General features: G+C 40.6%; 1 protein-coding gene across 1 annotated transcript; it reads left to right on the forward strand.

The window, feature by feature from the left end:
• The first annotated feature begins 12,101 nt into the window (after positions 1-12,101).
• LGR5 (leucine rich repeat containing G protein-coupled receptor 5) lies at positions 12,102-110,266 on the forward strand. The gene is made up of 18 exons (XM_075711956.1): positions 12,102-12,316; positions 57,590-57,661; positions 72,543-72,614; positions 74,219-74,290; positions 85,272-85,487; positions 88,313-88,384; positions 90,999-91,067; positions 94,076-94,147; positions 94,977-95,048; positions 95,156-95,224; positions 95,374-95,445; positions 98,386-98,451; positions 98,655-98,726; positions 99,613-99,684; positions 101,603-101,728; positions 105,556-105,701; positions 106,705-106,788; positions 109,176-110,266. The coding sequence occupies exons 1-18, from the start codon at positions 12,102-12,104 to the stop codon at positions 110,264-110,266; spliced, it is 2,730 nt and encodes a 909-aa protein (XP_075568071.1).
• Positions 110,267-143,894: the final 33,628 nt, after the last annotated feature.

Raw genomic sequence — 143,894 nt, forward strand, 5'->3', positions numbered from 1 at the left:
GCTGTATGTGGTTTTCCACAGCTTTATTAATAGCTATAAGTTGGTACACGGGACACGCAGCCATTTTCCTTAATGCCTGAGGAGCTCCCTAATCTGCAGACTTGTACTCTTGCACCTGTACTACACCTCTCCTCTTGCAAAAGCCTGCTGGTATGCAAATTGCAGAAAGTGGATCCAGGTCCCTCTCCTTACACGGGTAGAATGCGATTTTCTACCCTGGAATATAAAAGGCCTTTCAAGATGAACATGGAGTTAAAGGCTATATTATACAAACTCTTTTTCATAAGTTTAACCTTTCTCTCCCATTTAGGACAGAAACATAGAACAATCATAGAATCATAGAATCATTTAGGTTAGAAAAGACCTTTAAGATCATCCAGTCCAACCATTAACCTACACTACCAAGTCCACTCTAAACCAATCAAGGGTAGACTACACTAAACCATGTCCCCAAGTGCCACATCTACCCATTTTTTGAACAGGTATATGATGGAAGGACTTACAGAGGTTATCTGGTTCAACCTCCAGCTCAAGGACCAACTTCAGATCAGGTTGCTCGAGGCCTTATCCAGTTGAGATCTGAAAAGAAATCAAAGGATCTTGAAATAAATTATGTCGCAGAGTCTGGGGGCGTCTAAAAAGAAGTGAGAGATGGAATATTAGTTTTCTGTTGAGTTTTACACAGGAGCTGGGATTGGTTAGACTGCATCCTCACTTCTACACTCCCCCCATCTCTTTTAGTACCTGAAATCACAGAAAGTAAGAACTTGTTTCTGCCTAGTATTGTGTTTTCTGCTCTGATGCTTCTTCACCATAAAACTATGATTATTTCAGAGTGCCTGGGCATTTCAAATGCAAGTTTTATATCGCTGATGTATTTTAAAGGCTAGATTAAATCTATTTTAATAGCCTCAAAGAATATTTTGCCTCTAATATTTTTGCCTCAAAGTGTAATTGTTCAAAGTAAGCTGCAACTCGCCTCTTCTCAATTCCATCGTCCGCCGCGCCTGCCGACTGTCCCGCAGCCGGGCCCTGAGCCGCGCCAGCAGCCAGCAGAGGGAGCGCACGCTTTTAGCTTGGTCTTGGCTTACTGAAATCGGCGAGCGATGCGAAAAGGCAACATCAAGCGTACAGCTTCCGTACAGATAAACTCAAGTGTTGATAAGAGATGGTAGCCAAGCTACTTTATAATTCAAGCAGAAGTATCTATCTCTTGGGTGTGCATGCTTTTGGCAAAACAATAAATAAAATCCACACCTTCCAGTAATAAGCAGTAAAAAAAAATTATTCGGTGTGAATACACAAATGCATGGGAATCCATTCAACTTCTTCACAGATCAGCTTGTAGATACGGTTGGAATCTTTTAATTAACCCTTGGACTCATATGCCTTTTTGTCTGTCACTACCTTTTTAACAGTAAAAAATAATGTCTTCATCTACCACCATCTTCAGTTCAACCACAGCTTTAGACTCCAGCCTTGCAAACAAATATATGCACTTACTTTGTCCATATGAAGAGTCCCAAAGAAGTTGTGCAACGTACAAGAAATACATTTATAATATATACCTGTGACTTTTCCAAACAGTAGTTTGTCCTTTTAACATCTCACTGAAATCTAATTGTTTGGGTGGTTTGGTTATTTTTTTCAAATAGCTCTGTTGTAACTCATGTTAATTACGCTTTGTGTGAAAGCATTAATGAAAGGTATCATATTTTTCATGTGTTATGGGTTTGTTTTTATAGAAATGTCTCTGAGCAGTTGCAATTCACCTGAACACAATTCTAAACTTGTTAGGTTTTACTCTGGTGAGGTAGTGAGATAGAAATAGGTAGAATAGCCTTGCTTGCTAAATGCAATGGATCTACTACAACAGCCTCTGTTATTTGGTCCACAGTAAATAATGAGCTGTATTTGAGGAACATTTATGTACCTGATAATACATTTTCTTTGTATCTATCAACCCACAGCAATAATAAGAGATGAAATAACTTAGTCTCATCAGATTACTCTAAACTTCTACACCTTGAAATAATTTAATGATAGAATTAACTTAATGTTGAATTTAATGCTGTCTCTCAGATACATATTCTCAAGAAATACAAAGTAAGAGCACTTACTGCATGGAAAAAGGTTCTCTTAAAAAATGCAGTGGGGAAAACTTTACTGATATACTGCTGAACAACTGTAAAACTGGAAGAAATTCTAAACATTAAAGCTCCAAAGTAGAACATACCATAAATAATCTTCTTCGATTACCACAGTAAATCTGAACTTAGGATTTCAAAATAGCTTACTTAGTCTAACTTTTCAAACTGTTTTTAAGTCGTTGTCAACTTGTAATTAAGCTTTGCAAAGTTAGGACAGCAAAAAATACTAGTGTCTCAAAATTAGCCATTACATTTTGAAAACATAAATAAATAGAAATACCACATCCTGAAGATTTCTGGGCATTATGATGAGCATTACTAAAGAGTAGTATCTGATTTGACTCAAATTCACCTGTGATAATATGCTCCTGCCCTAAAAAAAAGTTGGATACAATGCCAATGTATACACACATACATATACATAACATAATGCATAATCTAACAACTTATCCTAAAACTGACACTGTATGGAAGGGATAGATTTTGCTCTCTGTTACAAATGGGTCAAGCTGCAAGTTGTTGAGAGGACAGAAGTCTGAAGCAAAATAACAGGACAGCTGAATTCTGCATGGCCACCCACAAGCAACACAGCATCCCTTATGAAGTCTTCTTCTCTCCCCAAATCATTTCAGTTATGTTAAGTTCACTCGTTCAAAGAAATACTCCCTAAAATCATCAGCCAACAGACCTGACACTTCTGACTTCTTTCCATAATAACATTTTCTAAAATTCTGCATTAATGATTATTATTCCTGATATTAAGTGCGTTAAGTGTGCATTTGTTCTGCAGATGAAAATGTGTTCCCTGAAAATGAAAACCAGTAATGGAAATGAAAGTGAAAAAGTACAAATACATTGCTTTTGACTTGGTGGTTTTGATAGCCATTGCAAGTGATCAAACTTAAAAGTAATTATTTTTCAATATAATGTGTTGTTTTCTCCTTTTGTAATTTTCTTTCTCTTTGTATATTTTAAATTCCATTTGTTTTTACCATAGTTCACAGAAATATTTCAGAGAAGAATTAAACTTGACCAAATGCTGCTTCCTATACCACTGCTCCTTCTGACAGATTCCAAGTGGCATTAGACCAAAATGATTAGTACTCATTTACTTTCAACCTTCTGTTTCACCTATCTCAGGGGCTCATATATTGAGCCAAATGCAGACCAAAAAATGTACATAAACAGAATACACTAAGCCTGCGCTTTTCATATTAGTCCTTGTTTGCTATAGTTTCCTCTTTCCTGCATATAACTTCTCAGGGCTCTGCCCTACTGTAGCAGCAACTCTAACCATAATCAACGCAAGGATACTTTTGCATTGCAACGTTGACTTAACTATCCACAAACACATAAAATAATTAATATACGTGCTTTGAACCACCTTCTGGAGGAGTCTGTTACTCTTAATCAGCTTCAGAGAGATGCCTGGGAGATTAAATTTGGGTGGTATGAACACTCTCTCCTCATCTCCTACCGTCTCCATTAATTACTAAAGAAAAGTAGCCAAACCCTCAGAGGCCTGAGTTATTAACAGAAATAAATATATTGGCTTCCGTGAAACTGTACTAATTTTGTATTGCTGAGAATCTTGCCTTTTCAGCTACTACAACAAAATGAACCTTACTTTGTATTTACAAGTTTAACAGATCTATAAACCATACATTTGAACTTCCTTCAGACACTCTTTTAAAAAGAAAGTCCTGCAGCAACCACGCATTTGGAAATTTTAATGCTAATGACAGCAATTGGGGGGATATTCAAACCATCCAGCCTGGGCAACTCTATTCGCTTTGTAAGAGGCTCTAAGGTTCCCTGTGTGACAGAGATGAGAATTCTCTCAGCCTGAAGCCAGGAGCCAGCAAGTGCCTTCTGCAGGTACCTCTTTGCCTTCAATGATGACAGATGAAGCCAAACGATGTAACACCCTGCTCGCCGCTTTTGTAAAGATGTTACATGTCATGGGCCTATGCTGACACTCTGTTAAGGTGGGATTTATAAATATAAAACTCCTTCAAGTAAGTTGCTTGCCTCAAAGGCAAACACATCCCAAAATAAACGTGCCTGCCCTAAAGTCAGCTAACTAGGCTTGCCAAGGAATGGAAGAGCAACCCAATGCATGTTATAAACATGTTAATGTTATATAAGGCCCTGATTCTGAAATTCAGTCCAGAAATGTATCTCTATATCTTTCAAAAACATTTAACGCAAATACATAGCAATTCACAGAGTATTAACACTATCAGGGGCAGTGTTTGTAGAAGAAAGGGCATAGAACTTCAGACTTGTGTATTTCAGATGACTGAGTTTATTGCAGGTACCAAGACTTCTTGCCTCTTTCTCTTGCAAGTTTTTTGTGGGCCACCTTCCCTCCTCTTCTCTGTAAAGACCTCCCTCTCATTCCCCTGCTCTAAGCATCCTATTAGTCCTGAGTGTCCCCATTCTCTTTTTTCAGATACAAGGGCTCCTCCAGCTCACCCACTCTCATACTCCTATAAACATCTGCGCTGCAATCACTCTTCCTCCCTTTGCTCCATGCTCCCCTGCATAAGGCTCCTTCTATCTTCAGCTCCTTGGCAGCTGTAGGCACACAATCCCACTTTTTCTTCCTGCTGGTTGCTCTGTCCAAATTCTTGACCAGTTCCCTTCCTCCACCTACAGCAGAATCCCTGCATGACTGCCAGCCATGCAGAAGAAATAGCATTTCTTGTACATCCATGTAAGCATTCTACATGACCTGTGTCACTGGCAGGCTCTGGTGAGGCTTTGTCCATGTGGTGAATGTCACAGACCTGTATTTTGCTTCTTCCCTCCCTTTGTGTCACTTTGCATCACTGTGGATGGGACTGCATCAACTTAAAAGAGCCAACAGAGGTGGGTAACATATCCTGGCAGTTTATCACCATGGTACAAAGTGAGGATGAAGCATGTGAGCCACAGAAATGTGGACACTTCCACATCTGTTCTGGTTAAGTATGTACTAAAAAGCCTTGTTGATTAATTTTGCACTGGGCAGTATGCAAATAGTTTTCAAAAACTTCTTGAAAAATGAAGTCCTGGAAGGTATTTCCTACTTGATTTTTCCAAAGACCTAATCAAAAATAGGAAAAGCACTGCTATCAAGATGATAGAGATGTTTGAAATCTTTTGGTCTTACTCACTAATGAAAAATTCTTGACTTCCCTCTCTGCAAAGAAATCTGCTTTTTCTGTGCTTACACCTCAGAAGCCAAATACACAGAGACAGAAATAAAAATACAGACCCCTCCTCCCTTCTAGAGAGGAATTTACAGGAAAACAAGGTGTTATACCACATCTAAAGCCTTCCGACAATTTGTCACAATTAGGTGCTTCTTTCTTCGATACATTTCTTTCTTTTGCATGGCAGCTGATCCCAAAATGACTAAAACTATTACAACGACCACAAAAAAAGAAAAAGAAGAAAAAAAAAAACATTATTGTGACCTCCCTTAAACAACTACAAAACAATGTAATCGCTCATTATGCAGTATCATGCAAATACACTTCAAAAACCACAGGAACCCCAGGGTGTTTGCCACACAGACACAGTGAGAGACGGAAGGATGAAAGAATTGGAGAGAATTTCTATATGAGCTGCTAAATTAAGAAATGACTCTATGCATGCACATGGTATGTATCAACTCTTGTCTTTTACCCAGAGAAGAATGCAGATCCCCACAGCACGTAGAGGACACAGAAATACATCATGCATCTCCACACGCACACATATTCAAAGGCTTTATGTTTTACAAGTGTTAAGGAAAAAAAACACCCTGCAACCCTCTATGAACTGGAGTTAACTCCCTCACAGATGTGGAGGTATTGCCTTTCCATGGGAGTGCTGAACTTCTGTTGCATTAAGTGAACAATATTTTGGAGACCTTCCTCAAAGTCCCACTGACAAGCACCACAGAATGCAGCACTCTCTGGACTTACTACTGTGCTGTAATGCACAGTAATGCATTTTTAAATGTTTGGCTCTGACACCTGCTATTACATGGAACAGGTAGCGATTGATTACTTTTGTGGGGTGAGAAAGTAGAGTCCCAAGACTCTGCAATTCAGGAAACGGTCAAAGGAATTCACATATTCATATCCTTCCAAAATTCATATCGTTCTTTCAGTCCTTTCTGAGAAACATTTGAGCCCACTTGCCATTTGGGTTCAAACCTACTATGTGTTTTTCTGTGCATGTAAAAACAGGACAAATCAGTTCAGAGACTTACTGCAATGATTTACTGACTATCATAAGGCACAGTTAAGACCACGATATAAACACCTGACTAGAGGAAAGCTACAGCTGATTTGACCTGCCTTGCTGCCACATTCCCGTGTGGCACAGCTCTTAAGAAACTGTATCATAGAATCATAGAATCATTTAGGTTGGAAAAGACTTTCAAGATCATCCAGTCCAACCATTAACCTAACACTACCAAGTCCACCACTAAATCAGTTAAGGATAGAGTAGTAATTTTATGTTTCCTGGCTTGGTGGCTGGATTATTTTTTAATGACAATAAAAACTAGGAATCATGAAGGTCGGAAAGGATCTCCAAGATCATCAGTCCAACCACCAACCCAACACCACCGTGCCCACTAAACCATGTCCCAAAGTGCCACATCTACCCATTTTCTGAACACTTCCAGGGATGTTGACTCCACCACCTCTCTGGGCAGCCTGTTCCAATGCTTGACTACCCTTTCCATGAAGAAATTTTTCCCAATATCGAGTCTAAACCTCCCCTGGCGCAGCTTGAGCCCATTTCCTCTCGTCCTATCGCTAGCTACTTGGGAGAAGAGACCAACACCCACCTCACTACAACCTCCTTTCAGGTAGTTGTAGAGAGTGATAAGGTTTCCCCTCAGCCTCCTCTTCTCTAGGCTAAATGATCCCAGTTCCTTCAGCCGCTCCTCATAAGACTTGTTCTCCAGACCCTTCACCAGCCTTGTTGCCCTTCTCTGGACACGCTCCAGTGCCTCAAGGTCTTTCTTGTATTGAGGGGCCCAAAACTGGACACAGCATTCTAGGTGCAGCCTCACCAACGCCAAGTGCAGGGGCACAATCACCTCCCTGCTCCTGCTGGCCACACTATTCCTGATACAAGCCAGGATGCTGTTGGCCTTCTTGGCCACCTGGGCACACTGCTGGCTCATGTTCAGCCGGCTGTCAACCAGCACCCCCAGGTCCTTTTCCGCCAGGCAGCTTCCCAGCCACTCTTCCCCAAACCTGTTGATACAATTCTCTATGGCTACAAGTGAGACAAGCTTTGAATGGGCAGTTAGATTAGCTTGAGAAAAAAGACTGATGAGCCAAAAAGAGAGCCCTTGTCTGTTTTCAATATTAGTTGTTCTGATAAAAGGTATTACTCCTCATCAAATGCCTTACCATTCTTCATGTACCTTTAGACATAGCTTACATGTTCTCCTCTTTCTTCATTTGGCTTTACATGAGACACACAAGGATAAGGTTACAGACCAGTAAATGTTAGAGTTGAAAAGCATCATTTAAAGTCTTGTTTAAAGCACATAGTTCCTATGTTGGTGAAACATCCATTTAATGCTTTTGCAGCCTGGCTGTAATTCTCTAAATGATGTCACATCCACCCCAACTCAAAATAATAGAAGGTTCTCTTCATATAGCTTATTTCCACATCTTCACTCTAACACATGGATTTTATTTCCGAAACAGAGAATTACTGTAATGATCAGCTTTCATTCCCTCCAAACAAACATTCAGTAAATCTGCATCCTATGTATTTACATTTTTTCCTTGTTTCTTTTCCCAAATGCCTAGCTATTAAAATGTGCCTGGGTAATCCTGACTTTTCCACTAATGTTGCAAGCTTTACTATCAGATATTTCCAGACTAAAACTAATGTTCATGTCAGCGTTTGCTTCAAAATTATAAGGATAAGTCAACTGTCACAGTATGAATTGTAACAGTAGTAATAATAATACTGTTTTTCTATTTTTGTCCCTTCTTCCCATCAGCAACTTGACTATTGAAGAATATTTCAGGTGAACCCAAGTAAATCTTACCTGTCAAATGTTTCACCTTGGTCCTATCATCACACTAACTACAGAACTGTTGAGGGAAGAGTGCAGCTAGGTGGCAGTGTGCCAAACAAAAGAATCAATATAAAAAGACAATTTCTAAAGATGCACGACATAGCATGCCTTAAATAGCATCAACCTGAACAAAAACAAGTCGATGTCACATAATCCATCATATTTTTGTGACTGACAAGCTGTACCCATGTGGTAAATTGGGCCAGGGTAATTAAACCCCCTGTATTTCTTTCTGATTCTAGGACAGCCTCTGCCCTAACTATCCTACATTTCAGGTGCCAAAATGTACCACTATGTAAAACAGAAACGGTGCTATCTGCCTTGGTCTGAAGAACACTGCATGGCCTAACAAAGTGATGTAAATACATGTGTTAGCTTAAGATCCTGAGTGAAACATGACAGATACATGATGCAAATGAATATGAACGTATACCGATAGGTAAATATGGGATCAAATGAACACAGTATGTAAGTAGCCTTCTGCTGTATGTATAAAAACCCCATACAGTGATAAATCCTAAAAGACTTGCACCATTCTCCAGGGCTAGCCAGAATAAAAGGACAAATCAGGTGTCCTGCAAAGAGGAAAGGATCCTTCTGCGCAGACCACTGGGCGTTGCAGTACTGCTCTAGAGGAGCACAGCCTAACAGCTAGCGGAGCTTCACACTTGCCTAATGAACCCTTTCAATGTAATGACTTCGACCTTTGACGCATCCAGTGAAGAAGGTCTTCTCCCAATGGCCAGAAAAAGCAATCCCACCCTGCACAAGAGCTTTATTTTCTCAGCAGCCTAACCACATGGTTGTACTGCCTTCTAGGAATTTACCCTTCATCCATAGACAGGAAAGGGAAAAACAAGCTACATTCAACTGTAAACTACCTTGTCCTTTGCTGCTGTGCTTTTTGCTTTGGCACTGTATTGGACTTGCCTTAATACTTAAGCACTAGCTGCTACCTGTGCTAGTGCAGGTTCTGTTAACATTTCTGCTTTAAACTCTATTTTGGCTGGGACAACTGATCATTTCAGGATTAAGCATAAATTTCCATTGTTAAATGCTTTAGCCACACTATTTTTTAAAATCAATTCATCCCATTTAAGCTTACAAAACAGAAATAGCAGTGAATGTTTTGGATACCTGATTTTCATTTTACAGTCCTGTATTTTAAAATCAGATTTCACATAAAGTCTAAAATCTGTCATGCTGTAAGTAACGATCTAAGAGATGCATGTTAAATCTGTATCTGCTGTGCATTCCTGACATATGAATTGGCATGCTTTTTGTGTGCTAACAATATACAATACAACATATCATTTTGTTTCTTTGTACATCACATTCTGTAAAGATCTGTTTTATACTGATAAACCTTAGGCTGGAGGGTCGTCACATTATATATCACATTCAGAAGGTTTTTTTGCCTGAGTATCAAGAAGACAGGAAGAGATTCAAGAGAGCATTTTGCCGAGATCCCTAAGGGGTCTGTTTACTACCTTGATGAAAGCCGAAGACCACTGATGGCTGTACCATGGATGTCACTGCAAGTGACCAGGACATTATGCTGAGATGTCAGAACCCGCAGGAAATCTTACAGTCCCAAAGGCCTTTTGGAACAGTAACAGCACCTCCCAGAGACGTTACCAAACTGACAGATGTTTTTCCTTTTCTCTTTATGGAAAACCAGAGACCTATGAGGAACATGAAAAGGAAATAACTGTACAGCCTAATTTAAATGTACAAAGGTAGGAATTATCCATATCCATTCCTATCAAATCCTTCTTCTCATTTTCAAGCTACTCTTCTTTCAAAAAATCTTTAAGTAAAACTGAACAGAAGTACATTAAATATTTCAAAGAAAGTCACTAGCTGAACAACTATATTCACGCAAAATAAACAACATTCAAAGAAGGATTTTTACAGTTAAACCCTCACTACTAATTAATCTATGTCTGTCTAACTTCAGGTATCTTGCGCAAGCTGATAAATCCTCAACAGAAAATGAACAAACAGTATACACTTTGCTTTCTAGAACAAACAAAATATGTGTGCAATAGCCTCAGGTTATATAAATACTGTTTCACTACCGTTATGAAAAATATTTACTTATTTGTTAACTACAACTATTCTGAAGTCTTTTGGCAGCGCATGTTAAGGACTCTAATATCATGCAGTACAGGTGCCTGATAGAAACTCTTTCACCCTAGAAGAAAGTAAAGTATTCATAATTTATCAAACCATTAGCATGTACCTATTCAGCACAGTGCGAAAGTGTACAAAAATACGGAAGTATTGCTTTCCTATGGGTAAGAAACAGTCAAGAGGTTTTGGGGGAACAGGTTTCCTGGACAGATATCATGGTACATAATGAAAACTCTGCTCCCTGCAGAATTTTTCTCCTCAGCCATTTCCTTCGGACAATCTATGCTTTCAACCATTGTTTTTATTAGCTTAGGATAAGGTGATGCTTGGGGAAAAGCTTCCCAGAAGCCCCATAGGCCTAGATTTACAAAACATTCTGGCCCGTCTAACCACCACCCAGACAGCAGAATCCTTTTTTATTATTTTAAATAAAGCACTTGAGCTCCAGTACAAGATCCTTCTGCAGCTCAGATTACATCAAATGATGGTCTAGAGGTGGGAATAGGGATTATAAACTGGGTAAAATACAAAAGCATGTATTTTGCCAGCCTTTTCATTAGGCTCTCATTTCAGACTTAATTGTAGATTCAAAGACAGTGTAGCAGAAAACCTTTAACTAATGCTCTCCAACGCATACCGAGTAACCTGACCAACAATTTAGTCACCAGTCTAAACAGGAATTGGGCTGGGACTGGGTTATTAAACTCGTAGCTAGTCTGAAGTCTGGAGTTTGTGGTCAACTTCGTTCACACTGAAAACTGATTTGGAGGAAAAAAAAAAGAAGGGTTTAAAAGAATTGCCATCCTCACCTTTCCCTCACCAATGGCTTTGGCACAGTCACAGGAGAGTAGCGCGAAGGCCACTGTCCGCACAACCTGAGGAGCGGAAACCTCTGGCAAGAAGCTGAGTGAGGGACAGCTCAAGAGCTTTCAACAGCAGCCTCTCTGCAAAGGCAGTTCCCCTTGGCAGCCGGTCTCCTTTAGGAAACTGCTGCCTGTTGGCAAGCCTGCGATTTAACCGAGTAGGAGCGAGGGAAGCGAGTGGACCCCCCGCCTCGGAACAGGACCATCGCTCGGTCTGCAGCTGGGACCGCTCACCGACGAGACGAGCGGCTTTCCTGACCGCAATTAAGACCTGGCTTACACCTCCCTTCCAGCCCAAAGGAGCACCCAAGCCTTGGTCCCACCACCCCACAGACCGCCACACCCCCCCCCCCACCCCCACTGCCTCAGGACCGTACCCCCCTCCTCCCCAACCGCCCCCGCCCCCGCGCCAACCGACGCTCGCGCGCTGCCCAACCGCCCGTCCCGCCGCCTTCCAGAAACGTCCACCGCGCCCGCCCCTGCCCTGAGGGGAGATCACCGCCCTGAGGCGAGCCCTGAGGCGCGGCGGACGCGGGCCCGGCGGGCGGAGGGGGGAGGCGGGAGGCGGGGGGGGGGTTCCCCCCCCCCCGCCTCCCGCCTCCCCGCCCGCCCGCTCGTACGGCGGCGCGGGCAGGGCCCGCCGCGCTACGGCGGGCAAGGCTGGGGCGGCGTCAGCGGGCCCGCGGTGCCGGCTCCAGGGCTTTAAAGCAGCGTGTAAGCTGAGATGCTACCACAGACAGCGGCGCGGCGGCGGCGGCCGCAGCAGCAGCTCCCCGAGCCCAGACGGGCGCCCGCCTTTCGCCCCCGCCGCCCCGCGGGGCATGAGAGCGGCCGCCCCGCTGCTCTAGGTACCCCCCGGGCCCCATGGCGACGTGCCGCTCTGCCCGCGCCTTCCTCCTCCTCCTCCTCCCCTTCTGCCTGCCGGGGCTGCGGCGGGGGGCGCGGGGCGGCGGGCAGCGCCCGCGGGGCTGCCCGGCGCCGTGCCGCTGCGAGCAGGAGGGTATGCTCGTCCGCGCCGACTGCTCCGACCTGGGGCTCACGGCCGTGCCCGCCAACCTCAGCGTCTTCACCTCCTACCTGTAAGTGCGGGCGGGCCGGGGAGGGGGGCACCGGCGGCAGCGGCGGGGAGGGCCCGGGCCGGCCCCCGGCGGTGACAGGAGGCGCGGCGGGCTCGGTGCGTTGCCGCGCCGCTGCCTGTAGAAAACACCCGACTTCAAATAAGTTTCTAATCGCTTTTTAATCAGCCGGCGGGTTGTAAAGCGTTTATGGGTATCTCGCTATCTCGGTGCCCGGTCCGGCGCCTGGAGGATCGCTGTGTGATGTGCCGTTTAGAGGGTAATTAAAAGCGATTGCAACAGCAGAAACTCGATTAGATCTGCAGGGACGTTATCTTCACCTTTGCTTCCCGGGACAGGGCTTTGAACTGCGGTTGCTGCTGATTTAATCTTTAACAGATCTCCCCTCGGGTTGAGGAAAGGCAACAAATAAAGGCAGCTCCGGGGAGGCGGGCAGCGCTCGGAGAGCAGTGCGGTGCCCGGGCGGCCCCTCGCTGCCGCCGCGGCGGGCAGGTGGCTGTGCCCCGAGCCGGGCCCGGCCCCGCCGCAGCCCTGCCTCCCTCTGCCTCGGGGTCCCCGCCTTACGGGGCATCCCCGCCGGGCCGGGCTGCGGCGCTTGGGAGCTCCTCTGCGTCTCGGGCGCGCTGAATTACAGCGTGTAGGGACAGGGACGGCGAGAAGGGAGAAACTCTGTATTAACAAGAAAAAAAAAAAACCCAACAAAAAAAACCCACCCAGAACCGTGGGGAAACCTTTTCTTTGTTGCCGCCTTTTCGGCAGAAGGGTCATCGTTTAGCCTCTCTTGGTTTTGTCTGTTGAAAGTGTTGGTGCACTAGAAGTGTTATTTTGGTGCTCTCCTTACTGATTTCATACAGCTCTTTGTGGATGCGTGGCCAGTAGCTTGTTAATTTAATACTTAGTAACTCCGTATCCAGCATACAGAACGTCAGTTTCGGAATGTGTTTGTCCATCTGTGTATTTTGACATGCTGTTGACATGCTTGCTGCTATGGTTACTGTAAAGATGCTTTGACAGTACTGTGTGTCTTGGGCACTAAAGTGATAATTCTGAACTCACTTCTCTGCTAATACCATACTTCAAAGGACGTAAAGCTTATGTTGCATCGAGAAAGTAGATGAAACTAAACTAGAAATGGCTTTTCTAAGAGAGGTATAAACATGACAACATAGGCAAGGTAGAAATGAAGTGCAACCCCTAAAATCTAAGTACTAAGTATAGGCTAGGAGAGAGCTTAGTTTAGTGAAAATAGCATTGGTTTAGAAAGAGGATGTGTAGCTGAAAGACTTTTCTAAATATTACGCATGTAAATACTGTTCTGAAATTTATCTTAATAAGATCAGTTTTAGCTTATTTTATCATAAACGTTTCAAAGTCAAAGCTATTAGTAATATTAAGAGGCAGGAGTCAGCATTACTGAATGACCATTTACAGTAGAGCAGAACTTTGGCTATACCTAATAAAGATACAATCTTTAAGACACATACAAAGTCTGTCACTGGTTTCAAAAGTAGCAGGTCAGGACTGTGGATGTATGCAAGACACAGTGTTTTCTGGTGCTTCGGAAAGTCATAAGCAGAAAGATAGATAATAGATAATGAAGGTATAAAGGCATACTTAAGCTGTACATACCCTGCGTCAAGAAGTAGATTCCCTAAATTCATGGTTGCCTGGAGGAATGCTAAAACTGGAAAAACTTTACGGAATCCACTGTTTGACTGTTTTATGAAGAAAAAGAGAACATAAATATGCACAATGATGTCAAAATACCAGTGCTGCAGTCTTCTGCTGTTGAAAAGATACATACCTCCAATAACCTGCTTCTCAGTAGGACTGTGATCTGGTTCGCACTTTTGTTTTTAAATCCTCTTGTCCTTCAGCAGGGGAATATCTTTCTCCAGTCAAGAATTCTGTGCTGTTTGGTAGCGTACACCCTAACGTAGAAAAAAAACCACTGTGGGACAGGCAGACTTTTAAATGACCAAGGCTGTATGCAGGCGGTATAACAATATAAAAGACGTGCAGTACAACAGTATAAAAGACTGGTTCATACACACATAGGCAGCTACACTTATGCTTTCCAAATTTACCAGGCTGTTATCCTTGAATTGATTAATTACTGCCTAGTTATGCAGAGTTGTAGCTCCTGCCTGCCTTCCGTAAAGAACTGTCAAGTCTCATTTTCTGTAGATGGCTAAGCAATGGCAAATTTTAAAACATGCCTGCTTGTTATAGAGATGTTTGCCTCCCTGAGCTTGGTAGTGGCCAACCAGATGCTCCTTGATTTTATTTTTTTGGTTTTTTTCCCCAGAAAAACAAATGTCTTTTTTGTGCTGTGACAATTTTTATTTCAGATCAAAGCAGGAGATTAAAACTGTGTACTCACATTAACTCTCTTTCCAGCAAAACCCCACATCTTCTCTAGTTGATTCCATTCTTGCACAGTAGATATATCTGGCCAAAACCAGGCTGTGATACTACCCTGTGTTAAGTTTGGGATTTTAAAGTTTATTTCTAGATTTCTGTCATTTTTATCTTATCTGGACACTCACATAGGAAAAGAAAAGTAAGCGTTTTCTTGGTGTGCACTGGAAATTATGTGAAAAGTTGAAATGCCAAAGCCATTAAGGTTTGTTTTATGTTGGGACACATGTGTACAGAGCATGATATATTATGGTGACTGAATTCTGCATGTTTTTTATGATGGTGCTCTTGCAGCAGAGCTAAATGTAGTCTACAGATGGACCTGCTACACATTCTCCATTCTCATTTATATTCCCAGGCAGCAATTCTTGCCTCCCATCAAAAATCTTTTTATTTATGATTATGTGTCTGCTGCCATGAACTGTTAGACTTTTTAAGAGCAGACAAGGAATCCAGGAGTTTCTTTCCATTCCTTTTTCTTCATTTACTTTTAGGCTAAATCATGTACTCAATGTATTTAATGCAATTCCTGTTGACATAAATGTGAATTCCATGTGCTGATGAAGGGCAGTACTGAGTCTCTGTTTCAAATTAAGAACATGTCACTTTCCTATCAGTACACAGTGAAAAGAAGAAGCCAGGATCTACAGGTCTTTTGCACATGGGACCCTCATTAATTCTCAAACCAAGCCTGTGAGTTAGTGGAATATTGTTACCATTTACTGTGATGTGGAAAACTGAGGCAAAGAAGAGTTTGCTCAAAGTTAGAGGTAAAGTTTATGACAAAGCCAGTAATTAAAGCCAGAATGCTTTATCCTTACTCCATCCTTCAACCACAGGCTCACCCTACTTCTCCTAAATAATTGCTCATTAAAAATAGTGTAAAATCTGGCAACTCCTGTTCAAGAATATTTAGTATGGCGAGTATAAAAAAACCCCTGTTTTCATATCTCATGTGATGACAATATAGAAGATAGCTCTTAAAGATTTTGAGGGTCTCTGTTATGTGCCCAGATAGCACAGAAAAGTACATTTATTATAAATGCCAGGGCTGTCTGACAGTTCAGATGCTGTATTCTTTGTGATCAAAAACTCTCAATGATAAACTTAATGGACTATTTTAATGGGAATATTAAGCAGAATATTTTCATCATGTTACCATCTTATATGGACGTAGGCATGCATGCATACATGTATATATAGTGCAGCATATGGTATGTCAGCTTTTACATTATGGTTTACTTAATGTGTTATTTTGGGGTACATGTTATTTGCATTTAAAAAGTTTAGTTTTGAGTACATTGTAAATGTGCATGGTAACTGGGAAAATCTGATTCATATAATTTTCAATTCTTCATAGAAATAATTGATCAAGAAAAAAGTATTTTTTAAAATTATGATAACATTAATAGCACTACAGTAAAACCTATGAAGAAGAAATCAGTGCATATTATAAGGTTCCTAGCATATTCACCTTGAAATAAATTTTGGTCTTCTGCTTCATTGATTACCGTAATATTGTCTTTGATGATAAATATTCCTGTAGAGCACAGTCAAAACTCTATAGCGTATCTGAAAGTGTTTAAGAGTACTAAACAGAAAAAAAACATGACAAAGAATTTGGGAGAAAAAAAATGAGTTACTTTTTGAAGGTTAAAAAGTATATTGCCAGAAATTGACTACACTTCTGAAATAAGAAAGATAGTTGTTTCTGTGTCAGGAATACCCGAAAACATTAAGACCAACCCTTTGGGGCAAACTTGCACTATTTTAGTCATTCTGATCTCACAGTGCAAATTCTAAGTCCTGTCTGCTTCTTCATCTAAGGTATCTTGGGAATGACCATAGTTTTCCAAAGAGATCAAGCAGCAAGTTATCCTCTTATGAAGAAGTAAGCTTTATAAAGTCTCTTACAACTTACAGATCCCTTGACAAGATTTAGGTGTTATGTAGTCCATAAAATGTCTGCCTTTTCTTAGAAAGTACTTCTTTACAGAGCTACAAACTTTATAAACAATTTTTGCACCTTTCTATTTGAAATAAATTAAATGATTGCCATGTGGTTTCAGTTAATAATCTGAGTCTTATCCCAGTTGAGGATGAAGGTGAATCCATGTTCTGGATTTAGAATTTAGTATTAAATCCCACTTTTGAAAAGGAAACAGAGCATTTCCTCTCTATTCATGGCAATAGTAGGTATGCAAAGGTAAAATATACACATCAATAAATTAGAGGTACATAAAAACTGAAGAAGTAACAAACTATTTAAAGTTCATGTTTGCCAGTTTTCAAGGGATTTGCTTTAAATTTCAAAACATAATGTGTCAACTCAAAATTAGTTTCTTTGTGAAAAATTTGGATTAAAAATGTATTTAAGAAGAGACTGTCACTCTTCCCTCTTGAGAATACAGTGCTAAAAATAACTCTTTGCACTGCTTCCTAAAGACTTGTGCTGCTGAGAAGGGGGAAAAAAGGCACTCACACACTATCTCTCTCCTTTGTAGCATTTGCTCTGTGGAAACGCTGCATAAATTGACAGGGAGAAGGAAGCTATCTTTAAGCTGGTAGAATATAAGGAGCTGGCAGGGTAAAGGCACCTTCAATTTGGTTTGGTATCTGAAGTGCATAGGACAATTGGCCGGGCAGAGGGAGCCTGACTCCAGCTGAGAACGCGTGCACTGGCCTGACCTTCCCAGTCAGCATGCCAGCGGAGATTAGACTTTCCTCAAGTTCTTCCTTGTTAACCCAGTCTTTTCTCTGATGTCATTTGTCTTTCAAATGCTTAAAATTGCTACCAATTTTGCAGCAGTCCAGATCTCTTTCTTTTATTCTGTTTGTTGGCCAAGATAATATTTCATCTGCATGCACTTTCTTAATTCTCTATTGGTTATTTAAATGGTCTTCAGTAATACAATTTATGGTATTTCCCCTGACTTCCTTCCTTGAACTGTCCAGCAGATCTCATTCTTTTCCCAGTAAAAATCATGGTAAATAAGGTGTGGTTCCTTTGGCTCCAAGCAAACTGACTGAGGGCAGAACATGATGTGTTTTTGACATACCAAAACAGCTTTGGACTTCAGTTAGAAGAAAATACACTAACATCTTTAAAAAGAATGAGATGTGATCAAACATGCTTACTCCTCAAAGACTGAGCAATTCATGTGTCAAATCCTTATGCTACATGCTCTGTACTGTTTGCCAAGAAGACCTGAGAAACTTTTGTACAATTTTACTGATTGGATGTGCGAAATTTAATGCCTGAAGAATTATAAAGGAAATAAATGTAGTTGGGGAGGGGTAGGGCCTGAAGTGATGTTACTGTGACTTGTTGAAGGAGTGCTACCCTCTTCTCTCTCTTGGAATTGAAAAATGCACGAAACTAAGACATGAACAGCTTTGACTGTATATGACAGTAACTCATGGTACCTCTGGTTTTAGTCCTGTCGTGGTTTAACCTGGCAGGCAGCTAAACACCACATAGCCATTTGCTCACTCTGCCCCAGTAGGATGGGGGAGAGAATCAGAACAAAGGTAAAACTTGTGGGTTTAGATAAAGACAATTTAATAGGACAAAAAAGGAAGGGAAAATGATAATAATGGTAAAAGAAAATACAAAACAAGTGACACACAATGCAATTGCTCACCATCCGCTCACCAATGCCAGCCAGTTCCCGAGCAGTGGCCGCCCTCCCGCCCTGGCCAACTCCCCCCAGTTTTTTTGTTCAGCATGAGATCATATGGTATGGAATAACCCTTTGGCCAGTTTGGGTCAGCTGTCCTGGCTGTGCCCCCTCCCACTTTCTTGTGTACCTCCAGCCTCCTCACTGACAGGGCAGTATGAGAAGCTGAAAAGTCCTTGACTTAGTGTAAGCACTGTTCAGCAACAACTAAAACATCAGTGTGTTGTCAACGTTACTCTCATACTAAATCCAAAATACAGCATTCTATAGCAGGTACTAGGAAGAAAATTAACTCTATCCCAGCCGAAGCCAGGACAGTATCCACCCCTTATTTTATACCATCTATGTCATACCCAGGTTCCACGCTTTCCAATACCTCCCAATTAATCACCACCACCTTTCCTGTCTTTCGATATAAAACACACACATATAATTCCCTAAGTATATGGGCCATCCCTCTAAAATGTCCATTGAGTTCATTTAGTCCATAACTTTGGGCTCTATCTCTCATAACAGTCCTTCAGGGCAGGAGAGATGGTGTGTGGTGTTGGACTGTTGCACGCTGAAGCCAGTTCTGGTTCCATCACCACTGCACTTCTCCAGTTCTATCATTGCTGCACATTGCTCGGTTCATCAAAGTTCATTCTTCATTAATTTGGGTGATTCTTACCGTAATACCACTGATACGGCATATAGCAACCATAGTAGTGATGACATATGGTACTATACAGCAATTAACATCATGCAGTTTTATTCATTGGCTGTTTTCACCCAAAATCAAATCCCTTGAGGTACACATCAGCCTTCCCCATCCTTCTGCATCACCCACCAAGTGCACCCAGGTCCTTGAGCAAAAGCAATCCCATGGATGGGTTTGCCTTTGCCTGAGGCAGGAATAACCCAGACTGTCTTCCCCAACGTATTCTTTACGTGCACTGCAGGGACTTTATCCCCTTCTACAGTACGTAGAAGTTTTCACTGGGCATGGCCGGTTCGATTGGCAGATCCCCTAGTGTTGACTAACCAGGTGGCTTTTGCTAAATGTGTATCCTAATGTTTGAATGTCCCACCACCCATTGCTCTCAGGGTAGTCTTTAACAGTCTGCTGTATCGTTCGATTTCCCCAGAGGCTGGTGCATGATAGGGGATGTGATATACCCACTCAACGCCATGCTCTTTGGCCCAGGTGTCTCTGAGGTTGTTTCGGAAATGAGTCCCATTGTCTGACTCAATTCTTTCTGGGGTGCCATGTTGCCATAAGAGTTGCTTTTCAAGGCCCAGGATAGCGATGTGGGTGGTGGTGTGGGGCACGGGATATGTTTCCAGCCATCCGGTGGTTGCTTCCACCAGGGTGAGCACGTGGCGCTTGCCTTGGCGGGTTTGTGGGAGTGTGATATAATCAATCTGCCAGACCTCCCCATATTTGTATTTCAGCCATCACCTTCCATACCAGAGAGGCTTTAACCGCCTGGCTTGCTTGATTGCAGCATGTGTTTCACATTCATGAATAACCTGTGCAATACTGTCCATGGTCAAGTCCAGCCCTCGATCACGAGCCCGTCTATATGTTGCATCTCTTCCTTGATGGCCTGAGGTGTCATGGGCCCACTGAGCTGTAAATAATTCACCCTTATGTTGCCAGTCCAGATCCACCTGAGGCACTTCAATCTTAGCAGCCTGATCCACCTGCTGGTTGTGTTGATGTTCTTCAGTGGCCCGACTCCTGGGTACGTGAGCATCTACGTGACATACTTCTACAACCAGGTTCTCTACCCGGGCAGCAATATCTTGCCACAATGCGGCAGCCCGGATGGGTTTGCCTCTGCGTTGCCAGTTGCTTTGCTTCCATTGCTGCAGCCACCCCCACAGGGCATTTGCCACCATCCATGAGTCAGTACAGAGATAGAGCACTGGCCACTTTTCTCCATCAGCAATGTCTAAAGCCAGCTGGATGGCTTTCATCACTGCAAGCTGATTCGATTCACCTTCTCCTTCAGCAGTTTCTGCAACTATAGGGCTCCACAGAGCAGCTTTCCATCTCTGGTGCTTTCCTACAATACGACCAGATCCATCAGTGAACAGGGCATATTGCTTCTCATTTTCTGGTAGTTTATTATACAGTGGGGCCTCCTCAGCACATGTCACCTCTTGCTCTGGCAGTATTCCAAAATTTTTGCCTTCTGGCCAGTCCATGATCACTTCCAAGATTCCTGGGCGACTGAGGTTTCCTATTCGAGCCTGTTGTGTGATCAGTGTGACCCACTTAAACCACATAACATCAGTTGCATGATGTGTAGAGGGGATCCTCCTTTTGAACATCCAGCCCAGCACCGGCAGTCGGGGTGCCAGCAGGAGCTGTGCTTCAGTACCAATCACTTCTGAAGCAGCTCAAAGCCCTTCATATGCTGCCAATATCTCTGTCTCAGTTGGAGTATAGCAGGCCTTGGATCCTCTGCATCCCCAACTCCAAAACCTTAGGGGTCGACCTCGAGTCTCCTCTGGTGCTTTCTGCCAGAGGCTCCAGGTAGGGCCATTCTCCCCAGCTGTGGTGTAGAGCACATTTTGTACATCTTGTCGTGCCTGGACTGGCCCAAGGGCTACTGCATGAACTATCTCCCATTTAATTTGTTCAAAGGCTTGTCATTGCTCAGGGCCCCATTTGAAATTGTTCTTCTTCTGGGTCACCTGGTAAAGAGGCTTGCAATCAAACTGGAATTTGGAATATGCATTCTCCAAAACCCCACAACGCCTAAGAAAGCTTGTGTTTCCTTTTTGCGAGTTGGTGGGAACATAGCTATTATTTTGTTGATCACATCCACTGGGATCTGATGACGTCCATCTTGCCGTTTTATTCCTAAAAAGTGGATCTCCTGTGCAGGTCCCTTGACCTTACTTTGTTTTATGGCAAAACCGGCTATTTTCTTCCCTTTCTCAAAAACCTCTTCTGCTGTATTGCCCCATATGATGATGTCATCAATGCATTGCAGGTATTCCAGAGCCTCACCCTGTTGCAGTGCCGCCTGGATCAGTCCATGGCAAATGGTGGGGCTGTGTTTCCACCCCTGGGGCAGTCAACTCCAAATGTACTGAACACCCCTCCAAGTGAAAGCAAGCTGTGGCCTGCACTCTGCTGCCAAAGGGATTGAGAAGAATGCATTAGCGCTATCAGTTGTGGCATACCACTTGGCTGCCTTTGACTCCAGTTCATATTGAAATTCTAGCATGTCCAGCACGGCAGCACTCAGTGGCAGCATGACTTTGTTCAGACCACGATAGCCTACTGTTAGTCTCCACTCTCCATTAGACATTTGCACTGCCCATATGGGACTGTTAAAGGGTGAGCAAGTCTTGCTGATCGCTCCCTGGCTCTCCAGTCAACAAATCAGCTTCTGGATGGGAATCAGGGAGTCTCGGTTGGTGCGATATTGCCACCGGTGCACCATTGTGGTGCATCAGCACCTGTTGTTCTTTGACCCTCAGCAACCCCACAACAGAAGGGTCCTTCGAGAGAGCAGGCAAGGTGGACAGCTGTTTAATTTCCTCTGTCTCCAAGGCAGCTATACTAAAAGCCTAGCAGTACCCTTTTGGGTCCTTAAAATACGCTCTCCTGAGGTAGTCTATGCCAAGGATGCAGGAAGCCTCTGGGCCAGTCACAATGGGGTGCTTTTGCTACTCATTCCTGGTTAGGCTCACTTGGGCCCCCGATACAGTTAGCTGTTGGGATCCCCCTGTCACTCCAGAAATACAGATGGGTTCTGTCCCTGTATATCTTGATGGCGTTATGGTACACTATGCACCGTTGTCCACTAGAGCCTTATACTCCTGTGGGTCTGATGTGCCAGGCCATCGAATCCACACAGTCCAGTAAACCCAGCTGTCCTTTTCCTCCACCTGGCTGGAGGCAGGGCCCCTCTACTCCTGTAGTATTCGTTACTCACTTCTTGTAAATATGAATCGGGAGTTCCTTCACTAAAATCAGGAGTAAGACCAGCCCTTCTGCTCTGTCTGGGGAACTGCTCACTGGAAACTGGAGCAACAATTTTCCTGGAAAAAAACCCTTGTGTGGTTGTTTTTCCTTGCAACTCACATACCCGTGCCTCTAGGGTTGAGGTAGGTTTTTCATCCCACTTCTTCATGTCCTCTCTGTGGTCATGCAGGTAAAACCACAGGGTGGCCCATGGTGTGTACCCACTATATCCTCTCTCTTGAGCAGGGGGATGCTGACTCCTAATAGCTGAGATACTGGTCTGTACAGGTGGAGAGTAGGACCTATCGTCTTTGAGTTGCTGGACCTCCTGGGACAGTTTCTCCACAGCCAAGACACAGGCCCATGTAGGGGAAGAGAGACTTTCCTCATATTGGTGGAGTTGCTCAGCCAATTCATCCACTGTTTGTCCCTCTCCGTCTTTCCAGGTCAATACTGCCAATGAGCTGGCATATGACGATGGTGCGCTCCATACAAGCTTCCGCCACATGGGTCATGTGCACTTGACTTCATCTGGACCTTTGAATAACTGCTCGTTGTTCAGGTCATCATAGATCACCTCCAGCACAGCTAATTCCCTCAGGTACTGGATATCTCTCTCCATGGTGGTCCACCCTCCTGGGTGACATATAACATCTTCCTTGAAGGGATACCTTTCCTTCATGCCTGACAGTAGTCGCCTCCAGAGGCTGAGGGCTTGTGCCCCTTTCCAATCACTCTGTCAATGCCCCCTTCCCTAGAAAGGGATCCCAGATGCTTGGCTTCCTTACCCTCCAATTCCAGGCTACTGGCCCTGTTACCCCAGCGTCGGAGCAGCCAGGTGACAATGTGCTCGCCTGGACCACAACTGAAATCTTTTCACATATCCTGCAGCTCACTCAAGGACAGGGATCGGGTGGTTCTGTCTCATTTATGAGTTCTTCCTCTTCCTCCTCCTCTTCTCATTATGGCCCTGCTTTATAGAGTAGCCTGCCTTGTCCACTCCTTCCTCCTTCCCCTTCTTAGTAGGAGTTTCTTCCCTTACTAAACGAGCTGACTTTCGCGTCCAGTATTTCTTTCTGCATATAGGGGTGACTGATACTGGCACAGGTTGGTTCTCTGGTTCAGCCGCAGTGCCTGTTGCTGGCGTTGGAGTAGCTGCACTGCCTGTTGTTTTGTCGTCAGATCCAGAGACCTTCTTTCTCCCTTGAGGATTCTCAATAGTGTTGAATAGGGCTCAGTAGGCATGGCCCAGGCCCCAGCATGTTGCAGTGATTTGTGTTTCTCTGGAATTGCCAAGGTGACAGCATACTTCTTCCAGATATTTTACTAGTTTTTCAGGATTCTGCGCTTGTTCAGGGGTGAAGTTCCAAAACACTGGAGGTGCCCACTGTCCTAGGTACTTGCCCATGCTCTCCCACACACCCTGCCACTAATAACTATCTATCTTTGGGGCAGATCTCTGGGTGGTATCCTTAAATAGTTGTTTAACCTTAAACAAGACCTGAAACACATTCAGGAGACATAACAATAGGAACATGCTGGTTTGAATATCCCAAGGATATTCAAAATTCTCAAGAGCTATTGTAACTAACCTGGAGGAAGAGGAGAAGGGGAAGGTGAAGTAGCGGGGGAAAGTGTCCCCCCTTGTCTCCCCCATAAATTGGGTCTCCAAGGAGAAAGGGTAAAAAGTGTAATTATTAATAGTTTCCGAGAGATGGTTCCCAAAGTATGGAGATGACAGCAATGCTGAGTACAAATACCAGATTAGTCTGACGACCAGTAATTTTATCGTATCATAAGCCAGTGTTACACAGTACAGCAAAATTATAACCTTAATCCAGCCCCCAGAGGTGATAAACAGTGCAACAGGGAACACATACAGCAAGTAAGGTGTTACATAACACAACTCTGAGAACAAGTGTAACAACTCTGATAGCAAATAAATCAACATTGTGACCAGCAACTATTAACCTAATAATGAATGCTTATAGCAATTTGTTTTAACACACTCTGGTGAAATCTGTCATTATCTCAATCCTTCGAGCCCCACGTTGGGCGCCAAAAGGACTGTCATGGTTTAACCCGTCAGGCAGGTAAACACTACACAGCTGTTCACTTGCTCCCCCTCAGTGGGATGGGGGAATTGGAAAAAAGGTAAAAATCTGGGTTTGCGATAAAGACAATTTAATAGGACAGAAAAGGAAGGGAAAATGATAATAATGATAAAAGAAAATACAAACCAAGTGACACACAATGCAATTGCTCACCACCCACTCACCAATGCCAGCCAGTTCCTGAGCAGCGGCTGCACCCCCCCAGCAAACTCCCCGCAGTTTTTTTTGTTCAGCATGATGTCATATGGTATGGAATAACCCTTTGGCCAGTTTGGGTCAGCTGTCCTTGCTATGCCCCCTCCCAGCTTCTTGTGTACCTCCAGCCTCCTTGCTGGCAGGGCAGTATGAGAAGCTGAAAAGTCCTTGACTTAGTGTAAGCACTGTTCAGCAACAACTAAAACATCGGTGTGTTATCAACATTATTCTCATCCTAAATCCAAAACACAGCAGTATAGCAGGTACTAGGAAGAAAATTAACTCTATCCCAGCTGAAACCAGGACAAGTCCCAAGAAGCACACTTTTTTCTGAAAGCCTATTGACAACAGCTTGGAATTTTTGAATTAGAGACCTTAGAATGAGTATTAAAGCAGTAGCACCCAAACAGAAATACCATCCTGGAATGTCTTTGCCATTTAGATGAAAAAGACCCCCTAAGCTCCTCTCAAGCTGAGAGAGCACAGGCCCGCTAGTATTATACTAGGCACCAGCAATACCTGGAACTCCATGTAGGAATTAAATGGGATAGCAGTGCAGATCCCCAGGAACTGGTACAGCATGTCCCCAGCTTGATAAGGCCTTTGCTCAGACAGCACGTTCTGTATCACCTTCCAGTTTTATTATTTTGCTACGTTTTACTAATTTTTAGCTATGAGCTTTGGGTTTTGAAGGCAGTGGCCACAGCACTGAGGTCGATCCCAGAAAGCACAAGTTGTATTTTCATGGCTAGACACTGCTGAAAAACAATAATTATTCTGAAGTGTAGTGTTATCCAACAATGATAATTATAATAATCAGCCACTCCCAAATTAAGATTTTATTGGTAACAAATGGGCTCTTAGTTCGGGCCCAGTTGTATGATTTGGCTCCAGTCCTGGAAATACTTATCCAGATACTTAACTTTAGTGTCAGGAATGGTTCTACTAAAATCACATGTGCAAATGTTAGTCCGATCAAGGCCTTGAATAATTCTAAAACAATTATCCCCTTCCCCAAATATCAGTAATTTGTGTGGAATAGTTTCATTAAGATGTTCTGCTACACCGTCTCTTTACACAGCCTACAGCATTATATATATCATAAATCATCTAGCCTTTCTTTCAAAATTTTTCAAAATCTTTCATAAAATGAATATTTAGTTTAATCTGGAATGCACTGTCTTTCAACAGTATTAGTTACGTAATTGCAATGAAGTAATTTTAAGGACATGTTTTTGATAAAAAATTGCTAAAACCTTTTGCATTATAGTATAAAAGTATAGCCTTTCTGTACAGGAGATATGATATTGTGTGTGTGGAGATGTGTGTGTTTAGATAGGCTTTGGGCAAATTAAAAAAAGTATATATCAGCCTAAAGCAGTACAGACAGCTATAGTTCCCACCACACAAAATCCCTCCCCTCTTTTGCAGACACTTGAAAAAATGCTTTCTTTTTTTATTGAGAGTAACCATGCTTACTGATGTTACCAAACTTTAATGATTAAGTACTTAAGTGATACAGAAGGATTGCTGGATTGGGACTTATTTTGTATAATGATTGTGTTTAAACTTAACCCTTTAAATCTTACGATGTTTTTTCTACTTGTGTCATACAACTTTTCCCATGGAAAGTGTACAATAATTTGATGTTGGTATTTATGAAGGGAAGGTAGGAAGTAGAAAAGTAAAGCTGGTGTTTAGTACTACCACTTCTGTATTTTCTTCAGGGTTTTTGCTGTTAGTTCCTTTACCAAACACTTCAGTCTTCTTTGCTTGAGGATGGAATAGTTACAGCACTGGTATTACACAGAGATAAAACTTTCCTAGCCCTTGTTTCTGCAGCAGTAGGCATCTTACAATGCCAGTTATACCATGTCTCCTGGATCCTGTGATAATATAAATGCTAGTCTAAGTGAATGCGAGAACAGATGTGAGATGATGTCAGCATTAAGGGAAGTGTAACTGCACTGATTTGGCATTCACTGAGTTTGTAAATGAGTCTCTGTGTACCCTGAGGGGAGAAGTAGGTCATAGCTGGCAAAGGAAGCAAGTAAGAAAAGACAAAGCTCGCTCTCACTCATCACTGAAAGTTACCTGTTCTGAACCACCTTGATGAGTAACTTGCCTTTGGGCTTGATCCTTGATCAGTTTGGTGTGGAGGCTCCCTCAGAAATTAAATCTTTCTCTTGTTGGTCTCGCACATGATGAGGTTGCAATTATGTTTGTGGTGGGGGGCAGACCAAGTTGTCCAGTGTCCAGAAATGAGATTCATCCTTATGAAGCATGACGAAAGGGCAGGAACTGCTTCTGGGAATAGGGAGTATGATCAGATAGCTATAGCTGGGATGTAGATAGCGAGACCTTTGAATTCTGCTCCTGGATACAGTAATGAAGTAGTTTACAAATTTAAGCAAATCATGCAACTTTTCTGTAGTCTTCCTCTATATACATGATGGCTGGGACAACTACCTACATGTGAGTTTGACTAATTTGGTAGTGGCTGATAAATGCTGGAGATCTGTAGATTAAAAATACTTAATGAGGTGCTAATTATGAGTATGACATGGTAAAATAAGGTGAAATCCCAAAGGATTTTCTTCTTTTCATAAGGATGTGTGTCTGCCTTTCAGTTTTGCACATGGTTGTCTACGTGGGCTGAACTCTGTGATATATAAGATTCTTATTGGAACAAGTGAAGTCTATGCAAGCATCTGAAAGCAATATTTGACCTGCTGACAAGCAAATACAGGATCCATATGCTTGGTGCAATATGGAAGTATTGCCTGCACTCGTGCTGAAGTTGTGCAAAGACAAGGATTTGGAAGAGGGCCAAAAGAAGTGCAGGTTCAACCTTGTGACCTGACAAGGGTCTTGAGGAGTAAATTCCAGTCCTACAGAGTCCCTGCATAAAGCCTTACTATATTGACTTTAACCTGCAACAGGCACACACAATTAAAGGAAAATTAACAGAGAAGCAAAAAGTGCATTGTGGAGAAAGAGACAGCAGATAGCTTGGGAATCTGTATCCATGCTACAGAGTAGTGAAATGTGGCTCTCATCAGGCAGCTCAACCAATTTTAAACCCTCAGGAGAAGTGGCAGTAATGCAAATCACAATTTACATTAGTGCCATGTGTCTGCAATGATACTTTGTAAGCTACAGTTACCTTGGCATAGTTATTTTTAGAAACATTAGTGACTAACTGGCCCTAGTGGAGATAACACCTAAGTATACAGTTGTGGTGGGGTGAAGAATATGGGTTTGTGGTACTGCTGCTGGGTGTTTTTAAAAATTGAGTGTGGGGCACTGTGGAAGAGTAATTCGTAGCAGAATAAGGAGTTCACATGGTGTTATTTAGGCCTAGCACTGAAAAGGGGCAATGTGAAAGCTCATGATCTGAGAATAGCATCTGGGAAGGCTGTAAGTTCCTCAGCATATGGAGGCTTCACTTTGCCTCTTACCTGTTGCCTGTACATATGTAGAGTAGTGTGAACTGCTGAGTGCCAGAACTTTACTTCTTTCTGGCCAAGACAGAAGATGTGAAAAGAAAGGACAGGACAAGCATCTTGGAACATCCTATCTGCCTGAAGGCCAGAGACAGTATGGAACATAGTTGAACACATTCTTGAAATCTTGACGTGCATGTTTTTAGAATAAAACAAATGCTTACTGAATACTGATAAGATGAAAAACTTTCATCCAGAATAGAAAAAGCCATTGTGTAGAAAGGGATATATATGGAAGAATATTGTAGCAGAAGTATTTGTTAGGTTATTTGGATGGAATATTTAAAATAAATCATTACAAGGAATGGCGAAAAAAGACCCAGTGCCAGATTCATCTCTGCATGTCATTCCATGTGTGTAATTTAATAGACTTATGCCAAGAAAGACTTCAGATAGTTTTTGCTCTGCTTATACTAATGGAACTAACTTAATTCTGTGGAATTGGTACTTCTAAAATAAATTTAATTTGAAATATTTGAAGATTTTGGAAAAGCATTAATTAATATAATTAAAATGAAGCATTCACTTCCATTTTAACGTGCCAACTCTTGACAGAAAAGCTTCTGATATGTCATTACTGTGCATGGTGCCTGTCTTTCTGAAATAAATAAAAGTAAAAATGTTTTTTAGAGAAACAGATTTTAAGCATACAGCCAAGTGATCATTTGTGTCAGGATGTAGACTCTGGCAGGAAAGTTGTGTTGTGTTGTGTCAGGGAGTTGTGGTCAACCGTACAGACTTTCCAGCAGTTTGAGGAAGGAAGGATTTTCTTTCGTTTTTCAGTCTTTCTGTTGTCATTGTTGATAGTATTCAGTGAAAAGAGCAACAGATTTTTTTTGAGGATGCTTACACAGCACTGTGATACATTCATTCCATTTATCACAGACAGAAAGAACTGTCACACCAAATATAGTTATCAAAATCACATTTCTGTACATATTGGTGCCTCAGCTGTTCTGCCTTCAATGGCTGTCTCTGGTCAATCTGTGAAGAATCCCGTAAACCTGAAGCCAGATGTGGTCTGTTTTCTACATTTATCATCAATCATGGATACAGCATCTTGCAGTCATGCAGCTCTATGCTCCTGTCTGACCATAGAGCAGTGCTGTAAGAGCATCAGATTTCACAAGGAATTTGTAATATCCACATTCACTGGATGGTATTATTTACAGTGTTGTATCTCTGTGTGGGAAGCATATAGGGAAGTGCTGCATGCTCTCAACATGCTGCTAGTTTAATCTATTCTGATAAGGGTTTGTGAAAACTAATTATGAGCCAATTTGGTTCCCAATGAAACTAGAACTGAAACTCCTTTTGGTGATATGGATTGGGCTCCTGGTATGTCACAGTTATTTTTATTGTAGAGTGTTCTGTTGGGTCATGGTGAGTCTAATCTAAGGGAAATTACTCACTCTTTATCCAAATATCACCATATGTTGAGTACACAGACAGATTAGGTTTTCATATTTGGTGAATGAATAATTACCTAAGTACACAATGATAGTAATTAATCGTAAATTACATTCATTAGTGGTTTTGATTATCTGAGCATGGAGAGCTTCCATTAAAGTGTTCACAGCTTTTATAAAGCAGCATTAAGGTGGTTGTTCAATAAATATGTACTGATCAAGATTAGACCAAATGAAAATAAGCACTCTGTGTATCATCATGTAACAATATCAATTTGGTAAATGGATGGATATCCTAGCCACAGGAGAATAATAACAGAAAGACATAAACGAAAAAAAATAGACCTTAGCAGCAAAGCATTATGTGTATATTCTTTAAGTCAGTCATATCACTACTAGCATTAAAGATAAATGAAATACACACCTAGCTGTAACAGAATGAAACAAAATCAGACATGAAATAAGCCTTCTGTTTGTTCTCTGTCTGTAAAATGGTGAAGTTTATCAGAAACAATTCCAGCAATTAAAACATTTGGTAATCTGACATTTATTAGCAGGTTTAGACATTAATCTGAGTGTTTCTTTGTGCTATCAGGTCCGTTCACAATGAAATGCCTTGGACCAGTACTAGCCAATGTGACTCTTTAGAAGATGGGTCTAAAGAGTTGACAAACCAACTAGTGTATTAGTATGCTGTTTAACTCATGGAGCAGCTCGTGGCTTATTAAGCAAACTGAGGTCTTCAAGCAGTGTGACAGGCAAACGCCTGAGTCAGTCCACTTGGGTGCAATTAGAGCAGGCCTGTTGCTACTACAGTGACCTCGGGTGCACTTTGGGAACGCATGGTTCAAGACTATGTAAGTTGACCTGAAAGAAACAGCCCAGGGAAGGATGACACAGAACAAAGGGAGCTCGAAATTTTTCTTTATGCACTATGGCACCATTACTGATGAAGATGAAATATGAGGTGGAATTTCTCAGTAGTTACAGTATGAGAAAAAGGCTTTGAAGTTGCATACTAAGATGAGTCTACAGTGCTGCTTCAGAGCATATCATTCTTGAGTAAGTGTTTTAATATATGCATGTTCCTCACTTCTGGTTAAAAAAGACAGGTTTTGAATATTTTGTCATGTGTCAGGGCAAGTAGAAAGAAATAACTGCATACAGAGATTGATCTCAGTGCACAGGGGCTTAAATGTAGAGAAAGAAACCCCAACAACATTCAGATACCTGCCTTTCCTTTTATGTCATCATCCCTCAGAATAGATAATGCAGCTCATGTAAAATCAAGAGTTTTATTTCCTATGAATATTTTTTTATTTTTAATATTCATAATAATTTTATTGACAAGGTTGTCTCTGCCATATTTAGTAAAAATACATAATTAAATGTTCTGATAGGCAAGATGATGGTTAGATTTACTGTTGGCATGAGATCATAAACTAATTTAAAAATTGTGGTAAAGCACTCAGAGCACAGGTTGTACTAACATAATATATTGAGTATTAACATATTAACATAAGACACAATATTGGTGGATAAGAGTTCAAACTAGACAATTGAAAGTACATGTTAGACCATGGAATAATATGTTTAAACATATGACATGGAATAGACCTGCAATTTTCTCTAAATAAATAAATATATAAATAAAACTTAAGCTTCCTACTGTAGAGAAACAAGTTTGAGGTGTCACAGTGTAAGTATATACATGAGGCTGAGTGACATTAAAATGAATAAATGATTTTAATACCAGTTCTGTATCTCATGCTACTCTCTAAATATTTCACAAAGTGCATGATGCAGTTGGTTTTGAAAGCCAATTATTAAGTAATTAAGAAGAAATCAGTAAGGGATATTGGAGTGGAGTTTATGTTGCTTCTAAAATCCAGGCCTGGTAGGGGTGGCTGGAGGTACCTTTTGCCATTTTAAAATATTTTCCTTTGTAGGTTACTTAGGACAGCAACACAGCTCACAAAGTAGAAAAGGACCAAGGCTGCTTTTTAGAAAAGCAGTCAGCTCAGAGATAACCTGGGAACTGTTCCACTAGTCAGAACTGTCAAGCAGAGAATGTAGAATGTCTTTCTCTGGCTTCTGAGGAGGTTTGCCATATACCATTGCCTCATCCTGAGAGGGCTATTTAGAGGCAAATGAGCCCCATTTGGACTGATACACAGCTGGGTCAGTGAAGCACTGTTCCCCAATTCTGTTAAAAATTATGAAGATCTGTCAGAACTATCAATTTTGTTGAAATCATTGGCTTTTCTTGGATCTTAAAAAACTTATATCTATGTTCTTTAACTTTCATGTGTAGAAGACGTGACAATATAACTACAAGCTTTGCTAATTCTAGGTAAAGGTCTCTGGTAAAATGATTGGATTTATTATACGTATTCTGCTTTCTGCAGACATAAACAAATGCAGGTGAGTGCAAATGTGTGCATCTTCAGGCTAATGATTTAAGCTGTAGTGCTTCTGTATAGGGCAGAACCTCCATACACTCACTGTCTTACCCTTAAAGTGTAAAATAGATTAACATATAGAAATTAGTGTATTTTTTCTCAGTATCTGAATCTTTCATTCTGTTAAAAAAACCTACTTTTGAAGTTCTGTTAGATATTAAATTATTCCTTGGCCACCAAGGTATCCTATATTCATGGGAGTTTGGCAGTTAAATGCTTTTGGATACAGCTGCAGACCTAGCTGTTTTGTGTTTGGAAGGAAAGACAGATCATGGTGTGACTGGTGTGACATCAGGCAATCCAACTGTGGGGACTATTACCTCCATATCATCTGTTCAGTGCCTGGTCCTGTCCTAGTAAGTCTCTGTTTGCTGTCTGCATCTCTGAGTGCCTATACAGCTTTTAAGACCTCTCTCCTTACCATCTTTAAGCTATTAAAGTAGGAAAAAGATGCCTTACACCAGAAAACAAAGCTTTTTCAAGCTTGTCAGCTTACTATTCCAGATCTAGGAAGAGGTTTTTCTTAAGATTTTTCTAGCTATTGAGTCTGAATTACATCTCTCACTTTTTAAGACATTAACTGATAAGATGAAGAAGACTATTTCCTTTCTAAGTTGCAGTTGGTAGAGCACATACAGATACTGTGTGTGCCTGTATACAGGCTAGGGAAGAGGCTCTGGCAAATATTTGGGCCTTAGAATATTTCTTTTTACATTCATTTTTATATGCTATATCATTTGAACGTGCCTGTCAGTCACTTTGGAAATCTGCAAACCTATACAACTACATTGATTAACAACAAGAGTATGACTGTAAGTGTACATGCAGTACAGAGTAAGACAGCTGCCTAAATTTGATCCTCAGATCACTGAATGGATTTCTGTCATGTCCCTAGGTCCGTCCTCTCTGTGGAAGTAGTTATTGTCAAATAAATCTGAAAATTGAGTGGTCTTGTTATGACAGTGAACTGTGTAAGCTCAGATAAACTAGAATCAAATTATTGAAGAGTCTACACATTATAAAGCAATTAAAATGGGGAAAATCTGAGTCGAATTATTAGGCAACCTGTATTCTGAAGGGCAAAATGAGAGATTGCAAGATGGATCAGACCAAGGTGATTATATCTCATAATAACAGCAACCACGCCTAGCTGCTTTGGAGGATATTTAGCTGCTACCTTGTAAATGAAAAAAAAATTCCTGTGTTCCATGGTATTTTAATATACTTGTGACTATTATTATTCCTGAGAACACACTGACCCTGTCTAAATGCTGTCAAAATACTAATTTCAGCTGCCTCAAGACAACAGTTTTTACAGATACAAATAAGAGTGCTTTTTAAAATATTAAATATTGATAGCTTTATTATTAACTGGAATCTCTTTATTATGAAGAGGATTGTTTCTCATTATGAAGAGGAGAAACATGTATAGTCTAACCACTGTATTCATCTTGTCTCTAAACAAAGTCTTAATCTTTTTTTTTGTATGCTCTGATGGTAAGTTTTTAAAAATTCCTTTAAATAAGAGTTCTTAAAATAAACAGTGAATGTTCAGTGAATACAAATTTTTTTTTTTTAATTCTTTCCTTACCAAAATAAAAACATACAGAGTAATCAAAAATCAGTGCCATTGCAGGAGCTGACTTTGAGAGCCAGTTTTGTTCTTTGCTACAATTACTGTGCCTGAAAGGACAACAGAATGAGGATGTAGTGGGCATGTTGGGTTCAGTCCAAAGATTGTACTTGAGGTTAAGTCATGAAATCTTATAACATTGATGGTTTAGTGAAAATGATGAGAAGGAGGGCAAGAAAAACTTAATTTATGTGCTTTATTTTCTGATACGTTTTATCTATACCCTTTCTATTCTGGTCCTGTCAGCACAGAATCTCATACAAAAGCACAAGAAACCAAAATGGGACTTTCTCTCAAGCTGTGAGATTTAGGACATGATAGACCTATGAGGCAAAACAATTTAGGAGAGGTAGACCACCAAAAGTGAACTTCCAAGGTACCAGCATATGTGCTGACTCCTGACAGTCCCAGCTGAAGCACAATTGCAGATTTCACTTAGCAGGGCAGGGTACTGGGAAAAGAACTTGCTTTCTGCAGCTGAATTCTTGAGTAGGAGCTGCTTGTCTTTGCAAGTTTCTGAATTCACAGAATTGGAAGAAGCTAGTTAATGCTCAGAATTTTCTGGAAGATTAGATTTGGAATAGGAAACTCAGAAAAAATGTGCTTCCATATTAAGAGTCCCCCTGCAACAGAGACGGTTTAAGATGTTCATGTTGGCTTTCCCCCCCTCGAAGCCAGTTGTTCCTACCCTCCTGCTCGAGGCTTCGTCTCTTTTGGCTGTGCTGACTCAGCTGTTTGTTGGGCTGTGCTTCTAAGCAGATCTGTGAAATAATCCAGTTTAAAAAGAAACACATTTCTAGTCTTTGAAAAATGTCTCTCTCATTTCACTGATCTGTTTTAGCCACAGAAACAGCCAAACCAGCGCAGCTGAAGGGACAGGGACAACTGTTTGGGAGTTCAGTGAGCAACTAAAGGGGAGTGGAAAACTTTTCATTTACCCTTGTACCGTTGCAGTTTCCAATGCAAAAATGAACGTACAGAAAACCACAAGGATGGGATTTTCTTATCTTTGATTTAGTTGTAGTCATGTGCTCATTAGCAAAAGTCTTTTGCCTTGACTAATTGGTGTAGTTGATAAACATAGCATTTTGTAAAAATTCCACTGGAGGTGCTTATAATAGGCACAATATAAATTCTTCAGACTATACCAGATGAGTCTAGAATTCAGCAAAACTGAGCAGGTAAACATTCTCAGAGAACTTAAGTTCATTTACAGTGGTTCAATTTAGTAGTCAGCTGAGACAAATTTTTTCACCTATACATAGCTCTATAAAAATAATCGCACAGAGCAGTTCTTGAATTTGTGAGTCAAATAAATACAAAGTTTATACACCAAATAATTTCCAAATAATGACTGGGTAAAAAACTTTCCCAAAATTGGAAAAAAATATCTCCTCCACTCCATATCAAAGTACCCACAGGTAAAATGTTTTGTCTGCTTAATAGCAAACTTCATCCAAGATATATATATCCTTAGCCTAGAGACCATGAGACCATCACCAGAGACCATGTTTAAGAGAATGAGAGAAGACTCATCAGGTATGAGCTTACAGCTGAAAATGGCACCTGACTCCGAAATAGCTATGAAATACATCATCCAGAGCAGAGTTTCAACAAATTATAAGCAACAAGACTAATAATTGTTATTAATCCTATGGAGAGCAGTATGGCTTGTGTGTATGTATTTGACATCTTTCTACAAGAACAATTTCATTACTTTAGACACTGTGGCACTATTATGATGCAATAACAGAAAAGAAAAACATTGTAAGAAGTGATTGCAGCAACAATTTGAAGTATATTTGCTGTTTTTACCTTATTCCATATGCAAAAAGGGAATATTCTTTTCCGCTTCCCAGCTGCCTTTGCTTGCTTTGAAAATCAAGCCAGATTCTGCATTCCCAACCAATGCTCAACAAGTAAAACAGATAAAAATGTCAGTCACATTTAATAGGGTATCATCTCATGTATCACTTTACAAAAAAAAAACACAAAAGGTTTGTGTTCCTAAAAAAACATTCTCCAATTTTATGTTTCACTTTTCTAAAATTCAGGTATGTTAGAAATGTTACACTTGGGGCACTAAAGAAAATGTGCCTTTATAACTATGAATCATCTCATTGTGTGTCTGTTACAGTAGCCAGAGACTGCACTTTACATGAGACGTACAACATGGCAACGTTGATCAGAACTACTTTTTTGTTACCAAGATTTGTATTTTAACATTTTCAAGCCAGTTCTGTTTCTTTATTACCAAATAGAAAATCCCCCAAATATGTTTTATCATCACATTCTAGATATATAGCATTATAAGGAGTTATATTAAATGTATAACAAGATAAGTAGAATTGTATTTTAAAACCTTGCTTCTCCTACGTAGTGTTTAAGGCAAAGAAAACTGTTATATATACTTCTGTAAAAAGTATTTCTTAAAATTGACTTTATTTGTTTTACAGTTTAGAAAACTCTGCAGGTAGCCTTAAGAGCCTGTTCAATTCATTATCATTAAATCAACAACCAGAGCTTCTTTCTGCCATTCCCTGGCAGGATTAATGGATTTTGGCATGATTTGTGCATTTAACAGTGAAAGCTCTTGCTGGGTAAGCTTGCAAGCTTGACTAATTCTCAGTTGTGCTAACTTCATAAACCTATTTTAAGGTTTTAACTTTAACTAAAGATTAAAGGTAATGACTTCACGCTGCTACCTTTGAATATATGATACTCTAATACGATTATGGTTAATAAGTGTAAATAAAATATCGAATATATATTGTGTGGTACACATGTGAAAATATGTATGTAATGGAAATTTTACAGCATCCTGTAAACTCATTTTTAATGGTTTAAACTGAGATTCCACAAAACAATTGATGTATTAATATTAAAACACCTGCATATGTTTAAATGCTTGAAATATTAAATGATACACAGAATTAGTAAACTTCGTAACAGGAACAGATCACTTGTATTTCAGAACAACCTACACTTGAATCAGAAAAGTGAACAATTATGATTTAATTTGATTTAAAGCTGGCTTGCTCAGCAAAGCCATTTTAACCTGTAAAGCATTCCAGTTGCTATCAGGTTTTTCACCTTTCCAGACAACCCTAGAATCAGTATTCAGAAAAGCCTAAAGAAAGGAGAAAAGAGAGGAAAAAATATTTTCGGCCTGTCTGACAAGACTACATAAAAAGCTCGTGATCAAAGGGTCTTAAATACACGTTACTGGTGTGACAAACAACATTTTTGTCCTTTTATTAGATTTATTTTTCTTCTGAAAACTGCAGTGGCCAGTGTATAGTTTGTGAAAGAAAGCTGGCAGGGTTGTATTCTTTGATTCCTAATTAACACCTTCAGTCTCAAAAGAGAACTAACAGAAATACCATAAAATGTTGCAGCTGCATTGTTATTCCGCTTGGTTGGTTTGTTAAAAGTCGGCTGGGCATTGGCAGCTGCAATAAAGGAAAAGCTCAATGGATGTTTTGTATTGTGCCCACTGAAGTGAAAGAAGGCAACCATTTTATTTTCAAATGGGCAGCTGCATAGTGATGTTTAAATGGAGCTAAATGTGAGATTTACTGTTAATTTATAGTAATTGGTTATAAATAAAGTAGCAGTATAGCTTGGCTTTCATCTATTAAGGCCATAGAACACAAATTGAAGGGAAATGAGTTATGAAGGGTAAAAAATGAATAGTAAAATATTAGAGTGATAGAAAATGCTGCCTGAAGCAGTTACTTAGGAGTAATGGTATTTAATTTTGCAATGTAATGCAGCAGCCACCTTGGAAGCAGCTAGCCAAGCCATTCTTTAGATCATGCTTTGAGAAGTAAAGGTAGACGTTGCTTTGTCTCACGATAGTGAAAACCAAAATTTTATTGCTGGGATCAGAACCAAATGGAGAGCATAGGTTTGTATATTTTGGTTAGTAGAATAAAGGAGGCATTTAATTCCAGTCAGATAAATCTCACTCACATTCAAAAAATGCAATTAGGGAAATATGTAAATCTAGATGTTTCATCAAATGCTAGCTAAGGGGTTACCAGTTCTTTTCTTGCACAATGACTGAACTAAAGAACTTCAGTGTCTGTGTAAGAACCATTGTCCCAGCCCCAGATCCTGTTGGAAACAGAGTCCAGACTGGCCGTGGGAAATACCTACATATTTGACACAGGCCCCATTTCTGAGAGAAAAGGGGGTGGAATAGAAAGTATGGAGATTTTACTGTTGCATTCTAATCAGCCATGATCTGCCTAATTTGCTTTGATCAGGAAGATAAACTAATTTTCCTATAGGCTGGATAAAAGTAATTAGCAATCCAATGCTTTCATGGTTTTGAAAAGGGTAAAGAAAAGAAGAGCAGAAATTGTAATGGTGGGAGCAAAGTACCCCTTTTCGGCTCATCTGAAAGCATTGTTAGTTGAAAATAGGATGGTGCCATAGGAGAGAGGCCCTGATTAAGGTGGTTTTATGGGCTGGGATGTCATTGTACACCACTATCTATAAGCTACACAGCTAAACATTTCTGAAGATGAATTTGACATGAGTTTTAGTATATATAGGTTCTGTTCTCTTTTATGTAAAAAATGTATCCCATATAAACAATATGTCTGCTGTTCTCTGAGGATGCTGTTTGATTTCCCAAGGCATTTTGGTATCTTTCTCCACAATCGCATTAGAATAATTCAGTGGTTAATTAAAGTCTGGATCTGCTGCTACCATAAGGCTTTAAGATGAGTGTTTCTAAGGCCACATAGTGAAATCAAAAATACCATAGCCAAAGCCAAATTACTGGATCTCCCGGTCTCCTGATTCTGTTAGGTAACAACTGTACGGTTCCGTGAGACCAAACTGTGACTCTTAGCCTGACACATGCGCTGTGGTGTACTCAGCTAAGTTTTCTGGGAGCTGTTACTCTTCTCCTTGGCTTTGGCCATTCCATTTAAGTATAAGTCAAGATGCCTTGAAAGATACTAAGTTTCACTATAAAACCCTTAATATGCAGACATGATGAAATGCCAGGACACAACTGCCATCTTTACCCAGGCAAACAGTACTCATTCAGGTAATCTTACTGAAGTCCATAGGCTACAGAATTCCCCACTTTTAATCCCTGTCTTGAAAATGAAGATTGTTTTGGAAATAGTTATTAGCTATCTTAACTAGTATTAAACTAAGAAGCTTTCGAAGAATATGTGTTTCTGTAATTTTTTATGTTTGCTGCTGATCAGCAGTCTGGTGCTCTGCCAGTAACATGCCTATTATAAGCAAACAGATCTCTAAAGTGTCTCTCACTCGTGACTTAGAAGAAATTGCTGGACTGCATTGTTCAACTTTTAGCTATCTCACTTTCACAAACTTGACTTACAAGGGTATAAAAGGTATTTTCGGGGGGGGCATTAGGGGCCTTAAAAGATGCATTCCTTGCAGAGGCTAGACAGACCTTCCATAAGCATTAGGGCCTCACATTTGTACATACTTTTGTGCTATGCAGTAATAATGCAGAGAAGAGTCATGCAACCTTAAGCTGTACTAAACGAGGGTTAAGGATTACGTCTTTCCCCAGGTTTCCCCATCTTTTGTATGAATTGAGTAGTTCAGCAGGCAGTTACAGCGAGCCTGTTTAATAATTATGTCCACCTACTTCTTTGTATTTTGAAAGTTGTATTTAAAAAGTCAGATAAGCAAAAGGACTCTATTTATCATTTGTGTTACGGTTGTATTGCAGTCCACAGCCATAATTGCAATTGTGGATCCACTGTGTCAGGAACAGTTAAAATACAGAGGCAGGCTCTATAAAAGCTTTCGTAGGAAAAAAACAGCTATTTGTGATGAATGGGAAAACCATTTTATGGTGTCGATAGAGAAGCAGGGGCATATGTTCTATCTCAAAGACGCTCCTATTAAAAAAATAATATCCTTTAAAGACTGAGTTTGGAAAGTTAATTTCCCCTGCCAGCAAGATGCACTGAGTAGTATTTGGGGGGAAAAAACTATGTTCCCGTATGATAGCACTCTTAAACTGAAGTAGATAACAGATTTTTCAGTTGTCTTTCTATGTCCTAAAATATGTTGGCATTGTGAACATCTGCAGTATTTGTATTCCAACCCATGTGATATCAGCTGCAAACGCTATGTTAGTTTGAATGTGAGAACATGGTCACAAAAATAAAAATTGATGGAAGAGTTATAAAGAAAAGTAGAAGCATTCATTGAAATACCACTGAGGGTTGCGGTTAGCCTGGGAATATTTATTGGTTTTGCTTAAGGACGCACCGACTCATAGTTAAAGCACTGATCTGAGATTCAGATCTATATTTTCTTCCATTTCCTTATTGCATTGCTTAGTGCCACAGCAAAATTAGTTTGTCTCCCACTCTTCAGTCTCCTCAACTCCTAAATAGTAGTTAACTCTTTCTTTATGTTGTTCTTTGGAAAGTATTACTGTACAAAAAGTACAGGAGGAAAAAGCCAGCAAGCACATAATTACTTCAGCCCAGAAAATTCTCCCCCCACCCCCTGCCAATACACATCATTCTTGGCTATGGGTGGGCAGAAGTTGCGCCCCTGGCACTCTGAAAAGATAGCAGTTCTGTCTCAGACCATTGAATTGCATTGCATTTTCTGTAGGATGTGAGCTAGAGTGCAGATTCATACAGCTGTTATTCACAAACCTGAGGAAGGACAGGGGATTGTTGTTGTCCCTCTTTTCAAGTTGCACAGCAGTTAGTTTCCAAAATCCTTAGAGTTTTTCAGAACGAAAACCATGAGGAAATTAGAGGATCTGTGACTCTTACAAGAAGAAAACACTGACCGTAATTATGAAAGTTGTCCTTCTTCCATAGTGTTCTGTTCATTACAAGGCTGAGGGGTTTTAAAATAAAATTCTTGTGGTAATATGGAAATACACGACTCTCAAAATGGTGCAGAAAAATAGTTTTACAGGAATACTTCACACTTTTGTGTTATCACTCGTTTCTAGTCCCGAAGGATTCAACACACATCTGAAGTCACATCTATGTAGAATTTTTTAGGAAGATGTGTGTGAGCTCTGCCCGTGTTCTGAGCCATCTGGAAACCATCAGCAAAGCACTGAGCCTGACATTACCTGAGCACTAACCTTACCAAAAAGGATGGTTTTTATCTAGAGACACCTAAGAATCTGCATGGGAGAGAAACCTGCTCCATCTCATTGAACCTAGAGGAGTCTGACTACGAGATAGAAACTCATGTGCTCACGTGAAGCTGGGCTCCCTAAGCTCTGCTTTCGTGAAACACAACCTGAGTTGCAGAGAAGAAAGATTTCAAAAGTCTTTAAGTGTTGTTACAGCCTAGCTTGCATTCACTTCCATTAGGGTTTTACTAATTTTTATTAATCATCCTTACTAAGTATTCTGTATTTCTAGGAAGACCTACCTATTTATGTTTTTATAAAACAAAGCCAAACAATCAAGTCACAAGTCTTAACATATACGGACGAAAGTAAAGACAACTTCTCACTTTCCCACATAAAGAAAGCTAGTTTCTTTCATTAAAAAAAAAGCTTGAGTAAGCAACAAGGCATTATTACAGTCTGCTTCAGATGTCAGAAAACTTAAGTTGTATTGGTGCAGAGAAGGAATCAAGGAAGCAGATTTCTTCATCTAATTTTCTTACACCACCAGTGCCCAATAAATATTGGGCATACATTTTATCTTGTAATTTGGTTGCTCTTGAAGTCAACTGAACTGGTATTCAGCTCCAGATTCATACGCTGATCTAAAATGCAGATGTCTAGAGTAAGCAGTGTCTCACTCTCCTAACAGTCAGTGTAGTCCTCAGTGTAGTCCTAGTTATTGGAGAGCATTGACCAAAATAGTCACTTATCTGAAGATGAGATAAATCTTTCTAGATTTAACTCACTACATTAGGAACCCAGAAGCCTGTTTCACATGCAGACAGCTAACTTAGGGGTATTAGGAGCTGAATCCCAGTCTCAGAGCTCAAAGCAATTCCCTAAGCATGAGTATCTATCTAGTGTGCTCAATTTCCCTTAGGGCCTTAGCTGGCCTTCAGCTGTCCCTTCAAAAGGCCACTGGTCTTTTCATAGGTCATAATGTTGTATTTGCCAGGCCCATGTGGATGTTTCAGGTAACCAAGGATGTTTCGAATGACTCTAGATGCCTATGTTTAGCAGACTAAATTGAGTGTCCATTCTTTAATGCAGCTGGAGCTTAACTTAGATTCTTGCACATATCTGCCTTACGCCATTTAAGGTACTCCAGGTTATCTGAGGAGTCTCCATGGGGTACATATGATATGACCTCTATAGGAAGCGTGTGCCCTAATGTATGTAGAGTGTTGGTTGAAAGCCAGGCAGGATAGGCTAAGTCATCTCAAGAAGTGACCCACAGATAAAAAATTCTGGCCTAGTTTACTTTTAATCAGCCAAGATCCATGGCGTAGTTCATGGATAATCTTTGTGTGTCCTTGTGAGGGATGTCCAGTGAACTTAACTGATCCCCAGGTTGGATATTCTTGACATTCGCAGTAAATTGTCCGGTATGGTGAAAAGGTTGATTTGTTCAAACAATGAGATTTATCTGGATTGGGGGAAATTCGACAGGGGCTTGATTTTTTTTTTTTTTTTTTTTTTTTAATATTAAAAAATTTGCCTAGCATTGCGTCACTGGCACCTCAGAATTTGCCTGGAGTCTCCAAGTGTGTGATCTTGTTCTGTTTTTCCTCTTTTCTGTGATGCATAAACATTTTGACCTGATTATTTCAATAATAGTAATACTGAAATGCCTTGTGCCCTTCAAAATAGCTCATACCTTGGCTTTGGTATAATTTATGGGATGCAAAATGCAAAAATAAAATTAGAAAGGAGAGAACACAGTATTAGGATCTAAGAACAGTCTAAAAAAAGAGTTTGTGTGTGTAAGGGGCAGAAGCTCTGAGGGTTTAAAGTCTGTCCATTTGGTTTATTTGGAGAAAGCTAAATTAATACAGTATCGCCCTAAAATCCAAACACGAGGCAGTATGTACCATATTATAAATTTTTAAGCCTTGTAAATGTATAAAGTTTTTAGAAAATATCATAAAGTAAAAATGTTGAATAATGACTTTTATAAAGTTCTTGTCTCTACTTTTAATATAAAACAAACAAAAAGTCTTCTGACATCTCATTAAGGGAAATTTTAGACTGTTTCCTTAGATAAAGCAATCAGGTTGTGCTTTAATCAATTTCATTGTTGAATTAGAAGAAACATACCTTCCACTCTTAAAATAGTAATGTAATTGTAAAGTTGTCAGTCTAGGGTTCCTATTTGAACTGATTACACTTGATAAAAATAACAAGCCGTGACAAATAGCGGGGCTAGGTTTCAGTAATTCACTGAAGAATGTCTCTACCAAGTCTTTGTGGCAAAATGTCTTGTTTGCAGGACAAATGCAGAGTTGAAATAACAACCCATGAATACCACTGGTGAAATGGCTATGTACACAAGGTGAATGCTAAAGTTTTCCCTTCTGAATGGACCTTTTAATCCAGGCATTATCTAGGCTCTGAAAAAGTCTTCAGTGGCCTTACGTACAGATTAATGGGAAAAGCTGAGACTCAGAGTTGGGCTATTTGCAGAAACAGTTTTCAAGATTTACTGATGGTTGACAAATGCCATTTAAGCTTTCAAAGCCATCAATATGCTATTGAAAGGGATTTAGAGGGAAATCCTCCCACTATAGAAGACGAGGACTTTGAAGGATCTTGGTGGAAGCCCTTGGGCTCCCCACCCCTTCAAACCTTTCACTGGCTTCCTTCAGCATATAGAGCCCTGAAACGCGTGGCTATGGGAAAGGGGGGGGAGTCCCTTTCAAAGACGTTTGTATATAACTGAATGTGCCAATCTGCTTTTGTTCAGGCATGAGAACTGAATAGAAGTGTTTCCAGAAAAAGTCTCTTGTGCTCATGGTCAGCTTTTCAATAGGTTTTCTGCTAATAGATTTTTAATATGGGAGCTGGAAATGGCGAAATACAAGTTTGAAAATTTTATTGAATTGAAAAATTGCCTAGAAAAGGCTCTCTGCCCTATAGCATTTGTTAATGATGCTACCATTTCCTTCTTTAACACTGGCTTTTAAAGAAATTAACCTCATACATTATACATGTGACAAGACAAATCACCTGAGCTTTGAGTTTAATTATTTAAAATAATGCCCTGTCTTTTTTCCACAGACATTTTAAAACCAGTTTCTGTGTTCTTTCTTTTCTCTGGTTATTTAAAAGCTCATTTTCAAACCACATGCCTTTATTAAAAAATGTCCATTACAGGATTAGGTTAGAAAAAAACACACCTTAGATGATCATGTTTTTGTTAAGAGGGTTTTAATTTAAGATCGGGATGGCTTGAAGTCCTCGTTTTTTCCTGTACTGTGCTGAATCTGCAGGATTCAAGATGAAAATTCTGAAGAGCTTAATAAAACTGCACAAACAAAAAAGTGGCAGAACCCGCTGGACAGTTCTGGAGAAAGGATCTCTCTGGAATCTCTGGTGGATCATGCAAGGACATACCAGTGCTTTATTCAGGAAGTTCCTGACGGGTTTGTGTTTTTCAGTCAGAATGAAAGCCCATAAAACCCCCTTTGCGGTCCTTTTAATAGCAACAATATTAATGCATGTAGAACCATGCGGTGCTGTCTTCTTCAGTCTGCCACAAGTATGTGAAAGTTGAGATCCACATGCCAAGACCATGACTGAGAGGGGCATCCTTCACCTCTCTAGTCTTCACACCACTCCCCACATGGGACAGGAGAACGAAGCCAGCCTGTGGGCTGAGGTAGTCTCTTTGTACCCTGTGTGTGGTGTGAAGAGGAGCACCAGTCTGCATCCCACCAACTCCAAACCTCTCATGAAGGGACGGCAAGGCTGACTGGATTCTGCAGAGTGTGGAAAATAGGAGAACACCTCTGAGCACAAGACCTGCCTCTGCTTAGTGAGTGCCTTGACTTTATTTCTGTCCTATGTGTCATTTCTACCTGTTCCATTTTCAAGCTGGCATCTGTTTTGACACCATTTGGGGGAGGAGTGCAGCAATAGCGGTGTGTGGCAGGTACTGTCTTGTGCACTCTTGTGCAAGGTGAAACCGGTGGTCATCAGCAGTTGCTGTCATGTAGGAGGTTGGCATTGCTGTATTCCTTTGTGCTACTTGTTCATTGCAAGGCAAATTAAGCCTTGAAGAGATCTCCCAAAGTGTCAGAGAGTTCAAGCCTTCTAGTTCCAAAATGTTGATTCATCTTCACCCAGAAAGAACCATCACAATTGAGATTATTCTGAGTAATCCTTCTGTTTTCCCAGTGGAGCTGACTGGAAGGCTGAACTCTATGTGAAACAAAAATTGAGCAAAGGCTATGGAAAAGAGAGGGTGAGGAAGGAAAAATGAGCAGAATCAGCACATCACTTTGGAAGCAGAATACCAGGAATGAAAAGTTAAGTAACCAAATAATTGGAGCAGGCATGACAACCAAACAGAAAAGAAAGAAAAGCTTTAGCAGTGAACAATATAGAAATAAAAGAAACTAAAATAAACCATTTCCTTAGATTTTTGAACCTCCTCACTTGAAAAAAAGGTATACAAATGATATCGTCAGCAGAAAATGTCACACTTCCCTGTCCTTAGTGACCCAAACCAAAGGCATCCCACCTTTAACTAAACAGATTTTAGAAACGATAAGAGGGCTGGAAAAAATATATAGAAATCTTCCTAGTCAACCCAGTGGTACTACATTCACTACTCCAGGCAAAGCAATGTGCTGTTGCACAATTTTCACAACTGTGCAGTGCTGCCTATTGGGTAGAACCTGGCATTAGGCACTCCGAGGCTTGGGATGACGTCCTCCTCCCATGGGAGTCAATGCGAGTTTTGCTACCAGCATCAGTGGAGCCAGGTGTTTACCCCCAGGCACTGTTCTAGTGCTGACATTGACTTGCCATGTTATAAGTTTTAAGACATGTAAATAATAGGGCGACTGATTCTTTCCAGCATTTTTATAGCATTTGGAATAGCTATAGGAAAGAGACCTTGGGAAGTTCATTTCATGGCAAAAAAAGCAGAGCAGACAGGTGCACTATAGGGAACACACTTATTTCACCTATCCACACAGGTGCAATAGAGTTGGCAGCAACAGTATACATTTGTTAAAGGTTTGTTTTGGCTACTGATGTTTTATAATATTGCTCAATATTGTCTCCAGGAAGGCCCAAAACTGATACTTGAAACCTGAAACTGAGACACAGCAGTGGATTTGACTGAACAGCACCAGTTAATTGCTTGCCCTGAAGAGATTTTCTGTTGGTGTTGATCATTGTAACAATCACAAGAAGTGGTGGGTCACTGGCCTCAAAATGAGGTTGCCAAACAGTGGATTATGTAAACACTGTGAATAAAAGGAAGGAAACAGGGATCATTTATTCTGGATCAGAGTCTGCTGCCCCTACTCATACTAAATATTAGCTTATCCTCCGAACAGCCCAGCTGATCTCAGTAGAAATAGTCCTGAAGTATTTTGCCTCCACATATTAATTGTACGGCTCTGATCCCAGCAATTTGAGTTATTGGAAAGGGAAATAATTTATCCAAAGAGAAGACACTTTTATACTGGAAGGAGCACAACCCTTTCCATGAAGATCGTGCTGGTATAACCACATGAAAAATACATGCCAGCCTGATCCAACACGTGAGGTCTCTACCGGAGATTTCTCCTTGGTAGGGTAGGTTAGCGCATCTCAACCCTGCTCCTTGACATGAATTGTTTAAAGCTAGCTCAGGTTTTTCAGTATTCTGCCTATCTGAAGGGCAGCTGTTAGTTACAAGCAAACAAAATGTGTGGAGACCAGGTATATGTGATGTCAATATAAGAGTAAGGACCTGGTGTTTATGTATATTCAGACTATTTTATACCAGCCCATGTGAAGGTATGTCATGATGAAACAGTTTTGAACGCTTAAGCAAAAAAAAATTTACCTGATGAAGAAATGCAGTGTTTTTAAGTGCATTATCTTTGTAAGAATCAAGCTATACATATTTCCTGGCACTTAGTATTGCAGAAGTTTGGGTGTTCAATCTGTCAGTGAAAAATCTGACAGCTCTGTCATTCCTAGGAGCTCCGTAGGAGGTGTTGGAAGAGGCTGTCAGCCAGCCAGGACCTGGCAGATCTGGAGGCCCTGTAGTATTTCAGAGAACAAGACGTGTCAGACATAAAGGGAAGATGTGTGTATAAAAAAAATCCACAACTTCATATATCTGAAGATTTACAATATTTACATCCTAGGTACAGGATCATCCTGCATTACTCTAAGCCAATACTGCCAACTGAAAAAAACAGTTCTGCTTCACCTTCCTTATTTGTTTCTCCTCTATACTTTAGCTTGTGGTGGCACAAGCAGCAATGCAGTGAACCAGCTCAGGGAACTGATTTGGATTAAAACCATTTTTTTTTCCTGCTGGGTTTGTTTTAAGCCAGATCAGTTGCCAGCTCTGGTTCAACAGCTGGGGTCGGGGAGAGATCAGGAGTAATTCTTTTGGTAGCAATGTTGGATGAAACTGAGTAATATGACATCAGTTGGGTTGTCCACGCAATAAAGAGAAGATTCTGTAAAAAATTATTTCAGCTAAGCAACAACACAAAAATGATTGAATTAGTAATTCAGAGTAGAACTCCAGTAGTTGTGATATAGCACAGCATCATTTTCTCTGCTGAAACTCTTCAGTTACTCTTCAACAACACAAGGTACAACTAAAGTATAATAAAAGCAGAAATGACAGTGCTGTGTTAAAACAAGTCTGATCATTCAGCACCAATGCACAGGAAAATGGGAACCTATAGAATAGGAGTAGTGAAGAAGCTAACCAGAATTTTACTGAAAACTCCTCTGAGATAAAAAGATCAGCTGGGATCAAAAAGGTGGACTCCTGTCTTTGCAGAATGATGGTTTTGCCATTTCCTTTACCAAGCCAGAATTTCACCCAGTCTAGAGTATGTGTATTTTGCAGTGAACCAGGTTGGGAATGCCAAGTTTATATGTATGACAGCTGCTGCATTACATCACACAAAGTAGCATTGTGCAGAGATGCTGCATTGTGAAATTAGTACAGTCGTAGCAGCATCCTGCTGTAGCTGGGATAATTAGCCTTTCTGAGGGCACCTAACATGGTAGTGTAACTTCCAGCTTTGGACCCAGCTCACTCCTCTGTACCTTGGGGACCTCTGCACTGTGCAGTGTGGGATATATATTTCCTGCTCTAAATGCTGGTGTGTTGTCCACAGATTTCCATGCACTCAAACTTACACCATCACTGTTAGAATGTGTTCGTAGTAGATGCTCTCAAAGCTGTTTGCTTTTTAATTCTTGTCCTGGTTTCAGCTGGGATAGAGTTAATTTTCCTCCTAGTAGCAGGCATAGTGCTGTGTTTTGGATTTAGTAGGAGAAGAATGTTGATAACACGCTGATGTTTTAGTTGTTGCTAAGTACTGCTTGTGCTAGTCAAGGACTTTTCAGCTTCCCATGCTCTGCCAGGTGCACAAGAAACTGTGAGGGGGCACAGCTAGAAGAGTTGATCCAAACTGGCCAAAGATCTATTCCATACCATATGATGTCATGCTCAGTATAGAAACTGGGGGGGGGTTGGCCAGGGGGCAGCGATCGCTGCTCGGGGACTGTCTGGGTATCGGTTGGCGGGTGGTGAGCAATTGCATTGTGCATCACTTGCTTTGTATATTATTATTACTATTATTATTATATTGTTGCTATTATCATTACTATTTTACTTTATTTCAATTATTAAACTGTTCTTATCTCAACCCAGGCATGTTTCTCACTCTTACTCCTCCAATTCTCTCCTCCATCCCACCGGGGCAGGGGGAGTGAGCAAGCGGCTGCGTGGTGCTTAGTTGCTGGCTGGGGCTAAACCACGACAATTCTTCAGATCTGTGCTGTGGAATTGAGTTGAGGCAAATTAAGACCAGCAGAATAAACAACTTACAGTGTATCCTGTTACACATGAAATCAGGCTAATCTTGATTCATTTCCACCCTCGGCAGCCTCACTGAAGTAATACTGGGTATTTTGGTGAAGATGAGTTTTAAAATTGGTTTGTGTAACATATAATCTATGTTGTGCATAACTTCCAGTGGGGTATTCAGCCCAACTGTCTGTGTGGCCCATAATACTTGGTTTAGGAAAGTTGTACTTTATGACTTCAGGCTTGTATTTTGAGTCTTTGTCTACACTCATACTTTGAATTAGTTTCTGCTGTAGTCAACGTGTAGTATGCTAATAAGCAAACTATGCTGTGCTTTTTGTAGGTGCTCTCCTCTCATAAATAACCATAATTTAGGAACAGCTTCATTGAATTCAGAGGGATGAAATTATAGACCTGGAATTAGAAGGAAATTGGACCTCCAGTTTCTGAAATGGATGAATGTGTCCATTCAGAAAAAAAGGATGTTTTCCTATATTTTTGTCATTTTTGTAACAAGTAGTTGTAAAAATAACCAACTTCTAAAGTTGCAGAAAATACTCTGAAACTAAGAGAGACCAAGGGGTTTTTTTCCCAGACTTGGTCACGTCGAATAAATATCTCTCTCAGTTTAACTGTACTGTTCTTCATCAAAAATAAGATAAACAGTACCTGATAAACAGATAATAAAGAAAAGCAGAAGAAACATTGTAGCAGTTGTCTTCATAAATTGCAATAAAAACTGATATATTTTCCTGTTGTGTATTATTTCAGTATTTGAACAAGATGAATCATGTATGCAGTACTCATATAATCTGTTTGAATAAGTGCAGCAGAAACAAGTAATAACTCACAAAGTAAAATAATACTAATACAATCTGTGGGTATGGGAGGAAGAGGAATTCCATTCAGTCCTCTTTTAATTGCTTCTGCTGGCTTCTGTATTATAAAATATTCCTTTAGTTATTTAAGGTTTAAAATATGTGAGTTAAGTACAGTAAATGATTGACATGTTGGAATGTTTTTGTAACTTACCCTGGTAATTATTACTTAGCAAACTGTCTTCAGCACCAAATGAACAGCCATGAATCAGCTTTGAAAGTAAATGGATAATTTCATCTAGGGAGCATTGTGAATTTGATATACAAAAAAAGCAGAGCACCAGAATCTTTGTACCTAAAATGAAATGTCAGGTACTTGTCAGATTAATTCAGCACTGTGTGTGTTTGATCTGATCTTTGATCTTTACTTTCTTTTTGACCCTAATTGTTTGCTCTGCCCTGCTCCCTCTGCTGGAGTCTTGGATAAACTGAATGGCAAATTTGTTTCCTGAAAAGATTAATCATGCACGTACTGTTTGCTTTACAAATGTTCTGCAGTCTAGTTTTAAGTAAGTCTTTGATGGCTCTTTATATGACAGAATTGCCTACTATGTTCAGGAATAATGCATGCTATTTAAAACGACTGTGTTAGAGAGCTTCTGCAGTAATAAGCCAAATTTTGCTGTCTGTGACATTAGAGGAACCCACTGACAGGTGTTGGGAGTGCAGAATTTTGTCCAAACCACTTTGTTAGTTTGTGTTGAATCCAGATGCGGCCTATCAGCCTGGTTTGCCGGGGTCTGATGTTTAATATTCACCCAATGGGTTATGGGTTATCAACCAATACACAACAGCAGAGAAGAGGTGTAGACAGAGCCCTCCTGACCTTGCTGGATCACCTTTGAGGCTTTCCTAAGGTCGAGGTGCCTGATCCTTCCCATAGATACCTGTTTACAATTGCAGTGGTTATATCTTCTGTAAGCAAAATGCACTGCTGAACAAGCACCACTGGTGTGCCAAGGAAGGGAAGGACAGTGCGAGGGGGACGGTGAGAGTACTGTCCATTTACTGGCATAAAGCTCTTTGTGAGGTGCACACGTGCACATACTCTCACTGCAGGGTCTGTTCTCATATGACCACACAAGGTCATTTGCTTTTTGCAGGGGGTGTTTTAATACAAAGGTGTTGGGTCTCTGGAAACAATGAACTTCAGTGTCAAGTAACAGAAATTTTCTGTAAAAAATGAGTAACAAGCAACCTTGTTTTAGCCTTGCATCACTTCTGTGTTAATTTTTTAAAGTATAGAATGGGATCGGTTGCTGATAATTTTCTATTACAAATAATATTACATGGGATAATGAATTTTTAAATATTATTTAACTTTAGCATTTGTCATTATCAACGTGCAGAAGGGCAGAAATATCCATGCTATTGCCACTTGTTATTTACTGTGAATACCTTGATAGAGAGATTGGCCTGCTCCATGTAATGTCTGTTAGAACTCCCTCTCTTTACTGCTTCTTCCTGCAAATCTACCACTGTTTGCCCAGAAGATTTTTCCAGATACAAAGATGTACTGCTTCAAATGTGAATCATTTAGTGGAAATTCACATCTTAATCATAGTTTACTACAGAGTCCTTCAAAGAACCACAGATGAAGTCTGAAGCTAGTTGTGAGAAGAAATGCTATGATTTAATCATCAGGAAGCACTCTACAATGCTTATTTATGCATGCTCATACTGTGCCATGTGCTGCTCTGCATGGGTGTACTAAACATGCAAATACATAACTAATTTTCATGTTGATTTTGGAAGATAATGTAATCTAGGACCATTAAAATGAAAATATGGTCATTGTTTTCTGAGGCTATTGACAGCGTATGCATCACCATTTGGAAAACTGGTATAAATGCCATGGGGTGGACAGTGTAGTCTAATGAAAAGGGTTTTCATCAGTGTTTGGTTCCTCCATGGCCTATAACCTGCTGTTTGACCATGAGCATGTCACTTTGCCATTAGGTGTCTTAGTTTCCCTTCTGTAAAATGATGGTAATTATTATTCTATGTATTTATTGAGACCCTTGAATGAAAACGTGCTATAGGAATTTATTTGTAAGGAATAGGAACTACTACTACTACTACTACTACTACTACTACTACAGTGTTGGCAAATAGATTTATCTACGTTAAGTAGCTGTAGCAGATGAAATTATTGTTAGTATCTGTAGTGAAGCATTTGCATTAATAGATGGTGTGCACTTAGTAGCTAGCATATTCTTCCATCATACAGCGGAGCTAGTAAAGTACTCTGCCAACAGTAGAAACAAGAGTGTTCTGTTAAAAAGATAGGCATAGCAAGGGAGAAGCAGTAGTAATTCTCACCCCTTTTCATTATTTTGTATTACTATGTATAAGAAAGTGTCAAATTTTGCTGTAAATGGATTATGGAAATTGTCTTAGTTTAGGAGCTGTTCTCAGCTATTAAGAACTTGAGGAGTGCATTCAGCCTATTATCAGTATTTTATGTAAGTGCTTTATCTTTCAAAGACTTCCATAAAAATAATCATTAATACATCTTGGGCTAAGGCAGGCCTAGAGGAAACATAATTAGAAATCCTAATAATAAGTCTTGATAATTTTCTAAAAATCAAACAGGTTGCAACTGTTAAAAAAAAGATAGGCTACAAAATTCACTGTCTTTAATATTGGATTATTGTATTAGCGCTGCAATGGGTAGACAAGTTTGTACCATTCGGTATAATAGAATCATAGAATCATAGAATGCTTTGGGTTGGAAGGGACCTTTAGAGGTCATGCAGCCCAACCCCCCTGCAGTGAGCAGGGACAGCTTTAACTCCATCAGGTTGCTCAGAGCCCCGTCCAACCTCACCTTGCATGTTGCCAGGGATGGGGCCTCCACTACCTCTCTGGGCAACCTGTTCCAGTGCTTGACCATCCTCATTGTAAAAAATTTCTTTCTAATGTCTATTCTAAATCTACCCTCCTTAAGTTTAAGCCATTACTCCTTGTCCTGTCACAACAGGCCTTGCTAAAAAGATTGTCCCAATCTTTCCTGTAGGCCCCCTTTAAGTACTGAAAGGCCACAATAAGGTCTCCCCGCAGCCTTCTCTTCTCCAGGCTGAACAACCCCAACTCTCTCAGCCTGGCCTCATAGCAGAGGTGCTCCAGCCCTCGGATCATTTTGGTGGCCCTCTTCTGGACCCGCTCCAGCAGGTCCATGTCCTTCTTGTGCTGAGGGCCCCAGAGCTGGATGCAGCACTCCAGGTGGGGTCTCACCAGAGCAGAGCAGAGGGGCAGAATCACCTCCCTCAACCTGCTGGCCACGCTGCTTTTGATGCAGCCCAGGATTCGGTTGGCTTTCTGGGCTGCAAGCGCACATTGCCGGCTCATGTCCAGCTTTTCATCCACCAGTGCCCCCAAGTCCTTCTCTGCAGGGCTGCTCTCAATCCCTTCATCCCCCAGCCTGTATTGATATCGGGGGTTGCCCCGTCCCAGGTGCAGGACCTTGCACTTGGCCTTGTTGAACCTCATGAGGTTCACACAGGCCCACCTCTCCAGAAGTTTAGCCTAATAGTAGATTAACAGGTTGGTGAAAGCCAATAGAAGCCTTGCATATATCCCAAGACAGATTTTTGTTCTCCTTTAAAAGACATCAATATAATATGGAAAACTGATATTCCAAGATGAACAGTCACTGAAACATCTCTTATAATAACAGCTAATAACAGGTTAGTAACTTGGCCTCCAGACTCATCTATTATATGTTAAGAACTAGTTCACTTAACTTGTTTTACTGGCTTTTGGGAATTCATTGTGAACTACTCCCTTTTAAGACAGTGACTGGATATTTTTTCAGCTTCTATATGCATGGACAACAAAACTGTGGGGAAAAAAAGACCTGTTGTATTTGCCTTCTTGGACTCTGTTTTGCAAATGCTCAGAATTTGCCCATATAGTCACCAAGGAAAAACAGATAGATGCATGGTGCAGTTTGCAATATTTTCCATTCTTCATATATTTCATCACAGATAGGATTCCTTTTGCAAGTCACCAGAGACACTGCATGGTGATTGATTGGCACAGAGTATAATTAAGATATCATTATAGTGAGCGGTGTTGCCAATGCAATCATTGAAGCAAAACTTTTTATCTTTTGAAAAGATAAAAGTTTCGTTTGCTGGTATGTTGCTTTTATAGTCAGCAGTTGGAAACAGGCTGCAGGAATGCTGATGGGAGAACAGATGATGTGTTCATCTGACTGTTCAAAATAACCTATCACCTTTCCAGAACAGTACGTCAGCTCATGGTGCAGGTAGTTTTCATAAAGGTAGATCTGGTACTATTGCTGTTTACATTAGAAGCATTTTAAAACTCAGAGTATACTCTTACAATGCTGCTCCTACTGACATCAGTGGAGTTTGCATGTGCTTTGGTGGTGGGATATAGGAGTAGTTCTGTTATGCTAACTTATTTAAAGGTTTTCAGGATTCTAATAATTGTATGTTTTACATCACTGTAGTTTGTAAGAGTCTACCAATCAATTTTGACAAGAAATGTTTGCAGTTTCAGCTGGTTTGGTTCTGAGTACACATGCACAGGCACACAAAGGAAATTGGGGAATGGATCTGATATAAAATCAGAACCATTCTACTGAGGGTAGTTAAAGATCTAGTACCTTGATTTTAATATTTTTCAGCTTTACCCTACAAATCCTGATGTGCAAGCCATCTTTCATCCCTTTCGCTTTTCTAGAGAGAGCAATTGCTGATTTTGACAGGCTAGCACTGAAAAGAGAAATCAGAAAAACCATTTGATGCGCTTTTTGGAAAGAAACCATTGCAGGTGCAGGACATAAGAAATACCCATTACAATTGTTACTGGTTTTCATAGTAATAATAAGTAAGCCTACAATTTACCAACTAGCTCTTTCTGGCTGTTAGCTGTGCTTGATCTAGCTAATGGCCATAAATCTCATCCTAGCTGTATCTTCCTGACAGTATGGTCCAAAGGCTGGCAACTTTGCTGGAACCTCCTTTATTTGTCTCTGGAGCACTGTGAGGAATTTCTGCTCAGCAGCCCAAACTTTGCAGTATTGCTCACATGAGACCCAGTGACTGCATTGCATTGCATTAACTCTTTTTGTTTGTCTCACTTCTCCAAACATCCGCCCAGAAGTAGCTCTGGGTCATGGGACTTCTCTCACAAGGCCCTTAGTCACTTCAGTGAACAAAAATTGGATTAAATGCATCCATGGTGATTCTGACCCAAAAGAGTATTCTGAATCTGAAAACTGTAAGCACGGATGAACTACTGCTTTGCCAGTGTAAGTGATGTGAGGTTTTTAGGGAGAAATAATGTTGCTTATTTAGTCAACTGGTACAGTTGGAAGAAGTAGAGGTTTTTCATTTTTGTGCCTGAAAGTTTCTCAGTTTTTCCAGCTGTATCAGCTAGCCTAATCAAAGATATTGCCTCTCCCTACAGTAGTCTGCCTTACATTCTTAAACCCTTAGAGCTACAACAATAACACATCGCCAGCATAGACTGGAATGGCCTGTGTATTAGTTATCATTTACACAGTGTTAAAAACTAGTTTGGAAGGACATTTTTGAGCAAATTTGGAAATAATTTCTGTTACCTCTACCATCCCTGGAGGTATTTAAAAGACATGTAGGCGTGGCATTTAGGAACATGGTTTAGTGGTGGACCTGGTAGTGTTAGGTTAACAGTTGGACTCAATGGTCTTAAAGGGTCTTTTCCAACCTAAATGATTCCATGATTCTATGAAATATGGATAGGTAATGTGTAGTAGTTCTGTTGCACAAAAACATCTTTGTACTTCATGTTCCAAGAAAAGAATACTCTGGGAAAAAAGGAGCCTATCTAACAGAATGAGATTATTTAACTGGTGCGTTTAAAAAGAGCTAGGAATTGCTGCATTGTAGATGGGGAAAAAGAAGAGGTTGTCCTCCATCATACAATGTGAAGCACATACTTTACCACATGAGTGGAGTCCAGAAAGAGACTAGGACATTGGAGTTCACTGTTGGTAAATCCACCTCTGGGGTCTAAAGATTTTTTTAAGAAAAGTGCATGTATTGTTAATTTTCTCATTGTGCATCAAAGCACGTAATGAAAGCCACATTCTCTTATTCTGACCCTCTTAGGGTCTGGTCTGTATATTGCTTGTGACTGGTGTCATCATGGGGTCCTGGGGGTGATACAAGCAGACAAGTACTGCCTACTACTAATAGAAATTAATATGCTAGAAAAACAGGCTTCTTCCCCTCATCAGCCAGAGCACATGCTGGTTTTGTAGAATGCCCTAAATATGTGTCTATCTGAAGATTAATCACTCCCATCTTCCACCAAGGCTGGCTTTTTAAGTCTAAAATGTGATTTGGTATGTTTACAAAAATTTATTAAGACATGTGTTGAAAATCTCACGATCAAAATGATACTGTTAAAGTATTGGGTTTATCTTAATATCCAGTAGTATATGATTCACTACCTGGATGACTTTTTCTTTGGCCACATAAATCCATGTTTTTGTTCCTTTGCCAGATAAATCCTTTGAGCCTTTATCAAAGTGAAAGGGTAATAACCTGCTAAACGGTATGAAAGAATTAGGTGATAAAGTATTACAGTAAAGAATGAATTTAATAAGTACTCAGTTCTCAAATTATACCTTGATTTTGAAGTGAATGCAGAGACCTTACCCAACAGTGATTTGATAATTGTTGTAAAGTATTAACACATTTCCTTTATTTCAAAAGCTCTACGTGAAGTATGTTTTTAAATTATACATTTTAAAATTCAGCAAAAGATCAAACATCTAAATTAACTATGCTGACTAAAAGCATATATTCTGTAATGTGAAACAGACTGTGAGTAATAAGAACTAGATGGAATAGGAATAGGACGTCTACCCACCAAAGTACAGATAACTTATTTACCTTGTAAGCTCTCAACAGCTGGAAGAAATAAAGTTATCTAAATACTACTCAAAGTAGCTGGAAACTATAAGCGCCACTACAAATAGTAGTTAAATTAGTTTTAAATAATCACATAATGTTTGCATAAAATATTCAGGTCTCTGATATTTTTATTTTAACAGTCTACAGGAATTTTGATATGGTTGTGTAAGGCGTATCTTCCACACGGAATTTTATTATGCAGTCTGTTTACAGTTTTCATACTTAATGCAAAGCAATTATAATGATACTGTGGGGCATGGAGAAGACAATGGAAAACAATGAAAAAGCGTGTTAAGAATAAAAAGGTAGTATATGAAATTTAGTCTAAAACATAGCTTGAATGAGCTCTGACAGAGCTGATATGGCTGGTTGTTTCCTGTGCCAGGAACTACCGTGGAACCCCACCAGGAAGTGTGCTACAGAGCAGGATCACATTACACCCTTGTTTTATGGTTCATTTCACTTACTTAATGCAATTTGAGAACCTGCAAAAAAAGAGCACTCTAAAAAGGGGGTGTTTATTATTTGAAAATATGTCATTTCTTTGACTCAAGTAAGTTGGCTAATGTAAGGCAAGGCAAATCAGTACGACCATGCAGCAGGTTGGACAGCAAAAGCAAAATGTTTCCATATTCATGAAATGTAAAGTATGATGCAGATAGTTTCTATCTGTACACTTTGGCCTGTCTACTTTAGTAAACCAAGTGTGCTACGGTGCTACAACAACAAAAATCGTAGTAGTTTTCCTTTACTACTCCAAGTAAATTTTAATACAGTACAGCGGTTTATTAAAATTATGTAGACTAAAAGAGTTGTTTAGTGTTCCAGCTGATTTATAGAGTGTGATAAAACATTCCAAAATCTTTGGAAACAAGGAACATGCTATAGCCTGTATTTGGTTTGACAAAGCTGTGTTCGTACAAAAGAAGAATGTTTAACGTGCTAACTAGATAATGATTCATCAATTCTGGCAGAGGAACTAATTTTTGTTAATGCAGTACTTAAAAATGTGTGGAATGAACAGCTGGATACCACAGTTGTGGCATGCCATATTAAGTCTCTGTCTGTTTTCCCCTACAGTGATCTCAGTATGAACAACATTACTAAGCTGCCCTCAAACCCCGTGCACAATCTCCGCTTCCTGGAAGAGCTGTAAGTATCATTGTATCCTTGATGGGCATAGTCAGCACTAGACACATTCCTGTGTTTGTCTCTCATACTTACTGTGGGAACCAGATAAAACAGTGCAGGAAAGCTGTCAGCCTGACACTTTTGGCACATGCGGAAACACTTAGTTGAAAAAAAAACAATTGCTTGTGATTCTGGAAATGAACTTATAAAAGAGTTACCGTGAGGCTACAACTTCTCTAAGCAGAGACAGAGCCAAACAAATTAAAATTTTTAAACAAGGGCTGTTTAAAAGAGTTGGAATGCTTTTTGGAAATAGTTAAGCAGCAGGATATTAAAAGTTTGAATACTGGCTCATGTTTATTAAAATCGCAAGTAAAGCTATAATCAAAACCAAAACCTGCTGCCTCGTTCTGCCTGTGTCAAGGACAATTGAGTCCACATTTCATAGTATCAAGGCTTCTTGTCCTAATCACTTTTAATTACTGTTTCCTTACTCTTAAATTTAGCATCCCTGAAGGCTGACTGTAAAATGCAGAATCCTGCAAAAAGCTCAGTTGCGCTATCTAGTACGTTCACTGAGGGGAAAAAGTACACTGCGAAAAGTAGCTAATCAAGCACGACATCAAAAGAGGAATGCCAGTTTGAAGTGATGGTGACGAACCAAAAGTGAAAAGTATTGTGCATTCATGGGACCTGGATTTGGCAGTGACCCTAGTTATAATGGCCCAGGCTTAAAAGAAAATTTAGGTTCCTGAGGAGTGATGGAGACTCTGTAACTGATGCACTATAGGTCTTGTGGGAAAAAGCTGGCACCTGCATTTGCATGAGTACCTCTAAAAGTTGATTAAAAGAATTGTCTAGGCATCCAGCCTCTCATGAAACATGGTTTATAAGCTTTTAAAAGTGAAAGCCTCCTTTTTTTTATGGCACGTTTTGGTGCTAACACACCATAAAACCCACATAAGATATGCAAAGTCATGGTGCTGCCCTTCTTCCAAAGAGGCAGTCTGGTTTAAGCTATGAAATGTGTACAGTCGTCTGCAATTTAGGTGGGTATTGCTCTGACAACTTTTGGTGTCCTTGCTAACACTCATTTGAGTTTTGCCACCTGGTCTTCCTAGCAGGCATCTATGAAAAGAAAAGAAATTAAAACCATTTTGTAATGCTAACTTTGAACAATATCCTATTTGCAAACAAATTTTCCTTTCCTGTCTTATTTTGATTACTGGCAGCATTTGTATTTAGAAAGCACTATTTCTTTTAATTCTCTCTCTTCCTTTACTTACTTCTTTTCTTTGGTTATCATTATCTGTATTGCTGTTGGTGCAACTTTCAAATAACATAGAGATATGGACATAACAAGGAGAGATGTCACACACCAAGTGTTAACAGTATCAAGTGCATAAGTGAATCATGCCTCAAAGACCCTGCTTGTGGATTTTTGCATCATGGTCATGTTTGCTTGTCCAATCTCCTGTCAACTGTAATAACGCTACTAAAAGCTTCCAACCCAATGATTTCTCTCCAGCCGTTAAAGAAAAGAAGAAAAACAAAAGTTTGGGCTTTTCCTGGAAGGCAATTCTAATACATTAAGCCAAGTTACCTTCCCTCTTTCATTTTACAGTCCAAAGTTAGATGACCCAAATAGTAAGACTTATGTCGCTGCTTGAGAAACTGTTCAGCCATCTACTTCATCTTCCTGATCAAGAGCTTTGAAAGTGTTCTTACGTTATTCTTGTGTTGGACCTACTTTTTCCACTGGAAATATTAAACCGTTGTCCTTATAACCCTCTGTTGCAAATTAAGTAATTCCAGTCCTTCATTGCTGATAGTACCAGAAAAATACTTATTTCTTTACTATGTTTTGTTTTACATATATGCAGTCAGCTCCTCCATTTGTTTCACACAAGCCAATCATTTTCATTTCTTATTAATTGTGATGCTGTTTTGTGAAAACTTCCAGTTTGTATTCACTTTTCAAATAAGCATAGAAAACTGAAGCCTTTGAAGAGGTGAGGCAACTGATCACCTCTTCTTAATGCAGATTCAGACCCATTGTGCTGAGAGATTCTTCGGTGTTCGGAGGCATGTAATATAATTCAGTCTAGTGTGACACAGAAAAAGGTATAGACAATAGAAAGGGAACTAGATGTTCAATTTTGAAGTAGGGGGTAACAGCCATCGTAGTTCCCATGTTCCCCCATGTTCATTTCTGAGCAGTGGTTGTACATACGAAAATTATTTTGCCCATCCAGGCATTTCCATGTGATTTTTATTCCCAGTTTACCTGGGAATTCTGTGTTTTGTTTATGTGACTCAGTTAAAGGGGACTATTGCAAAATATAACCTGGCCCATAACACAGACATTGTAAAAATAAGATTTTATGAGATCTTTATACCAAAGCAAGGTTTCCATGAAATCAAAATGCATCTTAGAAATGTCTATCTGCTCTTTCAAATACAACAACAGGAGCTTAAAATGCATTTTAAAGTTTTTTTTAGTGTTGAAAAAAGTGTTGCTAATCCCTTTATTAGAGGTCTGGTTCAAAAATCTCATAAAAGCTAACAACTGATCCACTGAGTTTTAGCTTAGATGTTATGTCCTAGATGCATGGTTTGGCAGTAAGAGCGGAGATTTTATTAAGACAGTTAAACCAATTGTTTTGACTCCAAAGCAAGGATGTAGAAGCCAGTTCTGACCTTCTAGGATGAATCTGATCCACTCTTCCAGCCAAGATTTGACACCTCTGCAAGCAGCATTCTTGCAATCCTAATGATCGTGCCTGGTATTTATCGTTAACCAAAGACTTCGATCACTGAAGTACAACATATTGAAACTATGCTGTATTTTTGAGGTGCGTGTTCCTCTAAAAATTTTGGAAAACTTGGTGGTACTTTGACAACTGAACTGTTCTAGCTCCTAAAAAGTTTAGTTTTGAGCAAGGTCTTTAATTTGTGAAAATGATGGGCTTTTCAGGCCTAATTTTCTCTTAAAGTGCATATGATGGAACTCCCACCAAGAAAGAAATATGCTTCAGCTGCTTGATTATCAGCAAGTTGCTTTGCATGAACTTGTACAACACCATTAAGTCAAATTCTTCATTATAAATTCAAAATAACTGCAGATATTTATCAGTATGACTGAGTCCAAGACTTGATCTCATGTGGAATATTTCTATATGTATGTCATTCTACAATATATGGAGAATGCCCATATTAATAGAGCAGTAAGTTAGAATAATGCATGAAAAAAAGGTTTTTTTAAAACTGTAGAGAATTACCTAGGGTGGGACTCTTAAGAGTTTAAGAGGCAACTACATCTGAGTGTAGACATACCATTTTGTGATTAGTAACACTTCAAAGCAGTGCCTGAAACTGTTTTATTCTATAAATCAATGTCTCTGTGAAGAGTGAGGAGGAAAGCCAATAAGAATTTAAAACTATTTGAATCAGACCTAACTACAAATATCTCCAACTAGATATATCTCCACACATACATACATACGCTTATGCATAAATATATGCACACACACCCACACATGCACATATATAAGGCTTTTATTTTAATTTTAAACACGGGAACATTCCACTGATAAGCAGAACTCCAAGTGATTTTTAGTACATTGCTATTTTTCAGCAACATAAAATAGGTGTTTTAGTAAAACAGCAACAAAGGACTGTTTTATTACAATTATTTTACCTACAGAGTAAGACAGTTCCAATTAACTTCCATTTCACAAAATCAATCAATGAAGCCACCTGAAATTAATTGCAACCTACATACAGGTGCAAGAAAGTTTACTGACAACTGTATTGACAACCTTGAAGGGAATTAAATATATGTACAAAGTTTTTCAGATGGATCACGGGATTATTACAGCAGTTACTCAGGCAGAAGTGCCTTTAAAAGTGCATTTTACAACAATACTGAAGTGCAGAATTACAGATACAATACAAAACAGACATACTGTGTGAATCTCACCATGATTTGCATGGAAATCCCTTTACACTGCAGAAGTGGTCAAGATGCCACTGTATATGTGAAAATGAAGTCCTAAATTACCAGGCACAATACATTACCATCTGTTCTTATTTACTGTTTTCCCTTTACTTCTCTCTCTGTTTGCTCTTTCTTCCTACAAAGAGGTTTTCAAAGCTGTTAATGGGAATTAGGTGTTCTTTTCCCCACTGACTTTGAGCGGTGGGACTGAGCTCTCTGGTCATTTATGTCTTTGAAAACTGAGAGCATTAACTCCTGGGGTCTTGTACAGTCTTTATTTTTGTGCTGGTGCAGGCACATTGCGGCTAGCACTGAAAACTGATTCTGTACTTTTTACTATTTTGTAAGCTAGTAGAAAACATGAAAGTGCTGCAGCCATAGTCCCAAACTTTTTGGAGAAAGTGGGGGAATCTTGTAATTTACTTCAACAATTTTCCGGCAGGATGCTTAAGTACTAAAATCTTTCCCAAAGAGTAATCTGCATAGATTTAAAAACCGACAAGGCACAAAAATAAAAATACCTGCAACTGACATGCACAACAAAAGTAAAAATAGAGTATCGTCTAGTGGTCTCACACTGTCCACACATGCTTCCTTCCGATGTCACTTAAATACCAGTTTTACAGTTCTTGCACAGCAGGTTTTAGTGGAGCTGTTCCTGGTGGAAATTGGCTTGTGCCACCTCCGTCAGCTAAAGTTTCAAGAACTTTCACTGCTAAATGACTTACGATCCCATAGGTGATTTCAGAGCTGTGCATAATCTAACACATAAGTTGTGAATTCAATTTCTTCACATAAATTGTGAATGTGGTTTCTTCACTTCATACATGCATACACGGAGAGATGATCTGTTCAGACTGTGCAACTGTGTTTGATATGTGGTGTTTGTCAGTGAGAGGGACCTGTCATCAGCCAGGCAAGTGGCTCATGGTGCACTGTAAATTCTGTTGCCATAAGACAGACTTTGTTGATAACTCAGGGCTGTGGCTCCCCAACTTTGCTTTAATACAGCCGGAGAGGCACTCAAAGTCCTGACAGAGGGAAGTGCACTGGTCGTCTTGAAATTAACCATATGTTGGTAAAAACAGTGAGAAGATGTTTATCTAGTTAATCAGTTAGAAGCAATTACAGTAGTTTTCTCCCCTAGTTTTTGCATACACAGTTAGTTTGATTTACTAGAAAAGAACAAACCCAAATGCAGAAGATTCCTACTGTATGAGATAACTACTTGTAACCTTTACATTGACAAAACAAGGGCCCTGATGTTCTGGAGCTGTCACTGCCTTTGTTGCTGTCCCTTTGATGGCACCAAAGCGAGTAACAACAAAGAACTCTCCCATGTGCCTGTGTCAGCCTAGCACCCTCCAAACTGCCCTTTTTGCTGTCTTACCAAGAATGACAAGATGAGGAACAAAAAAAAGAGAAACAACAGAGCAAATGTCTTACTAAATTAGAGCTGCTTGCATTGCTTGTTGAATAGCTTGTGCTGACAGACAATTATTCTGGAAATGTTAATGCAAATTGCATGGAGCAACCTTGACACTGGAACTGCTGTGCATCTGTGGTGTAAAGGGGCAGAAGGGGAGAAGACGGGGGAAGGAAGAAGATAAAAGAGAAGTGAAAATAGTAAGATATGCATGCAAGTGGAAACAATAAATGTTCTAGGTTGACATCCAAGAAACCTTGTCAGTGCTGCTGTGTTGCTTTTACTGAGCGTGTGTTGAAGTTTATTTTTGGCTTGTAGCTGGTAAATGCTTTCCGGAACTTGTAATTTATTATCCAGCAGTATTCATTAGGAACTAGTTTAGAATACGAAAAAAAGTCATAGGAAGAACTTCTGGTATTATGTGATCAATACAGATAGTGAAATTATACTTAATAAAACTATGGTGAAATGATGCTTTATTAAATGTGCTACATATCTATAGATCCAGAGGCAGGTTTTTAAGTCTTACACATTCTGTGTGTACTGCAGTAGCAAGTAGGCAGAAATAATTTCCTTTTTTGTCAGTGGAAGTTCAGCCTGCTTGTAGACTGTTTGATTTCCATGCAGTGAACACTTCTGATATCTACATCATTCAATTTTCCACTTGCTTAAGATTATGGGTAATGAATTCAGCCAATCTCACGTTTATGTCACATAGGTTCACAAGCACAGTAAAACCAACTTCTTCTCTCTGAGTTGTTTTTTTGAATTTCTGAACAGGAGTAGCAGCAATTTCTCCAGTAATTCTTTCGTGTTGCTTCATTGTACCACTCATAGAACAGCAGTAACCTCGAAACTTGGATCTACACAATTTGTGTCCTTTGCCTATCACACAGGAATGACAAAACAGCTAACACATTTTTCATTATTATGTTTGATCATGGTGTGTTGTACTGCAGTACACTACAGCCAATTCCTGTTGTTAATGATTAGTAGTAGTAGTTCTTACCCTTTCTGGTGATACTGGCACTACCGGGATAAAACCAAAACAGCATCAGAAGTGTAAATGACACTTGGAAGACCCAGCCTAGGAAATGTAATGTATATGATTGTCCTGGTTTCAGCTGGGATAGAGTTAATTTTCTTCCTAGCAGCAGGCATAGTGCTGTGTTTTGGATTTAGTAGGAGAAGAATGTTGATAACACGCTGATGTTTTAGTTGTTGCTAAGTACTGCTTGTGCTAGTCAAGGACTTTTCAGCTTCCCATGCTCTGCCAGGTGCACAAGAAACTGGGAGGGGGCACAGCCAGAAGAGTTGATCCAAACTGCCCAAAGGGCTATTCCATACCATATGACGTCATGCTCAGTATATAAACTGGGGGGAGTTGGCCGGGAAGCAGCGATCACTGCTCAGGGACTGTCTGGGTATCGGTCAGTGGGTGGTGAGCATTGTGCATCACTTGCTTTGTTGTTTTTTATTATTATTATTATTATTATTATTATTATTATTATTATTATTATTATTATTATTTTGTTACTATTATCATTACTATTTTACTTTATTTCAATTATTAAACTGTTCTTATCTCAACCCAGGCATGTTTCTCACTCTTACTCCTCCAATTCTCTCCTCCATCCCACCGGGGCAGGGGGAGTGAGCAAGCGGCTGCGTGGTGCTTAGTTGCTGGCTGGGGCTAAACCATGACAGTGATCCACCATTTGTTGCTCCATCTGGCTGTAACATTTAAACACTGAGAAAGGAATTTTAACAAATTTAAGATTGTTCTGGGAGCAGTGATTTGGTGACAGCATTCTTCAAACACAGAAATGAAGTTGTGTCTCTTATTGGTTGTATGCTTGGGATCCACTGCTGGGAATCAGCATGGGTTTTCCTGGCTGGTGTTGGGAGTACCTGTCGACAGTTGGCCTTGCTGCAGTCAGAAGGCAGGTACCTGGCCTCCTCTTTAGCAGGGGTGCTGCTGGAGCCCTCTTGAACAGCAAAAGAGCAAACCGGCTTGTTCTCCGCACTGGCCATGGACAGCTTCACGAAAGGAGAGATCAGTTGTCTTTAGCAGTTATTGGATCACACTCATGCCAGGTGCAGAAACAGTCTCTGCCTTTTATAAGTGGAGAAAGAAATAGTACATTTTACACCATATCCTTAACTGACAAAAATCTATGATCTGTTTTATCAAAGCCAGCTCAAGATCAAATACACACTGATTTCATTCCAACTGCTTGAGGTCAGTTGGAGTTATTCCAGTTTACACCCTATGAGAATTTGGCACATGCATTTTAAAAGGCAATTAGGCCCTAAAGCAGGAGCAGACTGTGTTATATTCGAATTTCCAACTAAACTGTAAGTAGCAATAAATATAATATACAGCACAATTCCGACTTGCACACTCCCCTCCCCTTTTTTAAAGAAAGGAGAATATCTTTATATTTTCTGCTTTGATCTCTCTGAGCATCAGATTTTTTAATATATCATTTGACCCACATTTCTTTTTATATTACTATAATGATTACAGTTTTAATTAACATGACAATTGAAATATAAAAAAATAATTAAAATACAGAGTAACATTTAAATTCCTAGTCTAACAAAGTAATTCCTCAAAAACATTTTGAAATAGATATGTTGATATCATCCATTAATTAACTAATAATTAACACAGCGATTAATCACCCATTAATTCATACATTTCTATTGCATTGGCCCAAGAATAAACACAATAAATATCAAATGAAACTCTTATCTCAAAATGTTAGTTGACTTTGGTTAAGTGCTTGATGAGTATCCAGATTGTCAAAGCTTCTTTGATGTAAGAAGCAAGAACATTTTGTGTTACCTATTTATAGATCTATATGTAAGCTGAAGAAAACTATGGTCATAGAAATACATAAATTATATATTGGCTATATATTTATATAGTTGGACTAAATATATGTGTAGTTGTGTGCTTGTGTGTCTTTGATTAAGTTTGACAGGAAACAAAATTGAAGCAAAAGATTCAAGATTGGTAATTCCTCCTTGAACAGAAGCAATTTTTTACATCCGGAACAAGTTGTTTTAGGAAAAGATTTGGAAATTTATGTTTTCCTGTTATACTTCCACATTGTTCCTTCACAAACAACCATTTCCTTTATTAGAAATTGAGATAATAAATAGTTTTAGGATTGGCACTACTGCTATTGGTACAACTCCTCAGAGAAGAGGTAAATTACTGGTAAGTACGATACTGAGGTAGGATGCAAATGAGTGTCCTATTTCTACTTGTGTCAGCACAAATTTTTCTGCAGACATCAGTGAGACTAAGATTTCACCACGGATCTTTATCAGTTATTCAGAACAATTATGGCAGTTGGAGAGGTGGATCAGGCTTTTAAGAAAGAAGTTTCAAATTACAAAAGAGAATTTCTTATCTGTAAAAGACACAATCCATGATTACGTGAATTTTAATGGAATTTTCTACATGGTGTACTAGTGGTTTAGCACCAAATTCAGGAACGTTAGTACCACATAGCAGCAGAACTGTCCCAACTGGTGGGGTTTTTCACTGTCTCAGGCCTGCTGTACTTTCAATTTCTATTCGCCAAAGCAAAGATTTTTTTCACCAGTCCCTAGGTTCTTCTATATAATTCCTTTCCAATTTTCTGTCTGGAGAGAGTTTGTTCATTGTAGTATATAATGTAGCAAACGAGGAATTAAACATCTGTTTTCCAAGGAAATGGGCAAAAACAAAAGTGACTGAATTGTGACGTAATTGATGTTTAGCTACTCATCTTTAAACATACATATATATATATAGCCAAATTCATAGCATTCTCTTAGCCTGTGCAGTCTTTGCTCTCATTCCTTCAATAAAATCAGCAAACCAGTTAGTGAACAGAAGTAAAATGCAGAGTCAAAGGGACATCAAGGCAAGACAGTAGTTCACAGAATTATTTTTGTAGAAATCCCTCAGTATCTTTGCACAGTTGAAGGATGATTTCACATTGCACTCACATTCTGTATAGGATATTGCAGTACACGTGGACTGATTAAATATAATGCAACACAAGTGATGCAATGATAATAATTAATAATGATTAATACCTAATCAGTATTAAAGGGCATGCACTGGCACTAGTCTAGAAACATTGAGTCAGTCTGGTATTGCTATTATAGCTTACTGGCATAATAATAAGGGTCCAACATATTTATCATAAATCTTAGTGCAATGAAGTTCTACTTAGCTGTGTCTGTTCTGAAATAGAATTACAACAGATTTCACTGGATTTTCACTTCTTAATAGTGGAGCTTGACTCCTTTTACACTGCTTATTCCTGTCAAATATTGAGCCACACCAAGATCCAGAATGCCATCTATTCTCCTACATTTAAACGCCTTGCAAGATCAGTAACTTGTTCCAGACAATTCCATTGTGCTAATCCTATTAGAACATGGCATGAATATTAATTAATGTAAACATACGCTTTTTCCCAAGGAGACTATTATCTTCCTTTCATGCCCTTCCTATAGGTTTGATACTACTAGATTTTGAAATAGACTTTACAGGTGCTTGTTCAGCATTTGCTGGACTAGACCTTACACAAGCAAAGAAGAAAAGCAGCCACTACCCGTATCATACTGTCATTGTCTGCTGCAGACAACGAGGAGTAACTGGGTTAGGTTTACCACAGCTTCTTTCCACAGTTAGTGGAGAGGTACTTTCTTTATTAAATGCCACAGTTTGTTAGCTGTAGAGAGAAAACTTTTTAGTGTTTCAGGTTCACCCTCCATCCCAGAAGATAATGAGGAGGTGCTTGGTACCAGGCAAGACTTGTCCTGATGCAGAAAGCATCCACACACAAAGCGATTTTGAATTGGCAAAGAAAAATTATTGTACTGGAAACATAAAGGAAATAGTTGTCTGTGCTCAGTCACAACTTCATGTTTATTTGCTGCTTTCTGAGGAATTAAGTTTTTCTTTTCAGACACGAGCAACAATCAAAGGAAGACAAAAAAAAGTTTCTGATCATTTTCAGAGCTTTCTGTGGGTGTCTCATTAATTGTGTTGTCTTTGGGAATGTTCTCCTGACTTGGTGACCACCATTTCTCAGAACTATGACACTGCAGGAGAGGTCAGAATACACCAAAGGGGCAAACAGATGGGGAACACTCAAAGGAGAGCCCAGATGCACCTTTTCTTAGATCCAGCCATAGGCCATGAACATGACCTGCAGCACTGCAGCTATTCCAACAGTGGGCAGAGATTGCCAGCTGGGCTGAACTGCACTGAAAGATATTTTGTAAATTGCTGCCATTTGAAAGGATGGAGGCAACATGCTTTTCTCTCAGCTCATTCATTTTACATCTTCTAGAAAGAAACACACAGTAGTATAAAAACTTAGCCTATGCTTAAGCCAAAAGTATCCTGCTATCTTGACTCCAACAGGGGCAAGTAGCAGGTACTGAGGGAAGCATGTGGTAACACTTCCCCATAAACTTTTCCAGCCTCCATTAATTTGCAAGATTATATGAAGGAGCATAAGTAAAACCTAGTTCTAAAATAATATAGCTCAAAAAATATGATCCAAAATCAGTAATGCTGTGTACTTTTGATTACTTTTTCATTAAAGAGATATGATACATATGACCCTGAATGTACTTAATGATATATTTCTGAAATAATGTCAGAAATGCTGGAAATAAAAGAAATAACATTTAAAAATTGAAATTTGAAGTTGTTCAAACAATAGAAGCCAGCCATTTGGTTATGTAAGCACTATAAACAAGCTAGTTCATTCCTGCTCTTGGAAATCATTAACTAAATGCTGAACTATAGAGACAGATAGTATGTCCATCCTCATCTGTTCAGGGAAAGCGGTATTTACCCGTCCAGACTGAAATCACTACCCAAAGTCCATCCAAAGTTCAGTAAAATGCTGGGCAGCTTCCCTCAAATAATTTAGGGTAATGGAAAACAAAATCCCTGAAGTGGAGAAGAGTAAACTGTGATAGATGTCTGATAGATACTGTAGTGTCAACCAGGGGATTCATTTTCCTCTATGCCAAGACTGAAAATAGAAACACAGTAATAGCAGGAAAAACCCGAAAGGAAAGCATTAAAAATGGTTAGGAACAAATAAGTCAAACTTAATGAGCTTTGCAGCATGCCTTAAAGAACTGGTGTGCTAACTTTCATCCAAGAATACTGAAAGAATTAGACAATGATCCCAATGAATAATTTTTGCTGATTTTTTAGCAAATGCCACAATGCTGGGGAATTCCAAAGGGCTGGGAAGATGCTACTGTTGTGCCAGTGTTCAGAAGTGGTCTCATGGAGCATCTTGGGAATAGATAAGTGGTTTGCCTGAAGTCGGTTCCACAGAAAATCATGAAAAGGGTGTAATGAGAAAGAATTGAATATGGTGACTGAAGGTCAGACAACATCATTACCTAGAAAATAATTGTTGCCAGATGTCTACCTTTCGCACATTGTCAGTTTGCCTGGTGAGAGAACTACAGACATACATGTATTTTGGCATTTGTGATACATTTGATGTAGCCCTCTACTGAAGTATGTAGAGCCATACATGATGAGCGTGATCTTCTGCTGCATAAGCAGAGGAGTATCATATATGATAGTATTAATTGCTGTCTGCAAAATTAGTGAGAGCTCTTTCCAAACTGAAAAATATTCAAAGCAGAACTTCAAGTATGACCTGAGGTTTGAAAAACTCATAGGGAGTAAATGCAGAAGCTGTGACTACCAAAAAGAAGATTAACATGTGGTTTCATCTGTCTAAAGTGTTTGTACAAGACATATTTTAAAATTGAGAAGTTGTGATCTAAAAGGAAAAGAAGCGGAATATAAAACTAGGGTTGGAATCTGAAACAAAAAAAAGAGGAAAAAATCACATCTCAGTTTAACAGTGAGAGAGTTGGGGTTGTTCAGCCTGGAGAAGAGAAGGCTGTGGGGAGACCTGATTGTGGCCTATAGGAAAGATGGGGACAATCTTTTTAGCAAGGCCTGTTGTGAGAGGGCAAGGAGTAATGGTTTTAAACTAAAGAAGAATAGATTTAGGCTGGGTATAAGGAAGAAATTTTTTACAATGAGGGTGGTGAAGCACTGGAACAGGTTGCCCAGAGAGGTAGTGGAGGCCCCATCGTTGGAAACATTCAAGGTGAGGTTGGACGGGGCTCTGAGCAACCTGATGGAGTTAAAGCTGTCCCTGCTCACTGCAGGGGGGTTGGGCTGCATGACCTCTCAAGGTCCCTTCCAACCCAAAGCATTCTATGATTCTATGAATTATGAAAATTACTGCAACACAGCCACTCTGAAGAAGGGATGGTGGCCTGACAGAGCACCAGCTTGAGTCTTTAGACATGTAGGTTTAGTCCTCTGCTCTTTATCAAGTTTTCCATATGACACTCAAACCAGTATCTTACAGCTGTAAGTGAAAACCTCAATACCTGTACCTTCTCTCTTTCCAGTAGTTTTGCAGACTCCTTACTTTCTGGTTCATGCCAGGCTCATGTCCAGTCATGTCATTAAAATAACAGAGCAAAAGGGTGCTATGAAGCAGTCTTTAGTTTCTAAAAAAAATCATATCATAAACTGAGATCAGCATTAGATAGGTCCTGAGCCTCTACTAGTCAGTGAGCCATAAATGGCATTTACTTTCAGGGACCCGGCCTCATGTGCATAACCTAGCACACACCTGCTTGATCCAGCAACAACCCAAAAGTCATTGCCATTTTTGTTCAGAATGAAAGCTGAGGCTGGAGAAAGCCCTCACACATCTGAAAAAAAATAGGCTCAGCCTGTGAGTGCCTCACCTTGGAGCAAGACTGAGCCAGGTTTGGTTCACTCATCTGCCTGCAGGAATTCAGGTGCATGTGCCCAATTCTCAGATGTCTGAACATCAGACTCCAGTCTACTCCAAAGTGAGACAAGCTCAGCAGCTCTGTCTGAAGATGAGCACCTCTGCAGCGCACAATTAAATTTATGGAACAGAGAGAGGAAGAGCCACTTGCTCAGAGTTACAGGTCACATCGCCTAGCAGGTGTATGTGTACAGGGAAGAGCCTTTTCCACAAATTGAAAATGCCTGAAAAGTCTTCGGAGCTGGGATCTAGAATCATGTTTTCTTTCTTTATGGCCCAATTTTTGTTTTTATTTTCTGTATAAAAGAGATGTCTAAAGAGAAGGTGTGCTCAGGACCCTGTAGTTGGCTTGGGGCAACTAAACTCCAAAGGGAGAGAACATTTAAGGGCCAGTCAGTGCTGGATCTGTGGGACTGCAGTCATCAGCACCTGGCCTTTTCCATGAACAGTATTGGCAACTCTGGTGCCTGCTTCAGTGCTGTAGGTTCCTCTCTGGCAGCTTGGTACCTAAGACATTTTCTGGATCTAGTCCTGTGGTCTTTCCTAAGGGGCCAGAGGCCAAATCAAATGTCAACTCTGTTATCAAATCAGCTGGTCTGTGGTAACTGTCTGCAATTTTGCTGTGCAATATCTTAGCTGATGGGAAATGCCAGTTCCACCTGGCTTAACTTGGTCTGCAAATAGAAGAGGGTTACATCATACCAATCTGCAATTGTTGCCAGCTAAGAGCAGACACTATGGCTTTACTGACACACAGTAACTTGACTGGGAATCTGACACCTACCAGTCAGTTTTCCAGCTAGGGTACAGGTATCACAGCACATTTACGCTGAATTGAGATGTTAGGAGGGTAAAAGCAAGATGCTCTGGAGTTGTGTTGATGGGGAACATAAAAATGCCATTATTCCACATCAGAAACATGATCTCTTTCCTAGGCACAAACCTTAGAGAATGCATTCTTTTTTTGTCAGTAACACACTTTACAGAGGCATGTGCTGTATTTACCTAGGTCTGTCGAATACTTTCAGGCATTCTAAGAAGATGCAATAGAAAAAAGCCCTACAAACTTTAGCAAAAACACTTTATGCCAACCTGTTGCACATCTGCTCACAGGGAAAAATATGATTCCACTAGTACAGCAGGTTTGTGTGTAGTTATTTTAAAATGAACTGTGGTCGTTACTATGTGGATACTATGTGCAAATGAGTTAAATGTGCACAGACATCATACATGCACAATTTAAAAAGTACATGCCTGTAAATCCAGTTATTCTGATTGTTGTCAGTATATTTTAATTGCTGAGATTGCTCTAATCCTTAAAAAGAACAATATGAAGAATTAGATTTGCATTCTAAACCATGAGCTCAGTTTGCAATGAAATTGCATTTTTGTCTCTGCAGTTCAGCTGTCAGTAAATCAACTGTACAGTTAAGGGCTTCTCTTTTTTTTTGCTTTTAAAAGTGTATTAATGACAAGGCTCTTAAACTACTGCCTCTGGCATCAGTCGCTCAAACATAGCTGTATTGCACTTTTTAACAACCAAATTAATTCCACATGAAGAGAAAAAGTATTCACTCTCTTTTCCTTTTTCAAACTTTGCAGACGTCTTGCAGGAAATGGCTTGACATACATTCCTAAGGGAGCATTTGCTGGCCTTTTCAGTCTTAAAGTGCTGTAAGTAAACTGTGTGTTGTTTGATATATTTCTGATTTCCTAAATGCTCCAGGGAACTAATTAACCAGTGAAGTTTTGATCAAGTAAATTACATATTTTGATCAGCTCATTTTGAACAATTCAGCTGAAGTGAAGATACATATGAACATCATTAAATCTTTGGTTTTTCATATAGAAAATATCCTAAACACAAAGGTTGGAAAACATTAATGGCATTCTAAAAACAACTTGCTCATCAAGTGGATGTCTCTGTACAATATCAAAGGTAAAATTGGTTCGGTTAATAGTTTCTTTAATTGTCTCAAAAGTTCTGATTTCAAGTCTAAAACTCGTGGACTTTTCATGATCGCACAAAACTGGGGGTAAATTGCCATTTCCTTTGCTTGAGAGCCGGGGGGGAAACCCATTATTGTAGAGCACCATGTAATTTAAAATGCAGTTTGTATTTCATATCTTGGTTTTTGCCATGCAATTACTTTAAGATAAATTATAAAAATATGACAAAACCCTGTATTATTTGGAGTAATAAGACAGTACATATAGTTACTAAAATTACTAGCAGGCCACGTCTCACAATATTTATACTAGAGGGGATCTTTGCCTATGTAAAGTTCACAGAAGCTGTATTATTAGCAAGAATGCCAACCTCCTAGGCAGCATCAAGCCAAACCAGATGCTACTGTAAGAGTATACAAAGCTCTACTGAAAAAAATACATAAGTGGGAAAGAAGTATGAAGAGTTTCTCACTCTGTCTACTCTTAAGTTGGCCAGCTGTAGCTCTTGTTGGCCTAAGGAGATTTAGGCCTGCCAAAAATTATTTCATTTACATTGTCCCATTGAGTATGCCTCATTTTGAAGGCAGCATGTACTACTTCAGTTTTACCCACATAGAATCCTTTTATATACATAGGAGCTGGTCCAAACAAGGATTATTGGGCCATATTCAAAGGGAGAAAAAGATTATTTTGGAATAAAAAGTGATTTTTCATTCTTTGCAAGCTAAATGATGTGATATTTCAGAAAAGAGATTTGTCAGGTCATTGCTAGCAATGTTCCATTTGAGAAAATTGATTTCATTGGGAAAAATCCAGCATTTTTTACAGAGATAAAATTTTATTCAAACCAAATCACAAACTCCTCATACAGTTAAAAGTTCTGTTTGCCCTAGTAGCATTTTCCTGAGTAAGGATTTCAAGAATCAGTCCTTAACAGCTTTATCAGAGTAAAAAACTGAAGCACTTCAGAAGGAAAACAAAATCAGTACATGAGGAGACCATTTCAGAATCACTGGAGGCAATTAGGAGCTCAAGGCCTATTGAAAGCAAATCGGATTTATTCTTTTAAGTTCCTCAGCTGCTTTGAAAATCCTGCTCAAAGCTGATGTGTAGCTGTTAACAAAGCTAATATGCTATAGGTATTTGTTTGCTTTGAAGAGAACTGGCATTTGACAGGGGCAGGGGAATGGAGTATATGTGTAGCTTTCCTTTGTGTGCAATCTTGAAGTAGAACTACTACAAAGGAGGTAAGCTTGGAGGAGAATTTAAAATAGAAAGAAATTATCTTTACTGTGTTGATTCTGGGTTTTGTGCTTCTCAAAATGTAGGATGCTGCAGAATAACCAACTACGCCAGGTTCCTACTGAAGCACTCCAGAACTTGCGCAGCCTACAGTCTCTGTGAGTATACTTGATAAATCAACTTGTAACCTTGCATGAACAATACTATATGATTACCTATTAATTACCTGTTAATATCACTTAATAATGTGCTGAATCAACTTTTCCTTTTAACTCTCTTTGAGCTGCTTTTCGAGAGAATTGTACTCTCAATTAAACATCAAAAGCGACTGATTTCATTCCAGTAATTTCAGGACACTGACAGCTTCTTTGCAGCGTTATAAACTGGTTCACCGTCTGAGAAGACACTCCTTGCCCTGCAATGCTTTCTGTCTGTCAAGAAGAATATGGTCCCTTGAGCTCTGGTCTTTCCCATGGTTTCTTGTTAAGATTCGTTACAGGGGAAGAGAAAGAATCCCAAATTACTCCCTTGGTTTTTTTCATTTGGTGTAATTTTTTTCTTTTTAACCGGTGTGCAAAACACTATTAACTCATGAAACAAAGTATACTAGAGGATGCTTAATTATATTCTGTGCTTCAGGCAGGTCTCTGTATTTATAGTTCTTGACTGTGCCATGCTGACTCAGTCCACGAGCTTCAGTTTTAACAGAACTCCTGCCAGAACTGCTAGAGCAGGAGTGAGGATTGGCTGCTTCATGGTATGAATGAAATTATTTTGATGTGCTTCTGCCCCATAACATAAAGATGGTTGTACCAGGTCATGCTAAAAGCTGACCTAGCCTGGTATCCAGTCTTCAACAGCAGATGCCAAAGGAAAGCTAGGCAAAGAATATAATAATACTCCTTTGGTGAACTGTCCCAGCTACTGGAGGTTTGCACTCAGGGACTCACTGAGCCTATTGTGGCTTCTTTGAATTTAGTAGCTCTTAAAAAATTTTCTTCTACGAGTTTGTATGATTGGGTTTTGAGCCAATGTAACACTCAGGATTCTTTCTGGCAGCGTATCTGCTGATCAGCTAGCCCTGTGTAGCATGGTGAAGTACCTCCTGTTATTTACTTGGAACTTCCCACCACATTTGATGTTCCCTAAGTGCAGCATCAGGAGAAAGTGGAAACAGCAGTTCCCTATTGATGTACGCCAGATTTTATAGACCTCTGTTGTATCCCCATTAGTCATGTTTTTCAGATGTAGGCTGTTAGGATTGTTTCTCATGTGGGAGCTATTCCCTTCCTCTGGTCATCCTTGTCACTCTTTACTGAACTTTTTTTCAGTTCTCATATATTTGATTTGAGACGAGTCAAGGAGGGGTCAGACCTGCACAGCATGTTTAAAGTGTTTGCACACCATGGATTTATAGAGGGGAATTATGCATGCTGTTTTGTTTGCTTTCCTACTAACTCCCCAAACATTGTTTTGCTTAATTTTTTTAACCTTTACTGAGCACTGAGCTGTTATTTTCATACTTATTACAACTGTGGGACCTCTTTCTAGCATGTTAGTAGCTACTCAAGAGTTTGTCATGTAAGGTTTGAATTGCCTTTTCTGCAAGTGCCTTACTTGACACCTATCTATACCAAAATTCATCTGCGATGTTCTTGTTCAGTCAATTGAGTATCATGAGTTCCTTCTGCTATACTTGCAGTTCACATTTTGCAACCACAGGGCCATTCTCGCTGTCTCAATGCAGGATGCAGTAAATAGAGTATGTTTCTGAATTACCCACAGAATTCCTTTGTCACCTGATAGAAAAAGAATGGCTAAATTTTGTAAAGTATCTACTCATTTTGAATGTGCAGCATAAAATATCTAGACGATTGAAGATAAGCAGGCAGGTTCTTTGGACAGAGGAAAATATCAGCTGACTCTTCTCTGTGCTTTAGTTGACCACCTTATATTTTCACAGAATTACTTTGAAATAAAATTATTTTCCTAAAAAGTTCCAAGATCGAAATGTGGAAGTCAATCTGGAAGTTCAAATAACTATCACAAAAAATGTTGCTACAGTGTGCACTGATCACCAGCATCACTGGTAAAAGTCTAAACGATGACAAGGATAGAGTGAGCATCTGTACCAAGCTATCCAGTCTGGTTAGAGTTAAGATGTATTGGTTGAGAAATGTACTGTGTTGAACATGCTCTTCTTTTTTTGTGTATAAAGAAGTTCCACCAGAAGGTTAACATCTTTTGCATACATTCAATTCAGCCAAAATCTGAAGAACAGAATTAATGAAATGAATTGATTTTCAGCAAAATTTTGTCATCTGTATATAACTTACCACTACACAGACACACATGCTGTATTAGCTCCCAGGTTTTTATGTCTGTCTTGAACAACATTCACCTCCTTAATATACAAAGCATTCGTTAAGGTTTCTAAAGGTGAAACAGCCCTAAGAATTAATTATCTTATAATTGTTATTTGGTCAGTGCCTTTTTTCTTTATTGACCAGACACAGACTGAAATATCTCAGCCGTATACTTTTGAGGTTACAGTTCTTTCCTTTGATCTTTGAAAAAGTCATGAGAAAATGCTGGTCTAGTGACTCTATTAGATTTTCTTTCTGCTAAACAAACAAAAAAATCTTGCTGAGATCACATCACTCTATACACATTCTGGACCAAAACACGATAAGCCAAGCAAACAAGAGTTCCTTTGTTGCCCTGAAAGAGACTGTTAAATTTCCGCACAGTTTCTAAACAAAATGACAGTCTCACTCAGGCTTTGTTGCAAATATTTTTTGCCTTGGGTGAAGAAGTTGAAGAAGTAAACCAAATACAGTTTGTGCAGTCTATGTAAAGGACCGATACTTTGTGACAGAATTAAAACAGAGGGAGAATAGGAGTGGTCAGTGGAAGCCTTTAGACAGCTGTGTCGCAGACCCAAGATGGAATGATATGGGTTTGTACAGAAAAGCTACTATCACCTGAAAGACGATCACCGGCAAAAGAGACCTCTTTGAAGAAAAGAAAACTATTATTCTTTTGTTTGCTTAAACAGGGTTGTGCCTGTCAGATAAAGGTGTGCACAGATTCAATTTCTTGTTTCATACAGGAATTTTCTGTTCACAAGGTGGTTCTTGCATTGGTTTCTGATTTACAATAGGAATTATTTCTTGAAACCTTTGAAATAGCAGGAGTCTTTTCAAGAGTGTAATTAAGAGGTTAAAAGCCTTCACAAAGGCAATTCCTGTAAGATAACAACTTCTTGTATTTATTGTGTTTAACTATGCAGGTGGCATGATTTCTGGAAGCCTCATTAACCCTTTGCTTTAGTTTAGTATAGATGCGAAAAACTGAAAACAGGTGGCAGGACTCAAGTCTCTGCCTTTTGTGCTTTTACTCAAGAAAGACAGTCATGTAGAGGAGGGGCAAGCCATACTAACTGCCTTGCTGTTAAAATAATTTTTATGTAAGTATACATATATAATTGTGTGTGTGTGTGTGCATGCACAATATATGTGTATATATATATGCACACGTAAGTTTTCCATGTTCACTCATAATGCAAATTCATCACAAATTTTTTGCACATAAAGATATTTCTGAATGATATGATCTCCTTATTATCTAGTTCCAGGCTCAGAAATTAGAGTATAGGTATCAGTATTGATAGATACGTTAATTGATGCTAAATGGCCTGTGGCACACAGAACAAGAACTGATGTATTACAGGAACAAGCACCAATTTCTTCCACTTCCTTGTGGCATGCGGAATGGTGTGACAAGTTTGAGCGATAAATATTCCTAAATTTCTTAAGGCTTGACCTGCCTCGAGAATAAGTCAGTCTTCTTCAGACAGCAGACATTATTCAATAAATACTATAAAATGAGAAATGGGCACCAAAAAAATAACCAAAAACTCCTAAGATCTGTGAATTTCATGTTCAACAGCAAAAATCCATGTGAAAACTTTTATACTGTTGCTTCAAAACAAACAACAATATGTTTTTTTCTGTCACTGAAACAAAAAATAAGATTAAACAATATTAAAATCTTCTCCAATTTTATAAAAGACTTTGTAGTTCAATAGTCAACAGTCGTGACGCGCTACTTTGATTAATGAATGAGTTCAGCTACCAGAGCTTGGACAAAGATTGTGTAGGACTCCAGTTCCCTTTGTGGCAGGAGGGTTTAAGGAAGTAACCAGAACATGTTGATTTTGAGATATGTTTTTGATCTCCAAGTTCAGCAGAAGGATATCTTCAACTTATTATATAGGCTATAATTTTCCTCTGAAATGTAGTGTGAATACAAATTATCTGGTCACGGGTTCAATCCCTGCTCACTGCAGGGGGGTTGGGCTAGATGACCTCTCAAGGTCCCTTCCAACCCAAAGCATTCTATGATTCTATGTCAGATCACTAGGCCTAACAATTCAAACGGCATTTATTTCTGTTAAGCCAAAAAGAGGAAAATATGTTTGCAGGTACCATGATTGAAAGGGACAAACATACAATCACTGACATGTCACAACTTAGGTCTTGACAGCAGGGTTTGAAGTATCACTTGAATGCTGTCTTCCCTGTTACTCACCTTGAGTAAATATATTTCTTTAGAACCGAGTACAAGCAGATGGTCTCTGGATTTTGTGTTTCCCACAGCATCAATATCTCTGTTCTGCTTTTAAATCAAGAAGCCTTTTAGTGTTTTTGAATATACCTGTACAGTACAAAAGCCTTTTACACATGTATATTAATTTGTTTTTCAAATATTGTTACTAATTGACAGCTTGTTTTCTGTCTAATTTTTTTTCATTTAACATATGTATTTGTTTAAATAGGTATCTTTTTCTCTTTTGTGTAATTTTCTTGTCATTTCTAATGACATCCCTTATGTACCAGAATTGGCATATAATTTAAGTATTTTTGAACAAGAAGGGACTGGTAAAGCAGGCAGTGACATACCAATAATTTAAAAAATATTTTTCCCTGGACATGTTAACACAAATTTTATATTACTGGCAACCAATAAGTTGCAGATCTCCATTTGCGAATGTTGCTAATTAAAGGAGGAAAGCATAATGGGCATTGCTGATGGAAAAGCAGTTTCTGATATTCTTTTATTGGGACTGTTGTAATACAACCCTTTGCAGTGAATACTACAGCTGAAACTTCACTCCCTGTTTATTTTCTTGTTTACACATCATTGTTAATGAGCAGCATTTACTGCTGCATTGTCAGACACAAAAACAGTCAAAATCAAGAACAGATTGGGTGCTATCTCACTGCCTATGCCAAAGCAGTCATGAAGGACATTTAGAAGCAACTGTATCACCTGCTTTCATTCCTGCAAAATTTAAGAGACGTTTACTTTAATAGTAGAAAATAGGGCAGAATACAACATAGCCTGACTTCCAAAGCACTGGGAACAGTTGATAGAGGGAAAAAATTAACCATCTTTTCTCCCTTGACAACCTGCAAAGTTGGAATTTAGTGAAGCAAATTATTTTGACATTACAAGTAATAAGACAAGAAAATAGTGTCAATGAAATTTGTTTTAAATTTCCTAACAGAATTTGTAAATTGCATAAATTTTATTTTTAAGATATTTTGGTATTTGTGGAGCACCTGATGGTGACACTGAGTTTTACATAAAATATTATCTAGAAACCATCTCGGATGTTCTTAATAATTGCCTGGCTGGAACAGGTCAGCAAATTAGTTTTTCCTCTTCTTCCTACTCCTCCAAATATTTGACATTTCAAGAGAAGTTTCCATTCTTAATCTGAACAAAGAGTTGAAGACTTTGAGGGAACAGAGTTCTGAAATACTTCCAGTTCAGGGTGGAAATTAAAAAGCCTTTTTTTCAGAAATGTTAACCTTAAACAATTTTTTCTGTTTTGATGCTTGTGTTAATAATCTTGATTTTTAGTTAAGAGAGGAAACAACTTTGATGAAATCACATTCTCCCAAGAGAACTGTTTTCATGAAAAGACAGGAGCTTTAGTTGTGGTTTTCATGTCACACCCCATGATAATGAAGCCTACAGGAGGCATTATCCTTCTTAGGAAACCCAGTACCTCAACAGGTACCCACAAACTCCCTGAGGAGGAATTTCCCACAGTTTAAATCAAGTCTTTGTGTACCCATGCAGGTGTCTGTGCGCATACGCAAAGATGTCTCAAAACTCACCATTGCAGTCTCCTCATTTTATTGCATACCTTAACCATCCGAGCTGCTAGAGCCCTGGGGCGCACTAGGTAACAGAATAGTGATTGAAACATGGAGAACTAATACAATATCAGACCACCCCTCTCAGTCACAGACACTTTTCTAGCTTGATAAGCAGCTGGGAGGAAGACAGAGGTGCAAGGTTCCCTAAAACGTGTGCACTACTATTTTAGTTAGGGCGCAGTCCCTAACTCAACCAGTTGTAGGGCCAGTTACTTTCAAAGTGGGGTGCAAATAGGCTGAACTAGATCAGCAATTCCAGGCCACTGGGTGGTGTTTTCTTTCATCCAGTAGAAGCTACTAAGCATCTGACTCTTGTGAGCAATCTCAAAAGAGTGGGTTTTTTTTAATCACATTTGCAAGGGACAGACAAATTTCTCAACCTCAGAACTTCTAGCCAAAAATCATCCTGCATGGCTGAAGGCCACCAGGTCGTACACCATATGCGGGAGGAAGACAGGAAGCCGCTGTTGGAGTGGTTAGCAGTGTGGGGGCTCACACTAGATTTCTGGGGAGATCCTCCTGGGCACCATACAGCCACAGACTTGCTACGGCCAGCCTAGCAAAGCAAACGGTGCTTCGGAGTGCTCCCAGGCACTGGCCGTGACCGTCTGTCCTGCTGCACTGTTAACAGGGTCCTCGGCACACTTTTGACCCGTGCCAGCTAACGTTTGCCTGAACTGTTCCCTGGGGCCACCTGGCAGCTTCCACGCCCCTGGGACCACCCCCAATAGGCCCTCTGCGTGCAGCCACCTGGTTTGGGAAGCTAGGAGAGGTCACTAGCATAGTGCCAGCCACTCCTAGCCAGTTGGCTGCGGGACCTGGGAGCGCTCCCAGCCACACCAAATATGCCGGTCTAGCTGTGGACTCCTGATCTGAATCTGCAGGCAGATTCCTAGGATAACCCAAAAGCTCCTGCTGATCCCCACTTTTTCCCACCTGTGGGGATTGAGGGTACCCGGTATCAAAGCCAGTCTTTGTATAAAAACAGCATTGCAGCTGGCTGTTTGTGCTTTATGCAGTGGGCTAGCATCCTGGCCCACCGTCTTGAATGCAGGTTTACCAAAACACCCGAGCAGCATGTTTGTCTACGAAGAGAAATGCTAAGGATTGAAACTCCCAGAGCTGCAGAGACCTCCCCATGTAAAACTGAGCAGTGGGACAGAAACAAACGCTCCTAAACTGTGACTCGTGACTTTTCTTTTTTGGTCTTGCTGTTGCCGCACAGGGTTCTCTGTATCAGTCTTGTAGAAGCCCATACAAGGGCAGAGCTGAAAGTGATCTGTGGGAACTGCTGTGCTGGTGTGTTGTAATTAAGCTTTTACAATAGTCCTAGCATTTTCCCCTGTGGACTGAAGGGGATATCCTGCGTAAAGGGCCATGTTTGAAAAACATGTCTCACAATAGCCAGCTATATTTTCATTACATCCACTTTTCAGAGCCAGTTTTGATGTCACTTGCCATTACTTAAATGGGGCTTTAGCCCAACTCGTGTGAACAAACCCTTGAGAGGGTTCATGCCACCACATACTAGCAAAGATGGTGGGGCTACAGGTGACCCCCTCCTGCCTGTTATACCCTCCCCAGAGAGGCTGTGCCCGCAACCTCTGTCCATCATTGCTCTGTTCCTGGTGGAGGGGCTTGTCTGTGGCTCCCTGCATAAGAGAGCCAGGTCAGGAGGGGAGCAAGGTGGTGGGAAAGGGAGGAGCAGTCTTTAATCTGCCATGTGCTCTCACTTCTCCGCCTCCCCTGCCTGGTACATATAGCCCCACCCTTTTCATTTGGTTTTACCTCTCCTATTTTAAACTGAAATGTCGGAAGAAATATTTTGTCCTTGACTTCTTTATCTGTCTTTGTGGCTTTGCTCTTCTCCAGTCCCTTTGTTGTATTCAGGCCCTCATCCATTGCAAGAAGAGGCAATCCATGTAATAGCTGTTTATTTCAGAGGGGAGAATGACCTGGGAGAAATCTCCTTCCTGATCCCATATCTAGCGTTTGATTTAACCCTGAATGAATGAGCAAGACACGCCAACAAGACATTAAGGAATTTCTTGATCACAAGGTACATCCAGGTTGTAGCTGGGCTTGCTCTTGAGAGAAGACTCAGAAAGAGGAGAAAAATATATATTCCCTTAGAAACTTACAGGTGGCATAAAACTTAAGTATCCAGTTGTATTGGAATGATAAAAAAAATCCAAATCAAGTATTTTTCAAACATCTACCTTCAGTCATTCCAGAGTTCCAATAAATTAGTCCTATTTACGAATCCATATGAATAATATCTTTTCATAATTTGTACACGTGGTTGTAGCATTCACAGTATGTTACGGGAAACACCAGTGGGATACAGTCCACATAGCTCAAGCATTTACTTTGAAAGGTTTGGACATTTTAAGTGAGCTCATGGTGAATTTCATACTGGCTGCTTTATTTACATGCTGCCTATCAGAAGAGATCAAGTATTTCTGTTTCCTTAAACTGGCTCTCTCTGTAATATAATAGCAGCTTTCAAACTCACCATGTTATCTATATATTTTCAATTATAAATAGAGTCATGTTTGTGAGTTAATGGGTTTAGTTCTGGAAGTGCCAAAACTTTGATCAACCCATGTAAAATAATTGGCTGGAAACAGCGATTTTGATCAATGCTTTTTACATCAGTGTGCATTACCTATGGTACAACAGGAAACATAACCACTGCTGAAACCTTTATCTGCAAGAGGAAAACGGTACTTGGAAATTTTAAAAAGATTAGATAACAAAAGAGCACTTAAGGCAATACTTCTTACAAGCACTTGCAGGATACATAATCCAGTTATAGGACCTGCAGCACAAATCATCGTAGCTTCTTGATTTCTTCCGAAGTTTATTTAAACAATAATCCAACTACCTAGAATCTCATTTATATTATAGCAGTCCTGTTTTTCTTTCTATGTTGCGTATTTTGTTTACATAGCCAGTGGTGGGTTTATATGTGGCAACATCAGCTATAAACAAAATCAGTTCCTTGATTTGCTACCAAATACTGGTAAGGTAAAAATCCTGGTCTCACTGACGGCAGCAGAAGTATTGCCGTTTCAGCTACAGGGACGCATATAAACAACTGACTGTTGGCTTTGCCACGCAGCCAGGCATCCTGTGAGTAACTCCTGTGGAGTTAATGAGGACGTCAGAGCTGCACAGGCAAGCTTCATATTGAACAAGATGTTAACTGTAATACAGTAACACATTTAGGTTGAATAGAGCCTCCATTCTTTAATCAGTGTAACTGTCAAACTAAGGCAACTGTAACTTCTTAGTTTACATACCAGCATCACCCAGGGAAGAAATTTACTTCTGAGTGAACACAAAGAAACCTCATCTACTCATTCAAATTATACCTTATTTGAAAACACAGGTGTAGCATGGTTGTTGCCTGGGGTATGGGGGAGGTACAGCATGAGTATTTCTAAACATTTCCAGCCTCACCCATTTGTTGACAGACCCTTGAGTTATTTTGGAAGCTCTGTCTCTGCTGCCTGCCATGTCAGTTATTATATTGAAAATTTAATTGTACAAGGGCTTTGACACTGAACTTTATAAATTTGTTCCAACTGACCTTGTCTCAGTTATTTGCCAGCCTGGCATGGAGCCTTAGCAGTCATTATTTGTTCTCGTGCAATAGGTAGGAGCAGCATGGAGCAGGAGATAGAATGGACCTGACATTTTACGTGACTGTAAATGAAGAAGCAGCTTTAAATAAAGAGATTAGTATGCCCGCCACAAAGAGTATTGCATTTCTCTCAAACAGACCGAATTTAGGTTGTTCAGAATTACTTCTTTGTACCCTGGGTGTGTCTGTTTGTTCTGTAATGTTTTCAAACATCTATTTAAATTTATTTCTGTTTCACCATTCACTTAATTACTCCTCCTTACAGACATCTTCAAGAAAAATTTTAGAGTGTGGCTTTCATGTTCCGAACAAGGTACAAGTCACTACAACACATTAAAAGCAGAAAAAGTGTATTGGAGTACAGATCAGCGTCTGGATGTTTCACAAAGTTTCAGAAATCTGAAGCACACTTTTAAATATTTCCCTGAAAGCATCACAGTGGGAAAGCAAAAGAAAGCGAAAGCCAATGAGTATATGACATAATATTTCTAGCGCCACATCTGCAAAAGGTTCAGTAGATTTAATCCTTATTTACAGAAGTGTGAGAGCAAGGTATCACCTGCAGGCTCTGAAGAGGCACGATGTGCAGTTGAGCTCACTCTGTTGGCTCTGCAGCAACTGAAGTGTATTTAATAACTTCCTTTTCAAAATAAATATATCACATTAGTAACACTAATCTCTATTTTAAAAAAATTTTGCTCCACTACTAAAAAATGTGAACTTCAGTGCTCATTAGAATCATTGGAATAAAAATATGAAAGAAAAGGTAAAATGGGAACAGAGACTCAGAAGTGTGTTTTATTTGTGGCTCTTAGAATGGGTGTCTAGTGTATAGAAACCCAAATTAGTTTGCAGCTCAGTGATTTATAGGTTCTGAAAGAGAATCTCTGGCTGAGTTTCATACACTTCTTTATTCCATACTTTCAAATAATTGGGAAAGGAAACAAATTCATACCTGGTCTGTAGAGAGGCTTTGCTCAAAAGTTATAAGTGTGTGTTCTCAGTGAGTTGATGGCTCCAAAGGAGAGCTGTTTGCGGAGAGCCAGCTAACAAGGAGACTTGTAAACACGATGTGAGGTCTCAGGGGTGAGGTTGCAAACAAGATGGAAATTTAGAGTCTCCAGGAAATGAAAAATGGATGTGGCAACCCATGTCCATCCTTCGGGGTTGTGTTCTTGGTGATAACTTCTGATATCCATTGTGTAAGTCCACTGTTCTTTTCTCAGAGTCAATTTTCTCTATTTCTTTTTCTCCTAGACGTCTGGATGCCAACCACATCAACTATGTGCCCCCCAACTGCTTCAATGGCTTGGTCTCCCTTAGACACCTGTGGCTAGACGATAATTCTTTGACAGAAATTCCCGTCCAAGCTTTTAGAAGTTTACCAGCACTTCAGGCAATGACATTGGCACTGAATAAAATTCATTACATACCAGACTATGCTTTTGGAAACCTCTCTAGTTTGGTAGTTCTGTAAGTGTTATTGATTGTTTTTTAGCCACAATCTCTGCTTCTTTGCAGGACTTTGACCATTTTGTGATAAATTACTTGAAGATGCAATGTTTAATTTAGACATTGCCTGAGACAACCTTTAATAATTAAATATTCCCTTAGTCCCTTCCCGGTTGGCAAATGATAGGTAAAGAGGTATATACATGGGTTAATTAAGTGTTGGTTTTGTCTTACATTCTTAGTATTAAATTGATATCTTGGGGCTATAAATCGGCAGTTTCCCTTCTACATTTGCACTAGGCTTAGTGATATTCCTTTACCAAGAGGTCAATTCATTTGTTGCAGAAAATGTTCTTTTTGAAAACATAAATTTTCTGGATTGTATACGTACTACAAAACAAAATTTTAAAAAATTCTCTTGGATAAACAGATTTTTTTTACATCTTCCTACAGTTAAACTAGCATTTGCTAAATCACTTGTTTTGATCTAGCTTAAAAGTTTCCGTCTCCGGTAAAGAACTATGTAAGGGAATAAAAAAATCACCCTATCTGGTCAGCAAAACAAACAGGAAAAGATGACTTGTGTGCTCTCTAAGGCAGTGTGTACTAAATGAGGGAAGATCAGAAAAAAGAAATGAACTGAAAGCTTTTTGGGTGACTCGGAAAGAATGCCGTCCAGTAGAAAAAGTATGCATTTCCCTTCATCGAAAGTATACGTAGTTTTGTATTTTGTTATTTTTGCATGCCAGTTCAACTAAATGAAACATGCATAGCTCACACCAAAATCTGGAAGGAATACTATGGAGCGCAGTTTCAGCTTTTTATCTTCTGGGAACGTGCCAAGTGGAAAAAATTTTGGACTGTCCGGAGAAACTGAGGAGGAGAACTGAGGTGGAGAAGTTATTTCAGGATACTTTGGAAAATGTTAGCATTATTAAAGAAAGAATAGTATATTCAAGCTTTACAAGCTGTCTGAAACCATAGTCTGTAAGACACTTAACATATTTAGCATATTCTAGCCCCAGTGTAAGCATTGAACCTGGCACACGCCACAGTTCTCTATTGACAGTTATAATCACCATCTCTGCCTAGCGCTTAATATATTCATATAAGCATATAGGGCACCAAAAATGGAGGGTAATGGTTGGACTGGATGATCTTAAAGGTCTTTTCCAACCTAAACCTAAAATCATTTTATGATTCTATAAAAATCTTTGCCTTCTGTTTACATTGAGTATCAATCCTATTCAAGTTAAAGAGTGGATGGACTTGTCATTTGGCTGAGCTTCTAGACTTACCTCAGTAATGCTAAAAAGACTGTCCTGAATGTCATTCTCTAGATCCCTACCAGAAATATAGTGATAAGAGGACAATTAAGAAATGCAGGAGAAAATTATTTCTTTTCATGCCCTGATTGCTTCTGCTCAGTTAGGCTTCCTTATTTTAGATCTGCGTTGCTTATTTCTGATCTTCTGGGCTTCATATTGATTAATAATTGAATCATTCCTCATGATCTACAACATCTGATATTTTTGGCTCATCAAAACCTTTGTGTGTGGTTCTGCTTTCTTTTGCTGGCTACTCTTGGCTACAGTCTGGCAAATTTTCAACTCAGTGCAAAAAAATGCATGGTCAGTTGGAGCAGGTTTGAAGCTCTATCATTAAAGATCAAACATAATTGGAATTTGGAGATGCACTCTTCATGCTAACTAAAGCATTAAAGGTCAGTGTAGTCATTAAAAAAAAAAAAAGTTGATTAGGTTTCTTCCTAGGAAAGGAAAAACCCACAGAACATTTGCATTTTGTCATCAGAATCCCTGCCTTTTATGGAAAGGTAGATTCAATTTCTGTAGGTTCTGCAGAACATTCACAGAGCCTCTGATCTTTAACATTATTTTCAGAGCAGAATGAAGCATTGAAGGGGAAGTGCCTGGCAGCTCCTCATTCACAGCCCTTCTTTTCTTTTCAAGTGCTACTCCCGTAGTTTCCCTCCACTTTAAGGGTAGAGTGTCAGGAAGAGAATAAAAGGAAAAACCTGGGAAAAAGGCATCCTTTTTAAAAAACAACCTGAAGTGGCTCCGAGTTGTATCTACTCACATTAATGAGCTTCACACAGAGTGGGTTTTTTCCATGTCGGTCTAAAAGACTTAGAAATAGGCAGCACTCTGAGCCTTCGTGCGGGGAGGTTGATTGAAATATCTAACAAAATTACTTTCAATTGCTAAACATTTGAGAAAGTAGTTGTTGATTTTTATAGTTTCAAAAGAAGGCAAGTTACAGCACTTTTAAGATTGGTTAGTTTTCTCCTGTCAGTAAAGCTATGACTTTTTTGTCCTGTGCCTTTGTGTCATCTTTCATTCTGCAAGCCTAATACCCCTTTCCTGTCTGCCGTGTTATCCATCTCCTCACCTGCTCCTGTTCTGTGCCATACCCTCTGATACCCTCTGAATATATATCTTCCAAATATACACTCACACCCCACACACCGTTTTTAACACAACCAGTTAATTAACCACCACTGAGAATATGTCTACAATTTCCCAGTATTTGATGTGCAACCCCCAACCTGGAACTCCAAGATACACCCTTTTTAAACAATCTAGGTGGTTTTAAAACAAACCCCTTCTATGAAACTAAATGGAAGCCTGCGTGGGTGGGGAGATATTAGGAAAAAGGAGGAGGGCGGCAGAGGTGCCTCCTATACATGCTTTTGTAAAAGCATGACTTGCATATAATCAGTGCATGCCTGAAAATAAGTTTCTTTTGATTTAACCATCAAAATGTTTTGCTTAAGTCCACTGTGTGCAGTGTGCTTTCCTGACTGTGTGCTTAATGTTCCCCTGCAGACATCTCCATAACAATAGAATCTACTCCCTGGGAAAGAAATGCTTTGATGGGCTCCACAGCCTAGAGACTTTGTGAGTTGACCTCTTATTTGTTTCCTTTTTTTTCAGTGTTTTCATTAATATTCTGAAAGAATAAAAATAGCCTAAAAGCCAAATGTGGATTTTGGCTTGCCTAATCGCTACAGGATCTAAGTAATGGTTTACAATGACTCTGTGTAGCAAATCCTATTTTTGACTATAAAATTAGTTTGCCTTTTTAATAAGCATTGTCAATTGATAAGTTGTTTAAAGGACAGTTGAAAACTGTACAGAGCATTGAAAAAGAAGTGGCTATTCATGAACAGTTATGTTTGCCTAGTTTAGTACTATTTATTTGTCTTGTTTGATCAATAAAGCTAATAGCTAGATTGAGAAATTGTCACAATGAAAAGCTTTAACATTAAGAAACTGTCTCGCTATAGAGGAGGGTTATAAAATTAGATGGGTTTATTTTTTTTATCCCTGGAAAAAGCAGAAGTACCAGGTAGCCAAATTATGCATGTGTTTTACAAGGGGGGAAGAGGAATGTTTCAGTTGTATCCAAGCTTTTGTCTTTAAAGAGCTCTGATAAAGAATAGCACTGGTAAAGACTGAAATTTCCTCAAGTTTTCACCATAGTTCTGTTCAGTCCAATTCAAATTTTCTTGAGTTTTCTAACAAAAAAGAATTCTACAGAAGAACGCCAAACAGGAATGCAGTGCTGACGGTTAGTGCAAAGTATTTTGCTACAGAGTTAGTCGAATAAAGATGTTGTCTGCTAGAGTAGACCACAGACCACAAACATGCTACAGGGACAGTAAAACCTTGCATATCCTTCCCCCGGCACCTGCCACAGCCAGCTGTATCATTTTCAGTCATTTTAGATATTTCACCCAACCAGGATAAAGGCTAAAAGGCCTGTTATGAGGACCAAATAGACAAAGTTTCAAAGATGAATAATGCTAGCCTAAAGGTGACTATTTGCTTTCTCATCCACAGAACTATGTACTGCCCAATTTCATGTTTCATTAAGGTCAGAGAGCAAGAAGTTTGGGGCTTTTTTTTTTTTTTTATCCGTAGTTTTGATTACATTGATCCCTTGGCACTGAATTGCAATTTTACAATTTTGTCTTTTAGCTGGCTGTGAGCTGAGAGGAAGTCCCTTAGTGTAGCACCGGAAAGGGGGATGGGAAAGGGAGAAGGAAAATGTAATCGTTTGTTTTGTTTTTTTAAGTGAGATTCACATGGCACTTGGTCAAAAATGGGGAAAAACAGAACAATGGAATAAGTAATTGCAAACCCAGTCCCAGCCACCTGGCATGAGAGAGATGGGAACACAGAGGACAGTCAGGAACCTGGGAATAAGTGAAGGTGCAGCCATTTCACTGCAATAGGAGAACGTAGCACTTGCCTCAAGCACAGTAACTGCATACTGTATAGACCCGGTTTCCAGATAGTTTCAAGATAATCTAAAGAGATCTCAGTGTAAATGATGGACGCCAGCTTTAAGATCATTTGTTTGCGTCAACGCATAGGTCTGGAAATCAAATATCACTGGAGGGCAAAACCAAACCGTACATGCCTGTAATCTCTTTTTGTCAATAAGCAGGAGAGAGAGATTTACAAGCAGGAAGGAAAGTCTTGTTGAGTTCAGACAGCAGTTTCCTGCCTGCATTACTTCAGCCTGATACTATTTCAATTTCAATCTATTGTAAACTGTGACTTGTGTTTTGCCAGTTCAAAAAGGCTTTTGCTCAAGTTTTTCAGACTATATTCTTCACAGAGCAGTGCCAGAGAGCACCACAGTAAACTGTCATACCTCAATGGTAGTTTCAGGTGTCTCCTGAATGCCAAAGGATGCACATGTCATGCTGAGGGCAGAAGTAGGCTTATAGTCCATTCAGCCTACCAGAATAAAGTCTAATTACTGCTGCAGCATGAGCAGTTCTTAAAGCAGAGGTCACTACCCCAACTAATCTATCATTTTTACAACTTGTGTGGTTAGAAACATTCTCCATATGAATATTGACAGATCTTAAAATTAACAGTACAGTTAATGGTAACATTGAGCTTACTGTATGTTTTCCCATTTGTTATAGCCAGAGGAAGATTTCCCCTAATCATTTTTACCCTCCAAACTCCAGTATTTCTTATTTTTACCACTTAACCATTGGGAAAAATCTCTCCAGAGATTTTTTCATCAGCGGGGAAAAAAAAAAAAACTAATACAACTAGACAGTGAGCCAGAGGCAAATGAAACCTTTATAGTGCGATGTATTAGCCATGTAAAATGCAGCTCACCGTACGAAGTTGTTGAATATTCTGTTTGAAAGATTTTTTTTCCCATTAATACTTTCAAGTAATGGAAAGGATGGGCAATTTACAAAACCGCAAATCCTTTATTAGTATCTGAATCCACTTTTGTTTTCTTTATTGCAGAGTAGCTAAGATATAACTAAAAATAGGATGCTTATAAAAAATAGGAATGATAATGTGCCCTAAATAGAGTTTGTTGGAAAACACCCATACACTTTTGAGGATTTCCTGGCTTTTGGCTGTATGTATTTATTCAATGCATGGAAGATGATATTTCATTACAAATGCGAACAATTCTATGCTATCCGTTATGCAGTGCATAACCTAAATAATAAAATCTATTTTCACACAGAGATTTAAATTACAACAGTCTGGACGAGTTCCCCACTGCTATCAGGACACTAACAAACCTAAAAGAACTGTAAGTACGTAGCTCATATTAGGAAGGAGGATGTTTTGACTAGTGTGTGATTATTTTTTTTAATGCTGGTGATTTTATCAGTAATCCTTAAAAACTGATATCCTAGGAAAAACTAATAAACATGCCAACATGCATGAAAGATAATTTTCAACATTCAGTTTAGAGCATTCAAGTTCTGACAACTTTTACTTTTATACTGCATTATATAGTGGGTTTTTCCAGGAACTTCATCCATGGATAAACACAATTAATTCACTTTGAGTCACAAACCCAACAGTTGGATTTTGCAAACAATCCAATATATCACAGTCTTCTAGTCTAAGAAGAAGAAGGTGTGGCACCCTTATTAGCCCATCAGGTTTAAACATCTTTACCTTCTTCCCTCCCTGCCCCACATTAAATTAAAGCAGTTTCTTTTCAATATAAATAGTCCTTTGTAATGCTGTACATTCTGGATGCACAGGCATAGTTTCCATTAAAAAAAATCAACAATGAAAAGAAACCAGCCAAGTTTGTTGTAAGAAACAGCTGAATTATAAAAAAATGAATGAAATTAAATTCACGCAATGTACACATCAGTGCGTATGTTCAGAATTCTTTATGTTTGAATTATTTAACATGTTACTGGTACCATCAGCATAGATTTTTGGAAAAAATAGGTAATCATATAGGGTTTGGACATGGTTGTACCCCTGCTACATCATCAACATCACAAACTGATCTTAAAGCCTCTTTAAGTAGCTACCTGGCGCTTTTTCCAAAGCAGGGATCCTCAGGCAGTGTTGTCTCCAGTTCAGCACCTCCAGTATTGGCAGAGTGTGGCTCTGGAGAAGGGAGTGAGGCTATGAGTTTCTCAGCCCAACTGTTCTCAGCTGCTGTTATGTCATCTGTCAGCTAAAATAATTGGTATGAAATCCAGCGGCCTCGAAGGATTGCATTTTTGCTGACCTCCGGAGTCAGCAGCCAAACACGGATAACCCAGGTTTGCAGTAAATGCACCTTGCCCAGTCCAGCAAACTGCCTGATGTGCTTGAGGTTACTTACTGGCCCTGTAGGACTTCACCTCTAAGTACCAAACTTGTTAGATAAGCTCCTGGGTGCAATAGGTCTTTGGAGTGTGAAATTGCAACCTGACATCCCAAAGCCAGCACAGACCATGAGACCATGTGCTTCAGTGCTTTGTTTGGGCCCTGGAAGCCGATCTTACAAGCCCAAGGTATCTCCCACAAGGTTGCGCACGCCCTGCCTTTCTCACCCAAGGGGTAGCCCAGGCCCACAGAGGTTCAGCTCACTGCAGGGCCACCTTAGTAAGGGGGCTTCTGGGCGGGACCTCATTTTGCTCTCAAAATTTGTGCCTGGGCTGAAAACACAGACTATGTGGCTTTTTGTCTACAGCTTGGAGGCATCCAAGGCAGGCAGTCAGAGCTAGAGATCTGCTGGCAAGCGGGCAGTGAGTCAGGGCCATGTCTGTTTGATGCTACAGGGACACCATGGTCCCAGGTGCTCTGCACTGCCAGGTCTTGGCTGTAGGAGTAGTTATCTCTCCAAAGTAAGTGGGTATAGCTGTTACTCAAAGTTCATGCATACGTGATGTTTTCCAGAATGGATTTTGAAGATACCTGTAGAAGCATTTTTCCCAGTGTGGCCTTAATACAGTCTTTTTACCCAGGGATGCAGCTACAATTTACTGCTCTTTTGCTCAGTATGTGAACTGACAGGCTGTAAAGTGCCTTCAGTTCAGACAGGGTCTGTCACTTGGGTGCAGTGCCCCAGGTCAGAGGCTGCAGCCGTGAGCACGCTCTCTTCCCTCCAGCTCAGAAGCGCTTCAGACTCTTCTGCGCATAAACACACCGGAGTCTGCTCTTGGCTGATGATGGGGCTGCTCCCTCACTTTAACTCGAGTCAGAATGGTGATGAGGGGCCGGATACTGCCCTGGGAAGTAGTCATGCCATTTCCTTAGCTTTTCTGCCACGCAAGGAATCCCATTCCACACAGCCACAAAATCGTCTGTTTACTGGTTCTAGATTAAATGGGATCGTCATATTGCTTAGAGTCTGCATCTGCATGGATGCAGTTTTTATTGCATGCAAAAGAACTAGGGATTTAGAGCCTTGCTCTGTAGCTCATCAGCAGTAGCACAATGCCTAAACAAGTAAAACCAATAGTGGGACCTGTTCAAGTAATGGCCAAGTGTGCTTGCATCAGTGAACAATTTGAGGCTTTCTAAATGCATAAATTTAAGCTGGAAAGCCTTTTTCATACCCGACTGAACTAATAGGAGTTTCCCACACAAATCATCATTGTTCTTTTGAAATCTTAGTTGTTTCTTTTGTTTTTCACAATGGAGAATTACTCATATGAATAAAATCCAGTAATTAATGATGAGACAAAGATTTGGCCCTGTATCCAGTAGGCACAACTGCACTGGGTAGTTTGTTCATGTCCACATTTAAAATACTTCAACAAAAAGGTGATTGTAGGAGGCTCAACATATTACAATATAATGTGTAAAATCATTTCCCTGATAAACTTGTGCAATCCATTGTTATCCCAGCAAAAGAAATAATTGCCATTTAACAAGTACAGGGGGAAATATATATAGTATTTTATTTTTACTTATTTAATTATTAATATTTAGCTATTAATGTTATTAGTCCATATGTGTGTATATTTTTACATTGTATACATACACACATAGATTCATAGGTACATGACATACAGCTATGAAGCCATTTCCTACTGAGGGCATCTGAATTTTAAAATGCCATTTTGCAGTTTGCTTCATCTGAATGGTTTTGTTCATTTTGAAAAGCACAGAATTCCAGCTATTTTGTTGCTTTTCTTTTCTTCTGCTTTTCTCAGTTCTGTCTTATTCCAGAAAACAAGGAGATACGTTTACATACAGACATTTTTCTTACTACAAACGAAAAAAATTGTTGTGCATTGTGAATACAGATTGTGCCTTTGCTTTTTTTTCTTATTGTTTAAACCATTTTTCCTTTTGTAGGGGATTTCATAGCAATAACATCAAGTCAATACCTGAGCGTGCATTTGTGGGTAATCCATCACTTATTACAATGTAAGTGAGAAGAGTCTTTTCAATGACTCTTCTTATTAGAAGATGTGGAACTAAGTATCGTATTTGTGGCTAATTGTCAAATAGCTCTTCTTGTGAGCATACTGTGTAGGACATCATTATACAAGCAAACAAGCTCATATCTTTCCAACTTTGTGGAAGGAATGGCAGTTTGCATGCCCTGTTTAAGGGAAGTGAGTAGTGGTCTCTGGTCTTTGACCTTTTATTTGAACTACTTCTTAAGTCTTTTAGCAGTACTTGCAACGTACAAGCTAGCAAAAATTACTATTACTCTTGATGGATTCCGGTCTGAGTTCCTGTTGTCTTACATGAAAATCCATTTAATGGGCAAACCTCAAAATAAGAAATTGTAAAATAAACATAAGAAAAATAGTGATTCATCCTGAGCAACATTATTCGATGAGCAAAAGCAGCATGACTTCAAAAGTGCAAGGCACCCTCTTCTGAGTAGGTAAAGTTCTGATTTCTTTACCTGCTAACCTTAAATTTGTCTCAGGTCATAACAAAGTTCTTCATATTTTGATTTCTGTCTTTGGAAACCAGGGAGGAAGAGGGAGTATTTTGTTGACTGGCTTCTGGCTTTAAAACCAAGAAAACAATGACTACTTGAATATTCAAAATGAAATGTGGTTGATGGATATAGATTAGTGGGTGAGAAAAACCCAGAGGTGCACCTCTGCTACAACCAGAGGTGCACAGGCTGTGATTCATCATAGGGAGTTTATTCATTTGCTTATAGTATAAGCCTGTAATATATTTAGAATCTTTTAAAATATTCTTCCTAAAATGTCTTTTTATCCTCTTTTTACAGACATTTTTATGATAACCCTATCCAGCTTGTTGGAAAATCTGCTTTTCAACACTTACCAGAACTCAGAACTCTGTATGTGTTTACTTTTTCATTTTAATTGTCTTTATATATTGCAACATTAGAGTTGCCCCACACTTCCCTCACCACAATCGTATTGAAATGATATTTTTAAATTCTAGGACTTTAAATGGTGCTTCACAGATAACAGAGTTTCCTGATCTGACAGGGACTACAAGTCTGGAGAGTTTGTAAGTGCTAGAGAAGTTTTTTTGCTTTCTTTTATTTTTTTGGATACTGACTTATTCTAAAGAATGTCCTAAAAAAGTGTATTTGTTTTTCAATCTTTAAAAAGTAATCTTTTTTTTTCTTTTTTTTTTTTTATAAATACTTTTAACAGGACACTCACAGGAGCACAGATCACCTTTCTCCCCAAATCAGCGTGTGACCAGTTACCTAATCTCCAAGTGCTGTACGTTTCAGTAAGATTATTAACATTACATTAATGCAAGAGATTAATGGACAAATGAAATCATTATGATTTCAAAGTTACCCAATTACTGCTATTTCTGTGTATCACATTACTTCTTAGGAATTCAGCTCAGGGAGTGGGCCCCCGTGGTACTCAAAAAGTTCACAACCCACTTATCAGTCAGGATTTCCCATATATTGCTGAAGAAGATTACTTTGCATATTTTTAGGAAAGGGTAAAATGGTTCTTGATTTTGTTTAATAAACAACAGAACTGCCTTATTTTCATTCATTCTGTCTCTCCTACGGTAGTCTGGGGTTTTTTCCCTCACTGACGCAGATAATTCAGTGAAGTGAATGGAAAATGTAACTGAGTAAGGAGTGCAGTTTTGAGTCCTTGTCATGCTCCTCTTTTAGTTTCTTTTCCAATGAGACATAAGTAGCTGACTGAAATTTTAATAGACTATTCCTTGGCGTAGTCGGGGCAGTTTTTATACTAACTATGCAATATTATTTTAGCTTGGAGATTTCCTTGGAATTGCTTAATCACTAGTGAAAGTAATCATTGTGTCCGCTTCTTTGAGAATGAGCCAACAGCACTTTCCTCTATGTATTACATCACTAGGGATGTATTTGGTATTAGTTCTCTGGCCAACACTGAAATAGCACTAATTATAACACATTATTTGAATACCAGCATGGATGTCATGAACATTTGCAGAAGAAATTAAGTTTTAGTTGATGGACTCAATATAATCATTTCCAGAATGATAAAAGGCAGAAACAGTCTGTTGCCAGAAGAAAGTGTGCGCACAGATTTAAGTTTAAATGTATTCTGTATTATTCAAAACCAATTAATAACCTCAAAACAGAAGGTAAATAAATACTATAGTAGTTAGTAACTTGTACAGTTCATAGTAGAGTAGGACTGGCCATTGGAAATGCACATTTTTTATTTTTGAGTATCACCCTGTATTATTAGAGCTGATATTTAAAAGGGTGGCGGACCAGTTTAGCATCAATTTCATGTACTCAGAGTTGCTCTTTCCCCATTCCCATCAGATTGGAACGAGCCTGCCAAGCCCATATTTAGGTATGCACATTAGTTTTGCCTGTGCCATGAAGTGTTATAACGGTGTGCTGAACGCCACAAGTTACTTGGAGACTGCGATCTTGAAGGGGCTTCCTGGCTCAGATACATGAACAAACACTACAAGTGCAAACACTGCTTTGAAAGACAATTTGTGCATCCTACCTAGCCACCAATACTTCCAAATGTGGATTAACGTACACAGAGGCTTCCTGGGTGTCTGCACACCCGCAGTAAAGGTGTATGTGAGAACACAGTCCCAGCAGTCCTCAAGAGACTACCCTCAGCACAGTTGGGTATGCACCTCAACACGGGAACCAAAACCACGTGCCTTCTGCTGCTGCCAAGAGCCTCGTGTATTAACAAAGTGGGAAAAAATCCTTAAGAATAAACAAGTAAAATTTTTCCTGGAGCTGTAACAGAAACTGAGGGGAGAAGGGTTTCGGATTTGTTTTGGAGTTTTTTTCCTTGTGTGAAGAGGGAGCGTCAGTATGTACAAAATTCAGGCTGATAACATACTTTTAAGAAGACCTAAGTCACAAATCTGTGCATGACAGAATAGCCACGGTCTGCCAGACATACCAAACGTCTTTCACCTTGGCCTAAAAGCCTCCAGCTCACTTGAATTCTTCTCTGTCATGTCTGATTTGAACCACAGAGTACCTGTGAATATCACAAAAAAAGAGGCCGCAATCTTCCCTGCTATAACAAAAAATAAGCATATGTTGATGGTAGCCTTTGTGCATAGTAAAAGCAGAGTAGAATATCTTAAAAACACACAAGGTTGTTACTTGCACCACTTCAACAAATCAAATATAGAATAAGCCTAAATGCCCCTGTTGGAATAGTAACAGTGAAAATAAAATTTTACCAAGGAAGTAAATGGGTGGAGATGAACCAGTTTTAAAGAATTCAAAACAGGAATGAAGAGATATTACTCTTTTACATTATAATATTGGATAACTGTGGAAAAGGACATTTTTCCTAATTACAAGTAGAAGCTTTTTTTTCTATATTCTTTTTCTAGCAAATTTCCCCTTCAGTTTTCCGTAAGCAACATGTATATATAGGATGAGACTGTCGGGTGGTGGGGGCGGGTGTTTGGGTCCTTTTTTTTTCCCCTCCAATTTCTGCAAATTGCCCAGGCTTGGTTTTGATTAGTTATATTATGCTATAAATCAGTCCAGATGTTTCAGTTATTCTGTAATTTGTTGAGTTTTGGCTCAAGTCTTTTTAAGGTTTTTTTTCCCCCATGTAGTGATTGATTTCAAAGTTAGTTCCAATATTTTTTTTAACCATTTCCCTCAGTTATAAGATATAACAGTCTAAGGATCAGAGGCAATAGTGCTTAATTAGAAGTGTAGAATGGAAAGCTGATTACAGTCCATTGTGATTATTACCAGAAAAATACAGGATATTCTCTGAAAAAATATGAGTATATATATTTAGTAGATTATTTTAAATGGTTTAAATATTTGTCAGAATTTAATAAATATGACATCTGTGATATAAATCCAATATTCCCTATGTGCAGATGGCCAATATCATTACTGTAAAACTCTCAGCAGAAGTCTATACTTCAGGCAGGAAATCTTCAGACAATGCAAGGAATTTGCAAACATAGGATATGGAGTTAATACATCTTGCCTTTCCCCCTCCTCTCTCCTCCTCAGTTAAAAATCAAAATCTGACAGATGAGGGATGATAAGTGAGTTTGCACATTTCTGTTCTTCTGTGAGTGTGGATAAAAACAAGTTATTTTAAACTGAGCATGAAGGTAGACAATGGAAGATCTTTTAATTCTTTTAATGTTACTTTGATGTTAATATTTACTTTTCTTGTGTATTACAGGGATCTGTCTTATAACCTGCTGGAAGATTTACCCTGTTTTACTGCATGTAAAAAACTCCAAAAAATGTAAGCGTCAGACTACCCTAAAAAGAAGCATCTATATACAAATGTGTTTGAGCATCATTAACTTGGTTATTGCTGGCCAAGTTGACATATCCCAAATACCTACCCTTACACTATATTGAAGTGGATCATAAACACAATCTAAAACACCCTGAAGTGTCCTCCGAGTGCCTTTGAAACTGAGGAGATTCTTATTGCTATTTCAGTGACTTGCATCACAATGAAATCGGTGAAATCAAAGCAGACACGTTTCGGCAGCTGGCTGCTCTTCGGTCTCTGTGAGTACAGCCCTAACAGTCATTCTCCCAGGTTCTCAAAAACATGGGGTATATACTGTCTGCTCACTATAGGCCCCAAAACATCGTTGCTACTTTTTTTTCCTCACTTTGATCTTTCACCCATTAGGTCATAACTGTGAAAGGAGAACAAACATGGTGGAGTTTAGCATCAGCAGCAATGAATTCAAAGATGTAAACTTATAGCTATAAAAGCTGTTACTTCTAAATGTTTCTGGTGGAGCTGGAGAGAGATACTGAGCCAGAGCTGGTATCTGTTGCAGGTTCACATAATAATCAGCTCTAGAGAGCATGAAATCTTTTTAAAGAGAACAGTGTTGTAAGAAATAGAGTCCAGTCATGTGCGGGTTTCTAGTTTTCACAAAGACACATGTGCTAGCAGAGTAATTTTGTCAAGAAATTACTGATGGTCATAAGTTTTTGCAGGATCAAACCCATACATTTAAGAGTTGCTTTCAGTCTGTTTGATTTTTCAGGGGCGGTGAAGATTGGGATTAGGAAATTAAGCCTATTGACAATGGATTTGCTGTTCTTAGTCACATCGTGAGGACCTCTTAGAAATAGTCCATATACCCCACCCTTCTTTCTGCTGCCTTAGGAAGCTGTGAAGCAGACTGAAAAAATCTGCCTTAGACTGGAGAAGGCATTATATTATAAGAAAGTTGTCAGTTTAGTAACTAACACCATTAACTGACTAACATAATTTAAAAATGGAAAAAACATTTTGCACTATGAGATATGCAGAAGCTTATTGAAAATATTTGCATGTAATTAATACCTTTTTTATATTTAGGCCTCCTAATCAAGTGTATGAAAACTTCCATATTCACTCAGTGGGTATGTAATTTTCCACTCGCTTTTCTTGTAGGGATTTAGCTTGGAACAAAATTAAAATTATTCACCCCAATGCCTTCTCCTCTTTACCATCTCTGATCAAACTGTAAGTATTTGTATATCTTCTGCATTCAAATTTTCACATTTTTCTTTGAAGAGCATACCAAAATTTAATAACTTGGTGCCCCAGCAGAAATTGAGGCTTTCTCTTTTCTAATCTTCTGGTCTGTTGAATCCATATCTAAACGCCTGCTTTCTTGTACTTCACCAGTTCCCATAGGTATTATGGTAAAGCTGCATATAACACTGTGTAATCAGAGTGATTTGGGGTCCATGAAGAATATCAGTGCATCTGCCTTTCTTCATTCAGTTTGTTAGCAGTTGAGTCTCTTGTAGCTGTGGGGAGTATTTCCTGTTAGTTGTGGTTCAGGACTAAGGAACTGGATTAAAAATTAAATGAACTTTTTCCAGTATGCATCTTTATTTCACCATTCCTCAATTGATGGAATAGTTTTTCTTCTTTAGTAAGTTCAGCTAGAGTGGTTAGTGGTCAAAACATCAGCAGCCAGTTTTGCAGGCCTTGTTCACAAGCACTTCTCAGTCCTTACTACTTTTTCCTACTTCCCACTGTCATTGTAATGCCTCTTGAAGGTGAATCCCTGAGGCATTGGGTGTATGGGGAAGACGTGAAAAAAAATTCCTCTGGAATCATCGTTGTCACAAATATACACTGCTAGGCATTTGCTCACAGAAAATCCAGTAGCTGCTGGGAAACCTAAATTTGGAAAGGAGTATTCATTTCCGTCGATGTGCAAAGCCTCCCCTCTGGATGGTGCACTGAAAAATGCCCATAAAGACAATATTGTTTATGACATCCCTTTTGGGGCCTTCCTCAGAACTTTCCTACTTTGTGAGGTGAGCAATAAATTGCAGCTTTGGTCCATAGCATAGAACAGTCAGAGAGGGTTAAAGAAAAAAGCCCTTTAACACACACACACAGAGTAACAGAGTTTACCAGTGTTTCCTGAAATGCTAGTCTCTAACCCTGGCCTGACTGCAGTCAGTGGTAATTTTTACGCTTGCAGTAGGACCAGAATTTCACCTTTGGTATTTAACTATGTTGTGAGCGAGAGGACACAGACTAAATCAGATAGGTAGAAGACCAATCCATCAACATACCTTATTTTATGTCTAGCCCTTAGATTTTAGTAGATAGTCCAAGAGACAGGAACTTTGCTTTTCAGCCTTGGGCATAAAAGCATTTCAGCATCAGACTCCCCTTCTTCCTCCTTCCTGACTGTTGACCATCTTAAGTATTGCAGTGTAGATAATTGTGAAGAGGACTGAAAAGGCTCATAGAATAAATGGAAGAGAGAGGGAGGAACAGAGAACAGAATACCTCTGGACTTCCTGCTGTTTGATTACTTTACCATATCTCCTTGATCACTGTCACTTTTTCATTCACCTGTTTTACTTTCCCCAAGTTACGTATCCGTGTTCATCTGCGCTGTCTTCCCTCAGCTCCTCAGACAAACCTCAGCTTAGAATCGTCACCTTTATCTGCTCCGGCCCAGACCTGTCCTGCCCTGAAACACGCGTCTTCCCCGTACACCTGACCTGCTCCCCGTGAAGCTTTCAGGGCAGCCATGCCCTCTAGCATCCCACTGAATCTTTTAAACTGTGAGAAGCTGTTGTGGTGCTGGCTCCCTTTAATTCAAACAATCTAATGAACGGTTTTAAATTCATTTGCTAGTCTCAAAACTGGCACTATGAATGTTTGCAGTCAAAATTTGGCAACAGAGACTTAGCTAACTGCTAGATACTGCTATTAGCTTTCTACTAGGCACATGGGTGCATACTCCGGAGTGGTGCTACAGCTTTGCTCTGCTGACTGGGGCCTTTGTTTAATGCAGTCATTTTTGATTGAGTTAGAAAAGCCTAATCTGTTTTTCCAATGTGACACTTCTAGTGCTGAAGAAAAAAAATGAAAACCTGTAAGCTGACTTTTATTTGCTGTTATGCAGGGATGTGTCATCCAACCTTTTGTCCTCTTTTCCTGTGACGGGGCTGCATGGTTTAACTCATTTAAAATTAACAGGAAATCATGCCCTGCAAAGTTTGATATCATCTGAAAATTTTCCAGAACTCAAGTGAGTATATCATTAAAACTAATAAGCCACATTTGTGTTCATGTGCAATGGAAGGTGTGTCAGTGTGTAACGCATGTTACTTCGTATTGTCAGTCTTTGATCTGTGCTATTAAAACTAAAGCAAATATGATAAAAATGATAGACTTCTTTTATTATGCTCACTTCTAACTGAAGAAACTATGAAGGGTTTTGAAATATTAACCCCAGTACTTGCTTAATACGAGCCACATCTGCTTCCTGGTGATATGTTTCAAAAGCTGTTAAAACAATATTGCTAGCAGCTTAGTGATATGTCCTTCTTCTACTCGATTGTGCTTACAGAACTTCCATTATATTTAATGAGAACACAGCAAATATCAAGGGAAGAGTATACTCCTGAAGTTCCAAGATATTTGACCTCTTTTGTTTGAACATGTTTTTTCTGTAATCTTTTGATTAAGATTCAGATAATACTTTGCCATTATTACTAAAAATTTTCATGCTAGTAATTTTCTGCTGGATGCTCTGTGATACAGGAAGGAAATGTTCTCTAGAGATCATTTGCAGCTGTGCCAGTCACTGGATGACCATAGAGAAATCACAGTAAAGAGCATTTTGCCTCTGACTTCAGGGTATTTGGGAGTGTCCCCTAACTCTCCCTTGATTTTTATATTTTAATTAGAGGATGCCAAGTGCAACATATTTTTTCCATGTTTTACTGCAAAAGGTTTGATATCATGATATTTGAAACAATTAAACAGTGTGCACATAGTTACAGAATCACAGAATGGTTGAGGTTGGAAGGGGCCTCTGGAGGTCGCCTGGTCCAAGCCCCTGCTCAAGCAGGGTCACCTGGAGCCGGTTGCCCAGGACCACATCCAGGCAGCTTTTGAATATCTCCGAAGATGGAGATTCCATCCTTATATCTTCACTAGATTTGCCTTTTGCACTGGAAAAGTTCCATGAGTCTTAGCAGGCAGACAACTCAAGGAGGCATTACCACTAATGAAAAGGACTGGAGTGTTTGGGGTTATCAATAAGGGAGTCAGTGCAGAGCTGATTAAACTTTTGCATACAGCACTGGAGGGATCAACACTAGAACACTTCTATGATGGCATGTTAATATAAACTGAGCGAAGAGCTGCAAAAAATGGTTCCAAGGAAACAATGCCTTAAAAGTCTTAATAAACCAAATACTTGCGGTTTGTCACAGAGAAGTTTGGGCAGTGACTTCATCACAATGTATGAAGCTACTTTCATAACATAAACATTCAAAGTCCTAGAGGCCTTACACCTCTCTTACACTAGAGACTTTGAGATGAGTCTCAGAGGTCAAGAAGCAAGTACCATAAGAAATCATGAATGCTTGAGGCTGAACTTCTGCCATAGTTTTTCTTCTCTCACTGGCTGCCCACGAGTTGAGGGAGGTGACAATTCTAAAATACCTGAAGGTTCTTTAAAAGAATGTAAACACAAGCAAATGGATTACTCCAGCAATATAGTGATGTATATACCATGGCCTAGAGGCATCAGAGGTGCTGCAGTAATACTAGAATAATCCACTATTCAACTGAATGATGTACAACTAAGTTTTTTTAATTCTTTTATCAAAATTATACTTTATATGATTTTTCAACCAGTAAAATTATGTACATTGCTCAAATGCAACTACAGTGTATTTAGTCTGGGTAAGTAGTTAACAAGGATGTGTCAGGAAGTAGCGTAAATCTTAAAAAAAGGTATAAAAAGTATGATTAGTATATCTAGAGTTGATTAACATCTGTAAGAACAAATTATATCCAGTCAGGAGGGAATGGGGTAAAATCCTGACCTGGAGTCTGCAGGACTTTTACCATAAATCGAAATGAGGCCAGGACTTCACACAGGATCACTACACAGACAATGCATGAAGCATCAAACTTGAACAGAGATCTAAAACAATCAATTTTCACCCTTTGTAATTGTTGGAACTAGATGCTGGTTACAACATTAAAGACAAATTCCTGTATAAACGTTTTCTGCTGATCTAAATGGGTCATTGCTGTTCCATACACAGACACATCAAAGGGCTGAGCATCCCCTGCCCCGCCTTCAGCAATGGCACAAGAACGCTCTACAGAACTGAGCCCAGCCTGCTATGGCAAGCTTTCAGGAAGTAAAGTCAGGCTACCAGCCTCTCCTTCCTTCTTTATCTGATGCTTTGATTCAGCGCTGTAAAGAACTCAGTGATTTACTCCATTCATCTTAACTGTGGCTTCCCATTCACCATCAACCCCACACCTTTTTGAGGTGGAAAACAACCTTGTGTTCTCTGCTGCTTAATCTAAAAACAGAAAAAAGAGGCATTCCTTGCTGCAGGAAAAAAATTATCAAGGATTCAGATATCATCAGTAAGATAAGCAGTATATAAAAATAAATTCAGCCAGTTTAATTTGACAAAGTCCAGATCTAATCACCCACACATCAAATAAGCACCAGCCATAAAAAGGACTGCTTCCAGCACTGTATGTGCCCTGAAATGCACCAATTTAAAAGTCATTGTAGAGCTGATGGTTCTGTTTGCTCCCCGTTGTACCACGTTTTTGACTAGTGCACAAGTTTAAGTCCTGTTGGCACTGGGCCTGATTCAGACTGATTTCTTTGCAGATTTCCCAGGGGGTTGGAGGTTGCTTGGAACGCTCATTATGTTAATTTACACGATTAACCTGTTGAAAGTAATCTCATAGGAGGATCTAGTTCTATTTTATTCCTTTTAAGTTAAGTCAGAATAACTTCTAATCACCTCTTCATCTTTGAATTTTTTTGTTTTATTGGGCTTTTGGAATTAAGGTGAGTTGTTAGGTTTTACTATGTACTATTGGTGAACTGTGCAAATTAAATACCTCTGCTTCCAAAGCATAAAATATATCTAAGGAATAGAAGTAGTCTATAGAACTTGAATATAGGTAGTTCTTCTGTGCTACCCCAGAATTTGCACATCCCCAAAGGAATTAAATTCAAAACATACCGGAAATGAGCAATTTTCTGACAAAAGAAACCCTCAAAATCATTGAAACTCACTGACTCACATAATTCCGTTATGTGTTAGGAATACCAGTGACCTTAAAAGAGTTAGGAAGAAGCATCCAGTGTCCTGTAATGACTGTGCTCATTTCTAAGACAATTAATAAAATAAAACCTTTTCCTCAGTGACATCTGTTTTCACACACACTGCCTTCCTGAGTCATTTGGTTTAGAACACTGCTTTCTTGGTCTGTGCACAAAAGACAAGCACCTTTTTGCCATCTTACTGTGAAAAGAGTTGGATGTGGAAAGAGGTGGATAAAGTTTAAATTCCAAAAGATCTTATTCTTGCAAAACTGGAGAAATTCCATTTGGGAAGGGATGTTTTGGTTTTGCCTGTTAGGCAGGTAGGTGCAGTTGTGATCTTCGGATCTGTTTTTTTAAAAGAAACCATTAAGAAAGTAACATGGAGAAACTGTTGAGTTTGTCACAGTAAAACACAGTAAAATCATTCACAATCAAAATAGAAATACAGCTCTAAGAGTAATGTTCACTCAATGGCAAGGCACATATCTCCCACTTTCATATCTCCCACGAAGATGCATAAGAAAACTTCATTGTGCCTTTGCCAAAATTAGCCGAGAAATCATCTGCATTTCTGATATGGAATTTTATTTGTGAGTCCTCATTTTGTATTATCATGACTGATTTTTCCCCATAGATATTTTTACTTTCAGTCATGGTTATTTAAACAAGTTTCCTTTTGCTAACAGTAAAGGAGCAGTACAACCCAATAACTCTGGTCCTAAACCAGTATCATGGCATGCTTCCTTATTCTTCTACAGGGTCATGGAAATGCCTTATGCTTATCAGTGCTGTGCCTTTGGAGCTTGTGAGAACCACTACAAAGTCTCCAGCCAATGGAACAAAGATGAGAATAGCAGCATTGACGATTTTCACAGGAAGGATGCTGGGCTGTTACAAATTCAAGGTAATCGTCATCTTTGTCTTTTAAATCTACCTGAAGGCTGTCAGCAGCCTGTGATGTTACACAAATCCAATACTCTCTTACAGTCACAGAAGCAGCCTTTCCCTCTCTCTTGCCCGATAATATTATTCAAGCATTCCTGTGCTTAGCAAACTCATTTTTTCAGGTCTGCCTTTCAAAAATCTCACTCACTAATCTTTCTGTCCAAATAATAACTATAATAATGTGGGAAGTGAAATCTTCCCTTTATGTGAGAGACAGGGAAGTGGTGCTGGTATGTAATCCCATACAAGAGCAGGCCAGCAAAGATACAGTTTCTTGCCAGCCTTGGGAGTAGCAACGCGTCCTTGTCTCTCCTGCTGTCCACATGCTTCAGGATGAGTCGCAGAGCTTATGTGGCTACTTTAGAATAGCTGCCGGTATTTTTTCCTGGCACTTCCTGGGTACCAGAGAGTGCATCTGCTCTCCAGGACAGAAGACACCTGTATTTTTTTTTCTTCTTCAGCACAAGGTCTGTTACTTGACCTGTTATGTAGATGCACACACACATGTTATGCCATCCTGCTGCTTTCTGTGCTACTTCCGCTCCTGCAGACCAGTAAGTCTCAAGAGTTCAGGGCTAGCCCCAGCAAGAATAGAGCCAAGAATACATGGTAGAGCGATGACATAAGAAACACAGAAAAACTTGGGTTAATTCTTAGTAGCCTGGCACAACAGCAGACTCCATATTTTAAACTCTTTCCTAGGCAGTTGTCACACTGCAAATTAGGTAATACAGAATGTACCTGTAAGTGATTATTTTCAGAGAAGTGATGGTGCCAACTTTTTAAATAATCCTGAGTACAGTAATTCAAAACCATATAGGCATACGTCTGCTTCTGCTCACAGTTTGGCAGGCAAAGGGACAAGACCAGGCCTTAAATACCACAGACATTTTTGCAATTTGTGCTAAAAGAAGTTTTCCTGAAAATTAGCGTATCAAATCTGAGTATTTTCTCCCCAACAGATGAGCGTGACTTTGAAGACTTTTTTCTTGACTTTGAAGAAGATTTGAAAGCTCATCATTCAGTGCAATGCTCACCTTCTCCAGGTATGAAACTGCCAGACAGATAGGAATCCAAGCACAGTATTACCAGATATTCTGGGTGCAGAACAAACTCTGAATCTTATACGAGGACAGTAATACTATGTTTTACAATAATTCGATGAGATTAATACAAATACATTGCACAATAGTACAAAATTTTGCATTGAAGTCCAGAAAAATATTCAGCTACTAAATTCATCTATGAGTGTAACAAAAGTTTTACTCAGTCCTCAAGCACATCCTCACTCCAGGCCCCTTTCCACAGTAATCGATCCCCTTACCAAGGGAATGAGAGAGCAAAGACTCTGTTCTACCAAGACACAGATGAATAAAGGGGAGCAGAATCTTTGCTCGCTCAGTCTTTTGCAAAGCTAATGTAATTCTTCTGAACTTGACTGAGGTATTCTACACTTGAGCTTCTTGAACAACACACAGTTTAGTTCAATGTCTAGGAAATACCAAACACTACTGTATTGATGTACACAGTCCATCCCAAAGGACCCCCAGCACTGTCATTTTCTTTATAGTATAGTTCATCGCTGGCTTCGTAGTGTGGCAGAAAGGAAAAAGAAATACATTGATTGAACTGCAAAGCTACAGGCCACCAATTCCAATGAAAGTTTCCTTTAAGGCAAGGAAAGAAACATGTCTTTGGAAGGTCGCTTCTAGCTTTAACGGCCATGGTCATAATTTTTGCTTGCTTGATTCAGCAAACATTTTCCCTAGCCATTCTTTCATTGTGAAACATGAACAAAAAAACCCAAGTGACAGCTAGTACTTCAGCATTCATTCCAAGCCAAGATTCTTGTTTGTACCAGCAAATAATAATAAATTTTTTAAAGTTATGTAAAGAGGAATAGAAAAGGCAGGAAGCCAAAGAATTTAGAGCCATTTGACCATCACTTACTCTCCTATGGCCTAAATATAACTACTGAGTTCATGAAAATGTCACTGTCTTCCAGGTTAAGTTATCACCACCAGACCCAGGAGAAAATTTAGTTTCCATGCTGATCTTTCAAACAGTATCTTAGAAAAACTTGCAAACTAACACACAATAGGTGCTTATGCCTACTTGATGGCAACAGCTGTAGTCATATGGAGCGCATCTCAATCTCTGGGATAGTTTAGCCTACAGAAGAGGAGGCTGAGGGGAGACCTTATTGCTCTCTACAACTACCTGAAAGGAGGTTGTAGCGAGGTGGGTGTTGGACTCTTCTCTCAAGTAGTTAGCGATAGGACGAGAGGAAATCGCCTCAAGCTGCGTCAGGGGAGGTTTAGATTGGATATTAGGAAAAATTTCTTCACGGAAAGGGTAGTCAAGCATTGGAACAGGCTGCCTAGAGAGGTGGCGGAGTCACCATCCCTGGAAGTGTTCAAAAAATGTGTAGACGTGGCACTTTGGGACATGGTTTAGTGGGCATGGTCGTGTTGGGTTGGTGGGTGGACTGATGATCTTAGAGGTCTTTTCCAAGCTTAATGATTCCTAGTTTTTACTTTCATTAAAAAATAACCCAGCCACCAAGCCAAGAAACATGAAATTATTACTCTACCTTTAATTGGTTTAGTGGTGGACTTGGTAGTGTTAGGTTTACGGTTGGACTGGATGATCTTAAAGGTCTTTTCCAACCGAAACGATTCTGTGATTCTGTGATTCAGCTGTGCGGTTTGTGTGTTCATGGAGAAGCACAGACCACTGTGAAGGTGGTCTTTGTGCTTTGAGAGAGCATAGCTGGCTCGTACGGAGATAGTGTTTCTCAGACTACAGAGCATTCAGCTTCAACCACACAGCATATGCACCTCAATTCTATGAGAATACACAGCACGTTTCAATCATGATGACCTGACTTCAGCCACAGGTCATCAGAAACCCCTCCAAAAAAGGCAGCACTTCCAAATGCAAAGACAGCCTCAATTTTCTTGGACTGTGTAATGACATATTATAAGGTAGCCGAAGTGCATCTGTCCATATACATTACATCACACTTCACCAGGACTCATTAGCAACCTGTCCTAGTTTAGTGAGAGGTATCTTTTTCAGCTTTTTTCACACACTAACAAACATCACAGAATTTCTTGAAACTACAGACTGGACATTCACGTTGCACTTGTACTGCTAGGCACAAAAAGAAACCTGTAGACTGTTCGGGTTGAGGGACACAGACTTGTGTGCACCAGTAATGCAACATGCAATGTGCATTTAGTAGCATGTTATCAAGGTCTTGGATTACTCCAAAGGAAGAGCAAATTTCCAGCTCCCCTTTTGGACTGAAATTCTCTGCTTGGCTGTGCTGAGAACCTGCAAGAAGCATGAAAACTAACATCTTAGAAAGTGCAAAATTATTTTTTAGTTTACATGGGTTTCCCTTGCCCTTTTTATTTTGTCATTTCAGGTCCCTTCAAACCATGTGACCATCTGTTTGGTAGCTGGCTGATCAGAATTGGAGTGTGGACCATAGTGGGTTTGACCTTTATTTGCAATGCACTGGTGTCTGCTACAGTTTTCAGATCTCCATTGTATGTGTCCTCCATAAAACTTTTGATCGGTTTAATAGCTATTGTAAATGCCTTGATGGGTCTGGCCAGCGGAGTACTGGCTAGTGTGGATGCATCAACTTTTGGTAGCTTTGCTCAGTACGGAGCACAGTGGGAAAGTGGAACTGGTTGCCAAATAACTGGTCTTCTCTCCATTTTTGCTTCAGAGGCTTCCATTTTCCTCCTTACCCTAGCTGCACTTGAACGTGCATTTTCTGTAAAGCATGCTACAAAGTTTGAAACAAAATCCTCAATTGCTACTGTAAAAATTGCCATTTTCTTTTGCTTTATGTTGGCACTAATCATTGCAGTGATACCACTCCTCACTGGGAGTGAGTATGGGGTTTCTCCGCTTTGTTTACCACTACCATTTGGAGAATCCACTGCTATGGGCTACATGGTAGCATTGGTATTGCTGAACTCCCTTTGTTTTCTGGTAATGACTATTGCTTATACAAAGCTTTACTGTAGCTTAGAAAAAGGAGAACTAGACAACATTTGGGATTGCTCTATGGTCAAACATATAGCCTTGTTACTTTTTACTAATTGCATTCTTTATTGCCCTGTGGCCTTCTTATCTTTTTCCTCCTTACTAAACCTCACCTTTATCAGCCCAGAAGTGATTAAGTCAATACTGCTGGTGATTGTCCCACTGCCTGCATGTCTAAACCCACTGCTTTATATACTTTTCAATCCACACTTTAAGGAGGACTTGGGAAGTCTGCGAAAGCAAACTTTGTTGTGGAGGAGATCAAAGCATGCTAGTCTGATCTCTGTGAATTCAGAAGACATAGAAAAACAATCTTGTGACTCAACACAAGCATTGGTAACCTTCACAAGTGCCAGCATATCATATGATATGCCTACCAGCAATTCACTAATGCCATCGTCTTATCAAATGACAGAAAGCTGCAATCTTTCATCAGTTGCATTTGTTCCATGTCATTAGTTTCAGTGGCAGTACAGAAAATATCTATGTTTACAAAATTTTTAATCCCAAAAGTAAGTACGGATGTGTGCATACAAGCTAGAGAGTGCCTCTGAATTATTGTTACACACATCAGAAAACAGACAATGATGAAACTTGCAGCAGGCTGAAAATCCAATACTTGAGTCTTCTCAGCCCGCTTCCAAAATGCTGGGATGAAGAGAGAAACTGAAAGCTGCTGCAGTTTGTGCAGTAGTGTCAGCTGCTCTCTTGTAAAGTAGCACTACTCAGAAAGGGCATCAGCTGGTCAAGAGCAAAAATCATATGTTAAATTGGTAAGCTTTTTTTTTTTTTAAAGCATCACCTGATACAGTTTGTTTTCAGGGGTTGGGGTTTTTTTCCTGTTTACTGTAATTTGGTTTTAATAATACTTTTTCAGTGCCATGATTGTTTTTATAAACGTCTGTGTATGGCCCTCATTCAGCAAGCTATATAAATGGAAGAGTAGTCCTGTTAAGTCCTAAAGGTTTCTGCAGAATAGACTTTGATGAAGTTCCATGTTTGATAAAGCTGATTTAATAGTTTAACTGGCATCGGGTTTGGTTTTTAGAAGTCATCTGACTTGACAAAGGATTTTTAATTGTTAGCTAAACCTACAAAATTAACATGCTGTGAAAGAAGTTGATCAAGATCCTGTTAAGCACGTAAAATGCAATTGTAAATGGCAAGCCATTGTCACATGGATATTCTTCTAGTGAGGTTCTGCACAGTTTGGTCCTGAATTGCTCCCATGCCAGTAGAATTGCTCCCAGAATTACTGCTGATAAAATTGGCAGATAACTCATAGAATTTGAGGGTGGAAAATACTACAGTCATCAACACAGAAAGACTGGCATGCTGAGGGCAATTAAAGGACACCAAAGGCACTCACATAGAAACACTCATTTAACGTAATTTGTCTAGGAACAAAAACTGTAGTCCTGCTCATGGCATGATCTCTGTCCTGTGAAAGTGATTCTAGAAAGCTTCTAGTTCATGGTCACTAGTCAGTTGAAGATTTAGAGGCCACTGTGTCCTTTTGGCTAAGGATAGCCAATATCCTTAGCCAAGACAATATCAAGTAGGAGTGAAGAGGTTGTATCGTCTATGTTCTTAGTGCTGTTGCAAGCACTACTGGAATATTTCAAACAATTCTTGCATTCACATGCTGTAAAGAACATTGTGAAACTGAAAAGGGTATGAATACCATAAATTTAAAGCAGCTTAAGAGAGAAGTGATTTGATCACAGTTTGTAAGTAGCTACTTTTGGGAAACAAGTTTGAGAGCAGAGGACTGCTCATTCAAGAGGGGAAGAATCGTGTAAGATCAACTGGAAGTTGACATTAGGGATATACAGCATAGAAATAAAGGTGCAAATTGTTGACAGTGATGGTCATTAACTAGTGGAACTATATGTCACCAAAAATCTCTAAATTCAAATTGAAGATACTGCCAAAAAAGGTATTGGAGGAGCTATTGGAATTCAGGGACTTCTGATGGCTTTAGTTTAGGAAAAGGTTAGATTAGTTCAACACAGAGTTTCCCTCTGGCTTTAAATCTGTTAATAGTTTGCTGAATCAAGGCATGTATGTTTACACATCAGAAGCATCCCAGTTAGAGAGAAGATACTTCAGGTCTTTGCCAAGTCTACTGTCAAAGTATCTCAGACAACAGAGCCACCTTCACTTCCCTAGAATATCAGTCTTTGACCTTGGCCAAGCCATCAGGAGATATTCCAGTATTCTTTTCTGAGAGCTGGCACCTTTTGCTCAAGTGAGCTGATCATTTAAGACACGAAAGTGCACAAATTTACTTTTTTTTGTTGTTAAAAATAGCTCCCTGAGGAGTAACATTTAATAGCCCAGTACTCACTGCACAGTTAATGGCCACTCAACCTCCAGGTGAATTTTTAGCATTACCAAGGTTAGGCTAGCCCAGTAATTAAGGTAATCAGTTACAGATGATCTCTGTTGTTCATCTGTTACTGTATATAAAACTTCCTGGGACTCAAAGGACAGATTTTCATAATGAAGAACTTGTTGCCAACAATGGATATGCCTTGATTTTCTTGTCCATTCACACTGGCATATTTTTAGTTTTGCAGTTACAGATGGCATCAGTTGACTTTGGCTGACATGTTCATCCTTCAGGAAAAAAAAAATTAACCAATGCCAAAATTTTGTATGATAAAGTCAGCTGAGTACTTATCTTAATCCTTTATCTCTTGTGGCTTTTGAAGCAGTGCAGCATACAGCTGGAGAATGATGTCTGAAACCACTTTGAATCAAACAGAGGATCAGTCAACCATTGCACAATACCTATTACTATGTTTACTTAGCTTTAATTTAACTGGGGTCCATCTGTGCTGCACTGCTTAATGTCAGTGAAATTCCTTTCAGCTCGCTATATTTAAGAAGTTTGTAAAGTGATTTGAGAAGCAAAATAATGTTATAATTCTAAAGACTAGTTAAAGAAAGCTTCTTTTATCAGAACTTTTTTAGCTTGCAGAAAGTCCTAAAGGCTTTGTGTCTTATTTTTATAAGCATGTTTGAAATATTTTGATCAGATATTTTAAACTTGAAATTGTTAAAATTCATTTAATAGATTTTTAAAGTAAAATGTGTAAATATAGAACTGTATTTATTATTACAGTGAAATGCAACCACAGTAAAGGACGTGAGATTAAGCCCTGTACAGTTTCATATTGATATTTGCTATATTTTCTGCTCATATATATTACTAAATTCATTATCTGTAAATAATATAATGTAAATGTGTAGTGATTGTAAATAGGTGACACGCTTTCTTTTCTATCAGTGTTCCAAACATATGTAAGTTGTAATAAAATGTGACTACACAGTAAAAAGCATTTAATCAGGACCTAACACCTCACAAAATGGCGTGCATCCTCAATTAATCCTTCTCAAGTTACTGTAATACTTACACTAACCTCTGTAGATGTCCTAAATTCTTGGTGAAGTATAAATTACAGGTTGCGTGCTCTCATTAGGTGCCCAGGGAGACAAAAAAAAAAAAAAGAATAGTGTTTCATTTGAACACAGATTAAATCTTTTACCAAAACCTCACACACAGACCCTTATGAACAGATCCTGCTCCCTGTGCACGCTGTCCATATCTCAGTGACGACCTCTCACAATTGCCACGTGCGAGACTGGCACCTCTGACCGTGTGACAAGGGCATGCGTGAGGTCAGGCGATGAACGTGCATGAGTTACCATCAGGCTTCAGACCATACTGGACCACATGAGAGATGAGGTTCTGCTGCACTAGACTACTGCTTCTGGTGAGACAGCAAATTCTCCCACATGCTTCCTTATTTTCTCTGCAATCCCTTATGTGGCAGATGAAGCGGGTCAGGGGATTACCAAACAGCTGGCAAAGTTCATCTGATACATGGTAGAGAGGCAGTAGCACCATGACATATGAAATGCATAGGATGCAGATGCTAAGGAAAAATGAAAGATGGGGGCCTAAAATACGGGAACTGGCAACTGTCAGGTTGCTCAGGCTGCACTGGAAGCTACAGCTCAGTTGAATTAAAGACTGGCAGCAGCTAAGCACAGTCATGTCATCATCTCGGCATCAAGGAAAGGTGAGACGGTGGATGCATTCCTGTTAGGGGGGACGGCAGCACAGGACAGTTATATGTGCTTGGTTTTTCAGAGATTGTGATTGTAGGTCATTTCTGTGAAGTACCTGAGAGAAAGAAGTAAAATACCAATGAAGTAAAAACTCTGAGAAAGCAATTGTTTAGGCAGGAATTCACTCCATATGGTAAGTAACAAATCACGAAGATGAATGATTTTAGCAGGGAGTGTGTAGGTTCTCAGCATAGATAAGGATGCTAGAGTGGATGGGGTCATTCCAGCCAGAAGGGCCAGTGGAGAAGAAGTAATTTTGGTGGGTGAGTTTCAGACTAGTCTTACTGAGGTGGGACAGAACCAGCAGTGAATGGGGATGAGAAAGGCATTGATTATCTTTAGGAGGAAAAAAACCAGAAGCATGACAAAGATAGCACAGGGGAGTGTGTAAGCCAGGGAGGAGAGAAGGCTTCAAGAGACAGGATGCAAACGGGGGCAGAGTTTTATTGGATATTAAGAAAGGTGGTGAAGTTTTGCGAAGGATGAAGAGCTCAGAGCGGATGCAAAAGGATGGAAGCAGTGTGATGGCTGAGGAGATTGAAATGGTAAGAAAACAGGCAGTGAAGATACTTTCACATGCACTTACTTGCACCAGACAGCATAAGCAATATTAGAGCTGGGAGCCATAAGGGAGAAGAATGAAATTGTGTTATTTGAAGAGGGAAATGCTGTGGCTTGAACGTAGAAGGGAAAGAGAATAACTACAAAGGAAGCATGGGCTGGTTAGTGAAAGCCTTAGTGCAGAAGGGAAAAAGAGGCATCAAGGATAAACATCTTGGTACATGGAAGAAAGATTTTTACTGATTTATGTACCAAATAGTGAGCAGTAAGGACTGTGGTCACAACTTTGGTGTTCTGGGCAATGTACTATTACACATAAGTGTAAGTGACTTCTCCCTTTAAAGCACTCACGCCACGGATGTGTAGCGTTATCTGCAACAGCAACTGAAGGAGAGTTTACTGCAGGCTCATGCAAGGGGTTATTTAGGTAGAGCAGACAGAGCATGCCACCTGCTCACTACACTGGCTCACCAGGTACATTACTGAGTTTTATCTGAGAACTCAGTCCTCAGGGAAGTTGCAGATACATTAATGGCCAAGGAAAAAGAGCTAGTCGGAGATACAAGTGAAAGGCATAAAGGAGATGGGATCACCTCTAAGAAAAATGGATGAGGATAACAGCCAAGCCTTAGCAGACACTAGGAGAGAAGCACAGAGAATGATGCTGCAGGAGAAATGCTGCATCAGCTGGGCATGCAGCTTCAGACTTTGTTCCCAAAACGGGGGAGAACATCCCTGGGTAATCTCGTGGTCATACTTGATCTCGAATTGAGACCGACCACTTGCACAGTTCTTGCTGTTCTTGCTGCTGCTGCATGTTTGCTTTCTGCCTTAGTGGCCTACATATACTAGACAACAAGAAAGCTGCTGCCACACAAGGTGTCAAACTGTCTCCATATCATCTGTAATAGGAATTTCAGCTTTACAGTATTGGGCACCACTTATTTCCTCTGACTGTTGCATGGAACACTGGGACAATAATCTCATAACCAGACATTTCTCTGTCATCAGTTTAGGTTGCTGTATGAAAGTTAAGGTCTTGCTGAAAACCTCATTACTCAACCACTTAGGAAAGGCTCAAATAATTAAAAATGTTTGTAGCAAAATTAATGTTCTTCCTTCAGGAAAGCACTGGAAGACAAGGAATTGGAAACAGAAGAGTAAGAACACAAATATGGGAAAGCTAACAAGACCAGAACTAGGATCACAGCAGCAACAACAGTGTTAGAAAATCCTTTCCAGATCCATGAGGCACAATAATTGTGCAGATGTTCAGGTGCTGCAGGAGAACATAGCTCTCAAACTCCAGCAGAGCTGCACTGCTTCCACCAGCAAACGATGGACCAGCATGTCCACCAACTGCAATAAGCACCTCATGTTCTTTCAATAACATGTGCCAACCAAGGGACAAATCTGTCACTCTGCAACAATGTTACTGTAAAAAATAATGTGCATATTGCAAATTACCTATACTAAGCCTAGGAAATTGATTCAACTCTTTATCTGTCTTTGCTTGAACAGCATCCCAGCTACATAAAATTAGAAATTTTAAAGAAAAATGTAAATTTACCCATGCTAATAAATGAAGTAGACGGAATTCCATGTGTTATACCTAACACTTGCAAGCATACTGGAAAGAAAAGGCAGTATCAACATTAAGAACATCTTGCTCACATAATGAGAATCACAGACTTGTGCTCCAGTGACTCTGGAGACATAGGAAATATGAGTGTGTTCCCTCCATAAAAAAATTTGTTGTGGCATTGTCAGAATTATCTAAGGATCCGATCTCAGTCATAGGAAAAAACAAACATTAAGAATATTCCTCTTGAGAGCTGGCCCGCAGCCAGGATTTCTAAAAAACTCAGTCACAGACAAAGAGTCCACTCAAAATCCCTATTTAATCTTTTCACAGGTGGCAACATTTTCCACTTGTCAAGCAAAAAATATGCTTCATTAACAAGGGAAAAAACTGTCCATCTGTGAATCTAAAGACTTCCACTAAGTATTATGCATGCACATACCAATAGTCTTCTCCAACTGGCCTTAAAAGTCTCAGGACTCCAAAACTAATACTTGAAGGAAGTTTCAAACATCTCCTTTTTCGTCTGGTATCATTCTTGATATGTAATCACTGTTTTGACAGGTGTCTGCAGTTATTAATTTGGTTCCATGGAAAACAACAGCTTTTCAGGACTATCTATAGATGTCACTGCAGTTATTATCAGCATTTCCAGTTTATGAAACGACCTTTTCCTGGAGGAAGGAGCTCTCCCGGCCTTCTAAGAAAAAAGTAATTGGGGAGGTTGTTCTACTAGAAACAGAGGTTTCGTCTCCTGTAGGAAGTACCGCAGCCTTCTGTGAAATCCTCCTAGGCCTCTTTTCTGGTTAACTATGAAAATGAACTCCAGAAAGTTTTGTGTGGCCAGGGAATGAATTCTAGGATATGAAATCAGTCTTAAGTCTGCAACATTAACATTTGTTAAGCCTCAGCACTTCTCTCCCTGAACGTTGTCAACAGTCAGCAAATGAAAGAGAAGCCAAGATCATTGTTCCAGAGAACTACATAGAAGAGCTGATTGATGAGAACGTGTCTAAAGCATGACAAACTAGCCAAGTGGAAGAGCCAGCCATTGGCATCTTAATTCATGAAGTGGGAAGATAGTTCCCTGACTTAATTGAATGCCCTACTGTGAATGCAAAGTATGAGGAGTTTGGCTTTATTTGATATATGCTTGTCCCAGTATACAGATATTCCTCCATATTGTTGGATTTTCCTGTGGGGTTTTTTGGGTTTTTTTTGTAGGTTTGGGCAACTGGCAATATTCTGGAGTTCGTGAGATTTCAGCATATTCCTCAATACTAAAGTGTAACTGCATGCAAATTTTATACAGAGATTTCTCTGAGATGACTATTCCTCAAGAAAACAGGCCATTGCTTGCCACTAGGGTAGCCATAGTTCTACACGTTTGCTCTTTTGTTTGGTGATGACATGGGATATTTAATACTTGTTAAATTCAGTGTCAGAGATGAGGAAGGTGGAAGGCCCATTTGTAGAACTGAAGGAGACAGAAAGCCATTTCTTTAAAAATGGGGTTTATATACTTACCTGAAATTTCACCTACAGCTACTTGAAAATTGTAGGAAGCTTGAAGAAAACAATAAACCATGAAATTTTCCACTGGATTCGTCTCCATTTTGCAAACCTTTAACACCAGCCCACATCTATCTCCAGTCTGTGGAATATAGAGAGGCTTGAGATGCTCCAGCTGCCAGAATGGTCATCGTTTATGTTCACACTTGAAGATCTAAAATCCATCGTACTGGGTCTTACCCCAAAATACAAGACAATATAGCAAGTTAAAGTTTGCAAGACCTACCCTGCAAGAAAGCATCTCAGTTCACAACTTTCAGGAATAGTCTTTAATCTAGCGATTTTCATTCTGACCCAATTTGCTCACTTAATATTTTAAAAGGCAACAATAGGACTACATTCATGAGAGTCCATTTAATGTCATTCAATTTCAGTATGAATTTCTTCAGGCCAGGGCCTAGTTCTCTCCACCTTGGGCAGGGTTTAAGCACTTCATTTACAGTATAGTCTAACTCCAGCAACAACAAAAGTCAATCGGAGTTTCCTGTTGGAGAACAGGAATCCCCATGTGCCTGTGCAGAAACTCCCATTCATATTTTAAAATGCCCTGAAATGGTGAAATACCCTGACTGTGTAAGCCCAGTGAGGAGGGCACATCCTCAGAGAGTAAGGATACCTTTTTGGCACTATCCCATTCATTTACTGCACACTCCAAAATGCTGTCACCTTGAAGGTGGCTGCGGACAATTTCTCTGTTCAGACACAGACTCACCCAAACACTCTGCTACCTTCCTGTTTGTACAAAATCTGCTACTCTGGGTGACGCTGGTAATTCCTCACTGCCGTCTCTACCTGATTCTCTGTCCCACTCCTCCCATGCTTCTGGCTAAGTAATACCCAAGATGTGCCTCTGGCACATCGGTTTAGATTCCAGAAAGCTTTGCAGTTTTGGGGGCATGTGCTCTTGCTTGCATTTATCCTGCCAAAGGGGACTCTATATCACCTCCTAGTTTCAAGTAACTTTCTTCCCAAACTACAGAATAATGGTATGAATTAGTAGACCTGTTGATGGTATAGGCTATAAGTCTTGGTGTCCTGCACACATGGAAACGGTACCATCATCAAGTCAGAATAGGCTGATGCAGAGGCAGTGACAGGAGTTACCCAATCATACATTGCACTAATATACAACAACTGCAGTCACAGGCCAGTCAATTGAAATTTTTTCGCCTGCTTTTGTGAGCTAGTTTGCATTGCTACCTGCAAAGCGAGTCTAAAACCATTTCAGGGAGCTGTGTACTCAGAGGAGATGAAGACCTTTTTCATTCCGTATTCATTGTAAGAATTTTAATTTTGCCTGTGCACAGTATGACAACTATTTAAGTACATCTCTCTGCCACCCTGTTTTTGAAGAATAAGATATAAAGATGATCAGTCATAATGTCTTAAATTTTCTCATTCTTCTGGCAAAGACCATTACAGTTGAGAAAACCATCGTAATAGGAAAATTAAGTGAGCAAGTAGGGATCCATACGGATGTACAGCACAGGGTCAAATCTCACAGAAACATGGAGTCCCCTGCACAGGTTAAACACCCCCCCTCATCTCGAAGTAATCTGCAAACTGCATGACTAGACAAAGCAAAGAATCAATCTACAGGGGAGGTCGTGGAGCACAATGGGGGTAAACTGATCCTAACTGGCTGATCAGAAGTGTTATTTGGGAAATAATTCCAGTATGCAAAACTGATTACTTTGAAAGGGAGATAGGTTATCAGGACCAGGGGCTAAGTCACCTTATAGGGTAACTGCAACTAATACATCATTTCTATCCTTTGTGAGGAGTCATTCCTCTCATTGGAGGAGTACACTAGGAAAGAGAGCCATCCAGTGCCTATGTTGCGAAACCAAGCACTTCAAAAGCAGAGGGAGTCAGATGACTCAGTTCTCACTGAGCTGGTCTGGAAATAACAGCAGTCTTGAAGAGCTTACCAAGGAACAAAGATCTGACACCAAAACTTCCTCAGCTGTGTGCGATGACCAGGCCCTTCTCTTGGTTGCTTTAACCAGACCATTTTCCAACAAAGACATTGAGGGAATTACAACCATCAGGCTGTGCAAATGTGGTATGAGGGGAATATCTGGAGGAAACCTCAGCCTATGCCTATGCCAAAAAAGCAATGGTGCTTCCGGGTGAAGAGGAAAGCAAAGAGGTCTGCATTAAATTGATCCTACTCCCAAAAGGGTCATGTATGAATACGGGAGCAGATCTCAGGCATGATACAGAAGTACATGGTTTATCTATCTGAAAATTGGCGGACTTGACTAATACAATACACAGCCTTATTCTCTAGGTATCTGTCCTCCATAACTAACATCTCCCAAAAGAAAAGAGCGGCCGTCCTAGCATGCCATTTTTTGATGTAGTGCATGGTAATTGAACTGCTTGTCATCACCCGGACACATAAGCAATCACTGTGAGATTGGTCAGCCTTGTATTTTGAACAGCCTGGAAGTCTAGCATGGACACAAAGCTTCTGCTCCCTTGGAGACACAGTCCTGCTCAACCTGGCCACCCAAGTGGGCTTCTGCATCCAGAGGAATGTATCCTATTCTGGAGGATGTGGGGAGCTAAAGACACCAAGCCCTGAGACACTGGGAGAGTGTCTAAGGGACAATGACATTGCTGAGCTGAAATAAGGCAATAAAGCAACCGGGATGGAAGCATAGCTAGGAACACCTACAGCAGAGTCTGGCATGTGTTCAGTATCACAAAGACAAAGAGTCAATATGCTCTGTCAGAGAAAAATACCATTTCACTGTAGTTGGCAGGGAGGTGAAGTCCTGACTCGTAGCCACCAAGTGCCTCATTCCAAAAGCAGCGAAGAGAAACTGAAATGGCAGTGGGCAAACTGCGTATGCACCCATGTGCTGGGCACAGGGGAGGACTGTACAGTACCCTTTATTGGTACTGCAAAAAGACGAAGAAAGATCTCCAGTTTTAAATAAAGACATGTATGTGCATCCACAGTATGAGGTTATTTGTGGAACGTCAGTCAAAGAAAGAGGATAAAGATATTCATGCAGAAACAAAGCATTTCCTTGAAAAAAAATCATTAAAAAACACCTTTAAACAAGGGTCAGTAGAAAACAAACAAAACCATAAATCATTGTGTTTTATTGGGTTCAAGTGATAAGTTTGGTGAACTGACAAGCTATTCAAAATTCAAATACTTTTTTTCTTCTGTTCACTTAAATAGGAATTGGTGATACTAGCTTGTACAGAACTGGAATACAGGTCAAAGTAAATTACTAGTATTAATTATTTAGTTCTATCCCTGAATACTGCTTTTCTACCTACAAGAATTGACAGGCTTTCCCTTGAAAAACAGTCTCTCTCCTTTTCCTATACTCTTGACACTTCTTTACGCAACACTGCTGGTGTACATAGGCCTTTAAGCACTTTTTCCCTCCTCAGAGGCTTTTACAGCAGTAAGAAATCCATTTTGTGAGCCATAGGTGAACTGTTCTCAGTATCAATCTCTCTCTACTTTTATTATTATGTGTGTTAGGAGAGCACTTTGGAGCTTTGGTCATAGACTAGCATCCCTCTGCTCTAAGGACTGCATAAATACAAAAGGAAAAAGGCTGCTTGGAAGCTCTCAGAGCTAAACTCTGAATGCAAGTAAGCATAAAGAGAAAGGGAAAAAATAGGTAAGAAAGCCCATAGGCCTTTCCAATGTGGAATTCAGAGGCTTTGCAAGGATCTTCTGCACTTCAGTGGATTTCAGCAAGTTTTTATTTCCATACGAAATACTCCTTTTTGCACAGTGGAACTTCTCATGTTTATAGGCAGTGAACTACAGCATAGTCCTAAAAATTGTTGCTTTATGGTAGAGTGAAGCATTTCTCATCAAATCTGGGACCTCATAAATGATACACTGGGTCTGATTTTTTTTTTTTTAAAGGTAAATAAGTGACAAACAATAGAGCCATTGTCCACTAAGTACCATTCTTACACCAAGAGCCTTTCATAATGACAGCAGCACCATAAAAGTGCTTTGATCTACGAAGGATCAAATATCTTTGTTTCCTATTAACATAACTTTCTTTCCCAATGGAGCACAGAGCATTTCTGATAATGGCACTCTATTAGGATAATTAGAAAAAGATTGTTCAGCTCTATTTCCCCCTTAGAGCTCCCTGGCAAATTTCTCCTTTCGTGTCATTCAGGTTTTCTACCCCAAATACTTCTGTCATAAGGAAAAAATTTAAAAGTTTCACATTTTATGGCTCAGAAGTTTAGGCTGCCAATATGATGTTAACCAGCCATTAAAAGATTCTGAAGAAGGACCTAGACTGAAAATTAAGCCATCACCTTTTAAAAAACTAATATTTTTTTAATGTGAGTAAGATTTTAGATAAATATGTCACAGATCTTGTAATAAGGTAGCAGGAATGTGCCTTGGGTTTATTTGCAAGGGAGGCATGAGAAAGCACTACAGGAAAAGCTTGCCCCAAGGGATTTGTGGGTGTAATATGACCAGAAGCAGAATTCGTACGACAGATGACAGATGGAGGAAGACGTTTGCTAAGAGAGTATTCCCAGACATCCTACTGGAAACCTAGATTTCTTACTTTGTCTTGCATGCAATACTCAGGCTTTTGCCTCTTCCATCAGAGATGTAGATCTGAGGTCGCAGGCAGTTAGGGACAGCTGGAGAAAGTTGGTCTTGTTTTGCCAGGCACCTAGTGCCACCATGTGCCCAAGTGTGCCTCACTGCCGTTGTGAAAGGCTTATTTCCCTTTTCAGTTTCTGGTTCAGTGAGCCATCCCTCTTCTGGAAAGCTCATAAGGAAAATTTGAGGAAACTCCCTGTGCAGATTTGGGAATTCTGGTGGAAGAGATGGTGGAAGAGTGTGAGCTCTCCCACACTGGTGGTGGTGGAGATGGGCACAAGGCTGGCAATGGGAGCCCTTAGGCTTTGCTGCCGTTTAGCCCCAGCTGGCAACCAAGCACCACACAGCCACTCACTCACCCTCCACTCCCAGTGGGATGGGGGAGAGAATCAGAAGAGCAAAAGTAAGAAAACTCATGGGTTGAGATGGCAACAGTTTAATAAGTGAAATAAATTGTAATAAGTATTAATTAATAATTAACTTATAATAATTTATAATAGTAATAATAATAAAGTAATGAAAAGGGAAACAACAAGAGAGAGAGAAACAAAACCCAGGAAAAACAACTAATGCAGCCACTCACCAGCCACCGACCAAAGCCCAGCCAGTCCCCGAACAGCAGTCACTGCACAATGCCCAACTCCCCCCAGTGTATACACTGAGCATGATGTCATATATGGTATGGAATAGCCCTTTGGCCACTTTGGGTCAGCTGTCCTGGCTGTGCCCCCTCCCAGCTTCTTGTGCACCTGGCAGAGCATGGGAAGCTGAAAAAGTCCTTGACTAGTGTAAGCAGTACTTAGCAACAACTAAAACAGTGTGTTATCAACATCATTCTCATCCTAAATCGAAAACACAACACTATACCAGCTACTAGGAAGAAAATTAATTCTATCCCAGCTGAAACCAGGACAGTATCCACCCCTTATACTACACCACCTACGTCATTCCCAGGTCCTACCCTTTCCAATACATTCCAAATAATCACCACCACTTTCCCTGTCTTTTGATATATACACAGAAATATGATTCCTTAAGTCTATGGGCCATCCCTCTAAAATGTCTGTTGAGTTCATTTAGTCCGTGACTTTGGGCTCCATCTGTCATAACAGTCCTTCAGGGCAGGAGAGATGGTGTGTGGTGTTGGACTGTTGCACGCTGAAGCCAGTTCTGGTTCCATGACTGCTGCACATTGCTCAGTTTCATCAAGGTTCATTCTTCATTAATCTGGGCGATTTGTACTGTAATACAGTTGATATGGCATATAGCAACCACAGAAGTGGTGACATACAGTACAATAGAGCAATTAACATCATACAATTCAGTTCATTGGCTATTTTCACCCAAAATCAAATCCCTTGAGGTACACATCAGCCTTCCCCATCCTTCTGCATCACCCACCAAGTGCACCCAGGTCCTTGAGCAAAAGCAATCCCATGGATGGGTTTGCCTTTGCCTGAGGCAGGAATAACCCAGACTGTCTTCCCCAACGTATTCTTTACGTGCACTGCAGGGACTTTATCCCCTTCTACAGTACGTAGAAGTTTTCACTGGGCAGGGCCAGTTCGATTGGCAGATCCCCTAGTGTTGACTATCCAGGTGGCTTTTGCTAAATGTGTATCCTAATGTTTGAATGTCCCACCACCCATTGCTCTCAGGGTAGTCTTTAACAGTCTGCTGTATCGTTCGATTTCCCCAGAGGCTGGTGCATGATAGGGGATGTGATATACCCACTCAACGCCATGCTCTTTGGCCCAGGTGTCTCTGAGGTTGTTTCGGAAATGAGTCCCATTGTCTGACTCGATTCTTTCTGGGGTGCCATGTTGCCATAAGAGTTGCTTTTCAAGGCCCAGGATAGCGATGTGGGTGGTGGTGTGGGGCACGGGATATGTTTCCAGCCATCCGGTGGTTGCTTCCACCAGGGTGAGCACGTGGCGCTTGCCTTGGCGGGTTTGTGGGAGTGTGATATAATCAATCTGCCAGACCTCCCCATATTTGTATTTCAGCCATCACCTTCCATACCAGAGAGGCTTTAACCACCTGGCTTGCTTGATTGCAGCATGTGTTTCACATTCATGAATAACCTGTGCAGTAGTGTCCATGGTCAAGTCCAGCCCTCGATCACGAGCCCGTCTATATGTTGCATCTCTTCCTTGATGGCCTGAAGTGTCATAGGCCCACTGAGCTGTAAATAATTCACCCTTATGTTGCCAGTCCAGATCCACCTGAGGCACTTCAATCTTAGCAGCCTGATCCACCTGCTGGTTGTGTTGATGTTCTTCAGTGGCCCGACTCCTGGGTACGTGAGCATCTACGTGACATACTTCTACAACCAGGTTCTCTACCCGGGCAGCAATATCTTGCCACAATGCGGCAGCCCGGATGGGTTTGCCTCTGCGTTGCCAGTTGCTTTGCTTCCATTGCTGCAGCCACCCCCACAGGGCATTTGCCACCATCCATGAGTCAGTACAGAGATAGAGCACTGGCCACTTTTCTCCATCAGCAATGTCTAAAGCCAGCTGGATGGCTTTCATCACTGCAAGCTGATTCGATTCACCTTCTCCTTCAGCAGCTTCTGCAACTATAGGGCTCCACAGAGCAGCTTTCCATCTCTGGTGCTTTCCTACAATACGACCAGATCCATCAGTGAACGGGGCATATTGCTTCTCATTTTCTGGCAGTTTATTATACAGTGGGGCCTCCTCAGCACGTCACCTCCTGCTCTGGCAGTATTCCAAAATTTTTGCCTTCTGGCCAGTCCATGATCACTTCCAAGATTCCTGGGTGGCTGAGGTTTCCTATTCGAGCCTGTTGTGTGATCAGTGCGACCCACTTAAACCACATAACATCAGTTGCATGATGTGTAGAGGGGATCCTCCTTTTGAACATCCAGCCCAGCACCGGCAGTCGGGGTGCCAGCAGGAGCTGTGCTTCAGTACCAATCACTTCTGAAGCAGCTCAAAGCCCTTCATATGCTGCCAATATCTCTGTCTCAGTTGGAGTATAGCAGGCCTTGGATCCTCTGCATCCCCAACTCCAAAACCTTAGGGGTCGACCTCGAGTCTCCCCTGGTGCTTTCTGCCAGAGGCTCCAGGTAGGGCCATTCTCCCCAGCTGCGGTGTAGAGCACATTTTGTACATCTTGTCGTGCCTGGACTGGCCCAAGGTCTACTGCATGAACTATCTCCCATTTAATTTGTTCAAAGGCTTGTCATTGCTCAGGGCCCCATTTGAAATTGTTCTTCTTCTGGGTCACCTGGTAAAGAGGCTTGCAATCAAACTGGAATTTGGAATATGCATTCTCCAAAACCCCACAACGCCTAAGAAAGCTTGTGTTTCCTTTTTGCGAGTTGGTGGGAACATAGCTATTATTTTGTTGATCACATCCACTGGGATCTGATGACGTCCATCTTGCCGTTTTATTCCTAAAAAGTGGATCTCCTGTGCAGGTCCCTTGACCTTACTTTGTTTTATGGCAAAACCGGCTATTTTCTTCCCTTTCTCAAAAACCTCTTCTGCTGTATTGCCCCATATGATGATGTCATCAATGCATTGCAGGTATTCCGGAGCCTCACCCTGTTGCAGTGCCGCCTGGATCAGTCCATGGCAAATGGTGGGGCTGTGTTTCCACCCCTGGGGCAGTCAACTCCAAATGTACTGAACACCCCTCCAAGTGAAAGCAAGCTGTGGCCTGCACTCTGCTGCCAAAGGGATTGAGAAGAATGCATTAGCGCTATCAGTTGTGGCATACCACTTGGCTGCCTTTGACTCCAGTTCATATTGAAATTCTAGCATGTCCAGCACGGCAGCACTCAGCGGCAGCATGACTTTGTTCAGACCACGATAGCCTACTGTTAGTCTCCACTCTCCATTAGACATTTGCACTGCCCATATGGGACTGTTAAAGGGTGAGCAAGTCTTGCTGATCGCTCCCTGGCTCTCCAGTCAACAAATCAGCTTCTGGATGGGAATCAGGGAGTCTCGGTTGGTGCGATATTGCCACCGGTGCACCATTGTGGTGCATCAGCACCTGTTGTTCTTTGACCCTCAGCAACCCCACAACAGAAGGGTCCTTCGAGAGAGCAGGCAAGGTGGACAGCTGTTTAATTTCCTCTGTCTCCAAGGCAGCTATACTAAAAGCCTAGCAGTACCCTTTTGGGTCCTTAAAATACGCTCTCCTGAGGTAGTCTATGCCAAGGATGCAGGAAGCCTCTGGGCCAGTCACAATGGGGTGCTTTTGCTACTCATTCCTGGTTAGGCTCACTTGGGCCCCCGATACAGTTAGCTGTTGGGATCCCCCTGTCACTCCAGAAATACAGATGGGTTCTGTCCCTGTATATCTTGATGGCGTTATGGTACACTATGCACCGTTGTCCACTAGAGCCTTATACTCCTGTGGGTCTGATGTGCCAGGCCATCGAATCCACACAGTCCAGTAAACCCAGCTGTCCTTTTCCTCCACCTGGCTGGAGGCAGGGCCCCTCTACTCCTGTAGTATTCGTTACTCACTTCTTGTAAATATGAATCAGGAGTTCCTTCACTAAAATCAGGAGTAAGACCAACCCTTCTACTCTGTTTGGGGAACTGCCCACTGGAAACTGGAGCAGCAATTTTCCTGGAAAAAAACCCTTGCGTGGTTGTTTTTCCTTGCAACTCACGTACCCGTGCCTCTAGGGCTGAGGTAGGTTTTTCATCCCACTTCTTCATGTCCTCTCTGTGGTCATGCAGGTGAAACCACAGGGTGGCCCCTGGTGTGTACCCACTATATCCTCTCTCTTGAGCAGGGGGATGCTGACTCCTAATAGCTGAGATACTGGTCTGTACAGGTGGAGAGTAGGACCTATCGTCTTTGAGTTGCTGGACCTCCTGGGACAGTTTCTCCACAGCCAAGACAAGGGAGGAAGAGGGACTTTCTTCGTATTCCTGGAATTGGCTAGCTGCTTCATCCAACCGCTGTTGGTGCCTCTTCTTCTTTCCAGGTCAGTATTGCCAACAAGTTAGCATACGATGCTGATGCACTCCGTACCAACTACTGCCACATGGATCGTGTGCACCAGACTTCATCTGGATTTTTGGATAATTCCTTCCCTTCACACCTGACAGTAGTCGCCTCCAGAGGCTGAGGGCTTGTGCCCCTTTTCCAATCACTTTGTCAATGCCCCCTTCCCTAGAAAGGGATCCCAGATGCTTGGCTTCCTTCCCCTCCAATTCCAGGCTACTGGCCCTGTCACCCCAGCGTCGGAGCAGCCAAGTGACAATGTGCTCGCCTGGACCACAACTGAAATCTTTTTGCTTATCTTGCAGCTCACTCAAGGATAGGGGTCAGATGGTTTCCATCTCCTTTACGAGTTCTGCCTCTTCCTCTCCTTGTGATGGCCCTGCTTTTTCATCATCCCTTTCTAAATGAGCTGACTTTCACTTCCAAGATTTCTTCTTCTGTATAGGGGCAACTGATGCTGGCATGGGTTGGTTCCCTGGAGTAGCCACAGTGCCTGTTGGCAGGGTTGGAGTAGGCTTAGTGCCTGCTGCTTTGTTGTCAGATCCAGAGACCTTCTCTGACCCTTGAGGGTACTGAATAGTTGAACAGGGCTCGGTAGGCATGGCCCAGTCCCCAGCGTGTTGCAGTGATTTGTGTCTCTCCAGAGTTACCAGGGTGACAACATACTTTTTCTAAATAGTCTACTAATTTTTCAGGATTCTGTACTTGTTCAGGGTGAATTTCTGAAACACTGGAGGTGCCCACCATCCTAGGCATTTGCCCATGCTATCCCACACACCCTGCCACTCATAACTATCCAGCCTTGGGGCAGATCTCTGAAAAAAGCATAAATACCGGGTAAAGCTCAAGGTTTTAATAGTCACAGTTTCTATAAGCCATATGGAAAAATAATCACTTTATTAGGAAAGCATCTCCTCTTTCACCCTGTATAACTGTTTACATACTTGTTCTTTAATCACTACAGTCCTGAGAAGGTTGACATTTCGTGCTGGCTCACAGGACCTGAAGGAAAAGAGATGTGAGCTGCACTGGAGGGTTTCAGCTGGAAAGGCACTCAGGCAGTGCCAGCAGCCCAGATGCTACCTCTTGCTGCCTCCAGGAAAAGGCGTCAGGATCCCGTCTTTGGCAGTTTGGGCACTCAGGACTTCCAGGATCACAACTCCATCCAGCAAAAAGCCAGGAGGCTCTGGTCAGTGTGTTTGGCTCTATGATCTCCTCTGGCTCTACAGTACCAGCACACAACCTGACTCATGCCTCTAGACGCAGTGACTATGTCTGTACTGCGAATTAAACAGCCTGGGGCTATTCTCTGCCCTCAGGGCATAATCCAGGTCTACACGCTTACACAACCTCCAGTCCCTCTTTCGCTCAAAACAGAGTGGTCTTGTCCATAAACCATATTGAAAACAGTGTCTGGTCCACGTTAATTCACCAAATAATACCTGTGACAGATGCTGCATGGGCCAAAACCATGCCAGGGAGCCTGCTAACAGCATTTTAAACTGCTAGCCTCTGCTTGAGTCCGTATCTTGTGCAATCACACTAATACAACCAATGTTTCTGGAGTTTCTGGCACAAATCAGATGGTTCAGAGGGATAGGGTCCAGGGTTTAGGCTTAGCATCCTATCAGTGTGTCCAGCAGACCTGGAAGCACTATATCCCAGGCAACCAGGTTGATTTCTGACTGCTTAGAGACTTCACGGTCCACTCCATTATCCAATTGCCTGTGATCTAGCAAACACAAAAACCAGTTTTGGATAAGGTCCAGTAGACCATCAGCAGGTGCTTTGTGACTAGATCAAGGCTTCTTGACTCCAAGTTTCTACGGACGGTTCTCTATGCAGCCATTTGTCCCAATTATGATTTAGGACTTCCACCACATCAGAAATCAGAGTGTGTACAATACAGGGAGTGAGCTCAGGTCCCGGTGTTGTACCTCTGTGTTCTCTAACCATCTACATGTTGGGTGAGGCCAGGCTGAAACAGTTTTCATTGTTCCATTTCAACAAACACTTTTCATAATTTAAAGCCTCTGGACCGCTTAGTAGAATTGGACAGAAAAAATGGCAGAAAGATATACAAATATAATAATCAAGCACAACCTTTGATCTAGGTTGATCTGATAAAGCCCTGGCACAGGGCCTTCAAAAACAACTCACCATAGCACTCTGGAAGGATTATGCTGAACAAGTGATAAAAGCACAGGCTTTGTGTTCATTGGCACTTTACAGACACTGACCCACTCACTTTCTGATTTCAGACAAAAACATTGACTTTTTGCCTTACTGATTAATCGCAGTGGTCATTTTTCTATCTCCCATCATGCAATTATAAATCCGCTTACATTATTTATGGTGTGATATCTTTCTCTTCCCACACTATTCTCCAGATGATCCACCAGATTATACTGAGGCTTTACAACCAGAAAACACGTGGAAGCAGGACTTCCTACTTATCGAGTCAAAACTACTCCATTCAGAGTTCGTGCACAAGGGCCACATGCCAGTCCCCCTGGACATTGCTCAGCTGGAGCAAACAGACCCACTGTAAAAACAGGGAGCAGAAGTTCTTTGCAGTCTAAACAAGACTGTTGCCCATAATTCAGTCTTTGGCTTTATCCAAGTCTCCCACATTCAGCTTCTGACAATTTAGCAGAAAATATGCCATGGGTTGCTGGTTGAAAAATGTTTTAAGGGCAAGAGAGTTCTGCCTTTTTTTTCTGGGGTGGGGCAGGGGGGGAGAAAGAGGGGCGGGGGGGGGGAAGAAAAGCCTAACCCTTTCTCGGAGAGAACTGCTGTCACCAACCCATGCTTGCTTTTATGATGTTGTCAACTTCTGCTTCAAGAAAATAAGCATCTACACAATATTCTTCCAGTTAGTGCCTGTATAATCAACAATGTTTTTATCATATATTTGTGCTGCAGGGAGCACGGTAACACACCATGAAAACCTTTGGTTTCAGACCGACAAGGAATGAATGCACCACAAAGACCAACAAAATCCTCTGGATGATAAAAAGTACAATATCTTCTGCGTAGGCTGAGCCCTCAGTGGTGGACAGGCAATGCCGAATGCTGTTGTGAATGACTGTGCCCAGTGTAGCACATATATCTCAAAGCCCTAGTCTCTATACTCTGAAGTTTATCGTAGGTTTCTGAGTCGTCCCAAAGACAGCATAGACTGTCCTGTTGACTGGTGGCACCAAAGGCTCTTTGAGGCATGGATGCTGACCTCTCCAGGTTCCTTCTGTAGTAACAGAGAGACATAGGCTCCTCTAAGAGAATCATTCCAGTAGGGAGCCTAACTCTGATTCTTTAATGAGTGCCTCAGAGTACCCAGGACCCTCAGAGTCCTCTGCCCACTACCTTCTGTTGGAGACTTTGGCGTAGGAGGCAAAGAGGTGTCTGTGCTGTCCGTACAGTACTGGAATATGCATCTGCCAGAGAATCTGGTCTCGCTATACACCATCTCCTGCATCCATCATCAAACCTTCAGCATACCCTGCACTGGTGTCTTTAGGCATAGCATCAGCTGTCTTAAGGCTTTTGTGAATATCATTTTTTAGACCACTGAGTTTGTCTTCTGTGTAGGCAGATTTTTAGCTGATCCTCCCTCAATCACTTTACAGGATCACACAGTTTAGAGCCACTGCCCTTTTGAAAGCATGCTTCAGCCTCGTTAGTCTATCTAGGGCTATGTAAGGAATGCACTGCCACTCTTTCCTGCTGTCCCAACAAAAGATTAGACAAAGTTTGGCTTTTCTTGACTGTGCAGAGATCTGAACAGTGCAGGTCTTGGTGGTGACCTTCCTACCAAAATCTATCCAACCACTCCTGGCAGAAAAAGGTGCCTTAACATCTCTTCTAGAAGAGAAAGGAAGTTCACAGGTGGTTTCAGAAGGAAAAGGAAGCCTCAGGAGGGAAAGGTGAAAGCTGATGGGAAAGACAGATGTGATTACAGGGGGCAGGGGCTGAGAAATATGGGCTATTCCCGCATCACATCATCATAACTAAAACTTCGTCATGCTAGCTTGTAGGAGCAGTTCTTCTGCCTTCCTGCTCATGCTGTATTAATTCTGGTCAATACAAGAGAAAATATCATTGCCCTCAAGACCCGTACTTAGAAGCTCCACAACTACCTTTCCTCAGCCACAGTTTTCTCAAACTGACCAGAAAAGGGACTGACCTAACTACAGGGGTCACAAATGGAATCCAGATTGACAGTTGTCATGAAAATAAAAAGCAAATATAGAAATCAATGAGGATTATCATCTCACAGAGCTAATGTTCCTCAGAGATCACCTGTGGCCATCACATGCTGTGGTAGTAGCAAGAAATCAGTTAAAAATCATTCCCTTTTTCAACGATGCAGAGTTTTCCCCAGCTCAGATTCTTTGAAGCAAGTCGCTTATATGACAACATCACTGTGCTTTCTATGCTATTTTCTTCTAGATCAGGCCCTGCTGTCTGCAGTGAAAAGCTTCTTTCTGTTTATTGTTTGTCAACATTTTACTGAGCCATATACGGTCACTTCTGCCAGTAGCCCAGGTGCAGCACCGCAACCTTTATGATTGGATTTTATGCTCCCATTAACAGAGAGCAAACAGACACATAGATAATTCATTGTCAACAGTTTTACAAGGTTAAGCTTCAGTTATGTGCCATACTCTGCTTTATTATCTGCTACTCAGGTAGGACAACAAGAAATAGTATGCAATAAAAAAGAAAAGTAGCAGTTAACGTCTGTATCCTCTTAAGCTAAATTTTGATTTTGGGCTCCTTGCAAACATTAAGCCACCTTACAGATAAGGATAAGCTAACACCCCTGCTCTGTTCTTCAGAGTAACAGATATCCCCTGGCATGAAAAACTGACTGACTCTGGAAAACAGACCTTTTCTGCTCTCATCTCGTTCCTGACCACTCCCTAAAACCAACGGTAGGATGAGCCCGCAGTCGCAGGTGAAATGGCAGGATGTGCAAGGACATCTGCTGGTTTTAGCCTAGATTCCTCAGGTAATATACAGCTCCATCTATTTTTATACATGATAACTACCTCAGTAACCTACTTCAAATTTCTAGAGGATTTGAAAGATGCTGAAAAATTTTGAAGGCAATGCTGCTACATCTTGTACTCTGTCCAAGCTAGTTAGGAGCATCACCACATCTACAATTACACTCCCGTTACAGGATAGAGATATAAGTAGTCTATCTTATATGTTAGATAAAGTAAGTAGAGATAGTCGACTAACAGTCTCATAACCCACAAATTTATTCTCTTGTAACTAAACACCACCAAGACATAGATGCTTACATTCAACTCACTTAGAAACTATCTTTGAAATCTTTCAGATGCAAAGATGTGACATGGCATCTAACAAAATTATTCAAATTATTTCCTTTTGAATTCCCAGCACCAAGGAAATAAGTTACTTTATTAGCCAGATGCTGAAAGCTAGGTTTTTAAAAACAAATGACAAGGAAACTCCATAAACATAAATGGACTTGATTACATGCAGTTTGTTAAAAATTCTGTATTCCTACAACAATGTAAATACTATGCATTCTCCCTATCCCACCAAAATCAATGTCAGTAAAACAGCCTGTGATTTTCTGTGGATACACAAATGGTATCCTTCAAACCAAAAGGATGGAGTTCAGTTTGTTCCACAACAGTTCAGGAAGCTAATGGCTATCAGGAAAAAAAAAAGACAAAACCAAAGCACAGAAAGCCATCTCACAGAGATGCGACCAGAGTCAGTCAACATAAAACTGCAAAGGGAAGTGGGTTTGCAAGCAGTGTGACTAGCTGACCATCACTTGGGAACCTTACATTTGAAATCCAAAGAAATATTACTAGTGGGGAGAAATGACATTATTAATCAGTTTGTTTCCATGTTCCTATGGAAGAAGTCTGCTCATAATCCTAAAAAGCTGATCAGTTGACTGATGCACTCATCCCTCAGCTGAATTGTTCCATGACATAAATTTGGTTGATCAGACTTCTCATTTATTCACATGAAACAGAAACTTTGTTGCTCTGTAATTCTCAACGACATTTCATGGGACATGAACTCAAATTACCTGTGAGGAGGAAGGGGCTTAGTCAGGGTCTGACCAGCTTAAGGAGAGATGCAGGTCCATGAGTGTGTCTTGGAGCCTCAGGGATACAAACCCATCCCACAGATCCAGTGACGGGCAAGTCAAAAATTAGGTTTTTTTTCTTCTATCAGAATATTTATTCAAGTCTATCCTATTAAATACTCTAATTGGGAAATATAATTTATTTTGATGATTTCCAAAATCTTGAGGTGGTCTTCTTTATGGACCAAAGGAAAAACAAAACCAGGCAATGTCCAAAATTGCTAGAAAAGAGCAGAAGAACTAACAGAGGGCCAGACCAAGTGGTTCTCAGGAACAGAGAAACCAGCTTCTGCAAGGAAGAGATTTTTATTTTGTGACAATTTTCTTCCTTCATTGATGATATCCCTGCTTCCAAGGGGCAGCTTTCTGTGATTGCTGCCTGTTTACAGTGCATGTTTCCTATTGCTTCTCCTCATTAGAGACCAGAGTCTCTGATAGTCCTCTCTAAGTGAAGGGCTCCTTTATTTTAATCATCATGTGAGTAAGTATCTCAAGAGGGGAGAATTTCTCTAGAGACTTTCAGCTTCCAGATTTTGAAGAGTACAACCATGACAGCAACTGCAGTGACAACGAAGAGTTCATATATCTTAAGGCCACATCAGGACCATCAACTGCTTCATCAAACATGTTACAAGTGACTTTTCCTTGATCAAGAAAATTTCAACTCATCCGTACATTGCTATCCATACATTGCTAGGAGAAACATGCTCATGACCATTAACTCTACTGGGATAATTGCACCTCTGTAACAGTCATCATGGTTTGCAATTTTAAAACAGTCCAGATCAAGAGTGCTCAAAGTCCGATCACTTCTGCTTGTCTCAGGAGGGCTTCCTTTGATGCCTGCAACATACTTAGAGTTTGGGGGGAGAGGATGAAGGGGGAGCATTCAATTTGCTACAGTTAGTAAGCAAAATATAGATGTGGATATGTTCTTTGTTAAAAAAAATAAAATAGGATGCTAGGTAGTTCACCAGTTTTCTCAGATAAATACAGATTATGCCATCAGCAACAGGTGTCATGGAAATTCCAGCAAATTTTGTCTGGCATGGATACTCTTTCCAGCAGTAAGGGCTGAAGACTAGGCAAAAGTTTCAGACTATTTTGACATCTACTTACAGAGATTTGGCCATTATATTTATCAAATGCTAGAGTAAAAGGTTATCATCAGCAGATGAAGAACTGGCAGAATGAGGAAGAAATGGCAGCAAGGAAGACCTCTGCTATTTCTTGCTGGATTTGTTTCTCACCATGTAGTTGCTGTTCAGACCCTTAGGACTGGAAAACAATGATTAATCCTTCAAAAAATTTTAATCCCAGGCTTGAGGTGATAATTACAGAGAATCTTCAAGGCTGGGTAAGATTTTTGGTGACATTTATAATAAAAGCCTGGAGAAAAAAAGGAGCTAATGCGTCCTGATTAGACAGAAATGTGCCCAGACTTTCATTATTAACACAATTTCAACCTTGGGTATTGTGGAATTGGTTCCGAGCATCCAGCTGGACGTGGTATACATACAGAACAGTACCACAGACCAATGAATGTATAGGTGTTTGAGGTGTATTGTGATCTTCAGGAAAGCTGGAGGATGTGGATGTTTTCATCACCCCTTTTCACTTAGCTCCTCTGAAGATGATGTGAATTTCTAATGTTTGGTGGGATACTGTCACTTTGAGAAGTTAGCTACTCCTCTGAGTAGTAGTTAATGAGCACTGAGGGCAGCACCAGCACAGCTGCACATGGAATATGCCTGAAGGATTTTGAGAGCAAATAAATTCTACACCTGACCCTCACAGATCTGAAGCAGGGTCTTCAATCACCTGCAGTACAAGATCAAAATGCATCCTTAGTCTTCTCAATTTAAACCATTAAATTTTTGTTTCTGCCAATCACCTAAACAAAACTAAAATACATCTTTCATTGAAGGCCATGGTTACCTCCAGAAAGAATAAAGCTGGGCAGGAAGTCTCTATCAGTAACTGCAATCCCTGTACTGACTACATAAAACGAAGGGTGTGTACTGGGAGAGCACCGCAATAAAAGCACTAAAGAAACTCTATAAGCTACTATATACACTAAGATAAGAAGTATTTACAAACAAAGTTAGTCAAGTGCAAAAGATCACATGCTCACAGCTGTTTCAGCCAGGGATGGTAGGAAAGAACCTAGATTGCTGGCCTTGCTCCATGCTTTTTGCCGTTGACTAAAGGAGCATGAAGGCAATTCATCAGGGCCAGGTGCAGCTGATTAGACAAAAGTGGTGAAAGCAAACAGATGTAATATACACCAGGAACATGACAGAACCACAGAATGGTTGAGGCTGGAAGGGGCCTCTGGAGGTCGCCTGATCCAAGCCCCTGCTCAAGCAGGGCCACCTAGAGCCAGTTGCCCAGGACCATGTCCAGACAGCTTCTGAATGTCTTCAAGGGTGGAGACTCCACCACCTCTCTAGGCAACCTGTGCCAGTGCTTGGTCACTTTCACAGTAAAAAAGTATTTCCTGATATTCAGCCGAAACCTCCTATGTTTCAGTTTGTGCCATTGCTTCTAGTCCTGTCACCAGGCACTACTAAGAAGAGCTGGGGTCTATCCTCTTCACACCCTCCTTTTGTACACATTGATAAGATCTTCCCCCAAGCCTTCTTCAGGCTGAAGAGTCCCACCTCTCACAGCCTTTCCTTATACGTGAGGTGCTCCAGTTCCTTAATTATCTTTGTGGCCATTCAGTGGGGTCTCTCCAGTAGCTCCATACCTCTCTTGTATGCTCTCTTGTGGAGCCAGACCTGGACACATCATTCCAGGTGTGGCCTCATTAGTGCTGAGGAGGAGGATCACCTCCCTCGACCTGCTGGTAATGCTCTTCCTAATGGAGTACAGGAGGTTGTTGGCTGCCTTTGCCACTGGGGAACATTGTTGGCTCATGTTCAATTTGGTGTCCACTAAGACCCCAGGTCCTTTTCCACAAAGCTGCTTTCCAGCCTGTACTGGGGCCTGGGGTTATTTCTGGCGCAGGACTTTGCAGTTCCCTTTGTTGAACTTCATGAGGTTCCTGTCAGCCCATTTCTCCAGCCTGTCGAGGTCTGTCTGCATGGCAGCATGACCCTCTGGCATATCAGTCACTCCTCACAATTTTGTGTCATCAGCAAACGTGCTGTGGGTACACCCTGCCCCATCATCCAGATCATTAATGAAGGTGTTAAACAGGACTGGAGCCAGTATTCACCCCTGGGCTACACCACTAGTGACTGACCTCCAATTAGACTTTGTACCGCTGCTCACCACACTCTGGACCCAGCTGTTGAGCCAGTTTTCAGTCTACCTCACTGACTGCTCATCCAGTCCATACTTCATCAGCTTTTCTATGAGGATGGCATACCACTTCCCATGACTATTGCCCATGGAAGAACTCTGCATCTTCCCCCCACATACTCCTGCGAGTCTAGCTTCCTTACAGACATAACTTGGTATGAGAGTGACAACATCACAGTGGCTGTTAAGTAGGTTGTCAGATATGAGAGAAATTGGTTATGAAATCTTTAATATCAAACACCAGCATCAACTTATGCTTATAAGTACTGGTCAGGTTCTGATGCACAGCTCTAATGCCTCTTGTAGTCTCAATATAAATCAGTACTCCAAAAAATAAAGGTAGCAGGCTATTAATTGTCAGCATGGGTGAACAGGAGGAAGAATGTTTTAATTGGGTAAAAAGTCCTGTTCTTTATGTGATTACATTCTTGGTATCTTTGCAGTTTTGTATAACCCAACCAGGAAAAACTGTCAATAAATTAATGAGTTAAGCCAAGGCTTTGTTTTCTTTTCCTTCACTCCTCATGCAAGGCTTGTAATCTGGATAGAAAAGGTAAAAAAGCTTGTCCCTGTCTTCACAGTACATCCTAGAAGCACGAAAAGGGCAGGATAAAGCAGCTCAAGAATCTATCATCAAAGCACAGAATGCAATTCATATGGGAATAGCATTAAGTCAGCACTACGAGCAGAAATAAAAACCAACTAGGTACAATTACATGACCAATGACTGCAATTCAAAAGCCTGGATGCTGCTGCAAAACAACTTGCTAGATGTGGAGGCCAACAGCTAACAGTTAAAGCATCTTCCGGACATCTGATGTGGGCTTAAGAACTCAAGCTTGTAAGAAAGATGGAGACTTTTTACCAAGGCCTGTAGTGACAGGACAAGGGGCAAGAGTTTTGAACTGAAAGAGGGTAGGTTTAAACTGGACATAAGGAAGAAATGTTTTACGATGAGGGTGGTGAGACACTGGAACAGGTTGCTCAGAGAAGCTGTGGATGCCCCATCACTGGAAGTGTTCAAGGTCAGGTTTGACGGGGCTTTGAGCAACCTGGTCTAGAGAAAGACGTCCCTGCCCACAGGGACATCAGTCTACTCAGCTAACTAATGATTTGCATCAGATTAGAGCCCATTCCCTTTCTGCACCCACAGATACCAATGCCAAATGTTCAGAGCCAATAAACCCATGGCACAGTTATCCAGAATGACTGTATTCAACACCAGTGTAGCCATCTCTGCATCTCCCAAGGCTAGCCCAGTGTTTCAGAACAGCACTAATTGTATAAATGCTAGTGCTGGAAATCCTGTTTGTTGGTGGGTCCGCTTTCACAGTTGAAGGCTGCTTAGCTTTGAAACACTGATCAGTTGAGACCTTGGAGAAAAATCCCTTCTTTTGTGAACCCCAGAGAAAAGTAATGGATTCCAAGCAGCCTCAAGCTCAGAACAAAGCCAGTCATTCAGAGGGACCTCAAAAAAGCAAGAGAAGAGGTGGGGATAACTCAACATCTGACAATGCTTCACTCTAAGAAGAACTGAAGAGTGGAATTGAAGCTATGAGGAATCTTACAACGTGCACTGCTAAAAACCAAAGTCATCATGAATGATGCCTCAAGTTAAGGAGTAGGTGCTCCCTGTATTCTTTACAAGAAGGTAACTCCTAGTGGGATCTTTCTGTTTCTTCATTTGACTTATTGCTCCCTTTTTCCTTTCCCCTTGCAAAAGTTTAAGAAACTTGCAGATGAATTGAAGAATCACCTAAATAAAGAGAAACAAACATCACAGGGTTCTGCTTCACAGTAGTGAAGGCAGTGTCCTGGTTTCGGCTGGGATAGAGTTAATTTTCTTCCTAGCAGCAGGCATAGTGCTGTGTTTTGGATTTAGTAGGAGAAGAATGTTGATAACATGCTGATGTTTTTAGTTGTTGCTGAGTACTGCTTATGCTAGTCAAGGACTTTTTCAGCTTCCCATGCTCTGCCAGGCGCACAAGAAACTGGGAGGGGGCACAGCCAGAATAGTTGATCCAAACTGACCAAAGGGCTATTCCATACCATATGACGTCATGCTCAGTATATAAACTGGGGGGGGGGGGTGGCCAGGGAGCAGCGATCGCTACTCGGGAACTGTCTGGGTATTGGTCGGCGGGTGGTGAGCAATTGCATTGTGCATCACTTGCTTCGTGTATCATTATTATTATTATCATTATTATACTGTTACTATTAGCATTACTATTTTACTTTATTTCAATTATTAAACTGTTCTTATCTCAACCCAGGAGTGTTTCTCACTCCTACTCCTCCGATTCTCTCCCCCATCCCATCGGGGTAGGGGGAGTGAGCGAGCGGCTGCGTGGTGCTTAGTTGCTGGCTGGGGCTAAACCACGACAGTCCTTTTTGGCGCCCAACGTGGGGCTCGAAGGGTTTGATATAACAACAGATTAACCAGAGTGTATTAAGGAGTCTGTTAACAGTTGCCGGTCACGATATTAGTTCTTCTGATCTGCACCATGTTCTTTTTTTTGCAGCACGCGTTAAAGCTTGCTGTCAGTTTGTGTAGTGTGCTATGCTCTGCAGTGATTCATGATCTTTTGCTTGGGAGGCTCCTTATCAAAACCCTGACCTTGAGCATTCTTTGGTATTTGGGTTTCATACAGAAGTCACTACTGTACTTCGGGTACTACCTCATAGAGAGAGTTAGCAATTATACTTCTTACTCTGAGAGGTTTGTTGTGGAGGAAATACAGAATGGCACCTTTGCTGCTTTCTTCTATGATGTTTCCTCCTTCATTACAACAACTTTCCTGTATCTTGAACACCCCTGGGCAGTTAAGATACTTCTATTGATAATTCTTGGGAATGTTGTTTCCGTTTTGATAAAGGTCAGTAAGCAGTTTAAAAATACCATCCAGAGATCTACCCGAAGGCTGGATAGTTATGAGTGGCAGGGTGTGTGGGAACATATGCGCAAGTACCTAGGGCAGTGGGGACCTCCAGTGTTTTGGAACTTCACCCCTGAACAAGTGCAGAATCCTGAAGAATTAGTAAAGTATTTGGAAGAAGTATGTTGTCACCCTGGTAGCTCCAGAGAGACACAAATCATTGCAACATGCTGGGGACTGGCCCATGCCTATCGAGCCGTGGTCAACACTAATCAGTACTCTCAAAAGAAAGAGAAGGTCTGTGGATCTGATGACAAAACAACAAGCACTGTGGCTACTCAAACCCCCACTACAGGCCCTGCGGCTACTCCAACCCCCACTACAGGCCTTGCAGCTACTCAAACCCCTGCCCCAGGCACTGTGGCTACTCCAGCCACAGCCATGAGCACTGCGGCTACTCAAACCACAGCCATGGGCACTGCGGCTACTCAAACCCCAGTGACAGACACTGCGGCTAAACCAGAGAACCAACCTGCGCCGGTATCAGTTGCCCCTATACAGAAGAAAAAAATACACAAGGAAATCAGTTCGTTTAGTAAGGGATGAAGATGAACCAGGGCCATCACGAGAACCAGAGGAGGAAGAACCCATAAATGAGATGGTGACCACCCGATCCCTATCCCTGAGTGAGCTGCGAGATATGCAAAAAGATTTCGGTCGTCATCCAGGCGAGCACATCATCACCTGGCTGCTCCGATGCTGGGATAACGGGGCCAGTAGCCTGGATTTAGAGGGTAGGGAAGCCAAGCAGCTGGGATCCCTTTCCAGGGAAGGGGGCATTGACAAAGCAATTGGAAAAGGGGCAAAACCGCTCAGCCTCTGGAGGCGACTTCTGTCAAGCGTGAAGGAAAGGTATCCCTTCAAGGAGGATGTTTTATACCGCCCAAGCAAATGGACCACTGTAGAGAAAGGTATCCAGTACCTGAGGGAATTAGGCGTGCTGGAGGTGATTTACAGTGACCTGAATGATGAGCAGTTAACCAAAGACCCAGATGAAGTCAGGTGCACACAATCCATGTGGCGGAAGGTGGTACGGAGCGCACCAGCATCGTATTCCAACTCGTTGACAATACTAGCCTGGAAAGACGACGAGGCACCAACGGTGGATGAAGTGGCTAGACAACTCCGGGACTACGAAGAAAAGCTCTCTTCCTCCCTACGGGCCTGTGTCTCGGCTGTGGAAAAACTGTGCCAAGAGTTCCAACAACTCAGAGAGAATCTGTCCTACTCCCCACCTGCACGGACCAGTGTCTCAGCCATTAGGAGTCAACGTCCCTATGCTCAAGAGAGAGGATATAGAGGATACACACCACGGGGCACCCTGTGGTTTTACCTGCGTGATTATGGAGAGGACATGAGAAAGTGGGATGGAAAACCCACCTCAACCTTAGAGGCACGGGTGCGTGAGTTGCAAGGAAAAACTATTAGAAAAGGCGGTTCTCCCAGGAAAATTGCAGCTCCAGTTTCCAGTGAGCAGTTCCCGAGACAGAGTAAGAGGGCTAATTTTACTTCCGACCTTGATCAGGGGACTTTTGATTCACATTTACAGGAAGTGAACAGCGAATACTGTGACCAGTGTTAGAGGGGCCCTGCCTCCAGCCAGGTGGAGGAAAGGGACAACCGGGTTTACTGGACTGTGTGGATTCGATGGCCTGGAACGTCAGACCCACAGGAGTATAAGGCTCTAGTGGACACTGGTGCACAGTGCACGCTAATGCCATCAAACTATAGAGGGGCAGAACCCATTTGTATTTCTGGAGTGACAGGGGGATCCCAACAGCTAACTGTACTGGAAGCTGAAGTGAGCCTAACTGGGAATGAGTGGCAAAAGCACCCCATTGTGACTGGCCCAGACGCTCCGTGCATCCTTGGCATAGACTACCTCAGGAGAGGGTATTTCAAGGACCCAAAAGGGTACCGGTGGGCTTTTGGTATAGCTGCTTTGGAGACAGAGGAAATTAAACAGTTGTCCACCTTGCCCGGTCTCTCAGAGGACCCTTCAATTGTAGGGTTGCTGAAGGTTGAGGAACAACAGGTGCCGATTGCTACCACAACTGTGCACAGGCGGCAATATCGCACCAACCGAGACTCCCTGATTCCCATCCATAACCTGATTCGTCAACTGGAGAGCCAGGGAGTGATCAGCAAGACTCGCTCACCCTTTAACAGTCCCATATGGCCAGTGCGAAAGTCTAATGGGGAGTGGAGACTAACAGTGGACTATCGTGGCCTGAACGAAGTTACACCGCCGCTGAGTGCTGCCGTGCCAGACATGCTAGAACTTCAATATGAACTGGAGTCAAAGGCAGCTAAGTGGTATGCCACAATTGATATTGCTAATGCATTTTTCTCCATCCCTTTGGCAGCAGAGTGCAGGCCCCAGTTTGCTTTTACCTGGAGGGGTGTTCAGTACACCTGGAACCGACTGCCCCAGGGGTGGAAGCACAGCCCCACCATTTGCCATGGACTGATCCAGACAGCACTGGAACAGGGTGAAGCTCCAGAACATCTGCAGTACATTGATGACATCATTGTGTGGGGCAACACAGCAGAAGAAGTTTTTGAGAAGGGAAAGAAAATAGTCCAAATCCTTCTGAAGGCTGGTTTTGCCATAAAACAGAGTAAGGTCAAGGGGCCTGCACAGGAGATCCACTTTTTAGGAATAAAATGGCAAGATGGATGTCGTCAGGTCCCAATGGATGTGATCAACAAAATAACAGCTATGTCCCCACCAACTAGCAAAAAGGAAACACAAGCTTTCTTAGGTGTTGTGGGGTTTTGGAGAATGCATATTCCAAATTACAGCCAGATCGTAAGCCCTCTCTATCAAGTGACCCGGAAGAAGAACGAATTCAAATGGGGCCCTGAGCAACAACAAGCCTTTGAACAAATTAAACGTGAGATAGTTCATGCAGTAGACCTTGGGCCAGTCCGGGCAGGGCAGGATATTAAAAATGTGCTCTACACTGCAGCCGGGGAGAATAGCCCTACCTGGAGCCTCTGGCAGAAAGCACCAGGGGAGACTCGAGGTCGACCCCTAGGGTTTTGGAGTCGGGGATACAGAGGATCCGAAGCCCGCTATACTCCAACTGAGAAGGAGATACTGGCAGCATATGAAGGGGTTCGAGCTGCTTCAGAAGTGGTTGGTACTGAAGCACAGCTCCTGCTGGCACCCCGACTGCCGGTGTTGGGCTGGATGTTCAAAGGGAGGGTCCCCTCTACACATCATGCAACTGATGCTACATGGAGTAAGTGGGTTGCATTGATCACACAACGGGCTCGAATAGGAAACCCCAGTTGCCCAGGAATCTTGGAAGTGATCACGGACTGGCCAGAAGGAAAAAACCTTAGAATATCACCAGAGGAGGAGGTGACACGTGCTGAAGAGGCCCCACTGTATAATAAACTGCCAGAAAATGAAAAGCAATATGCCCTGTTCACTGATGGGTCCTGTCGTCTCGTGGGAAAGCATCGGAGGTGGAAAGCTGCTGTATGGAGTCCTATACGACAAGTCGCAGAAACTGCTGAAGGAGAAGGGGAGTCGAGTCAGTTTGCAGAGGTGAAAGCCATCCAGCTGGCTTTAGATATTGCTGAAAGAGAAAAGTGGCCAGTCCTTTATCTCTATACTGACTCATGGATGGTGGCAAATGCCCTGTGGGGGTGGCTGCAGCAATGGAAGCAGAGCAACTGGCAGCGCAGAGGCAAACCAATCTGGGCTGCCGCATTGTGGCAAGATATTGCTGCCCGGGTAGAGAACCTGGTTGTAAAAGTTCGTCATGTAGATGCTCATGTACCTAAGAGTCGGGCCACTGAAGAACATCAACACAACCAGCAAGTAGATCAGGCTGCTAAGATTGAAGTGGCTCAGGTGGATCTGGACTGGCAACATAAGGGTGAATTATTTATAGCTCGGTGGGCCCATGACGCCTCAGGCCATCAAGGAAGGGATGCAACGTATAAATGGGCTCGTGATCGAGGGGTGGACTTAACTATGGACAGTATTGCACAGGTTATTCATGAGTGTGAAACATGCGCTGCAATCAAGCAAGCCAAGCAGTTCAAGCCCCTTGGGTATAGTGAACGATGGCTGAAATATAAATATGGGGAGGCCTGGCAGATTGATTACATCACGCTCCCACAGACCCGCCAAGGCAAGCGCTATGTGCTCACCATGGTGGAAGCAACCACCGGATGGTTGGAAACATATCCCGTGCCCCATGCCACCGCCC

This window comes from Pelecanus crispus, chromosome 1 (assembly GCF_030463565.1).
Source record: "Pelecanus crispus isolate bPelCri1 chromosome 1, bPelCri1.pri, whole genome shotgun sequence".
NCBI lineage: Eukaryota > Metazoa > Chordata > Aves > Pelecaniformes > Pelecanidae > Pelecanus > Pelecanus crispus.

What these genes read in the sequence shown, in the direction of transcription:
- LGR5 (XM_075711956.1), top strand. Translation starts at nt 12,102, where the DNA reads ATGGCGACGTGCCGCTCTGCCCGCGCCTTCCTCCTCCTCCTCCTCCCC. An exon ending in TTACCAGAACTCAGAACTCT is followed by an intron (nt 95,049 to 95,155) that starts GTATGTGTTTAC and finishes TTTAAATTCTAG; the next exon opens with GACTTTAAATGGTGCTTCAC. An exon ending in GAAAATTTTCCAGAACTCAA is followed by an intron (nt 101,729 to 105,555) that starts GTGAGTATATCA and finishes ATTCTTCTACAG; the next exon opens with GGTCATGGAAATGCCTTATG.